The sequence below is a fragment of the Hetaerina americana genome, unplaced genomic scaffold (assembly GCF_022747635.1).
Source record: "Hetaerina americana unplaced genomic scaffold, ioHetAmer1.1.p SCAF_18, whole genome shotgun sequence".
NCBI lineage: Eukaryota > Metazoa > Arthropoda > Insecta > Odonata > Calopterygidae > Hetaerina > Hetaerina americana.
Window position 1 is genome coordinate 3193777 of NW_027286741.1, and position 144179 is coordinate 3337955.

Below are 144179 nucleotides of genomic sequence, written 5' to 3' on the forward strand. Positions count from 1 at the left end.
AAATCACAATGCCTGAGTGGAGCTGCAGGTGCCCAAAGAGCCTTCCCCAGAAATCGAACCTGGGCCCTTCGGTTAGTAGTCCAACGCTCTACCCCAGGACTACTTTGACCCACATTTATATATACATATGCATCTATTAACTGGCAGTTCGTTGGAGTAAGTTTTCAATAGGAACATCACACAACAGGCAGGAAATATTTCATACCTTAGTAGTATGTTTCACCATCAAACATATTTCTCCAAATTTTCTCCTTTAATTATGTTGAAATTGACATTTGGGAGAGAGTGGGAGGTAGGAATTGGGTGGGGGGTGGGCAGGGCTAGAGGGCAGAAATCAAGGAGAAATGTAAGGCTGGGAATATGAACAGATCCAACTGGGGCAAATTATCAAAAAACTCCATTTTGTTTAACACTTTTATTGCTTTGTAGACTATATGAAAAACATAGTGTATAATTATAAATGTATAAGAATATGCTGAAACAGACAGTTTAAAGAATATATTCTCAAATATCAACTGTAAAATTTGTCATCTAGTAAAATATAACGTTCTGCAAAAAGGCATACGATTAAAAGGCGAAGACAAATCTATCGTCTTAAATATATGTATCTCTGATGGTAAAATGAAGCACCTCAATATCAAAAAGGCTTTGGTCCATTGACTCCGAGAATCCTCTCATCTCAGTCTTATTCAAATGTTTGGTACAACATACAAGGACAATTGCATGTAGGCCGTGTGGACACAGACGGAGTTTTCCTAAACTTCGTTCTAAGAGCTCGAGCTCTGACCTTTCTAAGGCACTTGCTTTGGCAACAAAAACATCTCCCAATGGTTTCCACCAAGCAATCCTGGTGTTCGTTTATAAGGCTGGTCCCAAAGAAGCAAGGAACAAGAAGTGGCACTGCTTGCAAAACATGCTGGCCAATCGGAGATAGCTCCCACAAACTATGTTCTCGGACAAATTAGACTCATTTTACCCACACCAATTGAACAGAACTAAAGCAGTAGGCAAAGGTTGGTCAAGGTTGCACTTCCATTCATAACAAACTCCTACTATCCCCAGATTCTCCAAATTAAGGTTTCTGGTTCTGGTCCAGCCACTAGCAATAATTTTTATAGACTTCTATCGCTACATTCCAGAACTTTAACTGAAATGCCCCGTGGAATTTATCCACACCAGCATCAACGTTAAGAATAGGAGCATAAGATGGTCAATGGTTAACTTATCCATTGGTACTCCCTGCCTCCATGAGTTGTGGTGCCAATCGCCATGCACCAATCAATATGAGCAGCTATCTGTAAAACAGACCCTGAGACGAACATTCTCTTACATCAAGCCCTCCTGAGGTTAGGGTAGTTTGCGCAGTGCTGTTGACCCACTAAGTGAATGAAAATAAGTGGCAACTTCAGGCACTTCATTTCAGCCCCTTTATCATAGCCCCATAGTTTTCTTGCTGGTTCATCTGGGGCCAAAGCAATACAGAACATGTGAATTTTGGCTTTGTCTTGGGCACTCTATCAGCAATATTTAGTTTTGCAGCCCAGTAACAACCACACCACGCAGCATATTCCTCAAGCCAGTGCAAAGAGTATTGATCACAGTGAAAACTGGTAGGTTATGAGTTCGTCTAAACATTCAAGTTAAAAAGAATTGGAGGACTGTAGTCCCACAGAGTTATGAAAGTTGAACTAATTCTGATTCAGTAAAATTTAAGCTTATAACAAATTATGGAGAATTATGTATTATTTTAAACAGGTTAGCAATCAGTCAATTTGAAACTATTACCAAGCACTTCATCCAATAGTTTGAAGCTATATATTTCTCATAAAACTTTGGGAAAAGAAATCTTCAGCCGGAGGAGCTCCTTAGTTACTGTGTTACAAGACCTAACTTTCAAAGAACAAGAGGAAAAACGGGGCATGTATTTTTTTGGCAAGAGGAGGGCTTTGAGGAACGTTAAAGTTCTCATAAAACAGCAGACAATGAGTGCCATTATAACATCTTAGACGAATATTAATAGAAGAGAAACAAACGTAAAAAATAAAAATCCACCATAATAAAATAACAATCTCTTGCAACTCTTCTTCACACGATTCGCACCAACAATGGAATGTATACAGTGCACCCTTTTCATTTATGCATAAGAATGCATAGACTTGAGAGGAAGATGTGAAGTGGATGCACTCTCAGGTGGATGCAGAGTAAATCCTCCTTAAAACAGCATTATAAGCACAAAGGCCCCAATCAAAGAAACCCACAAAGCACCGAAGACAAGTTCACACACATGCACCCAAATGTTCCTCGTGCACTCAAATAGACAGAGAGAGAGTTTGACAAGGTGGAAGACATTTTGGGAATAAGGTTCGCCATACATGTCATCGTGTGGACATGAGTTTCCATCTCAGGAAGACATATGCTGCACCACGCAGAACAAAGAATATCACAACAAGTGCAACGATGTCAACCACAAAGTCACCATTTGTCATGTCCAATTCCTCGAGGGTAGTTTCTGGAGATTTGAAGTGGCAGTAAACCTTGGGAGGAAAAGAAGCAATGTCGTAAATCACTTGTTTCAAATGCAATGCGCAGAGTTTATTCATAAAATATAATTGGCCAATGGTATTGAGTAGTTCTATTCAGATTTCAAGGTTTAAATACAGACATACGACCATGAATTTATCATAAGTTGCACTCATTCAAATCATTTCACACTTCCAGTTAATCTATCACATGACCCACTACAGCGAAAATAATAATTATACACAGCGTACAGAATACTGGGTTTGTGAGGTATTGTGTAGACGTAGCTGCACAGTGGAAACTTCAAAATTCATGGAAACTTCTCCTTGTACTTATTAAAACTTTTGCATTATGGTAGTACACTTAGTGAATGGAAAAAACAACTTTATAAAGTATGAAACAAGATTATTTCGCTGCCAATTGCAAAAGCAATAAGTCCATTGACTTTAAGTACCAAACGAATCCTGCCACCAGTAGCACAAAGTATTTGTCTGATGGCCTTACTCAAGGTGACCCGACTAATTGTATGTATTGGTGTAACATAACCTTTAAGGTTGTACCACCAATATGGGTGCACAAGCAAACCGGAAAGATGCCAGAATCAGGGTTGATGCAAGTTTAATTAAGTCATTTTACTATGGTTAACCGAGCTCACAAGTCAATGGTGCTCATTGAGTTGTCTTCATTTGAGTTTGAGTTTTTCAATCCCTTACAAAGACTGGCTTATTGCAAATTTTATCTTACCTGATGGCATTTAAGCTTTTCTCGCCCATATGCATACGTGGCCAGGGCTGTGCCTTCAAATCCATATCGAATATAACTCAGATAAGTGATCCAACGCAGGTAAATGGGAATTGCATCAAAGCTGACAAAGAATCCAGAGAAGAGGAGAAACGGCACAGACATCACCGGAGCCAGGAACACTCCATTCTGCCAAACAAAGGCAAGGATGATTAAAAATGCCACGTGACCCCCTCAGCGCATAGCTGTTGCTGCAGGATGGTAAACTGCACTCGGGTGAATCAAATTGCATACCTGTACATTCATCGCTGCTCCAACTACAAGTCCAATGCTCTGGGCTACAAAGGATATCATCAGGCAGGCACTTAAAAACATTCCAAAGCGAAAGCCCTCTGCCGGCTGGGAGGTTAGAAAGTATACAATGGTCACGTAAATCACACAGAAGACTGCCTGAAAGGGAAGACAACTTATTTTAGCCAACTTTTCCACACTATCAGAGTGCATTCCTGAAAGTATATATTATTGCTGTATATGCTGTATATTGCTGAATACATTACTGTATAGAAATGAAGATCACATCAAAAATTTTCAGAGAATATTAAGTAGCCCACTCAAGCTGGTTAAATTATTTTGAAAATTTCCAAGCAGGTCGAAGACTGCAAAATCTTACTCAAAAGGGACACATTTAACCAAGTTGAGCCAAAGTGGTAGCTGCATCATTTCTACAATCATCATTGGAAGAGAACTTCTACGGAAACGACAGAAAACACTAACTTGTTAGTGGATAGTCAATCAACCTAATATTTATGATGACTACTTGAGGGATTTTCACATCCAAACGATTAAGGAAAAGAAACACCAGGAACGTACGAGGTCATTTATTTATGATTATAATTCCAAAAATGTTCCCCTCATGAACAATTTTAGTCAGGAAAAGTAGAACACAAAAAATACGAACAAATTTTGAATTGTAGTGAACATCATGATTATGTTAAGTAGGTTGTAAAATCTATAATCGTAAATATGCCAAAATATTGTAAATTAACCATTATTTTCAATGAGTCTGCCCAAATTGACAATTATCTGGAATTATATTTTTGGGTCTCAATTATGTTTTGTGTTGCAGTAAACATAAGTAAATTAACTCATTGCCTTTAATAAGTTACAAATAGATATTTTTCTAATTCATGAATACCCTGTCTTTAATCACAGGATGATAGCCCTTAAATAGGGTTCCAAAAGCATGAGGTCATCAACCTTGGCCTTCACTGAGAGCAACACCTTCCTAGTGGAAATAGTCATGAAATTCAGAAAGTTCCTAGATATCCATGTTTACTGATTTCATCATTATATTAGAGGCAAAACAATATAACAAAATATAATATAACCAAATAATTGAGAGATGATGATTAACGACTAACACATCACACTCTATTACTTGGTTAACCCCATGCAGATTCTGTGTCCTCTTATAGAAAGGGAATAAGGAATGGGACATTTGGTGTGATGTGGGTGACAACTGTTACAATGCAAGCATTGTTGTTTGTTGGTGGGTGTTATATTTACAGAAGTGCGAAATTTTTTGTCTACTAATGATATGTTTACATCCAGGAAGGTGATTTGGGAGGAGGAGGAAACAGTAAAATTGAAGGAGACAGTGGAAGAAGTATTGAGGTCGGAAATGAAAGTTTTCAGGGAATCGGTACCATGCGGCCAGAGAAGGAAGATATCTCGATGTATCTGAGCCACAATAGAGGTTTCAGTGGTTGTTTTAACAGGAATTTTTTCTCTGTGAGACCAAGAAAGAGGTTAGCATAGGAAGGGCTGAACCTGCTGCCCATGGCACAACCCTTGGTCTGCAAGTAGATTTTATTGTTAAAGGAGAAGGAATTATGGATGAGGATGAAACCAAAAAGGCTAAGGAGAAATTTAGTGCTGGGTATGTGTGGCTAAGGGCATTGGAAGAGGTAGTATTGGAGAGTGAAAAGACCTGAGAGAGGAATGAATGTATAAAGGGATGTGGCATCAATGGTGGCCAAGGTAATATTGGTATCTGGAGGGAGGAAGGTTGATTTTAGCCTTTCCAGGAAATGGTATGAATATTTAAATGAATGACAGTAGGGTATGACTAATAATTGATCATTGGCTGAAGGTATAGGTCTACAAATGCAGATTCTTTCCATTGGGGAGTTACGGGAGGATAAAATCGGACAACTGGGATTGTCAGGTTTATGTATCTTCGGGAGGATATAGAAATGAGGGGTGTGTGGGTTGGGAGGGAAGAGGAAGGGCACATCAAAAGGAGATAGACCTTCATTGGGCCATTTGTACACCTTTTAGCGGCATCATTGATTCGAAAATTAGTATCAACCATGGACAAAAACCTCAACAGGGGGCTACAAAATAGATTGCGGGAAGAAGTTATGCCAGCCAACTTTCTAAGGAAAGGGCCTGAGGTGCTGCCAAGCAGATTTCCAAACATGCAGAATGAGACATGGGCAGCATCACTTGGCTGTGTCACTTGTCTCATCCTCAAACAATGACAAAAATGTTCATTCTCGCGCATGGGAAAAGTCCATGTACACTATCGAAGACATTCAGCATTTATGGAGGGCAAGACTTGTGACATACATAAAAAACCATAAACACAGTAATCAACCCAAAGGTCGGTTTAGTAGGTGATGGTAGAGTTCACCCAGTAGTAAGCCCTATACGGCGTATGAATTTCACACATCAGGGTAGGGGGCCAGTGCCTTTCCCTGTGCCGTTTATGGTTTCCAAGGAAGATCTGGTACCCGAAAAATCACATAGCTTGGATGGAGCTGCAGGTGTCCAGAGAGGCTTGCCCAGGAATGAAACCCAGGCCCTCCGGTCAATAGTGCAACGCTCTACCCACTAGACTACCGTGACCCACTTTGACAAACACATACATCCAAAATTGGATGCAAAAGGGTTAAAAGCATACACATCCCTACGTATCAAGGAATACAAGGGAAGCAGGAAAAAATGTCAAAGAAATGTCAGGCACCTGCCAAGTTAAGGGTAGTGCCCGAATTGGAGGAAGATGGGGTCGGGGAGGGGGCATAGGAGTAGGGGCATGGCGTGGGCACTGGTGTCCCACAGGGGGGAGGGGGAGAGAGAGACAAGATATGCGGAGGCAGCACAAGTCCCAGGAAGAGAAGAAGAGCAGAGCACAGAGGCAAAGCAAAAGCCCAAATGAGAGGAAATCAGAGAGAGGAAGTGAGGGTCTTAAAAAAAAATCAGACTTTTACAACTACATACAGGGTTCGTCCGGAAAATAAGTGTACTGATTTTTTCCCGCCGCTCCAGGCGCGCCCAGCACCGCTCTGACGGGCTGCAATTGGAGGGGGGTATGTTGGCAAGCGACGCTGAAAAAGGCAGTTGGCTCTGAGCTGTGGTGTAGTGAGGAGCTCTGTTAACGGAACCTCCACGCTCGACCCACGTCACGGAACGCGATGCCGAAGTTTTTGGAGCAGCGTTATTCCATCAAATTTGCGGTAAAGCTTGGGAAATCGTCTACCGAAACTGTCGGTATGATTAACCAGGCTTACCGGGAGTCAGCCATGTCCAGAAACATGATCTTTTGGTGGCACAAGATGTTCGTGGAGGGCAGAGAAGAGGTCGACGACGAACCATGGCCTGGACGCCCATCAACGACACTCACCGACGAAAATGTGCGAAAAGTTCGCGATGTACTGAACTCTCTTCGTCGTCTTAAGTGTTCGGATGATAGCAGAGCAGTGTAATGTGCCAAAAACAATAGTGCACGAGATTATTAGGGAGCAATTACAGATGCGAAAAATTTGTGCAAAGTTGGTGCTGAAAGTGCTCAGTGATGATCAAAGACTCAATCGTTTGGAAATCGCGACACAACTTGCGGATCACTGCAAAAATGCCCTACAGCCCGGACTTGGCACCACCGGACTTCTTTCTGTTCCCGAAGATAAAGAGGAGTTTGAAAGGAACGCCATACGGGACTTTGGACGCCGTCAAAGAGGCCGTGATGACGTGTCTTCGAGAGGTTCCCGATGATGCCTTCGCGGGAGCGTTCCAGGAATGGGAACGCCGCTGGAACAAGGACTCACAAGGGTCCTATTTTGAGGAATATTAGCTTAAGATATGTAAAAGTGTAATAAATTTTTTTTCCTGAGCTCAGTACACTTATTTTCCGGACGAACCCTGTATGTCCTAGTTCCCAATGGCAACAATATGAAGCTTACAGTGCAAGTGTGTTGAAAATATTAAGCTTTTGTTTCAGCGCATACAGTCCCACATTTAGCTTGTAAAGATAATGTTTTACTTAATTTTATCACATAAATTAGGATTACATTTAAATACATAATTGCAAATATTAACATGAAATGTGTGAGTGCCCAAACAACCTAAGAATCCACACAACATATAATTATAAATAAATTCAAGATGACTTCATCAAACAATACACACCTGGAATGGAAGGTCTGACAGGGTTATGGCAGCATAATAAGACTTGAGGGAATACCAGCGGTTGAAGTTTTCCTTCACCAACACGGGCATCTCGAGAGGAACTGCAAAATTACATTAACTGTTTTACACATTGACATGAACACTAATTGAAATGTCATGCAGAGGAAGTCAATCTTACAGTGAAGTTAAATGGACTATATAGATCTTCTGAATTGTACCACTAGCCCTGAAAATTAATAATTTCTCAAGTTATGGTGACTCGTGATCGAGTTCAACTTGTGCATAAGAGTTCAACACATGAATTCACTGTGATGTCTATTTGTCTGGTCCAACAAAGCTGGAAAATTAATTTCATGAGCTTGCAATATAGTTATGAGGGTAGGCTGAAAAGTTATACGCACATACTTGTAGAGCGCAAATGAAATGACCTTCAGAAGCACTTCAGGTGGCATGTGGAAGTAACATCCCCCTTCAATGGACATGCGCATGTAAGAGATCGTTTCATTCATCTATGTATATATTTCAAGAAGTGGAAGTGTGTGAGATAGTATAGGAAGCACGGAGACGTGTTCTAGTGCTATGTCAACGCAAGTTAAACAGCGTGCTGTTATCAAAATTTTAACTATTGAAAAAGTGACTCCTACTGAGATTCATTGTCATTTAAAGGCTGTTTATGGTGGCGATGCTGTTGATAGGACTAATGTAAATCAATGTGTAGTAAAACTTTAGGGTTGCGAGCCTGGAAAAGCCATAATTATTGATGAAACATGCGGCGGACGCCCAATCACTGCCACAGACGATAAATATCGAAAACTCATCGAAGATTTGATTCAAAATGACCGGGGAATCACTCAAAAGCATATCACAAACCATACTGGTATATCCAAAGAAGAAGTTTGTCGTGTTAAAGGCAGCCGGGAGCCAATAATCTTGCAACATGACTACGCTCGTCCACACACCTCGTGCGCAACTGGGGAGGCTTTGCGGAACCTGAAATTCGAACCGATTCCACACCCTCATTACCCCGATCTTGCACCTTGCGATTTTTATTTTTTTCCTCAGCTCAAGAGACACCTCAAGGGTAATCATTACACCTCGGACGATGAGGTAAAAGCAGTTGTCAAGTCCTGGATTTGAGAAAAGTCGAAGAGTTTTTCATTGACGGAATGAAAAAACTTATTCAACGTTGAGAGACATAAGTTAGCCATAACGGTGACTATGTTGAAAAGTAAATATGTAATTTTGAAACTTAAGAATTGTACTTGCATGTACTTTTTACCCGATCTTGCTACAAGCATGTGTGCATTCCTTTTCAGCCTACCCTAATATCATCTGCACACTCATTTGACAGTAGGTATTCCAAAGATTATGAACACAAGACACATTTTCATCACTATTGCTAGTCAATGGCCATCCATAGCAGTGGGATTCATTACCTAACTCTTCTCGGTCATCCTTAAATGACTTCCACTGCCTTGAAACCTGAGAATTTGACAAATCAGAGTGGCCATAGCCTTGCTTAATCATTTAGTAGTTGTCAGCAAGACTTTTGTTTAGTTTTGCATACAACTTGACAGCATAGCATGGTTTGAATGTTGACTCTCCATTTTGTGTCATGGCATATCCACTAACAGGCTCACAGAACTAGAGATCCTGATGCTCCCCGAGTTTGGGAGATGACTGAGCCAAGAAGCATTGAACAGGTTAAGAGTCCCCCCACCTAACACCGCCTGTTCGAATGTGCTGGGACCAATAGGAGCACTGGAAACATATAACTGCATTACTTTCCAGACACAACTTGTACAGGGTGTGGCGGTTATCTCCGGACAAATTTCAATTTGAAATTCCTACTATATCGTAGTTCTGCTGGATTTCGTGATTGGTGTTCTTGAAAGCTACAGGCATCTAGTAAACAGTCATAACCTCAAAATGGTCGAGATGATACGTACAAGGGCGGAGTACAATCAAAGAGCTGCTATTATCAAAAGTCTTTGCCCGGTGAAATAGTTCAATTCTTCTGGTACCCCAAATCAACTCTTTACAATATTGTGGCTAAGTATAATGCTTTGGAGAAGTCTGGGGAAGGTTTCGCTATCCCGGCAAGGACACCTCATTTGAGGAAATGCTTAAGCACTGATTGCAAATGAATTTTGCAAATTTGAAGAATATTGTACAACTGTGGCCTCGGAGAGAAACAACAGGTCTTCCAACAAGACAGTGCACCAGCTCATATGAGTCATTTAGTCCAAAACTGGCTCTCAGATGACATTGACATGCTCTGGTCAAAGGAGTTCTGGCCCCACCCCGAATAGCCCGGACTTGAACCCCCTCGACTATTATGTATGTTTGGAGTGCAGTCGAAAGGAAATACCAATAAGACGAGGCACCCTAATGTCGCATCTCTACGCACCGATGTCGTAGCAGCATTCGCTAATATATTATTGAGAGCTCTGTTTTGAAGAGTGCGTGCGATCAATTCAGGAGGACAATATCTAAGGCGGTCATTGCAGCTGAAGGGGGTTATTGCATTGAGGAATGTCACTCTCTTGACAGATACCACTACTTGAAATGTAAAAGGATTTTCGTTTTCATTGGTTCCCTTTGAATACATTTGCTTTTAAACAAAAGTTTCAATTGTCCAAATTTAACTCCCGCACCCCGTATATAATGTTAACTTGCGATGTGATTGCTTCTAAGCAGTACATCTGTCACTTTAACAATGGGTCTTCGATATACCACATTAATTAATTTTCTCATATTTTATGAACATGAAGCAACAACCCATACCAAGTACTCACATGAGAGGATGGTGATGGTCATGGAAGTGTACATGAGGAACAGCATGTTAAAGAAGAGGAACCCGAGGTTGCTCAGCACTTTGGCACCATCATTTCCAATGTCATAGTAGAGTGCTCCTATCAGAAATCCAACCAGGATGTGGGCAAAAAGCCTCAGGTACATGAGGGTCTGAATGCCAGGGGGGGGAGAGAGAGCAAACGAGTCAGTCCCATATATTGCTCACACTCGAAACGCAGACACTGCACGCTCATACAGAGCAGCCAAATAAGTCACCGTTTACCACATGGAAGCCATGGCGTGCTCTCAACCAATTTGAAATACAAATACCCCAAGAGAGGTGCAGTTCTCATGAAGCCAAGTGGTCTGGGAAATAACAACTGAAGTGGATGAAAGATTCACTTTATTTGTCCACTCCATACCAGGAGAATTGAGTTATTTTGTCAGTTTAAAGTAACTATGAAACCATGAAAGAGTGTGGCACATTCCCTAAATGATAAGCGATGACAATTACCAAGGGCATTAATTCAAAATACCCCAAACCAAGCCATTGAGTGCACACTGCCTGTGACGGTTGAGCACATTCATCACGTGCAGGTGCACTTCACACCATCATGTACCAGTGGCATAAAACAAGCACAATGAGAATCTCAGAGTATTAAGTGGTGTAGCATGATGAGAATCTTGGTATAACAAATGATACCAAAGGCACAGTTATTACTCTTATGATTAGTCTATGCTAACATCTACATAAACATTTAAATTGTAAAAACTGCAATTTAAAAAATCAAATGTAATGGGAAAACTAACAATTTTCCTCCATCAGTCTGCTCAATTTGTAATTTCCAGGCATATGCGCTTTCTGGTACTCTGGTTGTTTCCATGGGACTTAATTGCAATGAGACTGAAACTTGGTACAGTTGGTAAATGCCTTTGCATCAACATTTTGGACCAGACAAAACCTGTCCTTCTTGATTGGTATTGTCAGCTGAGACCAGCAGCGGGTACTCAATGCCTCCTGTATCAGTACTGGGTTGCCAACTTTTAAGGTTAAATTAGTATTTCCAAAAAGTTTCAATTTCACAAGGAAAAAAATTCATTTGTAAGGTTTTTTGCAACCATTCTTACAGCTCTGTTACCTCATATGTACCTAATCCAATTCGAGTCCTAGGTTTACATACATTATTTCAGCAGTTTCTCCAGTAGTATTCATGCAAAGAAAGTGCATTAATAACAAGAGCTTTAAATGTCTAATGCCCTAAAAACCTAAGTAAAAAAATTATACACGGTAATAGTGTATTTTATATATTGAGAAATTAATTAAACTTAGTTGCATTTTAGAAATAGTGTACATAAGAATAACTATTTTTAATACCCGTCCATTTAAAAAAATATTTATAGTTATTTCAGGAGATATCACTTAGTAGCAGTGCGTATTCATGACCATCAAGGATGCTTAATGGGTGGCTTGAAATGATCAAGTTTACACTTCCGTTGCCTTTGGTTTGCAACACACACATTTTTCCCCGCAAACTGTACTATTGAGCTCCAACCACTGGATTTAGGTGCAATTCACTCATTGAAGGCACATCATCAAAGAATGGTGGTATGGAAATCTATACCTTTGCATGATTGTGATGGGAACATAAAGGCAATCAAATTGAATGAACTGGATGCTTTACACCACACATCATTGGCTCGGAAGCAAGTTAAGGAATCCACAATATATGACTGCTTTAGGAAGGCAGGATTTTATGTTGATGGTGATGAAGAAACTCCAGTTGACGTTATTCATGATGATGATGACGATACTATAGACAATGGCTGGGATCTAATTCCAGCAATTGTATACTCTTTAGTTTGGCAAATTAGATTCTTGTGCTGTGACAACAAGAGGTCCAGAGTGTTGATGACGACATTTCTGATAAAGACCTAGATGAAGAGGACACGGCAGATGCTTCGTCTACCTTCATCCAAGACGCAGTGTATCCTGCTCACACTTCAAGGAATAACTAAAGAGGTGGTAGCTGCTGTGAGCAAACGCTTGACGAACTGCAGAAAATTGAAAATGAAGTGCATGGTAGAAGAAATTATAACATTAGAGAATATCAAACTTTTTTGTTAAATAATCATGTTAATCATTGGAGTGTCAATGGCTCCCTATAAATAATGAGAATGAAATGACACGGCCATCTTCATTCTTTTTTATGCTTACAACGGCTTCTTTCCGTATTCAGAACTTTATTCATTTGCAGGGCCCACAGGTACCTGTCAAGGGCACTTTCATGAAGTCGCTCGTTTTACCGTTATTGATTTTTTTTCTTAATTTGTGCAATGCGATTAAGTCATGACTTATCATTTTATGTTCCGATTATCATTTTATGATAATCCGAGCATTTTATTTATCCGACTTATCATTTTATGTTCCGAAGGAGAAGATAATTTAGTGTGATGTATTTTATGCATCCAATGCGTTCAATGTGTTTCTGTAATTTCATTCATCTTGCATAAATAAATGATGAAGGCTATAGTTCAAGAGAGAAATAGTAATCCTGCCCTTTTACAGTTTATCAGTCTGTTTCTTATTTTTACCTCTACACCAGTAATTAAGCATGTACAAGTGAAAAATTTCCTTTTCCCACAATTGAAACTTTCTAGCAATTAACACTTTTTCCTGTGGTCTTTAGAAGAGTGTGAATCAAGTGTTTTTCTGTATTTTATTTGTGCTCCCCAGCATTAAATTGTCTTCCATGGCCCTGAAAGAGTTTCTCATGATCCTCCTTCATCAACCTTCCTGGTCTAATGACTGAAATCCAACTTATACCCTGAGCCATTTTGTTCGTGGCATATGACGCTTATCCTAGCCATCATTACACTAAGACTTAATAGCACAATACATGAACACACCCATGGAGCTTGCATACCTTTTGTCCCTGTTTAATTAATGTAAAACCCAAGGGCAGTTGTCTTATCATAGGGTTATTTCCTATGTTAACTCTAACCTCTCACAAGGTGCCCAGGAATGAGTAATTCTTCTGATTCCCCCTCCCCCCTTAACCTTTGTTATTATTAAGTTACTGATGATATCAAATAATTTTACATGAAATTCAAATTTTAGAATTCAAAAATGATAACTTTCATCAAAAATTATAATTACTATCAGCACTATTTTTCCTCATTTTGTTGGCAGACACAATGTAGGGTTTAGAGTTTAGAGGCATGTGTGTGCTTTTCGAGTTTTTGTGATACACGTACAAATGTGGAGTTCATCAATTACTTCAGGTTAAATATACCGAAGTCAAAGAAATACAAGGATTGAAAAGTTAACAAAATAATGCATAATTAATTTGTAAAGTGCTTTGAAAAGGAACTGCAATGAAATCACATTAAATCACGTAAATTAACTTAAAAGAATAGATGTACTTGTAGCATTATTGATGGTACTGCATACCACTAACTTCTCCACAAGTAAGCCCACCAATTTAAGCAAATTAATCAAATTCAGAATGCATTGTAATGTAAGAATTAATGTGGCACTGATTCAAAAGAAATCTTGACTAGAGTGTCCCATCGAGAGGAGAAAGAGAGAGTTCAAGGGACAAATAATAATGCTAAGGTGTGCCTTCCACCCTCACTTGTGCCGTGCAAGACACGGAGTGACCACGCTCACTCCTTACCCAGTCCCGACGGCTGAAGAGCAGAGTCCTCTGGAGCACAATCCAGAATTGAGTGAAGCTGGATGTGGGGTATGGCTTGGAGCTGGCAATGGTGCTCGCGTCCAGCAGGGAATCCAGCTCCTCTTCGTTGTCAGGGGGAGGCTCCTCCCGCCCTCCCACTCCGCCCGACTGCTCACCACCACCCACCGCCGCCTTTGGGTCCACTATCACCTCCAGGGAGCCCTCGGCCACGGCCACTGCAAACCCAGTCCAAGAGATCTCAGAGAAGGCTCTCACGCAACACACTGTGGCCATCATTTCTTGGCTAGAAGCACCACTTCAACTCTCATTATGCAGGCACTTGTGGATAATATTTGCACACAGACTTTAATTTTAGCATTTCATGCAAATTACAGAGTATGCAGATAAAATATATATATATATATATATATATATGCCATTATTGCTTTCCTTGCGCCAGTGCCTGAAGAAATACGCAACCTGAAGAGAGCATGCTGCCTCAAGGGAAACAACCAAATCCAAATGCTCACAACAATTTATATAGGACCTGATTATTTCTTTTTTAATTAAGAATTTCAAACCTTGTTAAAACTAAATATTCTTACTTGTAACAGAACACATTGTTTGTAAGAAATACCCTCAAACATGACGCACACACACAATATGCATTCACTAGGCAATTCCCTTGCGGCTGGGTAACTCGGCAAAATGTATGCATGGATGCTAAAAGTATGAGAACTTTGACAGTCACTTGAAATGCTCTAAGCCAATCAGGAGATAGATATATGTCACATCAATTCGAAACATGATGGGAAAAACAAAAGTGAGGCATTTTCAATGCAAATGAATCTAAATAATCTTTGTTCTATGAAAATTTTATGCAAGCAATGGAAATGACCTTGAATGGGGGTTATACTCTACCCCATGAGGAAATAATTTAAAGTGGCTGTAATACTTATTAATTTTTGTTGAGAGATATTAATGCTAACCAATTGGGTGCAAAATAAATCCCTTTATTCTCAGCAATCTTCACTAAGTCCATTATCAATTGATTGTAAGCATCCTCTGAGAGGAAAGTAAAAAAAGGCTACTGATGAGACGATGCCGACTGAGTGTGGAGTTCCGTGGAACAATCGAGAACGAACCAATCTCAGCATTGATGACAACCAGCGATAATTTGAATGAGCACAATCGTGAAATGAATTGGAAGACTGAATGGGATGCCGCATTACGTTTACCCCCAATAATGATGTCACTTTCACATGTTAATAAGCCCTATGAACACTAACTTACTAGTACATCTATTCCCCAAGCCTGTAACTCACTACTTTAATGCACCCCCTCCACGCACTCTTCATAGAGAAGGTTCTTGTAAGTAATAAGGAGTTTCCATGGCTAAAAAATTTATTTTAAATTTGTTTCTGAAATTCAGGGCCTTGAAGACGGCCATCACCATGAATGTAACTTCTTTTCCACAATTCAAAATCTATGAAAGGTAAAGTAATATATTCTGTTATTGATATGATTTTATTAACTAAGTAGATTGTAAAGCAGGTGATGACCTTGAAACATTACTTTAGAGTTAAATATGCCTTTCCCAAAAATTAAAGATGCCAAAAAGGGACTGCTAAACATCTCAATACTTAATGTAGTGACAACTATCAGGTCTCAAGACACCAGCACTGACCCCAGGTGGAAATCCCTCCACATTGCAAATGTTTCAGCTGATATCTGATGATGTAATGGTCATTGAAACAATGACTATGACAAACAACATTGAAACTCGAGTATGGATAATACAAAATGAAGGCTGTTATTAGACCTCTTTTACTCTCCTTTGAAACGCAATAGAAAAATATGAAAAGGTTCTTTCCTTCTGGTGATGGAAGACACAATTTTTCACTAGGTGATGTACATGGGTCATTTAATAACTCCTTAGAGAATCCAAGAGATGGCACTCGTAGTGTCGGAAAAGGTTTTCTTTCAGTAAGCCTCATCTCTGGCTAGATTGCTGTTAAAGTTTCAGCTATATCCATTGCGTGGTTTCATTTTCATATTTGATTGAAACAATTAAGTTTTGTTTTATGAGAAAAACAAAATTTGCACTTTTCCACAGATGAATTCGTAACGTACAACACATACCATGTTCAAGTAAAAGACAAGATTCAAATTGTGATACATCATATGTATACCTGTTTGAGGAATAGGGGGAGAGGGGAAAGACAAGAGTGAGGAGTAAGGTAGGCGGGGATGAAGAGGGGAAATATGGAGAACCCAGGGAAACTAAAGAAATGGAGAGGTGAAATGAGGGGGGGAGTGGAGAGATAAGCACTCGTGGTCAATATTTGAGGGGACGGTGGCAGGTAGCTGGCATCCTGGCGGAAGGAAGGAGGGAAGAATAAGGAAGGGTTAAGCGGGAAGGAGACATGGAAGGGATAGAGGCAGGTTGACTGATGAGGTATGAGTGATTCTAAGAGGGACATCCGGGAAGGGTTGATTGACACATACTGTGAGTGGAGGGCAGGGGGTGGTTGGATGGGAAATACTCGAGAAGGGTGGAGTCAGTAGGGGAAAGAAAGTTTCACTGTTTGCTGTGGAAACAGGATTCTGAGGGGAGTAGAGTTATTTATAAAACTATTGTTGAAAACAAGTGTAATCTTGTCTTGTACCTGAAGATAGTTCAATGAACAGAAATGCATTCCACGTTACAAATGAATAGGTGGAAAAGTGCAAATTTGTTTTTCTCATATTGACAAACTTCCCCTACATCTCGCCTGAATCTGTTGAATATGAAGTTTTGTTTATTTAGACAAAAGGAAAAATTTGAGTTTGGTGTTGTGATTCAACACTACAATTTATAAGACAACCCCGGAAGAGATCAAAGCCGAATTGGATGAAGTTCATGGCACATCTGCTCCTAAGTTTGGGTCAGTTTACAAGTGGGAGAAAGAGTGATGAGTAAATATACTGCCATACATCCACAGGCATTGAACAACACTTGCGAGGTCCAGTGGAAGCGACTTCCTCTGAAATGATTAAGACAACATCCAAGAAGATATGGTTTAGAATGATTGACAAATCAAAGTTCCTCAAATTTTTGAGGGCAAATTCAAACCAACAAGGTACATTGTTTTCAATTTTGTACAAAAAATTGGGTTGTGAAAAAATCTCTGAAAGATATGTGCTGCGTTTGCTTTTTGAAGGGAATAAACGCAATCATACCGGTCGATTCGGAGGTTGGTTTGATGGGTTTCCACATAACTGTGGACGAAACATTGAAGCACTTCTACACTTCAGAGATAAGTGAACAGTTGAAAACACGTTTGAAGGTCATCCGGCTCCAAAGAAGATAAAAACAGTCAAATCGGCCAACAGGACGACAACCATCGTTTTTTTGGGATGCATGTGGAATCATTAACACTGATTGCTCGCAAAAAGAACAAATAGTAGATAAATCCAGAGTATTACGAATTGTCACTGCACTGGTGGAGCTAATTTAAAAAAGAATTCTTAATTGGCAAAGAAAACAAATTCTCTTCCATTAAAGACAATGCAAACCTGCACAGTTTCTCTGGCAAAATCTATGGAATGGCTAAAATTATGAAATTAAAATTTGAATAATTACAGCATTCACTAGATTTGGCCCCCAGTGACTTTTTTTTTGTTTTTGAACTTGAAAAAATGGCTTGAGGTGGAAAATGATTCATGTCGAACGAGGAGGTCATCTCCAACACAGATGCCTACTTAGAGAACCTTATGAAATCCTACTTTTTGAGTGACTTAAAAAGCTGGGGAAACTGTACCAAGCTTAAAAAGGAGATTTTGTCGTAAAATAAAAATAAAATCTACCCAAAATGATGTTTTCATATTTTTTCCTAAGGACTTATTGAATAACCCATAAAGATTGAAAGATTTGACATGTCAGCCTGTCTACCATGCACACAGGCGATGATGGGAAGAAAACAGATTAGGACGGATTATAGGAGTTTAAGAAAATACAAAAGTGTTTCTTTATGAGCCGTGAGGTTATGTTGACACAATGCTGTCAACACTACAAGGAAGATACAAATTCAAATTGCTTACCTCAATCATTAGAGAAATTGATGTATACAGAAACACTCAGAAAAAAGAATAAACAAGTTGAGTAGCTTCAGGCGTGATGTAATGGAAGTTAAACATAATGAATAACCAATTGTAGCACTTTTCCACTGGATAAAATTTATTTTACGACCCGGTTTCGGTGTATTATTTCGACCATCGGGTCAAATCATCATGTAATACATCAAAACCTGGTCGTAAAATAAATTTTATCGAGTGGAAAAGAGCTACGATCAGTAATTCAATCAGAATAAAATTTTAAAAAATTACATCCAGGGAGATTGAAGATTTTCCAATCATTCCTATGATTTCCGATTCCAAAGAGAAATGTACAATTAACTGAAGAATATTTATTCATGAAAATTCTGGCAAATAGTGGGACCAACACCACTGCTTGGGTAACTTTGTTCATCTCAAGTTGTAAGGGTTAATGCTTTCACAGAATGCTACAAGGAAGATTTCTACAGTTTTTATCTCACTGAAAATAAGCTAATAATATCAGGAATTTCAGGATACATGGAAAAACACATCAATTTCAGTTTTCTGTTAGTATCTCACCCACTCCGACCATGGATCATCGATGATCATCTGCTTCATTACTGTTCCCTAGGGTGCGTGTCAACAACCCCAAGCTACCATTGACCATACCACTGGGCAACGTGACACGTCACCTGCGATGAATTCATGAGCAGATTTCCAGCACACAATTTCTCAAGTGGAACTTAATTAGAATTAGGTTAAAGACAACGACACACGTGCCTCAGGAGGATGCCATGAGAGGGGAGCGCACATTTGGCAATAACTTACAAGGCGCTTTCAATAGATCATTGGCGGCCAAGGAGAGGTTGAAGAGGGCCAGGTTCTTCTCTGCCTGCTCCCCTTTTGAGAATTTGTCTTCTTTCGTGTCCCTGTGCTCCTCGTACAGGTTCACTGACTGCATGCGCTCCACGTGGCCGGTGCCATTTGCTTGTTTCACCTTGCTCGGCCCATCGCCACCCACGTGCTTCACCTCTGGGAACTTGATACCATTGTGAATGTCATTCTTGCCATTGGCAATTGCTTCGACAAGCTTTTTCACGTGGTCACCATATTCTCCACAGGACACCTCGATTACTGAAATGAGACCATTCAACTTAATTCACAAACAAGAAACACTGTGCTAAAGACAGCTAATAAATCAACTAATCGCTGCATTCCGGGGTGGGCACAAAAGAATTTCTGCAGGGAAAGGCATGCACGGATAGGAAAATTTAAGCAGAGCAAGTTAGGAACAGGCCCACAGAACAGCTTAAGCCAGAATCCTACACATGGATTTCTTCGTGTGCAATCTATTGATGGTTATGTTTTATCCCAGAGATCTGTATTCCTGAGAATACAGTGCTAATATATTCTAACAAATAGATATGAACACACTTGTTCCCTTCCGCAAGGAACGAGGAGTCATGGGAAATATCAGAAAATGTGTGCCTTTGCGAAATATTTCAAGGTGATGAACTCATGCGAAGAACATTGGAAACAATGTTTATCGACATTTTTTGCATAGTTTTTGGGAAAAGATGAATCAAATGGTAAAAAAAAAAGAAAAATTCAAAAGGACCGTATATTACAAAATGGACTACTTACTGAAGGATGCAGGGTTGTGGTAGCTGGGGCAAACAAGGTCCAGCGAAGCAAGGAATGGTACAAGTTGCGTTGTGGATCCCTGGTATACACACTGACCCTCAGCCAGAGTGTACAGGTGGTCAAACTTCTCAAAAAGGCGAGCACTAGGCTGGTGAATGGTGCATATGATGGTGCGGCCACCTAGTGCCAGGTACTTCAGGAGTGAGATGCACTGGAAGCAAGATGAACTATCCAGCCCACTGCAAGCATCAGAACAACAAACACACATTCAAATTTGTTCCATCCACTTCAAAGCCACGGGCAAGGGAGACCAAAGAAAGAAAGAACCACCCGCTGCCACACCTCCATGTTATTCAAAGAGCTTGGACATTCAAGGAAGGACTTGCAATTTTTACACTGCAAAAGTGATCAATTGGGGTGTCCCCACGACACCGGCATTTGGCACTGCTGGAATGTTAAGTGGATAGAGGAGTATTCTTTTGCCATCATAGCCAAAGCTGCTGCTCAAGATCCACATCCATACAATAGACTCTGCTTATATATTTCACATAATCTGAAAACAGCACTTCAGCCCGAATATTAGACTTTCACAAATAAGTATACAAGGGACAATTACAAACACCCAAGCCCTATGTGAAGAAAAACCCACCTAGGTGGGAGTTGAACCCATGACCTCTGGATTGGCAGACGAGGACGTTATCCTGCCGCCACTGGGGATGGCAAATAGGCAACAATTACCAATAATATAGTTTCAATTCTAGCTTTTAAGTAACCAATAATCAACTATAGTGAATTGTAGCTTTGTGATTGGTTCAAATTACTTTCTTCACTTTACAACATGTTCTGTAAAGAAACTCATTGCACAATTGTACTATCAAATACTGACACTGCAATTACTTTGGAAATTTCAAACGCGACAGGATTTGAGTCCTTCCATCGCTGTTTCCCTCCCCATGGACTTATATACAGCCTTGTTGTGGTGGAAGGGCTCGCGTGCTCCCATTACCCCTTAGGGATGTGCCAGTAGGATCAACGATGATTGCTCCTGGTAGGGTCACCCATACCAGATACGCCGGAGAGTAAGAACCAGACAAAAGTTAGTCCATGCAGCATCTGGGGTCTGTTCCTCTGTGAGGTGCAAAGGCATCTGACTTCACCGTTTAAGTGATGGTGTCACGTTTATAACACCATTGAGGAAGGCAATGGTAGTATGAAAACAAGCCCAGGCAACAAGACAGGACTTAGGCTGCAGAGGAGAGGGAGCATTGGGGGCAGGCAAGGCTTCCGAAAGCACCATCACCACACACACACTCACCTTGCACAGCCGAGCTGGTGGCAGTAGAAAAGAAGAGAGGGAAGAGGGACACCACCACGAAAAAAGGAATCTGGTGTATTAGGACAATGCTGAGGTGAGGAAAGCATCAAGATGAGGCAGAGACGGGCCAAGGCCAATGTGTGGTCAGATAGAAGAATAGAGGGGGCAATAATTACAGAGATACCTCCACTTAGGGCTTGGGTGTTTGTAATTGTTTACATTGTCATATACATATTGTTTAGAGCCCAATGTAAAGGCCAAAAAGTGCTGGTTTTGGATTAAGTGGTTGTTCAATATTAATCATTCTTCTTCCAATACATCTCAGCTGCCTAGCACATCATATTACAATGATGGCATGAAGAAAAGCCAGATATAATTTGATTTTTTCAATAGTGGTTACAAATTTTCCTTTGCATCAATTTTTTAATCATTTTTTTACATGTAATTTGTGCTCATTATTTTTAACACACTTTGGGTTTGATAGAATTCATTTAAGGAAAGTGGCACCAGTACCTAGCTTTTAAATTCTGATAAAATAGCCATCTAGCACTAGAAATTCATCAAGGAGTAATCTTAATTTGATTTCAGTGTTATAATATACATTATTTTTAATCATTATATCATCAAATCGTTAATAATTAACTTCTACACAGCTAGCAATGTAAGGGTTCCAAGAGATTGAAATGCAGAGACTTCACATTTCTAAATTGCTGAAAAGTTCTACAAATTATTCGCAAATGAATAAAATTTTTTGATCTTCCTTTAATTATCATTATTTTAGCCAATGTTGGGAACAAATAATTTTGCACCAGATGATGAAAGAAGACACTTTACTTTTCAACACACAATTTTTTTACCAGTACAACTATGGTTTTGTAAAAGTGTAACATCTTTGGGTGATGATGTTATGCTGTAACGAAACCTAAGTCGTAATAAAAAAGAATTCTATATTTAAAAGCAAAGTTTCTTCTTTCATCATGAAGGATTTCCACCATGTTACGCCTTCAACTGAGTCATTTGATTTTGCACCAAGAATTACAATTACAGTAATGACATAACACCTGCTGTGGCATAAGCCATATTTAAATATGCATTCACAAAGTTAGACACCAAATAAAAAAAATGATTTATAAATTTTACAGATTTTGCAATGACAGATTAGATTCAGGATGTTCTGCATAAACTCTAGCCATGGACGAAACATGCTCATAGTATCAAACTAATGCAGCCACCAAGATCTGCCGCTAAAACTTTTAAACGCACATTATTACAACAACATAATGCAGGTTCTGATGAAAAACAATGCAAAGTCATAAAATGTATGATAAATCATTATTAATAGTTTCTAGGTCAATATTGTTAAACCTATGATGATAAACACCCACAGGGACAGCTCAACTAAACTGCAAGTTATACGAACAGTTTCATAAGTGATTACTAAACTCCCAATTGGTAGTAACGAGAACTTGAGTGAGCGAGTGATTTTTCAGGGATTGTGAGCTTTAAGCCACATTGAGATTGGCATAATACAACTAACACTAGCATGCATACCTGGTGGGCTCATCAAAGAACATGATTGGTGGGTTGCTCACAAGTTCCAGGGCAATGGAGAGGCGTTTCTTCTGGCCCCCAGACAGGCTTCCCGTCATTGTCCCACGATGCTCTTGTAGGCCAAGGGTCTCCAGGATTTCTTGAATCTTTTGAAGCATTGAATGAGAAAGAGAGACTGAATTCAGCCTCCATGCGCTTCAGAGCCTCTTCTCCCTCCCTGCCAAGACATTGCTCAAAGCAACTGAATGTGAAACAGAGAGTTCTGTCTGTATCAAAACCAAACCCACATAGCATTTGCAATACTGATGATTAGCAAAGGCTCCATAAGTGACATATACGGTACCTGTGATTATAGTTCTGTTCTGATATAGAATTGTCTGGTTGGGAGAGCAAATGTCACCATAACTTCATTTTCTTTCATTTAAGTTGGCGTCAAAGGAGGAGATGGGTGAACATCCTGCAATGGTAACCTTATCTTAACATATCCATTATTGAAATAGAAAGAAAGACTCGTACTTTTCCACAGATTTTATTATACGGCACGACGCGTTTCACCGACTTGCGGCATCATCAGGTACAAATTTGCAAAACAGACAGAGCAAGCATATATACCCTCAGGACAGAGTGGGGGCGGGGAGGGTTGGAAGGATTTGAGGGGGATGGGGGCTCGCAGGTGCGTTGATGGATTGTTTTGACCATTTCCAGGCTAATTTCTCGGAGAGGAGTGGGGAGGGGTATGGGAATAATTGCTCATTACAAAGTGTCGTGTTGGGGTTCACCAAGTGCCTTCTAATCTCTAATTGCTCGAGAGGGTCCATTTTTAATCCTTTTGGGAGTGTGTGTAATATCTCTGGGACAAAGTCACTGCTGTGGTTGAATTCTAGTAAATGCTTGGCGAAGAGAGAGTTGTTATTCTGATTTTTGTGACACCTAGCGTGTTCCTTGACTCGTAACTTGATATTCCTGCCGGTCTGACCGACATAAACGCTGTTGCAATCCTCGCATTTCAGTTTATAAATGCCTGATTTGAGAAGGCTATCCTGGGTGTCTTTTCCATTGGCTAGAAGTTTGGAGAGGGTTATGGGTGGGTAGAAGGCTGCTTTGAGTGAGGTGGGTAGGCAGTTGGAAATCCTATATGAAAGATCTCCCAGAAACGGGATCGAGCACCACTTAAAATCTTTAGATACTGCGGGCTGAGATACGAAAATGCTTTTTATGGCCATTGCTTTTTGTTTTTTCCGTAGTAATGTGTCAACTAGTTTGGGGTTGAAACCATTGTTGGTAGCTATATTAGTGATATTCACGAGTTCAATTTTGAAGTTTTTGGGGGAAAGGGGGGATGTGTAGGAGGCGGTGGATCATGGAGTGGAGGGCTGCGTGTTTGTGAGAAAAGTGGTGTGCGGAATCATTAGAAATTATATGGTCTGTATATGTGGGTTTCCTATAAATTGCAAATTCGTGTCTATTATCCCTAATTGTGATTGTCAAGTCGAGGAAGTTGATGGTGCCGTTGACGTCTTTTTCCATGGAGAAGGAGATATTCCGATGAAGAGTGTTTAGGAAATTAAGGAAGGAGTCTAACTGTCGGTTGGTTCCAGTCCATAGGCATAGTATATCGTCCACGTAACGAAACCAATAGCCCACGTTTTTGTTATGCTGATTGTCAGCATTAAAAAGATGTTCTTCTACAGAATTGAGGAAGACTTCGGCTAGGAAGGGGGACAGTGGGGAACCCATAGCTAACCCATCCGTTTGGCTGTAAAGGGTGTGGTTGAAACTAAAATAATTCTGGTTAACTGTCATTTTGATGAGGGGGACCAATTCGTCTGAGATATTTTGGGCAATGGTGGAATCCTTGAGTAGTTCTTCCACCCTAAGCAAAGTTTCCGATATTGGTACGCAAGTAAATAAATTGCTAATGTCGAAGGAGACTAGCCTCGCTTTTTCCGGGACATCAATATCTTTCAATTTTCGGGCTAGCTCTATAGAGTTTTTAACTCCATATTTAGGTTTAAAACCTGCGAGATCTCGGAGCAAACCAGTGGGTCACACTAGTATCTGCTTCCCTGGCAGTATGACCTATGGCAGTGGGTCATGCTGTCATGAGTTCTGCATTGGATGTTTGAAAGCAGCCGTAGGATGGCAAGGCATATTGAAGTGTCTCCCGCCAGATAAGTAGTTATGTTTCATGCTCATTCATTAGATTTTGGATTTTCACTTAAAAGTTTCAGTACTATGAAACAAAGAAGTGAAATTAGCTCTGTATTGGGATTCATTCACTTCTCCCAGAGTAATTACATAGTTTACATGTTAGGCAGTAATGAAAGAGGAATTTGAGAGATGGTCGAGGCTGATAGTACTTTGAGGAAATCCATTTGTAACGCACAAAGAAAGAATCAAAGATGAATAACTGATTGAAGCACTATTCCACTTGATAAAAATATTTTTATTTACAACCGGGTTTTGATGTATTACATCGAAACCCGGTCATAAAATAAATTTTATCAAGTGGAAAAGTGCTTCAATCAGTTATTCATTAAGTTCGACTTCCACCACATCACGCCTGAAGCTACTCAATTTATTAAAGAATCAGAGACTAAGCGTTTCCACCGGAAAGAAGATTTCCTGTGGAAATGCTAAGGCTTTGATTCTTTCTTATTACATAATGAAAGAGGGAGATCACATAAAGTTTATTATTAGTGTTCCACAAAAAGTAAGTGCACTAAAAATGCACTTCATTAAAAAATTCCTGCCATAATGCTGGTTTTATATTATGACAAGGGCAGTAAGTTAAAACCTTTTTAGTTTTTTTATCACTGCTTGTCTTCCGCCTATTTTGCTAATTGCATAATGCTGCTTTTTCTTTGGTGCTTGCGGTCTAGCAGCAATTGTATGCTGATCAAGTAAAGCAGAAATAATGCTTTCACGAAATCAAAAAATGCTCAGATTTTTCATGCTACCTAACTTTGTCTCAATACACCAAGCATTCACCAACATGGTGCCACAAATTAGCTCAATTACTATCTTTTTACACCACTTAATTGTCTTCCTCAAAGATGTATACTATGATGATACCCTTGTGGTGAATTGCAGGGTACTAAAATATCAAATATCAATATCAAGGCATCAGGTCAGAAAAGTCAACACCTTTCTTGGCAGCATTGTAACTAATTTTTTAAAATTTGATATTTTAGTATCTAATAACCCACTGCTAGGGTGAATGGCAGGGGGTCAATACACACCAGCCGTTTAACAGTAACTGGTTTTCTAATGATTGAGTTGATGTCAACCAAAGTAAATTTGTGTGTTTTCAACATCAGTACAGGCCTCTTTTGTACGTCCATTTCATACATTTTATTCCATCTGAATTGTGTATATCTAATAGGTCACCCCTTTTTTGCTTGATTTTTGCAGCCTTGAGTAAAAATTCCCCGTTGGCACACACTGTACCACACAGGTGAGTGTTTTTCTCTAATAACTCTTCAGCTAGCGGAACACTTGCGTGGAAACTGTCTGCATAAAATATGTGACCTTCATACAAGAGTCCATTCATTAGCCTCCTCAATACGGCGTGTGCATGTCCCTTTTCTGATGAACTCTCTCTTTGACCAGAATATAAAATGACATTATAAGTGTAGTCTTTGGGTAGGCAAAGCTTATAACCTTGTAGTTATGTAGTTACAATGCAAAACAAACAATACATGTAGTACATACAGTACATACATGTAGTTACAAAACAAAACAAATGGAATACAAAATCTCACTGCTGTGATCCACTGTTACAACTCTAATTCACTAAGAACAACGAGGCAAGACGATCAACATGTATTCATCTGGATCTTAAGGATGGCCAGTGATAGCAGGGAATGACACAAGGTTGAGTATACATACATAGTATTCATTTTAAAGCTAAGAATTACAAAATTTAATATTTTCGGATAGTCTGAGTTGGGACTTTGTGTTTTGGTACCACTTGATCCCCTTAATGAAGTCTATACTGGGAAAAAATAAACGACTACATGGAATAGAATACTGTAAGAATGAGAGTAAAAATTTATTTTTTCCATTTTCCAATGCCACCAGACACGGAACATGTTGCAGTACCTTGCCGCCACCAGGGCACGCATAGGATATCGCGTACTGGGTTTAACGTGCTCAGGAAACAGCAATGTTTAAGGTGCACACTCAGCTATTTCTGCCATGTTCATGTTCACTGATTAGCTCAAGAAATATTTTAACCATCTTCAGGTACAAGACCTTGTACCTGAGGATGGTGTGATGAACTGAAATGCATTGTACGTAACAAATAAATCTGTGGAAAAGCGCAAATTTTGTTTTTCTCATAATGATGAACTTCCACAACATCTCACCTGAATCTATTGACTATCGCTGTTGTTTAATCGATTGACAGTGCGTCATGTATTTTTATTTCTTGTCTTTTGTGAGAGGGAATGTATACCTGTGATACTGCACATACTCCCAGTAAGTTAAAATATAGCTCCCAAATCCTTTCGTTGAAACTTCACCACATGCAAGAGAATTCAAGCAGCAGACTGCATGGAAGTAGGTGGGAAGGTAGACGAGAGAAGACGACCTATGACCTCTAATTCTTGATCGAGTCAGCCTCACGTGTTTTCCTTAGGTCAATATACTAAGGTAGGTTGGACAGAGATTTAACCACTCACAAATTAATGTCAACGATGACAGAACAGAAATGCCAATGCGTGCCGAGGATGTCTGTGTCAAACCTGACTTTCATCTCCTTTGAAACTTAGTGCCATGAGGAATTTCCATGGCATGTAAACCAATAAAGAGTTCAGAGAATCAAGAGCATAAGGGCTGGAGTGATTGTCAGAGAAATTATGGCACGTAATGGCAGTGAAAGAGGGTGGGATTACTGGTAATAGAGTTCCAATCAATGAGAGCCAGGGGCAAGTGAAAGGGGGGGCTTACCATGACTGCCTTCTTGTCGGAGGAGATGTCTTGGGCCAACTTGAGGCTAGCTGCCACCCCCATTGCCTCGGCAACTGTCAGGTTGGCATGCAATTGGTTGTCCTGCATTATGTATGCTGAGAGCTTTCGGAACTGGCTCAGGTTACGCTCCTTGCCATTGATGGTGATGGAGCCCTCCATACCTGTTGTCCTGGAAATGCAAATCACATGAGGTCACGGCAGTAAAGGTCATTATGAAATATAGAATGATATCCCAAAACATTTCCCTTACACCACATTCCAGTTCTCACAGTCAATGCCAAATAAATTTATTATTACTATAATACAAGGTCTGTTCAAAAAACGATGAGACTGTTTGCATTAATACTTGATTTTATCAGTTAGCTTTTAATCATGCATATTGCCTTGAAAATACAGCCCTTGGCTGCCAATATTAAGCTAACAGCATCTTTTCCAGCTTACCAGTGCCGCCTGGGACACTTCTTTTGGGATAGCCTTTAAATCTGTAATGCAATTTTGTTGGATGTCTTCAATAGTTTCTGATCGGCATCCTTTCAAGGTGGATTTCAACTTAGGAAATAGGAAAAAGTCTGCTGGAGCAAGATCCAGAGGGTAAAGTGGCTGGGGGATCACTGGCTTGCTGTTTTTGGACAAAAGCTCTGTAACCACCAATGACGTGTGGACTGGTGTGTTGTCGTGATGAAAACACCAAGACTTCTGCAACATAGGGTATCATAACCTTCTCATAATTTTTACATAGTGCTGTCCATTCACTGTTTGTCCTCAGGGGACATATTCATAAAGATAACCCCTTCCTAATCGAAGAAAATGGTCAACATCACCTTCACGTTTGATTGCGACATCAAAGGTTTCTTGGGTCATGGGGAAAACTTGGCTTTGGTTTATATATGGTAACCATTAGCTCAGGTTTTGTCCCCTGTGGCAACTGTTTTTCACAAGTTTCAGTCGTCCTTCGAACGACTGAGCAGTTCCTGGCTGAAGCCAAGATGTTTTTGCCTCTGTTCATCCGTTAACACTTGCAGCACAAATTTCGATGTGACTCGCTGAATGCCATCAAGTTCTGTCAAAATGGTGAAACAAGAACTAACACTGTCAACTTCATTGGCAATCTCCCTGACAGTTAATTTATGGTTTGCATGCACCAAATCATTCATACTATTGACGTGGGCGTCGCTTGCTGACTTCAATGGTTGTCAACTTCTTGGTTTATCATTGTTCGAGGTTTGCCCGGCCTGAAAGCAGTTGCACCAAAGAAAACACTGCCTGACTCATAGATTCATTGCCGAATGCCTCTTTTATTCATTGCATGAGTTTAAATTGCACTTTTCCTGAGGTTAAAACAAAATTCAATGCACACACGATGCATCTCTAACGCCTTTGTTCTCACCGACACGAGAAATTGCGAAGCCAGCGCGTGCAAGCACAGACAAGAATCACTGTTCAGGAGTAGTTTAAGCGCAGTTAGACGTAAATCTGTGGAATATTTTTTGATAAACATATTATTATGCATTTTATCCAAAGGTAAGTAAAATAAAATGTTGTGTTTTGAATGAAAATATAAAGTAGCAGAGGGAGAGATGAAATATAGATGGTTACGGGCTAAGTCGAGTGAGATGAATCGATATTGAGATAAACGATTACAGAAGCAAAATTTACAAAATAATATAAAGTGAAGGGGAAGAGGGCCAGTGAGGGGTGGCAATAATATTGAACAAAAAGGCAGGATGGAACATAGTATTCATAGAGCAAATGAGTAATAGAATTATTAGAAGAAGTAACAGCAGAAGCAATGAACTTGGTCATTGCTCAGGTATACGTACACGCCATCACGTAATCATAGGGAAGAAGTTAATCAGGGAGAGGACGGGTGTCCATGGGAGGAAATATTTGACATTTGTGTGGGATTTGGTGGTTGAAGGGAGATATGGGAGTGAAGTACGATACTGAAGTTAAAAAAAAAAAGGAATGACAATGGGGAGAAAGCAGGTTCTTCATAAGACAGTGTTTTACCATAATGAATACTTGGTTCAAACCCCAAAATAGGTAGAGAAGTACACGGAAATGCCCGGGCTTCCGATTTCCAACACTATATTATGGCTAGGCACTGATTTAGGAACGGCAAGCCTAATTTGCAGATTCAGATGATAATTTAGTACTATTGAAGTATACTGTCAGATTCAAGAGGATAAAAAAATGAAGATGGTTTACAAAATTGAATACAGAAGTATTAACCAGAGCGATAATAGAGTAATATCTAGTAAGCTGTAAAGAAAGTCATGCGAGAGGAAAGGGACCTTGGTACCAATGAAGAAAAATGCAAACATCAAAAGCCACAAACAAAAGGAGAGGAGAAGGATGAAGAAGGTGAAGTGGACCGAAAGGAAAACAAATGAGGAGGTGATGGGTATGTTGGGAAAAATCATAAGGAGGCAGGAAAAATGGAGGCAAAGCATTTTGAAGGGTTATGGAAGGAAACGTTGGTTGGAATGAAGAGGGATAGAATCTATGTGGAAATGAGGAACAATATAATTTAGTTTCAGGCGTCAGTTTGTGTTCTGTCAGGTGAAGCCAAGAAATATAACAGTGTTTAGTTACGTGGCCATCTTAAACCTGCCTGAAACTTTAAATTAACAAATATAAACAACAAAGAATGCAACTAACTATGTGGGTTGTCCCCTTTCATTTTGAGGAAGCCATTCTGACTTCCAAACGGTGAGCGGCATTGGCTCTGAGCCTCATTCAGCAGAGGGCCACCCCCCCTGGTGGCTGCCAGACTCACCTGTATCCAGTCAGGATGTTGAGCAGGGTGGACTTGCCCGCCCCCGAGGGCCCCATGATGGCTGTCAATTCACCCGACCGCAGCCGCCCACTCACCGACTTCAGAATCAACTTCTCCTCTGTAGAGCAGCCGGAGAGAGAAGAGAGGAATTAGTGGGCCTGGCATCGAAGCTAATTGTTCTTACTCCTGATTAATAGTGGCAGGCATATACCGATACACCAATATAAACAAAATATTTTCTCCGTATTTACATATATGTTTGAAGCCAACATAAATCAGTATAACCATTGCCATTTTCCAATAAGGAGAAATAATCCACAACTGATATGTTTCATCATTGTACTCCCAGCATGCTGTGTTGTTTCCCATTACTCTTACCATGAAATTTTATTCCTGAATTTATCAAACCATTTTTTTATATTCCCATATTCTTAAATTCATCTGAAATATTTCCTAAATTCAGGATTGTAGCTCTACCTCAGCTACTTCAAACTATAATATGCACCTCATTGCCAATAAAAATCTAATGTGTCTGCTTATCGTGAACTTATGTCCAATATATACCATAAAATTGTATACAGGGTGTGGCGCAAAAATCCTGTCAAATTAAACAACTTTTCCAAACGTTTTTCATTACAAAAATGAAAATACTTACGAACTTTTTTGTACTCAATTGTTAGCATGATCATAAACAACAGATTCATTCAATGTATCCTCCAGTTGCTTGAACGATACCCTCCATTCTTGGTCTGAAGCATTTAAAGGCCCATTTTAACATGGCACGGTCAATATTGGCCAATGCTGTTTCAATAATGGCTCTCAATGATGCAATGTTTGGATGTCTAGACTTGTTAGTGATCCTTTCATCCATGCTCCACATGTAGAAGTCCAATGGATTTAAAACTGGGCTGTGGGGAGGGCAAGATTCTTTGGACTAAAATATATCGATGTTATCCAACAACCAATTTTGCACCAAATGACGGGCTGGGCTGGCGCACTGTCCTGCTGGAAAATGTATGGCATCCCAGATGCCACAGTTTCCATTCCAGACTTCACTACACTTGTCTGAACATGCAAACAAACTTCTTTGTTGATATTTTCCCCTTTGAAGTTTCGTTCTGGAAATGACAGGGGCTTCTTCAGGATCGTGGGCGAGCCAGCAGTTGTTCCAATTATTGGTTTTAATATCCACAGTAAACATTTTTTGTTGGTAAAAACATGATTTGTCCAGCAGCATTGCTATTGAAGGAATGCACAAGCAGGTTCCAACGTTTTGCACCAGCAGCTTCAGAAAGTAAGTCTTACTTAAATGGGGTAAGACTAGGGGCAGAGGTCCTCCTCAATAATTCAATGCATAGTGCTTTCACTGATGCCAACAACCGACCACAATTTTCGGATCGATTGCCCTTTATCAACAATGAGCTCCTGAGTTCATTGGATGGCATTGTGAATCCTAATAATGTGCTCCTTCAAGTGAGTTTTCCTTACCAGAGTTGCAAAACAGACTCATTATACTTTGTGACAACATCATATGCCATCAATCTGGGGTACCGAGACGGAAAAATTTATGTTGCTGAGTGACCAGCGCATACACTTTGTACAATCATGGCTCTTTGGCTGTACTACACACTTGTCCTAAGCATTGCGACCAGTTTTAGGGAATGACTGTTCAGTACATTTGTCAAGCTTATTTAGGTGCCAATGGCGACCTCTACATGTGGTATAAAATGGTGGAAATTTCAAATTCGATTTTGTCCCACAGCACCACGTATAAAGAGTAATGGGTCCCATCACACATCAATGTGACAAGCCCGATGTTACATTTAACTCTTTTGAGCTCATTCCAACATTTACGGGGGTCGAGATGGTGCGGGGGCTAACGTACTGGCTTCCCACCCTGAGGGTGCGGGTTCAAATCCCGGCGGTGTTGAATATTGTTCAGAGGTATCTCAATCCCTACTTGAGGTGCTTTGTGGAGGGCACTTTGAGTGAGACCGTCGGATGGGACGTTAAACTGCGGAACCCTTGGCGCCTTTCGTAAAGACTAGGCTAATGCCGACGCCGGGTTTCTCTCCACCCTTCATCCTCTCCTATCCATCCCCTATGGCACAAATGACCTCAGCTGTCGGTCGCCCGCCCTCAAAACTACTACTCCAACATTTACTTTTTACTGATGGAGAGACAAGGTTGTTCACAAAAAACTTTTCCTCATTACTGAGAAATACAATTGAAAAGAATACAATCCACAATGAGAGCCTAATTAACATTTGGATCTGCTTTGTGATCACATATACTTCTATCTAGTTTCCAGAGACAATATCTCTTGAATTTACAGCATCTCTCCAATTTGGTGTTTTCCTGCACAGACACCCTTAGCCCACATTTAAACCTTTTGAGAATCTCATGTCGGGCAACAAAAGCAAAATAAGTTCTGCATTTCAAAGCAGCGAATCTTTGGAAAACTATTAGAATTGCATGAATTATGAGTTGATTGCTTCAACAACAGGCTGACAAACTATTGGCCAAATGCCGGCAAAAACTGTTCAGAATGCTATTTATTGAATAGCAATTGTCAAAAATGTAAGCTAACCCAGGATTTTGAGTTGCTTAAAACTGATGGGGAGAGTGAATGACCATCATTTGCCTAATTCAAGTGGACCAAACGCAATATTCCAGAAAAATGAAAAAGATCAATTACAGTTTTCGGTATTAAGTAAATATATTATCATGATCATGGCATGCCAAACCCCACTACCATATCACAACCTTAAATTTGATCAACAAATCATTGGCACACTGACTTACACATTCTCAAATAGGCTCCTAAAGGTGAAGGAAACCAAAGATGAGGGGCAAGGCGAGGCTTTCTAAATATATGGGTGGGTACCCATAGACCACATGCACGCATGCACATGTCTCATCTCTGGGGTGTGTTGGGAGAGCCAGCCGGGGGCCATCGTCATGTAGAGGTGGTGGTGCCCTCTCAACGCAGCATCCTCCTCCCTTCTCTTCCTCATACCCTCTGGGCTCACCTGGACATAGATTTTCCACAGAGCACCACAGATTGCCTCTGCTGCTAACACTATGAAAGTGCACGCCAGGACATTTCTTATCAACTTGGTCATCAAAGGATGAATTTTTTCACATGACACTGTAGCAATGTGGGAAAGTTCTAGCGAAAATATACACAATAATTGCATAAATAGATAAAACAAGGTCTGCATAAAAAGTAACAATTTTTTCCAGACGTGTGCATAAAGTGCTGAATTCAGACTGTCGGTTAAGGGTGTGCATGCTTGCAGATCGTATTGACATTGATCAGATGACACAGCACACCATTATCACAGAGAATTTGGTGACACGAAAGTTCTACGCTAAACTTGTCCTGAAGGTCTTGATGGACGACAAAAAAGAATACTTGTGGAAAAAATGACTTTCATAAGTGTCCAGTAAATAATCTGTTGCTCATTTAATTAGATGATGATTGTTTTCTGAGGTTTCATGTCATGCGTTAGTAAGTGTCGGGCAATGCTGGATTTTTACGGTCTGTTATATTCAAAATGGGTGATGTGCTCCTTGAATTTATCCACAAATTTAAAATGTATAGATTAATAGAGACAATGGACTGGTTTCTTACTCATCCCTTTCTCTATTTTAACCCTAGAATGGATAACGCTATTTTTTTCCCCCTATTCTGACAACGTGGGGTGACAATTCTCAAAAATTCATATCTCACACCCATTATGACTATGAGAGTCCTATGGGGGCTCACTTTTTAATGTAGAATCATGTGACACATTGATTGAGGTGAATTATGGTAAAGGTCCCGAGTCACAAATGTAAGCTGTTTTCGTTTGGTACGAGATTTCGACCAGCTCTGGGGTGTTTTTTCACCCCCTTTACCGTTCTAGGGTTAAAATAAGTATTTCAAATTTTCTAACTGTCATTTTTTGAATATTCCTTTCTTAAATAACCTCACTTCCTTTCATTTCCTCCCTGTCCACCCAATGCCATACCCCCCCCCCATTTAGTCATTGGTTCCTGTAATTGTGCTTTTACCCCCCCTTAAATTTCCCCTCTTAAAATCACCTCATGTTCCCCCCTTTCTGTCATTGGTTCCTCCAACTTTTGCCTTTACTTGTCCTGCCCCCTATTTAGTTTAGGGTATATGTTGAAAGTTTGTCCGTTTCCAGATTCACTTCAAACCTTTTGTAGTGAGTGCCCATTTTCCATCAGTTCACTGAGGAGGGTTATATTGTAGCCTAAATACACATATCTGATGCACACACTCCTCTTTCCCTGTTTTTCCCTTAATTTGGGCAATATTCTCCCAGTAGTGAGGCCCTTTTCGAATGTGTGAGTAATTGTTTTTCTTAGTGCTTGTGAGTGTCACCTCTGTGTTTGTCCCAGGCGTGGAATTTAGTCCTGTAAAAAGTCACCGATAGGGTACATTTGTTCATAAACCCAGGTATCCTTAATGGAGTCCCTTGAACCCAGTGAATGATCCCAAATGGGCTAGAGTATTTAGGTCTGTAGTTGGCCACTGCCGAGGAAGTATTAACATTCCTGCAAACTACTCCAGAAGGGTGTTCTGGTGGAGAAGTTGTGGTTGGTTACTGTCGTAGAATTTCTTTTCCCACAAACCATCACAACAAAACTTTTGCGGCAAACGTATTACGGCTATATGAGTTTTTATTTTATTAACAGTAAGTTCTATTTAGCGCATGCGCGAAGAAATCCACGCATGCACTTATGCCGCAGGAATCATCGCAATCGCCTCGAGTGATCGTGCAATGGACGACGACGAAGGAAGGAAGGAACTCGTTTCGCCAGAAGAAGGGATTGGCGTTCGAAACATACATTGGACCCAGCCGATAAACGTCCCCGCAGGAGAGGGAGGCACGGGAGGGGGAAGGGGAGGAAGCCCTGGGATGGGGGGGGTGATTCAAAGTGCGTGCGGAAGGTCACATTTCGCCCCTCCACGGAAAGACAGAGCGCTCTTGTGATGATGTGTGGACGGGATTTCCACGGAAATAAATATCTCGCTCGCCAGGCTCCAAGGACACGACTTAGATCGGCCTCCTCGTGACCGTGCGCGCGTCTAAATGGCATTCTGGACGGAGGGCAAACTATTAATTATAAGCTAGACATTTATGAGGGGCAGTCAAATGAAAACCGCGCACCTGACCACTCCGAGCACCAACAAGGACAAAACCGAACAACTCGGCGTGCGTCTACGAGTTGGGCGACAATGCGGTTCTCCTACCAAAGCGATGGCAGTATCGATAGGTAACAACAGTGTTGCCACCTTTTGCGTGGACTGTGTGCCATGGCGGGGATTGGTTTTAATTTGACAGCCCCTAGTATCCCAAAGAGATGACCATCCAGTGCGTCAGTCCTCTCGGCTCCCACCTTCGTCATACTACACCCTCTAAGGCGTCTTCCGAGCGCTTTCGTCATTTTCCCACTCACATCCGTTGTCGGGCAAACGCCGCCAAGTCCTAGGGGGAGCGGATGGCGCACCGACGCGCGACCGATCGCAGCCACAGCTGACCGAAGTGAAACGCATTGATCGTGGAATTCGGACACGGTCAAAAATTATATCGGCCTAAAGAGAGGGAATACGCAATCTCCCAACTGCCCATTCGGTATCTTGAGCGATTCTTCATTCTTTGGTTACACAGACCCAATGCAAGTATTAAATTGGTTCTCCAATCGACACCTGTCCTGGAACACACAAATAAGGCACCATTTTACGTATACCTGTCCCTAAGCTCCTCAAAGTTACGTTACACAATATGCTGATCCCGTTCCTTCGTCATCATACTTCGCTTTTTCTTTCCTTCGTCTTCGTAAAGTGGCCCTTCTTAATTTTTTTCCAAGGCATACTATGCAATTTCCCTTTCCACAAGACATCTTTCTTATCCCATCATTCCCGGCACTTCTTCAATCCTCTTTCACAACTCCACTCTGCCATATCGGTTTCTTTCCACGACCTCATTTCAAAACTTCCAAGGTACTTCTTCCCCTTCAGCGATTACCAACCGGGAAATCCAAGCGAGGCCGCGGACGCAGCGAAGGGCAGAAGAGGGGGGTCGGTGGAGAGTGGGGGGAAGGCGGCGGAGGGGGGCGGAGAGTGGGGTCGTCCAGATGAAGAAATCCTCCAGCTGATCGAAAGGAAGAGAACCGAAGACTAAAACATGTTTCACAAAAGAATAAAAGAGGAAATCAGCTAAAAGACAAGCGCGGCCAGGAAATGATTTGGTAAGCGAAGCGCCAAAAGAAACTCGGAACTAGGGAGACGCTGAGACGAGCTGGATCAACTGCACGATGACTTGAATAGATAAAGAGAGGAGACACGAACGACTGAAGAGGCAAAAGACGACGCACGCGAGGCGCAGGCTGAGGTCGACGACATTTGATGGTGCGCCTTGCCAGAGTTCCCCGCCTTCGATGGTGACATTTGGAGAGGGAAGACCTACAACAAAGTCACACTGAATTGCCATAAATTAACTGAAAATATATTTCCGCCGTTTAGATGAACATACTAGTACCATTTACAGAAAGAAGGCAGAATGGAGAGTATCGGGCCTACTCATGAAATTACATCACTGGAAAAAAGAACATCGGCCACTTGAAAGTCCACTAATATCCAGTAACATTTCCTTGATAAGACCCCAAAGTGGCTTTATTGTGCGGCCGATGGACCAGGGCGTCTACCGCAGAGCAGGCGGGCATTCGCCGAGGAAGATAGATGGATGTCTTTATTGCGGCGAAATTCAGACCTAATGGTCCCTTCTTCCATTTAACCCATAGCATATAGGAAGATACGTAGGATGGGAGACTCGTAGCAGGAATGGTTGCTATCCACACCACCAGCACTTTAGCAGAAGGTCCTCGCCGAAATGTTCTCTTATAGCAAAACTTGCCAGACTTTGGAGGATGACGGTATTTCCTGCCGGATATACTAGATCGCGTATTTAGAAAGGAGAAGGGGTGGAGGGGCAAGAATATTTGTGTCGTGTTTCACACATTCGGGAACCCAAGCCTTCACTCACGGATTACCACTTTCAGTCACCATATGCATCCAGCGCACAATCATTTTACTATCATTTCGAATAATCTGTGATGCTTGCGATCCCCATGTTGTAACTTTTACGACTATCTACACAATGTATTATCATGGAGATAATGTTCGTAAACCACTTATGGCGTAATGTGTGTGTGTGTGTTTGGGTGTATATATATATATATATATATATATATATATATATATATATATATATATGTATGTATATATATACATATATGTGAGTCGCGGTAGTCCAGTGGGTAGAGCGTTGGACTGCAGACCGCAGGGTCCCGGGTTAGATTCCCGGGCAAGGCACTCTGGGCACCTGCAGCTCCACCCAAGCTAAAGTGATTTTTCGGGTACCTCCTGGGAAGTCTTCCTGGGAAACCATAACCGGCCCAGGGAAAGAGACTGGCCCCCTACACGCCGTATAGGGCTTAGTACTGGATGAACTCTACCATAACCTACAAAACCGACCGATTTGATTACTGTGCTTATGGTTAGTAGTAGTAGTATTTTAGGGGAGGCGACCGACAGCTGAGGTCATTTGCGCCATAGGTGATGGACAGGAAGGAATGAAGGGTGGAGAGAAACCCAGCGTCGGCATTAGCCTACTCTTAACGAAAGGCGCCAAGCGGTCCGCATCTTAAAGTCCCATCCGACGGACGACGTACTCACTCAAAGTGCCCTCCACAAAGCACCTCAAGTAAGGATCGAGATACCACTGAAAAATATTCAACACCGCCGGGAGTTGAATCCGGGCCCTCTGGGTGGGAAGCCAGTACGATAGCCACCGCACCATCTCAATCCCCGCTTATGATTATACATATTAAATACATATTATATATATATATATATATACACACACATATATATATGTATATATTTATTTATTTATTGATATAACGAGGAACTAGACAAGAACCAGCTCGTGGGCAAGTAGATAGGGATTCGTTTTCCAAATAGGTGGTTAGTCTTCACGGATAAAACTAAACATTTATCAATCGAAAGCAAATGTCCCCGAGATACACTCTTTCAAAATATCCATTACGTGAAAATCCTTCTGTGACATCATCAAAATGATGGCCATAGTGAGCTGCACTCATCCATTACAGCTCAGATAGAGAATTATCATTAGGAATCAACAAATAATTGGAAATTATTCGTTGATTCTTTAGAGATGTAATTACAAAGTTTGAAGTTTCCTTTCATCACCAAAGTTCATTCATGCGTGACTTCTAAGTCAGGCCATTCTTAGGAAACATCGATTGTCATCTCTTGGTTTCGAGGCAAGTTGCGTTGTTCCAAAGAAATAAGTTCATTTCTGAGTGGTAAATAGAAATGTGTTGTTTATTGACCACAAAAGAATTTCCCTTTCTTAACCGCTCCGTATAATTTGCTATTTACAACCGTTGGTGAGTGAGTGATCCAGAAGGGCGTACGCATGACAGGGAGGGAGATCCCGGGCGCCGGGGCCGGCCTCGCCCTGGAGTTCTTCATTCGCCTAAATTTCTTCTCCATGAGAATTGTGGTTTACTACAGCATGTGCTCGTTTATTGCCAATTTTTTCAAATGTGGCTTTGAAAACCCAAGCATGTACGACTGAAATTAAAGGGAGTAGAGTTGTAAACGAAAAATTGGAAGATAATTGGGAGGGTTCACAAATGACCCCGCGGTAGCCACACTCCTAAGTTTTACTTCACCTGACGTTTCGATTGTTCATCCCCGATTAAAGTCCCACGTCTTCCGTCTTTACATTATGCTCCAGTTTTCATGGAGCACAGAGTAAAAATTCATTTTGTTTAATTCAAATGCCATTACGCATGGATAACGCAGGATACAATGTTTTCCAAGACATCGCTAATATGCGCATTAAGAGTTTTAGAGGCGCTTTGAAAAACCGACAAGAGTATCTAAGAGGAGCATATTCAGAAGTAGACGAGCCAAGGTACGTTCTGTATTTGGTGGGATATCAAACGGACATCCGCAAAAGAAGAACTTCCCCCATACGACACATACGGTGACACATCCCTCAAGTCATCTCATGTCCCTCTCCTTCACTTCAGACGCTTAAAGATCTGAGAGACGAGAATATCATCAGTCCCAAGATTGAGGTGCGCACATGCGATGTCTTTTCCCGATTCACCGCGAAGCGAATCATTTGAATGTGTACTACGTCGCCCCAACACAAGGATGCGACGCGTACGGTACTCACTCTTCTTGGCGCCCTCCTTCACGGTGTAGGTGAGGTCGGAGAAGGCGATATCCACTCGGGGGCGCTTGGGGAGGTGCGTCAGCGGCTTGTGGCCGGCGCCCGCCATCGGGATCCTCACCTCGGAGGAGGAGGGGGGCACCACGACCGCCGCAGATGAGCAAGAGGCCGGGGACACGAGAGGGATGGCGCCGCCGTCCTCCGAGGGGGCTTCGCTCCGCCGCTTCACACCCTTCATCATGATCCCGGTCAGCAGCACTCGCTGGGGTCTCTCTCAGTGTCCGCCGCTGCAGCATGCGAGAGAGCGAAGGAGAGAGAGAGGAAGGAGTGTGAGGAAGAGAGAGGGGGAGCGGCCGTAGAAGAACGGCTAGGGGATCTGCAGCCCCCCCCCCCCGAAGCATGGAACAAGCAGGCAGACTTGACCTCCTCGCTCTTCCACGACCATTTCGTCTCTTTATTTCTGTTTTAATAATTGACTACTTTGAACTCTACCATCACATTCCAAACCGACCTTCGGATTGATTCATATGATATATATATATATATATATATATATATATATATATATATATATATATATATATATATATTATACGGTAAACTACCGGTTAAGGTAGGTTTTTGGATGGACACAACTACCAAATAAATATTTTGTAACTCCTAACAAAACACAATCCACCAACCTACTCTACATCAGGTCCCTCTTCAGCTCTGAGTACTTCCTTCCTCCCTTCATCCCGTCCAACATCCCTAGCCTGTTCCTGCCCTTTCCTCGTTTGCCTAATATTCTCCCCTCTATTACAGTATTCAAGATCTCACTGCCGATCAATACACGCCCTTCATCCATTTTTCCTGCCTCCTAAGGATTTCTCCCAACAAACCCCTCGCCTCCCCCACCATACCAAGTACTTCCTCTTTTGTTTTCCTTTTGGTCCATTTCACCTTCTCCATCCTTCTTCACACCCACATTTCAAAAGCTTCCAATCTACGTCTTTCCTCCTCCTTCAGTGGCCACATTTCTTCGCCGTACATAACTACGCTCTTAATCTAACTCAATACCCCTGTCATGAACTTCTCCTTGCTAAAGCCTCTTTGTCTTGCGCAATTTTTCTCCTTACGTCCCTACTACTTTGACCGTGTTGGTCCAAAACACTTCCGAGATACGTAAACTGTTCTAGTTTCTGCCCTCCTCTTTTAATGTTTAGCTTAGCCTTTTTCTTTCTAGAAAATCACAATCTTTCTTTTATTAATATTGATTTTCGCCCCATATCTGTCGCACTGAGTTTCCAATTCACTCAGCAATGCTTGCAACCCCTTGGCTGACTGACAAACTAAAGCTTGGTCATCAGCGAACCTAACTGATTTTACGAATTCCCCGCCCACTTTCATTCCTACCTCCAGTTCTTCCCACGCCTCCTTAATCATTTCCTCTGCATACAGGTTGAACAGCAACGGTGATAATGGGCAACCCTGTCTTACACCTCTTCCTAACATTGCCCATCAGGACTCCCCGTTCCCCACTCGCACCTGTGTAGTCTGAGACATGTACAGGTTGCGGATTAGCCTCCTGTCCCTCCAATCAATTCCTATTTTATGCAATACACTCATTAGTTTTTCCCAATTCACTCTATCGAACGATTTGTTGAAATCTAAAAAACAGGCAAATACTTCCTCATTGTATTCTACATCCTTCTCGATTAATGGCATCAGGCGTGCCTCTCCCCTTCCTAAACCCAAACTGATCATCCCCTAAGTAATCATTTGCCCTACTCTCTGTCCTTTTGTCGATGATCCTGAGAAAAACTTGAGCTGCGTGGGATGTAAAACTTACTGTCCTGTAGTCCTCACACGATGTAGCCTTTACCTTTTTCGGAATAGGAACTAAGATTGATCTCACAAAATCTTCCGGCCAGATTCCTTCCTCATAGATACTACGAATCAGCTCATATAGCGTCTGAGACTACCACATTTCCCTAAACATCGCAGTAGTTCCGCAAGAATGTCATCCACCTCCACGGCCTTATTTAGTTTCATGTCCCTAGAAGCCCCTTCTATCTCATCATCGAGTATGCTTGGACCTAAGCTATCTTTGTCGACGTCATATTCTCTTCCTATATCTAAGCTTGTTGGCCAAACTTCTTTACCATAGAGTTATTCTATGTAAACCTGACATCTCTCTTGGATCTTTTCTGTTCCAACTATTATCTTACCCGACTTATCTCTGACTGTTAAGACAGATTTCCCCCTCCTACTCCCCGATAAGGTCTTAACCTTCTCGTCTTGGAGACTACTTTGAAGCGGACCCTGACCAATTATATGTTATTGAAGTATTTTCTGCAATAAAAAAATTCGGGAAGTTTTTGAACAGACCTTGGGTTATGTCCCAGTGATCTGGAAAAAATTTTAATCCAATCACGCTCCCTGGGGGCGTTATTCTGTAACTCTTTAAGTCGTCCGTATCCATCCTGCGAATGAAATCGATTACCTCGCCGTAAAATCGACCGGCATCACCTTCGGAAAACGCACGAGTATACGGTTACGACCAATGCCCTATTTGGAGGCACAAAATCCTTCCATAAATGTGAAGTCAATATTAATTTATGAATACCGAGTCTGAGAAGAAAAGAAAACTGCTTTTTTTCAATCAACGCCTTTGGTTGAAATTAGTTCCCGTAATTTCAAAATAGCAGACGCAGATTATTCATATTTACTGCATAACTAAAAATGACTTATCTCCCAATTCATTGGTTCACTATTATTTATTGCATACCTTTGATTTTATGACTGGCATTTTTATTTCTTCGATAGCTCGTGATAGATAAGAGACAGAAAAATTATGAAACAAGAAGTCTTCGGTAATAGGTTGTAAGTATTACCACAGTTCATTCAAATTTATTTGCATCTGCAAAACCTCTAATTTTACAAGTCATTTAAAAAATTAGATTATAATACCGAAATGCATCAAAAATTAACAGCAACTTCAGGAAACCAAATTCATTTGAATTAAGTTTAAAAAAAACTAATGTCCAGCTTCCAGGCGTTCGTATCCAATATATCGCTGGTAGCTCTCTTCGGCCATAAATTTTAGGGCGAGCAAAAGTCAATTTTACGCAGAATGCTATTTTGTTAGATGCACCATACAATGATGCAATTAAAATTCCATACCGCAAATTGAACTGGTAACAATCTAGAAAAATAAATACTTGGTTATTCCACATATATTTTTATTAAAACACGACCCGGGTTTCTACTTACAAAGTCATCATCAGGTAAAGTACAGAAAGACACAGAGCTTTATACAGTAGACAGAGAAGGGGAGGGGGGAGGTGGTTCAGATGTGGGAGGAGTGGAAAGAGAAGGGAAACTATTATGCATGTTTGGGGGGAGGGGAGGAAGGCGGTTAGGTATGGCGTCCGCCATAATGACACTAAAATCGCATTCAGAAATGGCACCGGCGACAATTACGGAATAACTCTCATGCTTATTCACGTATCCGCTACCATAGGCAAATTGTAAATTTAAAAAAGTAATCACCGAAATACGGACGATATGTGGGGATCACTTCATTGGGATCACATACTCAGCAGTCAACAAGATCATCCTCAGTAAATTTATAATAGATAACACGGAACCTAAATGGTACTACGCGGATGATAGAAAAGCATTGCGACGTCAAAGGCCATGTCACGTCAAGATGAATAATATAAGGGATGATATCTCTCGCAACAAAAAAAATTAGATCACTTATGATTACAAGATATCTAGGGCGAATGCTAAGAAGGAATTTCGGAAAGCGCTAAGCGATTTCAAAAGGAAAAGGTTGGCGGAAAATTTGAAAGAGCATTCGAAAGTATTTTGGTCATACGTCAGAGAGTTTCAGGGAAATAAGTCAACTGTTAATTCACTCAAAAATAATAAAGGCGAAAGAGTAACCATCAGTTTGCAAATTGCCCACTAATAAAAATTCCTTCTTTCAAATCGTATTCACTAACATCTCACAGAATACCCCCGATAGCTTACCAAAACGAGCCAGTCAACCGATGCCCAAAATTAAAATCTCATAAAATGGAATAGAACGTTTGCTGAAAGATAATAAGCCTATTAAATCTTCCAGGCCCGATGATATATCCGCTTGTATATTCAAGGATCTAGCGTCGGAAATTGCGCCGTATATATAAATAATATTTAAGAAGTCGCTAGTAGATCACAAGGCTCCCAGAGATTGGAAAACGGGCAACGTAATACCAATATTTAAAAACGGAGACGGGGAGGAACCGAGCAATCACAGACCTTGTTCCCTCACATCCATTTCGTGCAAGGTTATGGAGCATATAGTTGCTGATTCGATCGCGAGACACCTCGATAATCAGAAATTATTAATGAAAAATAAGCACTGTTTCCGCAAAGGTAAATCCTGCGAAACACAACTTGCGCTTTTTGTTCATGATATTCTTATTTCGGGAGGGAGCAATGTTCCAGTGGACGCGGTTTTTCTAGATTTTAAGAAAGCCTTTGACAAGGTACCTCATAGTAAACTACTCGCCAAGCTAGAAGTATACGGCATACATGAAAATATCCGGGGTTCGATGAAAGACTTTCTGAATGGTCGGATACAAAGAGTAGCGATAGATAAGGCTAGCTCAAATTCAGTCAAGTCACTTTGAGTGTTCCCTAGCAAAGTATTATCGAACCTCTTTCGTTCCTTCTTGACGCTAATGACATTGACTTCGTAGTCACAAGTAACATACGCTTATTTGCCGAGGATGCAGTGGTTTACAGATATATCCGTAATCCTGAGGATAGAGTAGCTTTATCAGATGACCAAAATGCTATACAACTCTGGTGCTACACTTGACAACTTGAAATTGCGCAGTGATGAATTTTTGGAAAATGAGAAATTCCCTTCCGAACGCCCTCCATCGGGACCACCGAATTGGAATGTGTAGACTCGATTAAATACTTGAGCGTAACCCTCTCTCACGACCTCCTCTGAATGAAATACATACGGGGAATATGTGAACAAGCTAACAAAATAATTATAATTTATCAGAAGAGTGTTGGGTAAGTGTGATGAAAAGGCTACAGAGAAATTTTATCTTTCGATAGTTAGGCCTCATTTTAGAAATGCTGCTAGTGTAAATGGGATCCTCATGCAGTTGGATTGATAGCTGAATTGGATCGCGTGCAGCGTAGAGGAGCTAGATTTGTACAACGTTGTTATGATAAACTTAGAAGCGTACCGAAAATATTAGAGCAGTTGGGCTGGGAATCACTCAATGGAGCGAAGGTGAAATTTTACAGATTGAAACTCTTGCATGTGCATTGGAAGGAGGTATATCTAGCAATTATGTTGAAAATGTATTATTACCCCAAAACGTACTACGGTAGGAGAGATAATTTCAATAAAATTAGAGAGATTTAGTGTAGAACAGATAAATAAGTCATCTTATCCAGCAATGACAAGGGATCAGAACAACATTGTCCGATCGCGGTAGGGGTAAAAATATTCTGGTCAAAATTAATCTGGTGTGTTTTAATTCCCTGCCACCTTAGCAGTGACTTGCGGGGTGTTAAAAAAATACAAAAATGACATCTTTAAGCAAATAGAAACGGGCGCCATCATTATGGAATTAGCCCCTGAAATGTGTACATGATGCGGGGGCCTCCGCGGCGAGGGTGTGGGATTACACCCCTCTCCCCCTCCCGGGCGTCTCGCCGTTCGTTCAGGCTGACGTCAACAAGGACTTGGCCTACCCCCCCACCACTCTGATGCCCCCGACATCCCATTACGTGATTCCTCGGTGTCTGAAATTGGAATCCTTGTGCTCATGATCACCAATAGTTGCTGCTTCACATGTCTTTGATCACAGCTCTCACTCATTACAATGTGCAATGTCTTTATATGTATATATATATATATATATATATATATATATATATATATATATATATATATATATATATATATATATATATATATATACTACCTTGATCAAAAATTTCCCGGAATTTATTCAGAAAATTAAAAATACAAGTTTATTCATCTAAATCTATATTGTCCCCTTCAAAGTAATCCCCATCGACTGCAACACACTTATGCCAGCGCTTGATCCAATCCTCGAAACATTTTTTATATTCGGTTTTCGGTATGTCCATCAGTGCTTCCTGCGATTTTTCCATTACTTCCTCTCGGCTGCTAAAACGCGTTCCCCGTAATGGTTTTTTAACTCGATTGAACAGAAAGAAGTCACAGGGAGCCAAATCAGGTGAATTCGGTGGCTGTTGGATGGTATTTGTTGCATTTTTCGTCAAAAAATTACGAATAATGATAGCACTGTGCAACGGTGCGTTATCATGGTGCAAAATCCACGAGTTTTCTGCCCACATTTCTGGTCTCTTTCGGCGAATTGCTTCACGCAAACGTCTCATAACGCCCAAATAATACTCTTTGTTTACTGTCTGGCCTTCTGGCAAAAATTCATGATGCACTACACCGTTGTAATCCATGAAAACCGTCAGCATTGCCTTCTTTTTTGATTGAAAACGACGTGGTTTTTTTGGTCTCGGCTCATTTGGTGAACGCCATTCACTTGCCTGATGTCTGGATTGCGTGTCGTACTCATAAACCCACGTCTCGTCTCCAGTAATGATCCTTTTGATGAATGTGGGATCGGATTCAGCCTCGCAAATCATGTCTTTTGCGACGTCAACACGGTCTCTTTTTTGCATGAAATTGAGGTCTTTTGGCACCAACTTTGCTGCTACACGACGGAAACCCAAATTGAAATGTAATGAAATAATGAAACCCAAATCATTAACCACAATGTCTTGGGCGGATCCATAGGCAATGTTCAAGTCCTCCGCTATTTCTCTGATGGTTAATTTGCGGTTATTGACCAACATTTCTTTTACTTTATCAATTTTTTCACCGACTTTCGATGTCGATGGTCTGCCACTGCGTTCATCATCTTCGATTGACTCACGACCACTTCTGAACCGCTCGTGCCACTGGTAAACGACCGTTTTTTTTAGAGAATCGTTGCCGAAACACTTTTCCAACATTTCCAACGTCCGTGCGCCACTAAATCCGTTTTTTACGCAAAATTTAATACAAGTTCGTAGTTGCAAATTTAAATCCATTTCTGAAATTGTAAAAAATCGCCAACACACACAGAGATAGATGTACTCTTGGCTACGTAACTTTTGCAAATGTCAAGTTATGACACTAAGATTTAAAGGGAATATCAACAACAGATGTACCAATTTAACAAAAAAAACGGAACTCAAATCGGAACGATGGGAGCGCCACACGGTGGTTATTCCGGGAATTTTTTGATCAAGGTAGTATATATATACACACACACATATACATACACACATATATACATATACACAGATAAAACTATTGTGAAAGTCTCACGGACGTGAATAATAATGGATAAAAGTTAGACTATAGTGGCTTGGGCCATCGAAAAAAACCTAGTGAGTTTCTTTTCTTTTTTGTTTTTCTGTGTTTTTGTCTGCGTCCACTAGTACTAACTTATATATATACACACACATATATACACACATTTATATATATGTATATATAGGCTGACACAATATAACACAAATAGAATAGAATAGCAACATTTAAAAGGACACTCACACGGTAAATTGTTCGAGCTTTCGGCCCTCAGAGGCCTTCTTTAAGTGAGACTGTGGAGCTATATATATATATATATACATATATATGTTCACACATCAGGGAAGGGGGGCCAGTTCCTTTCCCAGGAAGACCTGGTACCCGAAAAATCACATAGCTTGGGTGGAGCTGTAGGTGCCCAGAGTGCCTTGCCCGGGAATCGAACCCGGGACCCTCCGGTCAGCAATCCAACGCTCTACCCACTGGACTACCGCGACCCACACATATATATGATTATATTTTATATATTATTATAATATATATAATGTTCCCCGGCCGGCGAAGACGAGGAAGGGCACCTCCGAGTCAAGGGGGGGCACGACTACGCTAGGTTTTCCTTTCCTGCCGATATATTAACGTCTCTCGGAGAAGCCTCCCACCGTCGTCGTCACCCACCGCTACTCATTCCCCCGAAGTTCTTCTTACATTGCGAGCACTTTTCAATTGCGACAATCAATGTTAATGCGCTGGGGCGTGTAATGGAATTAATTAATCGGCGTTGGTACTGCTGACGGGCAATCGACACTCGCCTTATCGCTGTCCGCTATCGTGCACCTCCGCGTCACCCCCCGCCATCTCAAGACAGGGGAGAAGGGGGTGGTAGGCGCACAAAGGGCGCTCGGCTACTTACTCAGCCGCCGCAATTCGTGATGCATCCGGACGAGGTGTACGATCGGTTTGAAGTTCAATAGTCCGACACGATTAAGCAACCACTATCGCCTCGACGATAGCGCGCCCCCACCCCACCCCTGACGCGTGGGGACGCGGCCCGAGCAGGCCATTCGGAAGAGCCGTAGTGGCACCGGAAGCGGACCCGGAAGAGGACCGCGTACTCTGGGATTTTCTATTTCCGTGCCCCCCGCCAGCGCAATAGGAACTATAGGATGAGCCTCCGTTGGAGTAACGTCCCACCCCTGCGACGCAATCGTTTAATTACTTGCAGATATCGAGACGAGATCACTGGGGGGTGGGTGGGGGTGTAATGTGCTGTGGGGGCGTCGTCCCACCAGGAGTGAAAGCCTTTGGATGCGAGGCCACGGAGCCAACTGAGGGGAAGAAACGAAAGAACACGAGGCTATTACCCCTCCCGCCCTCCTTCAAGGCCGAGGAACAGGGGGGGAGGACCACCGCATGATGCACGGCTCTGCCCCCCCCCCCTTTCCCCTCTGCTCTCAGCGATGACGAATTTGGGGGAAAACAACGATAAAAAAACAGCCCCGTCAATTTTGGTGGGGAAGTTCTCCTTTCTATCCAAGATCGTTTTCTAACGAATGTCGTTTAGATTTCACAAATTAAGTGATCATTTAACAAAATTTAACATGAAAGATTGCTATCAATACGATACTAAAATTTTAAGTGATCAAATGTTGAGTCTCTGAGACCTTACCTTGGCTCATCAGAGGCATGAATTTCATAATTCTAAATTAATTCATTAACACCTTCTGCAACATCTTGATAATTTAGATTTTTAAACACATGCTACCAAACATTCACTAGAAACCATTCTCAAAAGCTTTTTACTTTACTTCTCCAAAAGATTGCAATGACTTCATATCATTTGGCATTGCAATAAGCAATTTATGAGCCAGCAACTGTAATTTGTTTCCACATGTTTAGTGGTAATTTGAAAGCAACAAGCATTGTATGTCAATCTTTTCTTGGAAAGTGCCTCACTATACTCTTTATTTTTTTAATTTTATTAAAAATAATTGTTCATAATAATTATTTAATTAGGCACTTTTAAGACCAGGAAAATATAAACTTTACAGAAAACATAGTGTACTACAATATACATTTTTTATTTTTCCCATAGACATTCTTGCAATCCTGTTTTGTAATTCCTATACTTGCCACTAAATCAAATGTGTCACCCCATACTGATCAACATATACAAGTACATCATTATCAATTCAGTCAAGACCATAAACACTATTTTCTTCCAAGTAACTGGTAAAATATAATTAGTATGATACATTAGATATAAAAATTTCCTTTTTTCGGCACAGAGTCAGAGAGCATTGGATTCAGACTTCTCTTAAAGAGGTATGCAATTTTACACGTTGAGCACTAAGTCCAAAGATGTCACCAATATATATTCGACAGCTACACGACCAGGATGAAACTATCCTCACCGTACAAACATGTCTACACACAAAACGCATCTTATTGACCGTTCATAGCCACATAAGTATACACTGTTTCCAGAGTCATATAGGTTGTTGAAAAAGGACCAGTATGCTATCTCTCTGCAGTCCAAGTGTCTCTGAAGCTGGCATTTAACAACTACTACAAGAAAAGAATCTTAAAAACCTCCTGCCTATAGTGCCCTTAACTAGCTACCTGTTATTACAATGACTCAGTACACAGAAGTGGAGTGCTAAGAGTTTTTAAATTGAAGAATACTCTTAATCATTTTTATTCCTCATTATAAAACAGCTTAATTATTTAGTCCAATTAAAAAATGTGTCTCATGCAATGGTTTAGCCCTGAGCTTATAATGTATATCAGGTATAAGAAACTTTTGCAGATTAAACGTCTACGTCACTTAATTTTCTGGACTAATAATTTTCCATTCAAAACATGAAGAACTACAAAAAATCAGCAATAAAGTACCCACTGATTATCTTAAACATGATAACTTCAATAATATTAAAAAGTATATCAAAATATATTTATATGTATTGCTATATACACCCTATACATACATACTCTGTAATCTTACATACATACAGCAAAAATGTACTACTTAATTTAAACTATGAGGTAATGTATCCAAATATAACCTATAGTATAATATTTTGGGGCTCAGCCGCCATTTGTCTAACCATCTTTAAATTGCAAAAGAAAGCCATCAGAATAATCACTGGGATATTTGTACTGCACCATAGAGGCTTAAATTCCATGGAATTGAATTTACTATCACTCTCATGCATTTATATTGTTTTAAATTCTGTATATATAAAAAACAACATTGGCCACTATTCCCATAACTCTGACTCTCATCATCATTACACCAGAGGAAGGCACAACATCCATTATGTCAACATAGGAACAAAAGCATTGAAATTAGGACCCTAGGAAATGGACATCAGATTATGTAACAAATTACCCAAGGGAATTAAGGATACTAAGGGAACTACTGCATTCAAACATAAATCAAAAACACATCTACAATGTAACATGCTCTACTCGGTGAGCGAATAACTCAACAATATTCCCGATCATTGAGTTCATCCTAATAGTTTGTAGCAATAGTCTAATTTACATTAATGCTCCTTACCCTTTTTTATTTAATTAATACCCTTAGTCTAATTTACATTAATGCTCCATCATTTGTACTGGATATTTGTGTGAATGTTACATTCTGTGCGTGCGCGGAATTTAGCTACATTTAATGTAATTGTTAGCACTATATCTTGTATCTAAATTGAGCCACTATACATTTTGCTCCTTTTTGACGTGCATTGTATCATTTACATACACGATCCACCAGGTATATTTGTAATATGACCTTTGGGCCAAATGTATTATCATTTGACACGTTCCAAGGTATTCTACCATTAAAAGATGGCTTTAGGGTGATCCTGGACAACTATTTTCCTACATACTGTGAGAATTTCTTCTTACTTACCTACTTTCTTCTCCAGCTGTTTGTAATTTCTTCTTGCAGTCGAAAAGTATTTTACCCTCCTTAATCTGCCCCGTTTATCCAACATTCTCCCTTCTACATCGCCTTCAGCACCCCAATACCTTTCGATATTTCCTCCACCAACTATCTATGTCTTTTTCCGGGTTTCCCCTAGAAACCTTCTTCCTTTGCCCACTAAACTTGAAACTTCATCATTAATCACCCTCTGTAACTTCTATTCTTCTTAACCGTATTTCAAAAGCTTCTAACCTATGCTAATCTACCAGCATCAAAGACCAACTTTTTTTTATCCATACAGGGCAGTGACTTATGGAAAATCCTTTCTTTACCTGTCAACACTTCTTTTCTTGTAAGTGCGTCTGCCGCAAACGCAATTCTTCCCTCTTCTACCGCCTCAGTAATGAACATCAGTTTCCGGGAGTGAGAGTAGAGCCTATCACGAATTACACCTAAGGCATGTGATGATCATACATTCGGTTCCTTATTTTCAGCCACGATTAAATTTCCTATTAAGTTGTCCTTCCACAAAATCCCACCATTTGGATAAGACGTGGAGTTGTCGTTCAAAGGCATCACCCAATTATTATAGTGAATTATTAACAGTAACCTATAAACTACCTATGGTATATATCTTACAACCGTACTACACAAGAAAAGAAGTGTTACTCGGTACACAAGTATGCTTAACTATTGTGTACATATATTCTATTTCATGAATACGTTCTAAGCTTTTATCTCCAAAGAATGTTGCAGCCAATATGCTTAAGTAAACCAAATTTTCTAAAATCCAACTTGTTATAAGGCGGAAATCGGTTCGGGGGCTTTCCTTTACAAATGAATGCACACCTTTTTTCCATATTATAGAAGCAGCTCATTAGATCAGTGAAGCATAGTTCACAAAGCAGAAACAATGTATAAAACCCTTACTTGAAAATTGAAACCTTGGTACCATTACCACATAAGTGTGTGCCCCGATTTCGCAAAATGAATTGGTTGGGCAACATGAAATAACACCACATAATAACTTAATAATCCTCTACATATACACAATACATTCGGTCGTCGAGAGTATTGTCAATGCCACAGCATGGGGAAAGTCTAAACAAATTGATTGCAGCTCTTTAACGCTGACCTAGGTTGGTAGAAAATGCAATAGAAAAAAGGGCGACGGTAATAAATATTGTAATGCATATCTTTAAAAGTCTCCCTAGGGAATTAAATAGCCTTGACTCCAAACTTGGCCATACAATATTACAATTAAATTCAATATCACTCTGTTTGGAAATAGAGCACAGAGTAAAATGATTGTCAGGTAAACTAAGGACAGCAAAGTGATTGCCAGGTAAACTAAGGACAGAAGTTCTCTCCAGAAAATTTTCTTTGCATTGAAAAATATACTACTCATTCTAATTTGTCCCCGGCGCAAAAAATAACTAACCTCAAATCTCAGCTGTTGACAATCTTTCCACCAACACTTCGAACAGGAGCCCACAAATAGTAACCACTTCCTTACGTACAGACAATTGTTATGTCGACACCAAATAATAAAAGCACTGCCAGTTACGCCACCATTATATCCAGGCGTATGAAGTAAGCGAAAATCCGCAAATCATCTCGTCCGTTCCCCACTGGCAACCAGGCACACTGCCAGACAGCAGAGGTCGGCATAGACCGTATATGGGCTATGTCAACATTTTAAAAGTGGTGGCGCTGCTAGTCGCATGTGTTGTAGATTTTAGCTTATTGGCGATAGAGAGAGATGGCGCTAAGCTATGAATCCGTAGAATTCCACTTCTTGATTATGTTCCTACAAACTTTTCAATTGCGTAACCATCGATTTTAAACAAATAATAATAAAGCTAGCATTTGTGTAAATGCAGTGCCAAATATTGACTTTATGGAGCTGCTATGGATATGAAAATATATGCATCTCGCTCTCTCATTCTTTCTTTTCTCATGCACAGGCAAGGAAATCCCTCTCGAGATAATTTATTTGGTAATTTAAAACAAAGACACCTATTAATATGATACGATTTACCAACAATACAAAAAGTAGATCTTTCGCAGTCGAGAGTGCCATAGCTGACTGAAAGACAGGTTGGCAGATATAAGTAGGTTCTTCTCTTAAACTTCTCAAACCACTAGTGAGTTTCTTTTCTTTTTTGTGTTTGTCGTCTAGTGCTCACTTCATGCATAGATATATAAAAGGAACCAACATGAAATGCGAATTTGATTTCTGGAAAACAAAACAAGAATATATATTTTAAGTTTAATATTAATAATATATTCCTAATGTTTATTTTACTAGGATACTGTATGGACACATTTGATATTGTTGATGCTTTAAATTGTGATTAAAATGCGACCCAGAATTATCATTAAATAAATTTATGTGTACACCTAGCCACTGCCTTAATAGGGCCATGCTTCTCAATATACAATGCAACCATTTCCTGTGGCCACCTCATCATATTCAGCCCACTCTCCTGGACTTAACACTTCTTGAAGGCTCATGTAGTTTCTCAATGCGAAACAAGCAGGGGTTTCATTCTCTAATCACTGCTTCCATCAGCACAAAATAGAAGCAACTCTTTCTTTGGCATATGGCGTGGCTCTTATCTTAAACTTCTCAAACCATTCATGGCTTCCCCTAAATACTCCTTTTTCAGCCATTGATGATCCTGGCACCTTCTGAATGAGGTCGGCGGAAATCATTTTTGCCTTCTCAGAAATGATATTCTCATTAATATGGTCACATTGAAATTGCTTTTTGTTTTGGCACAGTTTCGGGCTTAATTATGAGGAAGTTCTCCATTTCCAAGGAATTGTAAAAAACACTACAATTCCACGATTTGTGAACACATGGCCATGGTTTCATTGCTGCATCCTCACCTGATTTATTTATCCATATGAGAAGCAACCTTTCAACATATTTGGGAATACATAACCGTTTTGTAGATATTCATCAATCCCTATGAAGCATCCATCTCCTTGATTTTGGCCTTGTTCTGGAGAATAGTGAAAATCGTTTATTTCAACCAATTGTATTTTAGATCAGCCACACTCACATTTCATTCTCACTTGTCAATGATTTTATTTTTCATTTCTATGGTTATATAGGCCGACAAGGAAAGGGTAGGAACAGGATAGGGATTTTGGATGGGATGAAGGGATGAAGGAAGTACTCAGAGATGAAGAGGGGCTGGATGTAGACTAGGTTGCTGGCTTATGTGTTTTTTTTAGGAGTCACAAAATATTTATTTGGTAGTTGTGTCCATCCAAAACCTACCTTAACTGGTTAGATTACCTTATAATAATAATTTTCATTATCTTATGGCTGTAGTCATATTTGGTCACAATATTTTAGCTCTTTATGCAAATTACTCACTATGTGAGTCGCTCATCAAGGTTCCACTGTATTTGAGGTGTGCTTGTGATAAAAATGGGATAGGGAGAGTGAGGAAGAATAAATGGCTCATGGGAGAATGAGGATCAGTAGCACCATGTAATAGAGAAGTGTGAAAAAAGTGTGGTACCCTGATTTGTGTTGAAGGAATGAGGTTGAATTATCCTAAAAAAGATATATGAAAAAGATAGATATCCACACCAATGCTATGAGGGCTATTATGAACTATAAATCGGAGTCATCTTATCAGGTGGAGTTTTGTGCTGCCCGAAGGTGAAACTCAACTGCTGTGATTATGAGTCAGGGGGATAGAGTCTCACCACTGGTCAGTGTTTTTTTTTTTTTTTAGGAGTCGGAGTTTTATTGGTTACCAGAAGCTCCTTATATATGAATATTATCATGTTCATATGATTCTAAAATAATATTAGCCGATGGTGATACTGCAATTAGCCGACGAAATGGTATGTGGGAACTTATAAAGAAATAGGTACATATATGTTTATTTATTATTTATTCAGTAAAAATTATTTACATGACAATGAATACCAAATTACAATGTGAAAAATTGTGGACTCGGATGAAGTAGAGAAGAGAGTATAATGCATTGACTTCTTATATGAGTACGTATAGACTGGCATTAATTTTCAGTCAAAAGAACAAAATAAAGTGAACTATGATCCTCCAACATTAATTGTCATTTATATGGCTGATAATTTAAATTTCACCTGAAGGAAATTCGCTGGGAAAAATGGGACATACTATCAAAGCTTCTCTATTGACACTGGTCCGCTGATGTCCATGAATCAATAAAGAAAACAATGAAAAGATGGCTCATGGCAGATTATTACACACGTTTTGTCCTTATGATTCATTTAACTATCCATCGCTGATTTTATGTTTTACCTAAGGGCAAGAGAATGGATTTCGAACACGTCTTTTGATAGAAGTTGAATGGACAGGCTAGGTAAGTATGAGAAAAGAAATGTTTATGGCAGCTTTCCAATTCAAGGAATAGATTGTGTCACACACAGTGGTGTTACTTAATGATCATTACTTTAGCTCATTAATTATTCAAAGATTATTTTATTTATAACAAAGTCACAAAATTTCACAAAAGAGAGATCGTCAGTTGTTAAAAAAATAAAAGAGTAGAGAGTAAAACGAACACAAATATGGACCCCAAAACATTAGGAAATATAAGGATACAGAAAAGGATCCACAGCAATAAGTACACAAACAGGAAACATACAGATCTAATTAAGAACACAAGATAGATCTCTTGGAATAACGCAGAAAATCGTAAAATGTAAAAAGAAACAGATGATTATGATAGTGTACAGGCTGTATTAAACAGAATATAAGAAATGAAGAGAAAAATGGACTGAGGATAAATGTAGAGATAGGGAGGAAATTATGCCTAAGAGAAACACTGAAAAAACTCATTCCTTGATCTGAAGGATATTAATAATGAGAACAAATATTTGAGAAAGAAAATTGTAGAATTGATAACTGGTGAAGTTGAATTTGCATTGAGATGGAAGGAATTGTTTAAGAAAGAAAAATATACAGAACAATTCTATTCAGGACAATTAGGAAATAGTATCCTGGAAAAAGAGCAATCAGCGAAGAAGTTGGACAAATCATAAGTATAACAGAATTTTATCAGGCCTTCAAGAAGTAAAAGTAGAGGAAAGCACCATGGCCAGATCTAAAACAGGAGACAGTAGATAGGGCCAAACAATCACTTCATATCAAAAGCAGACTGTCAACATGTGAATAAATCAAGATGGGCATGAAACAGTTAATGTAAACCAATTCATAGATTGTGGCATTGTACAGGGTAACAAGCTGGGCCATCCTAGAAAAAGACAGCGAAAATTCCAATTTTTAAATGAACCAGTGCCTATATTGAAAATAACCTGGACAAACAAGCAATGAAGAAGTCCTGGACAGAATAAGAGTTGAGACTAATTGAGAGCAGCAACAGAAAACAGAATAAATGGGTCAGTAGGCAACCGATGAGACATTTAATTTAAAAAATTTCATTTAAGCCTATATGCTAGTATTATACAGGGTTAAAAACTGGGAAATCCTCAAAAAAGAGAGGAATTATGAGTTCCTGAATGTTCTCCTTTGCCTATATTTATGGTACTATGGATGTGAAAGCAATAAATAATTTATCGAGAGAGTGAGGGAAAAGTACAAGTTGACCAAAGTAGAAGCAACAGGCTAGAAAAACACTTGATAAGGCACTGAGATTGAGTGTAAATCTTATTAGGGAACATTAGAAGTATAAAGAAAAAAGGAAGACATAAAATGAAATTTATGGGTGGTAAGAACAAATATATTTGCACTTGAATGTGAAAGAACAGGCATTAATCAGATAACTCCTTACAAAGAGATTATGCATTACACCCACAAACCCCACTTGTCAAGTTAGAAGTCCTCCTGATTAAGCCTGAGCCAGCTATTTATGTGGTACTCATTTCTGCATTCTTCACTAAGATTGACATATTTAAATGTCAAATATGACTTAGGCAACATTTCCGCATTATAGTCAATGGTATATGTAAGCTATGATCATTTAGGTTAAAAACATAAAAAATTTTTTTCATTGAGTCTTACCTTTGGAGGAGACAATGCTTTAATTTTTTTATCTCACCATAGGCCTTCCATTATGCAGATGATCCCGCATTTCATCCAAAAAATTGGTAATCCCTACAGTAGTTATGTCATCACCAAATTTTCTGAAATATTATGGAATATCACAGTTTTACCTTACTTATTTACGTAATATTTTAATCATCATCAATTTTAAACTTGTTTGTGTGGTAATTTTACATAAATAAGACAAACAGGATAAAACCTACTCAAGGGTTTTTTTCCAAGCAATATATGTCCTTAAATCTGATTCATATGTTTATCTGATTTCAGCTCATCCAACATCTTCATCATGCTTGGTATGAATAGAGATTTTATTTTATATGAGCTTGTTTTCTTAGTTGTTACCCAAAACAGTATATCAGATGCAACTGAAGCAAAATAATCTACATAACATTTACCCACACCTAATTACTTAATTTACATATCTGATACCACACTTTACGTAACCTGCAACAAAGCTCAACAAAACAATATTCTCTGAACTTCAATGCTTGTTATTTTATATTGTAGTTACCCACATAGATTAATATCAATACATCAGAGATCACACAGGTTTTATTGGTATGTATGGTATTAACTCCAATTAGATCACAATAAACCTCTATCATTATCAACAAGATATCATTTCACTGTTTTCTTGAATGTCTTAGCTGATGAATAAAATTATTTGATGATTAAAAAGAATGTTCTCACTGAGGATAACTGTGAACAGCATACTATATATAATTGAGGGCAAAATTCTCCATAACAAAGTGGAAGCAATGCATCCATAGATATTGTAGTCCTAACAGTCCTTAGAAGGTAACAAATACAGTTAAAGTGATTGCCAACTTTTTGATTAAATTGATGATCAACTAAAATTCTTAGGATTTTAGTCAAAGACATGTGTGGTATCAGTTTGTCCCCAAGGTCAATATGAAAGTTCGTATTTTGTTATTTTTATAAAGGGTTGAATCAGATTCATCCATTCAACTTCAGGGGAAATGACACCATATTCAAAAGTGTTAACAATGGATTCTAATGATGTGAGGAACAGAAGAAACAAATCAATCTGTGGCACACTTTGATGGATTGAAAGAGAATAGCGCGCAGTGTGCCAAGGCTCTATGAACAATGAATCAAAAGCAGTCTGTTTGAATCTAAGAAAGAAATGGCAGTAGTTTTCTGCACATCATGGCTCATGAGAAGAAAAGGAACCAGAATTTACAACTAGGTACATCATGTGCATAAACATGATGGAAAACTGCCCGGGAGACTGGGCATGTGGCAGCCTGAAGGGTACTACTGAAACAAACACCAGAAGGCTATGTCTGAAGAAGCTAAACTGAATTTCCTCATAGCTTACTCCACTAGACAGTATACTCCACTTGGTGAATTCTCCTCAAGACACCTCAAGTAGGGATCTGGATGCCACTGGAAAAACCTATTACCTCCTGGTTTCTATCCCAGGCCCTCGGTATTGGAAGCCCGGCCACTAGCCGCCTCATCATACTGAAATTTCCAGAAATTAGAGAAGGTCTATAATGATTATTTCAGTGCACCATCACTGATACTTTTGTTTCTTCCTACAAGTAAATATTTTTTCAATTGGGAACTCTCAGTACATCTTCATCAATGCACGGACAAGCCCTCCTTGTATGCAGATGTCATATCATGTCTAGCAAATGCCCTCTCCAAGGGTTGAACTTATTAGCAATGTCAAATTTATGTTGACAATGTGGGAGTGCTGTTCTTAGATTCATCTCCCTACAAAGAAAACAATATCTTTAATTTTACATGAAGAATTCTCACCGATGCAGTGTCCTCCAATAAAATTTGAGGAGTTACATATTGTGAGGGCATAGGCCACTACATTTCTTGGTCTTTGATTAAGTGAACATCTGAGGCAGATTTCTCATAGAGACTATATTCTTCAAAAAATGTCACCTGATGCATTTTTGCTGCATTGCCTGCTTCATATACAAGTGGTTGGAATACTTTTAAATTGTCATATCAAGCAAAAATATATTCAAATTTTAGAAATAGTATCATTCTAGGATGGGACAGCACATGCCCAAAAAGGCATTCTCAATGAAGGAGCTGAAGAAGGCCATCAGGGTAATATTTGGGATCTGAAGGGTAATTATTTTTTGTCTTAGAAATTCTACCATTTACTTGTTCATATATTTACCGCACTGTTAAAATGAGTCACTTGATGTGTGCTTATTGAACATCAGCATGATACAATATCCAAAATAAGGGGACGTACACACATTGGGTGACCAACTAATCACTTGTCAGTCAGTCAGAAAAGAATATATCATACTGCCTCAGTAATCTATGACAAACTTCTACCCTTAATGAACTCCTCTCCCAATACGACCATTTGTAAAGACAGACTGAGGTCTTTTCACCCAGGATAAAAGTATATGATTTCAAAGGCTATCTAAACTGACTATATATATATATATATATATATATATATATAGTCAGTTTATATCACTATCACTATATATATATATATATATATATATATATATATATATATATATATATATATATATATATACACACACACACACAAATTTGATGACATATAAGACAAATCTTTTTTCCCAAAATTTTTCCTCAAAAGATCACCCGCATCTTACTATTGAACTCCATGGGTTAAAACTCAAGACTGAATGCTATTTTTACTCCAGATGGTCAGTACTCCCTATTTTGACTTCAATATATTTAGATAGTTATATTTACTTATATATATTATTCATTATTCAATTGAAGAATGTTAATGTGTGGTTTGTTATTTTCAAGCTCATCACTATTATGTGACGTGAATATAACACTGCTCGCTTCTGTGATGCCAAAAGAGGTGCATGGGAGATATCAAACAAACTAGATCTTATTTTATCACAACTGATCATAACTAAGCAGCATTGAACTATACAAGGTTTATAACTTGGCTGGGGAAAACTTTTTTCCCTTTGTGTGCCCAACTGAAATGAGAGAGCATCTGATATGCCGTCAAATATGGTAATTCCAATGTATTATGTTATTTCCTAATGTTTGTTTGTAAGCAATAAATTGCTTATCATCAAAGTTTTGGCCTAAAAATTCAATAAAAATGTTATCAGATTATTAATACTCTATCAGCTTTTATTAATAATTTAGTTAATTAAAAAATATTTGTATTGTTTTATCAAAATTGTGGTATAAATATCATACTGACAAAAAGAATAATTAAAAAAGCAATTCATTGCACAATATTTAAGATTCAATCGTACAATAAAAAGTAATGTACCATGGCACATTGCAAGTAACATATGAATAAATAAATTGATACACACAAATACAATTAATATAGCAAGAAATAAGTACAGGGGTTTTATTCAATATTTTATCTTACCCAATTATTTTCTTCCTGAATCATTTTCATAAAAGAAGAATGATCCATTATAAAAGTAAAATGGTTGTTCTTTGAAAGAAAATTATTTGGAATTTAATGAATTCTGATCATTGAGAGTCATTCACTTTAAAGTGATTTAATACTGCTTCATTAAATGAAAGATATTAGGAAAATGGAGATATTTTCAAGGGTTATGCATTCTATAATTTTGAGGAAATAATAGGTTTTTGAAGGATTATGTTTTTACTAGCAGCCTGTATATTAAATGGCCATTTTGAATAGACGAGTCAATGAAAGTTATGGCCCATTTTGGATTTTTGTCCAAAAATGGATGGCAATGGGAAATAGTAGCTAATTTGTAGGACTCAATACACCCTGCAGCACTTGAATTAAAATGTCCAGGGTATGAATTGTATAAGGGAACGTTCATCTTTCTTGGCCACCTATTTTTGTCTCAAAGCATTAATTTAGTAAAAGTCGCATAGGAAATCGCAGAGGCTAATAGTATGGCTAAGGTAAGCTAATTCTGCACCAGATCCATTGTAAATCAATACTGACCATAATTCTTTTAATGTAAGTGCTAAAATTATTATCATAATAGTGTAGCATTTTATACTTCAATTAATAATTGTACTTTAATTTTGTCATTTTATTTTAAAGGTTAATAAACATATGGATTAAACAGAGGGTGCCTGTCACATGACCTAAGAAGAGGATTTCATCAGAAGCAAGCAATTCATTGGCTGGTTCCAAGGGATTGAAATTATAATTTTTTACAGTTTCATGGGTCACAGAAAATTTGGGTATAAAATATAACTTAATCTCTATCCTTACAAATTTTAAACTATATTACACAGCCTGAGAGCTCCTCCAATGCATGTACCTCAGGAAACCAGGTTTCTCCATTTGATTATAATTTACAAGCCAAATAAAACCTATAGTGCTATTTTCTTTCCTGTATGTCAAACTTCAGATAAGTCTGTGTGTACCTACAAGTTGGAAATAACAAGAATGCTGAGTTTTTGCATTCACTCAGGAAGTAGGTAGTAAGAGTTAATTTGATGGAATAACAAGAGAAATTTTATAGAACCAGTATCCTATGAAAAGTCTTTACAATTGTTGAATAGAAAATTTTATTGATAAGTAGATTGTTGATGAAATTTTATATCATAATTGTAATTTATACGTAACCCTTAATTACAAGAACAGTATGCTCTTAGCTATTTTGTGTATTTTGTTATCATTGAAGTTTTTCTTTGCCATAAGCAAATTTCACACTATTTAATAGTAAATCTGAGATAAAAATTATATGATTGAGCAACATTGTGTAATGTTTACATATTATGAATATGAATGTGATTCAAAATAGAAAGGGGTTATGTGATCAATATATAAAGTGTATGAATGGCTATACACGTTGAATAGATCCTTTTAAATAGTTCACTAAAAATTCATGGAAAGACCTTTGAATGCTCTTTTAAAAATTGTAGGCATTCCATGTTAAATATCAAAATATTTCTGCTTTCAGCATGTGGCAATTATAGTATGCACAGGGGAGGGTGCAGACCTCAGTTTTCTAATTGAGACAAAAGTCCAATTCAGGGAAGTTTTAAACAAAGAGGGAGCCTTTCCACTAAAATCCAAAAGCTTCAGACAGAACTCTTTCTGCCTCTCCTATCACACACACACATTAGTGCTCATTACTTTGCCTATTAAGTAATTTACTCACTGCCTCTATAAAGGAAGACCTATAAAGAAGACATCCAAAACTAGCTGCAATCTCTGCCTTGAAGATTCAGACTTTGAAAACAAGGAGAAGGAAAGTACATGGAGATCCAAGGATAAGGACTGATCACGTGCACTTTCCCCCTTGCCTGTCAATGTTAGAGCCCTTGGCCTTGACCGCAATTCCCCTCTCCTTCCTGATCATACTATCCCACGAACAATGCAGAGTAACCTCCAATCTCAAACGTCTGCGCTTCAGCCCTGCTTCAAATGAATGTGTTCAGAATGATATTCTTGTCGGAATGTATGAGTGCACAGCCTTTGATGCCCTCTCAACAGAGAGTGCCTCCCATTGGAAGTGATGTCTGTTGCATGTCCTTTTGGTCCACGGTTTAGAATTCTTGCTGGGCTCGTCCCCTCACTCACCCATTCCCTCATGGGCACTGCTGAATGCGACCTTCCCTCCCAGGGAAATGGATGCCCATACTCCCTAGTCCTGGTACACAGAGCAATTGATTGCCATCTCATCACAAAAAGGCCGGAAAGAGTCCATTGCTGATGTTGAGTGGTATACAATGCACGCATTTGCACCCTTTTAGGCGACCTACTTTCATCCTTTGAATCTCAGTTTGAAGCGGAGCACAAGGTAGGCCACACAGCGAAGGAGGATGAAGAATGCACCCAAAGCTACGACATCGATCCAGTACTCCCCATTTGCCATATCCAGCTCTTCCAGGAATTTTGTTGGGGATTTGTAATGGCAGTATGCCTCGGAGCACTTGAGCTTGGCCCTGTTATATCCGTATATGGCAAGCATGGAACCCTCAAAGCCATAGCGAATGTATGAGAGGTATGAAAGCCACTGCAGGTAGGTAGGAATGGTGTTGAAATTCACAAAATATCCTGAGAAGAGTAGAATCGGCACTGATGTGACGGGTCCCAGGAACACACCATTCTGAAATTATGACAGAAACAGTTTAGTGGCAATGGTGGAGTGTGGTGCATTTCAGGATTTCACTGAAAAATAAATGACTGCACTAGAGCTAAGAATCAAAGCTGTTATGAATACCTTGCACTTTCAAGAGTTCTTGCTGTCTAACAAATCAAAATATCCCTGATTTTTCCCTGATGAAAGAGAATTATTCTTATGTCAGAAGCTGTCTATTAAAGCCAGTTCTTATTTGAGAAGAAACTTATAATTGTGCATTCAACCACAGAAAATACCCTTACTGTACCAACTAATAATGATGTTCAAGCACTATTGATTTAATGAGCAGTGGAATTGAATGCTGTTGAACCTGCATGACGTTCCATACAAATACCCAAGTGCAACTCTGCTGAGTTGAGAGACCCTTTTCGCTGGTGTGAGTAGGTACTCTGCATTTGGAACACAACTACATGGGTTCATGTTTCTTTTCCATTCAGTCAAGATCATACAAAAGCACATCCTTTACAATTTCAACAGCTTCTTCTAGCCATGTATCTTGAAATCAAAGGCTCTTAATAATTCAATATTGATTGTAACAATTAACCTCATTAATGAATATAAGAATTCATATTTTATTTGTGTTGATATCTGTACTCCTAGTCCAATGGCCTTCAGAGTGTAGATTCATCTTTTAGACTCATGAATTACCAAAGATTTAGATGCAATATCTCTTCAAGTATTTTCTCTCCAAATTTCAATTGATGGCAGACATCAACTTTACATATTTTTCACTGGTTTCTTCATAACTGAAATTTTGAAATTTCTGAGTGGGTACCTGCTTCTGCATGTAGCACTAATAGCATAACATTTGCAACCAAGTTGCATGATTGGCATGATAAATATCAATTCTTGGACTCAACCTAAGATTTTTTGATGGATGTGTGAGTTTTTGGCGCATTCACCTGGTTTATGCAGAATAATGATCATATTCTTCTAAATCACTGCCAATATAATGTAGCAGAGAACTAAGGATTGTTTGAAGTTAGATAATGGACCATCTAAGGTCATATTTTTTCATGGGAGATATGTTGACATTGCAGGCCTTGAATCTGTCCTCTCAGTTATTGAGAGGTTGTTTCACAGGCATCTCCTCCTTAATCTGTTTTGGTTAAAGGGTCTCACCTCAACAGTAAGTGCAGCTCCAATGAGCAGTCCAAGGCTCTGTGCCACAAGTGAAGTCAGAATGAACATGAGCAAGAACAAGAAGAACCTGGTGGCCTCCAATGGCTGCGATGTCATGAAGTACACTATTATGACATAGACTATTGAAAATGTGATCTAGGGAGCAAGAAAAACAGTAATTAGACAAACTATAATTAATGATCAATAAATATTAAAAGGATTGTTATAATTAGTTTAGAAATTTAGGCACATTACTTAGTGGCTCATTAATATGCAAAACTAAAAACATATTTGGTCTATACATATGTGAATGGAGATATGTGTTGTTATAGCAATGCTAACATTTTGTAGCTTACTCATATGTGTTCACCTTGTTTTGAAATGTGTTTCAAAGAGAGAAGCCAAGTAAGGCCTATCCAATAGATGTACAATGGACGTCCAAAATACACAGTTTAATATATTGCCAAAAACAACAATAAATATGTTTATGACAGGGCTGGCAAATCACTCTAATGTTTTTACTAGCATGATGACTTAGGAAACTTGTAGTGATATATATATATATATATATATATATATATATATATATATATATATATATATATATATATATATATATATATATATATATATAAAATATCTTCGAAATGGAACGCTCATCGGCGACACACAAATATATAAAAACACAGATGTAGATTTTTAGAATATAGAGACACAAAGAAAGGACACTCACAATTTGTTATTTTACGTTTCGACAGCACGGCTGTCGTCTTTCTGAAGACGACAGCCGTGCTGTCGAAACGTAAAATAACAAATTGTGAGTGTCCTTTCTTTGTGTCTCTATATTCTAAAAATCTACATCTGTGTTTATATATATATATATATATATATATATATATATATATATATATATATATATATATATATATATATATATACATATATATATATTTTTTTTTTTCAAACACAAAACCCCATCATATGGTGAACAAATATTCATGAGTCATAACAATGAAACTTGAACCATGTATACATTACACATTAAGCTAACAGTAGAACATAAAATTAAACTTTTGTACAATAAATGTTCAAACATCAAGTACATAATCAACTCTAAATTGAAATGCTCTTGCACTGCTACTGACAAAATAACTCCATTTGCACAACACTATGCCTATTCCTTGATATCACAACAGTCAAAAATGGCAAAGAGTCCAATGTAATATCATGATTTTTGAAGTTAAATATCTTTAATTTCTCAAAAGTTATCACAAAACCTAATGTGCTGTATTACTTAGCAAGTTAGACACTTTTATCATTCAGAAATATATTTTAAGGAAATTTCTCCATTTTTACAGCAGGGTCGAAGAAATAACTCAGAATTGACATAAACTCATTCTCAATATATAGATGATTTTAAAAAAACACAGATTGCGTTTTAATGCATATTAATCATAAATGAAACAAAACTGATAACTGGACAGGAGCAGTACTTTACTTTTAAATCCAGCCTTGTACACACCTAATCCTGGATGTTCGGGTATTTCAGGTCACAACACTAATCAGATCCCCCAAATATTTTAAGAAAATTCTGAATCATAATCAAAGCTACACTGATATCTAGAGATTAAGCTACAGGAGCTATGACTTGTCTAGGCCAGGGATGGAGGCCTCACTTAAAGAACCAGATCCATCAGAACACCAAAGGATGGAGGTTTGATAGGTGGTCTCCATAGCTCTACCGTGGTGCTCTTTTCCCCTGTCCACATGTGGCAGGCAGGTGAAACATGGTTTAGCACGAAGGACCAAGAGGTCTAACATAAGTGCCAGTGGGGCTCCTGTTCAAGGTCCCCCACCTCCAACCCTACAATCTTGCTATCATTTGGATAAATGGTTTGCCAGAAAATGCTTGCCCCAAATTTCTCCCATATCCAGGTAGTCTTGGCTTAGCAATAAATGATACAAACAGTGTTCCCATTTTGCAAGCAGAACTATCAGAGTGAGTGAAATCACATTTTTATATCTAACCAACCCTTTGACACGTATGATGAATCCCAAGATTTTGTACAACTGAGAGGAGGTGAACTTTGATAATTTGGGGATGATGTCACACTTGCACAAAGTACCACTACACAGATGATGTTGCGTACCCACAATCAAACCCCCTCATCCTTCACCTGCTGATGTGACAAGAGCAAATACCTATTATATAATGAATTATCTAATAATATAGAGCCAAGCTAGTACAATCACATTTTCAGATCTAACCAACCCTTTGACACGTATGATGAATCCCAAGATTTTGTACAACTGAGAGGAGGTGAACTTTGATAATTTGGGGATGATGCCACTCTTGCACAAAGTACCACTACACAGATGATGTTGCGTACCCACAATCAAACCCCCTCATCCTTCACCTGCTGATGTGACAAGAGCAAATACCTATTATATAATGAATTATCTAATAATATAGAGCCAAGCTAGTCAAGTCGTATTGCTAATATTTCTGGCCAAGATGCTTCATTTATTTACCTGAAATGGTAAGTCTGCCATTGTCTTTGCAAAATAAAATGACTTGAGGGAATACCAGTAGTTCAAGTGCTCTCTAACAAACACAGCCATTTCCAGTGGAACTGTAAAAGAGGAGAATGACAAGGGTAAGTATGAGTAAGACAGGAAAAATTATATCTAAAATTTTCATGCTGGTGCTCATTTATTTATTAAAATCTCTAGCACCAAAAACTTTAATTAGCCAGTCACTGAAACTATATCTGGCATCAAAAATTCATTTATGATTTAAATTCTTACTCACATGTCAAAATTGTTGGCATCATGGCAGTGAACATGAGAAACAGTACACAGAAAAATATGCATCCAGAATTACTGAATACTTTGGATGCTTCATTGCCAATCCCTTGGTATATCAATCCAATGAGAGTCCCAACCACCACATGCGACACCAGACGAAGACGTGTCAATGTCTGCAAGGATGAACAAAAACAGTATGATTAAGAGCAAGGCATGCCACTGTGTTTCAAGAGCTGCATAGTCGTGCACTTCACTGAAGTTTCCTGAAGTGGGGGAAATCCATGGTTCACAAGTACAAAGGGAATACATGTTTTATGTGCATCTATTACAGCTACCTCATCTTTAAGGACTTTGGTGAGCGCATTAGTGAATACTCAACTCTGCATTTAGTTCATTGATCTCTGCATTTTGTTCAGTGATCTCTGTATAATCACTCTCCACTTCAGGAAACCCCTTTCTTCAGATTAATGAAGTAATTTTCTAGTCAAACTAGGGACTTCTCCGAAGGTCATAGAAATACATATGTGCTGAGAGTTTCCCTTGTCCCAATAAAGAAAGCTATAAACTTCCATTGCCTCAGTACTATCCTCAGTTGACAGTTTGACAGAAAGAGCAGCTGAAGGAGCATAGATTTGAAATGAATGGTGTCTTCTTAACTTCCTAAAACCAAAATTAAACAAGTCCAGCCTTATTTATTTCACTAAAAAACAAAGTTTCCAAAGCAATCTCAGTAGATACAGCAGATGTAAGCATTCCCCAAAATTCCAGCACCCAATTACTTGGAGTTATTCTTCAAAGAAACATGTCTTGGCAGGAAAACATTTTCAAATTACATGGAAATTTAAGTTCCCTGTGCTTCCTCTATTAGACATTCTGTAAATTTAGTCTTTCTATCCATTTATAATGGTGAGTTTTATTCCTGTGTTACTTTCAGTCTCTTCTTCTAGGGTTCGTCTCCCCAGGTGGGCATAATCCTCCAAATTCAAAAGAGGATCATACATTTTATGAGCAATGCTCCTCGCAATGCACTATGTAAACCTCTCTTCAAAAACCTTTGTTTATTACCAGTACCCTGCATATATATATATATATATATATATATATATATATATATATATATATATATATATATATATATATATATATATATATATAAAGTCATCTGGCATGCAAAGGGTAATATTTCTCAGTATGGGTCCAACCGCGATTACCATAGTCATTTTACTCGGGCCTGCAATGATCTATACCAGCCATTTGTCAGAACACACAATATCACTCATGAGCATGAAGCAATGTGCTTAAAGTTATTCAATAAACTTCCCCATGAAATCAGTTATGAAACAAAAGTAACCATTTTCAAGGAAAAGCTGTTCAATCTATTTAATAAATAATATGTTCTATTCTGTATGTAAATCACTGACATTGTCTCTACATATCAATTCTGATGTAGCCAAATAACATGTAAATACAGTAGTATATTGGTATGCATACATATTGAGTTTTTTCTAAAATTGTGAAGTTCACATCTGATGAGTCCTATATTTGTATATGTGTGAATATGCACCAAATCACCAAACAAATAAATGCATTAGTATTATTATTGACCGCACCAAACCACAGAGTGCACATCAATAGTTGCTTAGAACTGAAAATGCAGTTTCACTTGCCCTGAAAGTTTGATGAGTGTCTTCAGTCTACAAGGGGCTCCAATGTGATGCAATCATACAATGCCAACTCGCTGAAAAAATTGCATGTGACAGATACCTCTGACAAATAATGGTGCTCCAGCCATTTTGTGATATTTACAAAGGACGCCAGGCATTTTTTCATCCACTTCTTTATAATCATCTGGAGATAAAACCAAATTGAGGTCAATGGGATTATTACCTCAATAGTTGCCCGTCCACTGTCCCACTGTTTTTCCCAAATATGCTCTATCAATAAGGAGAGGCTTCTCAAAATGTACTCCTTGGTTCACCGTCACCATTTTTTGGCCCAGCTGCCTTTTGACCCTGTTTGATTAGAGTAGTCCAAGGGAGACGTGTAGCAATGATTCTGCATCAGTGTGGTCACATTTGGTCCCAGTGATATAGGTACTCAATAGCTGTAATTACAGGTGATGAGTCATGGGTTTTTGGCTATGACATTGAAACAAAAGTGCAATCTTCACAATTGATTGGTGAAACATCCCTCCGCCCCAAAAAAGCTTGACAAGTTCACTCAAATGTCAAGGTGATGTCGACTGTTTTTTTCGATGCAAATGGGGCTGTGCATCACGAATACCTACTTAAGGCCAGAGAGTCAACATGGAGTACTGCCCGGGGGTTATGAAACACCCAAGAGAAAGAATCAGGCAAAAACAGCCTGAACTTTGGAGGATGGGTGTAAATTTTTTGCATTGTCGTGGTGGAAAAAAGATTTTTCCACCCTGACAATGTACCAGCTCATTCGCCTGTCAGAACTGGTGAGTTTTTAGCCAAAAACAAGACCGCTATGCTTCTCCACTCACCCTACTCACAAGACCTGGCCCCACCTGACTTTTTCCTGTTCCCCAAACTAAAAACCTCACTCAAAGGAAAAAGATTTGCCACCAATCCAGAGACAGAGAAGAATTCGATGGAGGAACTAATGAGCATTCTGGAGGAAGCGTTCCAGGACTGTTTTTGGTAAACAAATTTTCAGGAATTGCAAATATGACTATTACCTGATCTCGCATTATTGAAAGGAATGTCCTCTTGAGAAGGATGTAAAATTGGCGGAATCCAGATGTTGGGAATCCATCTCTATGCGGGAGATTTATGCTCTCATCTGAGTCCAGGAGAGAGGTGGTGCAGTTGATGACAGGCAGAGAGGGAGGAGCTGATTTTCCATCCATTCCATTTGATGACCCTGTATTCAACAATAATTAGTCCAGTATCAATTGAAAGCCACTCAGATAGAAAGATTTGGTAAGCCAAGAAATCACAGAGTTTGGGTAAAGGGCTGAGAATGCCCAAAAATGTGTGACTGGAGCCAGTCCAGTCCTGTGCTTATTTATTTATTTAAGGGGAATAACCCTTTTACACAAAGAAAGGTAAAAACATGTATTGGTTCCCCAAAAAAAAACATTTAAAAATGGGTGCAAATTACATACAGTTACATACTCGTTATTGAGAATTAAAATATAATTTAAAATCAAAGAAGAATTTTGATTTGTAATACATAAAAGATATTGTAAGATGGTATACAAGTATGCAAACATACCTAGTTAGGTTAATTAAAGTAGACAAAATATCAACATTAAATAATATTCATATTAAAAAATGGAAACAAAATATTAGAAATATAGTATTTGTTAGAGGCCAGATGATAGCACAAAATGATAAATGCTAGTGGCAGTTATTAACTAGACCTTGTGGCATTGATAAAGATAACTTTCGCAATGGGTGTTGGGAACAAATTATTAACATGTACAGATATTTACACAGCAATAATTAGTATTCTAAAATTCTTTGGATATTTTCAACAACATTTTTTTAAGGGATCCTGGTGAGATAGAAAGTAGGTTAATTTGATCACAACTGTTGGCATCTCTCATAATCTGGCTTATAGGCATGTAGTAAGGGTAGTTTTGTGCATGATGTCTAATTTCAAAGAGTGCTTCAAGCCTTGTGTTATGTGAGGGTACTCGGAAAGATATTGCCCTTAGGAGTTCTAAGGAATCAATCTTGTGATGCAGTAATTTGTAAAGAAAAGTTATGTTATTAATTTTTCTATGTTTATGCAAGGAGAGAAGATCTAGTAGAGGTAAAATTTCATGATAACTATAAAGATCTTTGTGCTCCACCCATGTCTCCCATTTTAGTGATTTCTCATCTCATAGGTCCATCAAATGAACTCTGCAGAGTTTACAACCCCTTGAAAGACTGACAAATTAAATAATATTCATCTGCAAACCTAATCGATTTTATGAATTCCCTTTCATTCCTATCTCCAACTCTTATAGTGAGTACTAAAAAATGCCTTATAGTGAGTACTAAAAAATCACCTTGTTTGTGACCCTGTCTCTCAAATTGTTTCAGCACAGTAGCGATTCTTGTCTGAGCTTGTACAAACTTGCTGTACTTTTTACAGATTACTAAGGGTGTGATCACTTTGGGTTTAGGAAGGGAAGAGCTATGCGTGATGCCATTGCAGTAATGAGATCACTAATCCAAAGGAACATAGAATACAATCAGGATGCATTTGCTTGTTTCGTAGATTTCGAAAAGGTGTTTGATAGAGTGAATTAGGGAGGACTAATGAATATATTGCAGAATATAGGAATAGATCGTGGGGATATGAGGCTGTCCATTATCACCTGTGCTGTTCAACTTATATGTTAAGGAAATAATTAAAGAAGCATTAAGGGAAGGACTGGAGGTAGGAATGAAAGTCGGCGCAGAATTCATAAAAATCAGTTAGTTTTGTGGATGACAGGCTTTAGTTTGTCAGTAAGCTAAGGGATTGCAAACACTGCTGAATTAATTGGAAATTCAGTGCCATAGATATGGAATGAGATTAAATATGAATAAAACAAAATTATGTGGTTTCCCAGAAAGAGAATGGCTATGTTAAGCCTTAAGACAAGGATTCCGAAACTAGAGCAGTTGGAACAGTTTACTTATCTCGGAAGGGTTCTGGACCAATATGGTTAAAGTGATAAGGATATAAGGAGAAGGATTTCGTTAGGCAAAGAAGCTTTCCCTAGGAGGAGGGAATTGATGACTTGGACGTTGAATAAGGATGTTAAGAAAAGGCTCAACAAAATTTTGATGTGGAGCATAGTGATGTACAGCGCAAAACATGGTCATTAAAGCAGGATGATAAACCTAGATTGGAGGTTTTTGAAATGTAGGTGTGGAGAAGAATGGAGAGGATGAAATGGACTGAAAGGAAAACAAATAAGGAGGAATTAGGTATGGTGAGAGGGGAAGAGAGGGGTTTGTTGGGAGAAATGATACGGAGGCAGGAAATATGGATGAAGGGCGTATTGATCAGCAGTGGGATGTTGGAGATTGCAATAGAGAGGAGAATGATAGGCAAAGGAGGAGAGGGCAGGAACAGGATAGGAGTGTAGGAAGGGATGAAGGGAGGAAGGATGTAAACAGTAATGAAGAGGGGCTTGTTGTAGAGTAGGATGTTAGGTTGTATTTCGTTTGGAGAGACAAAATATACTGGTAGTTGTGTCCATCCAAACCTACCTTATACGAGGGTAAGGTGAAAAGTTCTCGGCCTGACACAAAGCTGACATTTCAATCCGTGAAAATTTATGATTCCGGCCTGGGTGCACATGACACTAGTTTGCAAGACAAGTTTCAACTTGTTCTCTCAAGTAGTTTGTTTACACATATTGTTGTGGTGGACATCTTTCATGTTTTCCATTAAAATGGAAAAACTTGAATTTTGGTCTGTCATAAAATTCTTTGAAATTAAATTCAAAATACTTCGCCTTTCCACATAAAAAACTTTTATTTACGACCCAGGTTTTGTTATGGTATAACATGATGATGTTATACCATAACAAAACCTGGGTCGTAAATAAAAGTTTTTTATGTGGAAAGGAGAAGTATTTTGAATTTAATTTCAATATGAACAATATCCACCAAGTGATGCCAGAAACTGTTTCATTTATAAAATTCTTTGTTTTGGATGGATTAATCCCTATAAAAATTCATCCAAAGTTGACAAAAGTGTATGGGGACTCTGCTCCTTCAATATTAACTGTTTTAAATTGGGCAGCTGAATTTAAATGTGGTCGCACCTCCCTCAAAGATGACCCACGTGAAGGATGGCCAGAATTTGCAACCACACTGGAAACCAACAAAAAGGTGCCCTATATTGTATTGGACAATAGGCGAGTGAAGGTTAGTGAGATAGGTAAGGCCTCAGAGATATTGGTAGATAGGGTGTGAAACATGTTGCACAAATAATTAGGGATGTGAAAGCTCTGAGCAAAGTGGGTGCCGCATTTGCTGAATGCCAATCAAAAGCAAATGCACAAATGATTTTCGGAGCAATGTTTGGATCGATTCAAGAGGAAACCGACCAATTTTCTGTGGCAATTTGTCCCCTTTATGGGTACTCCACTACACACCAGAAATGAAACAGCAGTTGAAGCAATGGGTGGAAGCTGGTGGTTCAGGGCCATAAAAAGAGAAGTCGGTCTTATCTGCTGGATAGGTCAAGGGTGTGTTTTGGGATGCGAAAGAGATCCTGCTGATTGATTACCTTAAAAAAGGAAGAACAATTACAGGCTAATATCACTCTAACCTACTTGACCAGCCGGATGCCATAATTTGCGAGAAGAGACCTGGCTTGAAGGAGCAAAAATCATCTTTCACCAGGACAACCCGCTGCCACCTGCTCAAGAAGGTGTGTTGGCGATGGGAAAACTATGGGATTTGGGGAAAAATTTGCTCAGCCATGCCCCCTATTCTCCTGATATAGTACCCTTGAACTTTTATCTGTTCTCAAACTTGAAGAAATTTGTTTCTGGGAAGTGCTTCGCATCCAATGAAGAAGTTGAGAGGGCTGTAGATGGATATTTTCACAGCCTTCCAGTCTCTCTCTTTTGGGAAGGAATACTGATGTTGGAGAAATGCTGAACCAAGTGTGTTGAAGTCAAGGGAGATTATGTAGGAAAATAAAATAATTTTTAACTGGAAATCGCAGTACGTCATTGTCAGCGCAAGAATTTTTCACCTTACCCTGTAATTATATAATTTAGAAAATATTTAAATGGGATTTTCTAAAAATATATATATTTTGGATATATATGTCCAAAAAGGACATTTAATAATCAAGGAGGTCAGGGGGGCTCATCTGCTAAGTTTCAGTTAAATCCAAGAGTCATCAACCTGGTCCTCCCATTTCAGGGTATACATTATTATAGAATGGAAATATTGATAGGGGAGAGGAGGGAGAGAATTACGACATGCTGAAGGCTTAGTCATTTTATATGTGCAAGCACAAAAGGAACAAACCAAGTACTCACTTGAGACATCTGGCTCTTTTAAAATATCATTCGAAATACAGGCAGCCTTCGTCTTTGAATTGTTGTTAGGGTTCCAGTTGTTGCACTTTCCGTTGTTGACAGCCATCACTAATTTGTGCACATAATCACCATGCTCCCCACATGCAACCTCCATCACTGAAGAGAGAGAGAGAGAGAAAAGGAACTCAGTCTGGTGAGCAAATTGTCATATTACAAAAAACAGTACCCCATTGGAGTAAATGATGGAAGAAAGTCCAGTGTGGTGCACAGGCAATCTTATCTTTATATTGTTTCTTACACTTTTAAAATGAAGGTCAAGGCCAGCATTAGTCTGCCTGTTTAGGGTAAGCTTTGGATGAACCGAGGCACTACATGCCAAGCCCTGATAATATGATACGAAAAATCCTTTAACCACATACTACACATTGCTCCTGCAGTGAATTTATTAACATGAAGATATACACATGCACATTCATACATAAACTTAAAACTGCTCACTTTTTGTGTGGGAAAAGTTACAAAAATCCTGTTTTTAGGTTTCACCGAATCTTACCAAATTTTCTTTTGTGAGGTTAGGTTAATGTGTATTTGCATTTGCATGTGTTTGTGTATTTGCAGGATGATTGAAGTGGATCTTTAAAAAAAATCATAAGATTCATTTCTTATCTTTATCTATCTTCCAGCAGCAGATCAACATCCATGAATCATCCTTATACCTGGGAAATTCACCCCAAAAGATGCTAATATGAACAATTTGTAACATCATCAAGCTATCTGTTTGGCTATTTATATTTTTTCTGGATGAGTGTCAATGAAAATGAATGTGAAAGTATTTAGTATATAGTTTGTTTAACATAGCAATACTTTAATTGGTGACTAAAGATAACAAATTTTTGTCTGTTAGGATAATGACGCAAGCCAGGATTCCAATCGAGGGCTTTTTTAGTGGTGACTATTCTCAAAAAACTGAAAGACTCTTCCAAACACTCATTGGTTCATCTCTCAAGTGAAATTAGACCTACAATTGGCCAAAATGACATGACTTTTTCCCAAAAGTGAAAAATCTCTTTGTTGCGATCTTGATAATTACAGAATCCTTATCCTAACCAAAGCCTCATTGTTTGCTCTGATGTCTACATCAAAACTTACCCTCACAAACTTCACAGTTCTTTACATGGGTTCTCAACAAAATACTGAATCAAAGTTTTTCAGTTAAATATAGATCTAATAATCTCACCCTTGGTGAATTATTCAACTTGTAATATAAAAAAATAATGGTGGGCATTGGTATTCCACAAGGATGTAGTAGCAGACTTAGAATACCAATATGGGGCACCATTTTCATGTGTGAACACAAATAATTTTATAATAAGTGTTATTCACAGAAACCTGAAAATTATGCTAAATTTGAAACTAATCTCACTTATTTAAAGACTGCAGAATACCGAACAGGAGATTTTTCTCTGGGAAAAAATTAGTACCAACCACATCAATATTAATTTAAAATGTTATTAATTCCAAAAAATATTCCTAAATCCACCTTGGACCCACCATTTAAATGTCAGTGACTCCTTCCCAGTTCTTTCACTCGCTTAACTGAGATGGATTCTGGGAATCATGAATCATATTGGTAATCAAATTTAATTGCATAAGTAGCTGGTGCCCGCCGTAACATTGTGAGAAATACGGAAATATTTTCCCAATATTGCATCTTAAATAAATGAAAGGACTAACTTTATTTATAATGAATCGGTTCCATAAAGTTACGCCAGAAACCATTAATAATATTGCATCTGCTAAATGGGTATACAACCTTAACCGGGGCATGATGAATGAAGAAGTTGTAGAAGCTTAGTGTCAAAAACTAATCTACAAACAAAAAATGTTGGTGACAAAATAGCAATGAAGTTTTGAGTCAACCTACTGAGGATTTTAGCCCAGCGTATAATAGATCAATGAAGGATATGAATATTGAGTGAATAATAACAAATATTCCCCATGATTTGGTCCAATTTTAGATTGATATTCATGTTGTTATTTGCCAATATTGTAAAGATAGCAGGCCAATACTGGAAAGCTACCAGTGTAAACAAAGCAGAGGTCAAGAGGTTTTTGAGAAAAAGGAAAGATAAGTTAATAGTGAAAACTGGACGACAATAGCCAGCCACAGTGAACAGTTTACCTATCTTGGAAGTGTTTAAGCAAAGAAGCTTTCACAAAGGGAGGAAATTAATGACAGAGATGTTGATCTAGGATGTTAGGAGAAGACTAAATAAACTATGATATAAGGCATGTTTTTCCACAGTGCAGAAACATGATCACTGAAGCAAGGTGGTGGGCACAGATTGGAGGCTTTTCAATTTTGGTGTGGAGAAGGTGAAGTGGACAGAAAGAAAAACAAATGAGGAAGAGCTCGGTATGGTGGCGGAAGAGAGGGCATTGCTTGGAGAAATCATAAGGAGGTATTGATCATAAATTGATTGATTGAATGACACAGTTTCAGGCGTAACATGCGGAAATCCTTCATAATAAAAGTAGAAACTTTGCTTTTCCACATAGAATATTTTTCATTATGACCTAGGTTTCATGACAGTGTAACATCTTAGGGTTCATGAAGATGTTATGCTGTAATGAAACCTAGGTTGTACTAACAATGTATTCTATGTAGAAAAGCAGTGTCTTCATTCATAATGAATTGAATAGTTTCTGGCAAGATGTGGTGGAATACAGACATTATAAAGAAAAGATGGAAACAACTTTCCACTAGATAAGTTTAATAGTATGACTGGGTTTCGACGTATTACATCCATAATAATATGGAAAATTGTTCTTTATTATTGTCTTTTCATCTTGATTAATTGAATTGAATGATTGCATTGACTGATTTTGATCGGGTGGGTTACATAAGTCAAGCAAGGAAGGGGTAAGAATAGGCTGGGCACATTGGATGGAATGAAGAGTGAAATGAGGTATGCAGAATTGAAGGAGCATTTAAAGCAGTATTGAATGTATTCAATCAGTTGTTAGTGTCATGCAAAATGACCCATGTGAAATGCAGTGGCTTACTTAATATGCATTATTAATTCATAGAAAAGCTCATTAGAGATTAAACTCTCTTCCAAAGACTACATTTCTGTTCTGCTCACCAAAGTCTGCAGGGTTGTGATAGCTAGGGCAGTCCAGCCCCATGGATGAGAGGAAGGGCACAAGGCCAGGGATGGATCCTTGGTAAATGCATTGCCCCTCAGCCAGCATGAAAAGTTGATCAAACTTCTCAAAAAGGCGCGCGCTTGGCTGGTGGATGGTGCACACGATTGTCCTCCCACCCTTGGCCAGGGACTTCAAGAGTGATATGCACTGGAAACAGGAGGAGCTGTCCAGGCCACTGTGAACCAGAAAGTATAACACTTATGCCAAGTTGGAGGGAAGGTTTCAGACAAGGTATGGTGGGCATCTCTGTCATATCACTTATTGTGCAACACAGCATCAACAGTGTCAAGGTATGACATTTCAAGCTGCAATGAACTGGTTGAGTTATATGTTTGCAAGGGACTATAAAAGAGGTCAGCCTTTCATAGAGATCTGCACTTTGTTCAAAATTGTATATTTTGACACTCAATTTCTCATAATTTCATAGGCTTAGTCTGAGTTATTCGGCTATTGAATTGATAAATTTTACTATTAGCATATAGTATATACACTGTGTAAACATTGTGTGTGAACAACAAAGAAAAATATTCCAATTTCACACTCTTCATTACTTTCCATTGATATCCTTATTACTTCTTTGGAATCCCTTGTCCTACTCTCCTTCCTAAACCCACCCAATAATTACTCAATTTATTGTTTATCCTCTCTTTCTCTATCATTAGCTTATAAGTCTCATTTACACCTGTAAAATCAGACTCGTGGCATATTGAATGGCATGCTGCATATCCAGGGGGTTGAGCATTCTGCTGCTGGCACAAGGTTTGTTTGTCACAATCTGGGTAATGCGTCTGATGACACCGCATCAGAAACTCAGCCTCCATGCCAGATCTTCTTGAGGAAGCAGCGGTGGGAGAAGGAAAGAAGCCATCCTACCTGCCTTCAGTGTGCTCATATGTGAACGACATCAGTCGTGGACCATTGCCAATGGTGTACAACAAAGTGAAGAATATTACATGGGATGGCAGTAGAACATTTGGAGCAGAATCACTAGGCATGGAGATAGAGAGAGTAGAGAAGGAAATATAATTAAGGAAGGAAAGGAAGCAATGGAAAGATGGAAGGAGTAATGTACAAGGAAGATCTGTACAAGGTAAGTGACAAACCTGAACAGATAAATGTGAAGGGTGGAGTGCGACTGCATAGGAGCGGACATCTTGCCGAGTGAATTTGAGGCAGTGGCAAAAGAGATGAAAAATGAAAATTCATAAGGTACGGATGGAATACCTGTAGAGCCAATGAAATGCCTGCAGAAAGAGGAGTTGGTGGAATTGACATCCCTCAGCAACAGAATTTACTATAATGAACAGTGACTGCTGGATTTTGTGAGAACAGGGATGATACCATTACCAAAGAAGAAAGGAACAATGAGGAAATATGGGGAGCATTTTATGATATGAGTTATCAGCCACACAGCAAAGGTATTGTTTAGAATACTGGATAGAAGACTGAACAGAATCATGGAGGATAACACAGTGGAGGAACCTCAGAAGAGGAATGGACACAATGGAGGATATCATTGGAGAGCAATGTCTGGAGAAGGGGAAAGGTTTGCTTGAGTGTTTTGTTGATTCAGTGGAAGGTTTTTCACAGTGTGTGATGGGAAAAATACATAAAAATCTAAAAGAAAAAGATGTGAACTGGAGAGACAGAAGACTGATTGGAAATTTCTACTCAAGCCAGAAGGTGTGAATTAGAATTGATGAAAAGGGAGCTGGTTGATTTGATATTGGGAGGAGAGTGAGGCAGAGGTGCTGTCTCCCCCCACCCTCTTTATCCTTTATGTGGAAGACATGTTTAGCAAGTGCTGAAGAGAAGATGTAGGAGTGTCAGTTGGAGAAAGAAGGATTGTGTGCATCGGATTTTCTAATAACGTGATACTTATGGCCGAGGAAGCAGGACAATTAAATGGGATATTGCAACACCTTAAAGGCATGAAGGAGGAGTATGGCTTCATAATAAACAGGAACAAGACCAAAATAATGAATGTTGGTGGGGATGACAAAATAAATATTTAAATTGAAGGAGAAAGGCTTGAGCAAGTGGAGAGGTACAAGAATCTAGGTGCGGAGGTATGAAAAATCTTTAGGAGTGAAAAGGAAATTAAAAGAAGGATGGCGATGGCCAAGGAAGTATTCATCAGGAAAAGAAAAGTGTTATGGAGCAGAATGGATATTGGACTAAGAAGAGACTTGAGTTCAGTATCCGGCATGGAGTGTTATGTTACAATGTGGACATGAAACATGTACTGCATTAAAAAGGGACTGGGGAAGGCTGGAGGCATTTGAGATGTGGGTGTGGAGAAGAATGCTGAACATGAAATGGGGAGACTGGGTGAGGAATGAGGAGGCATTGAGGATAATTTCACATGCCATTTGGATTAGTATTAAGTGACTTTGCTGGGATATCTAACATGAACTACCTATAAAAGCAACCTTCAGGTTGATAATTGTGTTTGAGTGTAGAAGCTGTAATCTTAATCAGAGAAGACATACCATGGAGAGAATCCTAAAAGCCAGGTAACTTTCTGATTCCTAGTAATGTATCAGTGTGCTAATATTGGTCATGAGATACATTATCCTGCTTTATACTTTTTCATCAAGTCAGGAAATTCAGATTGAATCAGACTGGACACCAATATGAATTTTTCTCAGTAAAATATAAGATTCCAAATCTCCCATGAATGTGGCATTAAAAGGGTAGTATAATTAAGGATTGACCTATTGAAGTACAAATGTTGTTCAGTTAGCATATCTTTACCTACTGGTATGAGTTACGATAGCTTAACATTGCATACTTCTACTCTAATATAATTGTATCAATCAGCTGTGATATGTTAAATAAATACAACATATGGCTTGTGAGTACTATCTTTATGATTGATAATATATTTGATAATGTATTTAATATTTTACTCTTTAACATAAGCATAATGTGTCTATTGATTTCAGCTGGTTTATGTTGGCATACTGACACACCGACTATGGCAATACATAATGTACCATTCATCGGATAAGATGTACCTTTCCAAGTTCATTTCCATGTAATGAATACATAAAACTTCCACAAAGTGAGGCCTGAAATCATAAAGTTTATTATGTAGCATTATTATTTAATGATAGTGATATCAGTAATTTTTCAGCATCCAAACAGAGGAGTGAGAGGAGAGAGAGAACACCTGAGATGCTGGGAGCAGTGCAACAATCCAAGGGGTTGGAGGCTGTTGCTCACCTTGTGGGTTCATCAAAAAACATGACTGGTGGGTTGTTGACCAGCTCAAGGGCAATGGAGAGTCGCTTCCTCTGACCCCCGGAGAGGCTCGCAGTGCGTGTGTTGCAGCACTCCATGAGTCCAAGCATTTCCAAGATTTCCTGCACCTAAGGTGGGAGAGAGGAGGACAAATCAAAAGGGTGATCACCTCCATTCCTCTGCATGTGAAATGGAATGCAAAAAGCGCACACAGCCTCATAGAATGGAGGTGGACAGGAAATCACACACATAATTGAGAGCCAGATGAAGGATTGCTCTAATGTTTTCAGTTTCAGAGGAGGATCAGAGGGTGGGAGGGATGCTATGATGGATACACTATAGCATTTATCAAAGGGAGTGTTGTGTTCGGAGGCATGTTTGGGGATAGGGAGCATATCAATTAAGGAAGAGTTTTTGCATAAGGCTCGGTGGTTGTTGATTCTGATATTGAGGGGTGTGGTGCACTGCCGAATATAATAGGCAGGGCAAAGTTGGCACTCTGAAACTGAAAACATTAGATCAATCCTTCATCTGGCTCTTGGAGTCCTGGAACTGGCCAGGAATTAATATTAGGCATTAATTACCCTGCTTCAATTATATTTTCATCCCCCTTCCACCCCCATCACCTTCTACATTTTCCCCACCCTTCTAACGCTGCCCCTCCAAACCCGTCCCTTCGGAATTCTCTCCCCACCTTCCCCTTCCATCCACCGCTCCAGCCCTCGTATTCCCTTCAGTTCTGTCCCTCTCTTCCTTGATAAAGGTGGTAACGACCACCGAAAATTCGAAAAATAGTGAGTCTCTGTTTTGTGTGTTTCTGTGTGTGTCCACTAGTGCTAAGTGTTTTATATATATATATATATATATATATATATATATATATATATATATATATATATATATATATAAAATTGGGAAATTTATATCTGATGTGCCCAATACTTGTGTATGCATGAATGTGCAACAGATCTTCAGACAAATAAATTATTATTATTATTACTTTCAGCAGCCCCACCACCCTGACTCATTCGACCATGGTCTCCTTCTCCAACCCTAGATATCCTTCCCATTACATGAGAATGTTGGAGGATTCCAAGGAATGATATCCTTTAAGAGGTTTCTCTTTTGAGAAATTCACCCAGAAGGCATATTCAGTATGAAAAACAGTAAATAAAATTGACATCTTATGCAAATGTTTACATCAATTCTCATCTAACATTAGAGAGAATTTCATTGAAATTTTTTGTATCATATATCATATCCACATTTATATTGTTTTAAAGCCACATTCAATTATGCTGCATAAACAGCCATAAGTTGTGTATATGCCATTCCTTTCAATAAAAGTCTCTTTCAAACATAATTTGAGGAACATCCCTTTCCACATTTTCTACTTTTGGCTCACCGCTCTGATCAAACTAAATAGTAGACAAAAGTAGTAACAATGTACTTTACATACCGGATATCAGTAGATATGGTGAATTAAGGGATGTAAGAGTAATTAATCATTTGGAATCACTATTGTAATGTCCAATCTGAAATTTCCGCTTATTATGTGGTTTATGTGGGCTGTGTTCAACAGAAATAGCAGATGCTTTTCATCTGTGACTGAGCTAGACAGTGCAAGCTTTAGAGAAGGTTAGTATAATAATAATAATTCTTTATTCATTTTTAAAAATGGTACAACCATATTAAATGTCGCCAATATAAATTGTAAATTTATTGCTCAATTTATTCTTTGTATATGGATGTGAATTTAAAAAACAGCATTTTATACAGCCTTTTCAAAATAATACTCAACATTTTTGAATATTTGGCCATTCTTTTTAGTGAATACACCTCCCTGGCAGTAGTTCTAGAGGCCATGGCCTAAGTGGGGCCTCATGGGAAATTTCACTTGGTATCATAAACTCTGTCTTGGGTAAGAAACACCAAGTCCATTTCAGAAGTACCACAGCAGACAATGAAATAGTAATAATCAAAGTAATGAAGTTACTTTAATTAATACTTATATGTAAAACAGATATGTGATAATCCTGGAGGAAATCATGCAGCTGAATGTCTAGTGTATGACATATTTTCATACATGCATTTTGCTGACTATTCCTAGTAAACTCTCTGTCAACAACTTTGATATCATCTCATTATTCCAAACTAGTTGAGCTAGCAATTCTCCAAATTCCACCAGCAAAAATTCATGAAGGAGTGACTTCATTGAGGTATTCCTGGATGAATAGATAAATTATGCCCAAGAATGCACACAATCACACCACCAATCCCACCATCATTTTGGAGATATAATTAGTGACAGGATGGCGCACCAATCACCAAATACATTCTCCAGAGAGATGTGTTCACATGCTTTGTGTGCAGTCATGTGGGAGGGGGGATGACCCCTCCACTCACTCTCCTCCTCCTTCACCCACTTACCACGAGCTGTTTGTCACTGCTGTGGATTTCTTTGCCCAACTTCAGATTTGCTGAGACTGTCATGGCCTCCTGCACTGTCAAGTGGGGCAGCAACTCATCATCTTGCATGATGTAGCAGGACATTTTTCGAAAGCACCTTAGGTTCCTCTCCTTGCCATTCACCGTTATTGTTCCAGTGAGGTGAGATGATGTTCTATGCAGTGAGAAAGAATGGACATCATGCATGCTCATGCAGTCATACTCCATAGAGAATGTCCTCAATGGCCACTAGTGCCAATGGAGCAAAAGAAGTGAACACTATCGGCCTTTGATTGAAAAAAATCATGGTGAAACATGGAAACCAAAATTGGAAATCATTCAAGGGACAAAATATTCATGGCATAATGACACAATGTGCTTATACAGATACATCTAAAAGAAACTCACCTTCATTAAACAGGTGGGGGGGAAATGTAGGGTAATAGCTAAAGAGAGGTGTTATTTTGCTTTATTTAGGCCACACTTGGAATATACCACAAGGGTTTGAGAGCCTGGAGAGAAAATATTTATAAAAGTTCTAGATTAAGTCCAGATAAAACCAACAAATTCATCAAAAATTGTTACGATAAGAAGACAAGCGTGACCAACCTATTAGATGAATCAGGCTGGGAGCCACTTGAAATGCGAAGAGAACAAGCAAGGCTTAGACTTTTAGCAACAGGTTTATAACCCACAAGTTTAACAATGACCCAAAAAGAATTATTATGGGATCACAATATTTTGGTATATTAGGCCACAAAGATAAGATGACGGAGATACATTCCAGTACAGAGAGTTGTAAATCCTTTCCTTAGACAACCAGGAATCATAATAGTAAGAAATCATAGCCATAATAGAAATAGGAAAGACATTCGAATTACAAGCAAGGAAAAGATAAAATGCTGAGTAGATATCTGGTACATTCATAGATGCATGTGCTTGTGTATGTTGGTTGCCTGTATATGTATTTACATGTATGTAAGTTAAAATGGGTTTCGCATGAATACACTTGTATTTCCATATTAAATGAGTTTGTAATTTTCCACAGACTTTATTTCCCAGTACAACGCGTTTCACTGATTTGCGGTATCAGTTACACACACAACTGTTGATTATATATCCATCACACAATTCCATCAAGTGAAGCCTGAAAGTTTAAAGTACATTTATGCATGTCTGTGTTGGTGTGAATTAGCATACTTTTGTTTGTTTTGTGTGTGGTTTTATTCTGCTTTATGGATGATGTCCTAACACCCCCCCCTCCCACACACATCCATGCATGGGGTGATTTAGCAACAGCAAGACCAACTCACACAGTTTCTTAGGATTGGATTTGGAATATGATCACAATTTAGTAGTCATGAAGTGTACCGTCCAATTCAAAAAGATAAGGTAGGGGTGGTAGGGTAGGAACTGGACTGTAGAAGCATTAACTGGATCTATAAGGAAGGAGTATGAGCAGGTTGTAGAGAAAATCATGAGTGAGGGAAAGGAGCTGAGTACTGTCAAGGAAAAATAGGAATATATATAACAAAGGGATATCAAAATCGCAAAAGAAACGATAGGACCTGTTGATAGGAAAAAAAAAAGAAAATCGTGGATAACGGATGAGATTTTTATTAGAAAGATAGTTAAAGAATAATGTAGAAGGAAGTACAAATAGTTAAATAATAATTGAGATGGGTTACTAATAAAGCAAAAGAAGCAAGGTAGAAGATGCCATGCAAGGATATGGAAAGTCTGTTGAGGAAGGATGAAATTAGTGCACTATACAGGAAGGTTAAAGCACTATCAAGAAGTATAATGTCAGGTGATTACATGCCTCAATGTGAATTGGTAGTTTAGACTAAGCCAAGAACTATGGAATGGAGTAATTGAAAGACCAAAAACGTGAAATGCTACCGTACACCTCTTCCAGTGTTAATTATTGTTGAAACAAGGGACAGCATTTTATCATTTCTTATAATACAGGTTTTTCAGAATGGGAGGCAAGTGAAAAGAAAGAATTGGATAGTACTCACTTGTAACCAGCCAAAATGTTCATGAGGGTGCTCTTACCAGCACCAGATGGTCCCATTATCGCAGAGAGCTCCCCTGACCGAAATCTCCCATTTATGCACTTGAGCAATGTCTTGTATCCTGGAAAGCAGTGATTATCAGTTGTGGCTGCACACTTACTACACTAATAACTGTGATGCAACTCACATAAATATCCCTAAAAAGATAGTGAAGGAGCCATCTTCAAACATAAAAGTCAATGCAATCAATTCAGGGTTACAAAATGTCCATGAGTGATTTTAGTCAAATCATTTATGAAAAATGACTAGGTGCAGAAAAGAATTACTTTTTAAGATTTACTTCCGCAATAGCTGTGATGTTTATTTACACTGTGCATCTTGTTTGTGGTATGGTCTTTATCTGCTGCACGTATTACAAATGACTGATGATAAGCAATAAAACCTATTTGGAGAGAACAACATGTCCTGCAGAAATCAAACAGGCAATGACAGGCATAAGCAAACTGAAAGTTGGATTGGAGTATACTAGGCACCACCTAACTAGTAGGCAATGTTTCTCAGGCCCGTTTTTCAAAGCCACAAGTTCATTTCCAATTATTTGTGAAAGCAGTCTGGAAAGTTTCTTACCAATAAATGTGTCATTTTTTCTTCAAATTTAATTTTACTGTCCAACATAGTCTCCTTTTGAGTCAATACACCTTTTCCAGTAATGCTCTACCTTTTTTAATCCTTACAAATAGTAGTTGACGTCTTTCTCAACAAAAATAGGCATTTACGCAAGCGATTACCTCTTCGTCCAATAAAAATCTCTGTCCTCGAAGCCAAACTTTAAGATGAAGAAAGATTTGCTCAGGGTCAGATTTCATGGACTGGTCAACTAATTGGAAGTGCAATTTGTGAATTTTAGCAATGGCGACCGTCTAAGTGTGAGCAGGTGTGTTGTCCTGATGGAAAAGCACTTTCTTCTTCTTCAAATGTGATCTTTCTTTTGCAATTTCTTCATCCAGATGGTCAAATAATAATGTGTATTACTCTCCCATTATTGTTCCACCTTTATGAAGATAATCGATGCATACAATTCTGTGACAACCTCAAAAACCAGTCGCCATCACCTTCCTGGCCAATGGAACTGTCTTCGCCTTTTTTGGAGCAGGTGCACCCTTTGCAGTCAGGCCACTGTTTTGACCGTTCTTTCATCTCTGGAGTGTAGTGGTGGCTTCAAGTTCCATCCGCAGTTATGACTCAATGCAAAAAATCTGACTCGCTTTGCTTAAATCATTCCAACAAGGCCTCAGAAATGTTCATTCAAATACGTTTGTGTTATTGGTCCAAGGCGAGCAAACGCCGCACCTAAGATGTTGATAGCTTATACATATCCAATTCTTCAGACAATTTGTGAGAAATGTCTTCTTTTGATATGCCCATACCCTCTGCTATCTCTCCGGCCTTAAATTGACGGTCATCCAGTGGTGTCTTGTGAACTTTTTCAGCGCTAATGGTGGTCGTTGTAGTGTTTGGCCATCCTGAATGTTCATCTTCATCCAAAATGATACAGACACATTTAAATTCAGCTGAATTAATTTCATGGCCATAAATGATGCTGCAAAGTCCCCATCCACAGTGTACAACACATCTTTGATTTAATTAGGCGTATTATCTTTGAAAAATAAATATTTAATGAAAACTCAACTTTTTCCAGTTTTACAAAAATACTCAAAATGACTCACTCAAACAATTGTCAAAAAATAAGTGAGTGTACAAAATGGATGAAAGTTTGGTAACTTTTAAGGCATGCCCTGACCAATTTCCCAAATTTTGTTGAAGGGTGTTGCCATCTTCATGTTGAGGTTGAGACAAACCTAATATTTTGCTGATACAGAGGACGCTGATGACAATAAATGGTACAGCATTTGTTACTTGCCCACTTTACTAAGCCACGAAATGTAGAAGTTTGATATCACATTTTAGACTATTTTCTGAAGACTTTTGAATCAACTTGTAGCTTTCCAACATGGACTCCTGAACATTTCAGTCCACGAATCATTTAAAACACGTTCTCAGAAGGGAACCTTACAATAGAAGAAAATTAAACTGCTTGAAGCAAATTGGTTTACTTCGAAGAGGTAGAGATTTATTCTGAAGCTCCACAATTCAAGATTTCCTTTAAAACAACCCTTTACTGTCTGAAAAACTGTGTAGGAGTGACCAAAATCAAGTGGTGCAGCATATTTCAAAACAGCAAGGTGGAAATGAGGGATGAGTCAAAAACTCACCTCTCCTCCTTCCCTCGGAGACAGAGTGCGAGAGACTGGTGAATTCAATATCCACGGGTGGCCGTTTGGGCAGATGGGTCATCATTCTTGTCTGCAGGAAGGCATTTGGAACCTTCTTGGCAAGGGCACCACTGCTGCCTCCCACTGACCCCCCGGGAGCCACCGCTCCCAGTGGGATGTTGACAGCAACCACCCTGCAGGTGAACCAGCCAGCATGAGTAGATAAATACATGATGATTTACAACTATGTACACACACACATATGTGTGTGTGTACATAGTTATATATATAGAGGTTCTGTCCCTCTCTTCCTTGATAAAGGTGGTCAGGACCATCGAAGATTCGAAAAACACGAAATCCTGCCAAATGGCAAACAAATACTCATTTATATAGAAACAGATATAAGGAAAAGGGATAGGAACACGTAGTTCAAATCCCGGTCTAGGAAATATTTTTGCATTTGTGATCTGCTTGATTCTGCCTTCCCCACCTCTCCTGTGTTCGTCCATTATGTGTGTTTCTATCCCTTTTCCTTATATCTGTTTCTATATAAATGAGTATATATATACTCATTAATTTACATTACTTTACAGTGTTTATGGTTGCATATATATATATATATATATATATATATATATATATATATATATATATATATATATATATATATATATATATATATAACCATAAACACTGTAATAAAGTCCACTTGGCAGGAGCTGAGGCGCCTCGGACTTGGAAAGCCTAGACATCCCCCATTCAAAATGAACTTCCCCTTGGATGATTTAAATAGCTACTTTCTCACGTCTGCTTTCAAGGATGAAAATGATGTCGAGGTTGGTAACCATTCTACTCAAACCCAAAATAATCTCACTTCATTAGATCATGCATTATTCTCTGACTTTGACGATGGAAGGCTTTATTTCCCCCACTATACACCCGAAATGCTGATAACACAAGTGAAAAGTTTAAAATCAAATTCAACAGGTGTCGATGGAATCAGTGCAAGAATGCTAAACGTTATTCTCCCAGTAGTAATGCCTATGATACTAAACATCTATAACTGTTCACTCAATTACTCTATATTCCCTACCCTGTGGAAATCTGCCCTAGTTCGGCCAATAATGAAAATAACAACTCCAAAAGAAATGTCTGACTACCGACCTATTGCACTTCTTTGCTCTATTTCCAAACCTCTCGAGCGAATCGTTCATACGGTTACAGTGGAGCATCTTACGCAGCACAATTTCTTTGATGAGTATCAGTCGGGCTTTCGTAAGCTCTATAGCACTCAGTCGGCTTTGATAAAGGTAACTGATGATATACGCAGATCCATAGACGCAAAAAAGGTAACAGTTTTAGTCCAATTCGATTTGAGCAAGGCTTTTGATTCAGTAGACCACGGAATACTACTGGAACGTATGAGTAAACTCAAGTTCTCTTACTCTGTCCTTCACTGGTTTCGCTCCTATCTGTCCAATCGTCAGCAAGCTGTTAAAGATGAAGACGGGAATGTATCTGTTTTCCAACCTGTCCTATGTGGAGTTCCACAGGGGTCAATTCTCGGGCCTTTATTATTTACTATTTTTATAAAAGAACTAGCTACCATAATAACTCATTGTAAACATCACTTTTATGCTGACGATCTACAGATATATCTTGAGTCCTACCCCTCTGAATTTAACCATGCCATTGACTTGGTCAACAAGGATATCCAACTCATCTGTGAATGGCTGACTGAAAATCGGCTAAATCTGAATCCCAAAAAGACCAAGTCGATAATCTTTGGAAGCACCGCCAATGTACATATGCTGCTCGCAAGTGATCTCCCTAAAATAAGTGTTTTAAATATTCAAATTGACCACTCAAATACAGTGAAAAGCTTAGGAGTATATCCAAGCAGTACCTTAACCTGGTGCGAGCAAGTACATGCCATTTCTAATAAAGTTCATAAAACTCTTTACACAATGAAGCATTTCAGACACCTAATCCCTATAACGTTACGCCAGAAGCTTGTTCAAACGTTAGTATTACCACATCTCGACTATTGCTCAGTTGTCTACGCTGATGTGAATAAGGAGCTAAGTACAAAATTACAAAGGCTCCAAAATTCTTGTCTACGATTCATCTTTAATATGCGTTTTAATGAATGTGTAACTCCTTACTATAAAATGTTGAATTGGTTAAAACTCGATCAGAGGAGAATGCTTCAAAAGGCCTCACAATTATTTAAAGTTCTGAATTCAAAAACCCCTTCATATTTATATGAAAATTTTACATTCAATTCACTTACGACAAAGAGATCAACCCGCATTACAAAAACATTCCATCTTCCCAAATACCGCAAGGCTATATATGAAAAGTCATTCAGTATTTCATCCAGTAAACTATGGAACTCTTTGCCTAATAATGTAAAATTATCCAGGAACACATTCCAATTCAACAGGAAAATGTTTGAATATCTGTCTACCACACTACCAAAATGACCTTATTACTGTTCTATCAGGCTAAATATTTAACTATTGTTCTTTGTATTTGTATGTATGTATTGTACTATATGTTTCGTTCAACTGATGTTAAATTATGTCTTTTTTCACTAGTTTAGAACCAGTTTCACTCCATAGGTTTCAAAACCTAATGTAACCTGTATTCTGCTCCAAGGGACTTTGCTCCCAGAGCAATAAAAATTGTTTATATATATATGTTAATCAACCCGAAGGTCGGTTTAGTAGGTGATGGTAGAGTTCACCCAGTACTAAGCCCTATATGGCGTGTGAAATTCACACATTAGGGTAGGGGGGCCAGTTCCTTTCCCTGTGCCGGTTATGGTTTCCCAGGAAGACCTGGTACCCAAAAAATCACTTTAGCTTGGGTGGAGCAGCAGGTGCCCAGAGTGCCTTGCCCGGGAATCTAACCCGGGACCCTCCGGTCAGCAGTCCAACGCTCTACCCACTGGAATATATATATATATATATATATATATATATATATATATATATATATATATATATATATATATATATATATTGATATATATATATATATATATATTTATATTTATTTATTTATTTATATTACTCATTCACATGGAAAATAGATATAAGGGAAAGCGATAGGAACACATATAAAGGACGAACAGAGCAGAGGTTGGGAAGGCGGAATCAGGCAGATCAGGAGTGTAAAAATATTTCCTAAACCAGGACTTGAACTCCGGATCTTTCCACTTGCCGGGCGGATGCTCTGACCACTTGAGCTATCCAGGAAACATAATTTTCACTGAGATGTGCGATGCTTTAAGCAAAAGAGTGCTCCGATTCTCTGGCCAAGAGATGGCGTTAGGGAGCTGTTTCACCCACTAAAGGAGAAATGGGCAACACTCAAGAGGAAAGTATAGTAGATTAGCAATCATACAATGTCATAAAGACTAAGGACAGTGCGTTTTGTGGCACGCATAGCCAGGAGAAGAGACGAGCCACATTGGATTAATGCACACTCAAACACGAAATCCTGCCAAACGGCGAACAAATATTCATTCATATTTAAATAGATATAAGGAAAGTAGCTCCTTTCAGAAGACGGCAATGAGGACATCGGGGCGGTGTGGAAGATGTGCAAGAAGCTGCGGGCTCCCCAAAGAGCAGACCAAATAATTATAGACGGAGACAGGGTGGCACAATCTCTTAAGGAAAAGGCGGCAATGTTCGTTGACTACCTAGCCAGCAGCTTTTCACCCAATCCTGGGAACTCTGCCTCTGCCGTGATAGAGATGGAAATCGAGGCGTCCGAGAGAGCAGGAGACGCCGATCAAGAAGACGCCTCAGAAATTCCCAGATTCGACGAGAAGGACGTATTAGGGGCAATACGTCGCCTCCGCGTGGGGAAGGCCCCTGGTAGTGACAACATTCCAAATGTTGTCATCCGGGAGCTTCCGAAAGAGGCAGTGAGGTATCTGACAGCGATCTTCAGTGGCTGTGTCAGGATTTCCTACTTTCCAACCACTTGGAGAAGAGCGAGAATCGTCTGTCTGCCGAAGTCACAGAAATTGGAGGTAGGTCCCGGAGAATTCCGGCCTATCTCCTTGCTCAACGGCTTCGGTAAGATATTCGAGTGACTGCTGCAATGGCCGCTGACTGACTTCGTCCGGGAGAATGATATCCTTCCGGAGGAACAGTTTGGCCTCCGTGCGCAGCATTCCACAGTCCATCAGCTGGTGAGAACGACAGATTCCATCACCGACAGCTTCAACAGGAATATGGCGGTTGCTGGGGCCTTCTTCGATGTCAGTAAGGCGTTCGATCGCGTCTGGCATCCGGCTCTCCTTTTGAAGATGAGGCGACTCCATTTCCCACCTTGGGCAATATGGATGGTCCACTCCTACTTGAGAGACAGCACATTCTCAGTACAGTGGCCGAGGGTGGACTCGAGTGTGCGTCGGATCTCCGCCGGCGTGCGTCAAGGATCCGTCCTTGGGCCACTGCTCTATAGCATTTATTCCGACGACATTTCAACTCGTGGAGGGAATCTTGAAATCCTCTCTTTATGCTGACGATATGGCCCTGCTATGCCGTTCCTCGCAGAAGGTGACCGCGGTTGCAAAGACTGCAGAACGCCGTGGCAGAGCTCCTTGAATGGTACTGCCGATGACTTTTTGTGGTTAACGCACAAAAAACGAAAGCGGTCATCTTCCATCCGGGAAATCTTGGGCCGCCAGGAGTGAAAATATCGGTGACCGGAGTCGTCCAACCGTGGGAATCTGAAGTGACTTACCTCGGAGTGCCGATGGATCGGAAACTCCTTTGGAACGCCCAAGCGCTTCGGGTTCGTACAAAGACATACGCGGCGCTTAATCGACTACGGTCGATTATTCGCCCGCCTGTCCTGAGTATGGACACGAAGCGCAGACTATACCAAGCGTGCGTGCTGCCAGTCATCACCTACGCTGCAGCGGTATGGTCAGGAGTGTCGCGAACGAGTCTCGCTCGAATCCAAGTGGTGCGGCACTCTGCTCTTTGTGACATCTTGGGACGCGGTCGTTACGCCCGCGTCTCCGAAATTCACGAGGACGGAAGCTGGAACCCCTAGACGTCCTTCTGCCTAGAATGTCGGGGAAATTCTTTGAGAAAGCGGTAGAGGCAGAGGCGAACCTAATTCGTCGGGTCGCTGAAATAAAGGTCAGTCCATGGGACCACTTTAAGTGGCCCATAACCTCCCTAGATACAGTGGAAACCCTTCCTGCGAAGAAGAGGACAAGGCAGCTCCGAGTGGGAAGAAAATAGACGCCTGACGACGCAGAAGAATTCTTCTCGCCTTAGTAGCCATGGTGGCTGGAAAGGCGCAGAGTAGGGCCATTGCAGTAATATATGCTAGAGTAGTAGTATTTAGGGGAGGCGACCGACAGCTGAGGTCATTTTCGCCGTAGGGGATTGACAGGAAAGGATGAAGGGTGGAGAGAAACTCGGCATCGGCATTAGCCTACTCTTTACGAAAGGCGACAAGGGGTCCGCATCTTAACGTCCCATCCGACGGACGGCGTACTAACTCAAAGTGCCCTCCACAAAGCACCTCAAGTAGGGATCGAGATACCAGTGAAAAATATCTGCCGCCTCTAGGATTCGAACCCGGGCTTTCACGGGGTGAGGCCAGCACGTTAGGCACCGCACCAATCCCCATCCTCAGATATAAGGAAAAGGGATAGGAACACATAAAGGACGAACACATTAGAGTTGGGGAAGGTGGTGGTCAGAGCATCCGCCCGGCAAGTGGAAAGATTCGGAGTTCAAGTCCCGGTCTAGGAAATATGTTTACACTTGTGATTTGCCTGATTCCTGACACAATCGGGAAGTAAGAATGGAAGATCTGTGCTAACAGTTAAAGATAAGTCGGGTAAGATAATAGCCGACTGAAAATATCCTAGAGAGATAGAAGGAATATAGAGAAGAACTGTTTGGTAAAGAACTTAGGCCAGCAAGGTTAGACATAGAAAAGGAACATGACGTAGAGGACGATAGCTTAGGTCCAGGCATACTCGACATTGAGATAGAAAGGGCATTGAGGGAAAATGAAATCGAATAAGGCCGCGGGGGTAGACAAAATTCCTGCGGAACTACTAAAAGGCTGAGGAAAATGTGGGAGGAAGAGTCTATGTGGACTGATTCGTGGTATCCATGAGGATGGAATATATCCGGAAGACTTTGTGAGATCAATGTTAGATCCTATTCTGAAAAAGGTAAAGGCTACATCATGTGAGGACTACAGGACAATTAGTTTGATTTCCCACGCAGCTAAAGTTGTTCTTAGGATCATCAACAAAAGGATAGAGAGTAGGGTAAATAATTACTTAGGGGATGATCAGTTTGGGTTTAAGAAGGGGTGAAACACGCGTGATGCCATTGCAGTAATGAGATCAATAATTGAGAGGAATATAGAATACAATCACGTATTTGCCTGTTTCGTAGATTTCAACAAGGCATTTTATAGAGTGAATAGGGAAGTAGTAGGTATGGTGAGAGAGGAGGAGAGGGGTTTGTTGGGAGAAATTCTATGGATGAATGCAGAGCATATCGATTAGCAGTAAGATGTTGAAGACTGTGACAGAGGGGAGATTGATAGGCAAGCGAGGAAGGGGCAGAAATAGGGGATAGGGATAAGTTGGACGGGATGACAGTAGGAAGGAACTAGACGGAGATGAAGAGTGGATTGTTGTACAGTAGGACTTTGGGTTGTGTTTTGTAAAGAGAGACAAATATTTATTTGGTAGTTGTATCCATTCAAAGCCTACCTTAACATGGAGAATACCGATAATAATATCACTACTGTTGCCCCTGTATTTAAGAACTACTCGGACCATTCCATTCATCGACTCACTCAATAATCAAGACATAATCAGTGCCTATGCATGCAAACTGCTTTGCCAATTTAAAAAAAACATTCATTCTTTGATCTCATGGATTAATTTTTCAAACAGTTGACTCAGAGTTATTGAAATGCATTAAATAGTTATCTTCAAATATGCGATCAACTAACATTACGGAGCAGGTATTGGACGCACCCTGGGAACCAAAAACTAATGTGATGGGATAGTTGCCCTAGGCTGTAAATCTTTGGGAGACGCGGACATGGGAATGGAAAACCGATTGGAAAACACAATTATTTACAATATTAGCACACACTCTCCCAATCAGTTTTATGCATTGAAGTGATTCTCTGTTACCATGAATGCAAATTATTTTCCAGGAGGAGCTCCTGCGTATGGCGGAGACCCCTTAATTGTTCTGAAATAAACTAGAAAATAAAAGGTAATTAAAAATCGACTACCTTATATAGGTAAACACACTCCATTAGGTTCACTAAAAATCCAACATGAAACTGGCACATGTAAAAAGGGGGTTGTGGAAAAAAAGCTGCTTCTCCAGGGACCGGCCAATTATTCTGTGACTTGTGCTTCGATGATGGAGGCAGCCACCGCCCTATATGAGTGTGAACTCGAACGGTTTAACGTGTTTCTGGGAGGGCCAAGGTTGGCTGCGCACGGTCGTGGTGGGCCGAGGTGCCGTCGCGGATCGCGTCTCTTTCGTGGCGCGGCTGACGAGGAGGCGGGGGGGAGGATCGAGGATGGGGTGGAGACGAGTGGAAGGGAAGCAACCTTAGGGTGCGGCAAAGGACGCGAGACTCCGGCGCGACGCGGATCCTCTAACCGTCAGGATGAAACGCCCGTATTCACATAGGACAATAATTAAGAATGATGCTCCCCCTTCCCTTTATTTATATATATATATATATATATATATATATATATATATATATATATATATTGAATGTGCTATCCTTTCCCTCACCACTGTCTTCCTTCGTTTCCTATTTATTTTCCACAACCTTCTCAATCGCCTAAACATGGACCACCCTCATCCCATCCCGTCTTGGATCCGAAATTTTCGCCGTCACGCCTATAAGCTCGCCAAATACACAAGCCACACCGAGTTTCTCACCTCCTGCCTGTCCTTAGGAATCGTTCCCAACGGTCTAGTCATTTCCCTACCACTATCTGCTACTCTTCCCGATATCCACCCCATACTTAATGCATTTTCTTACCAAAAATCTTTAGAATACACCCACCTTATCCTTATGCAATACCAATGCATTCGTGAACAACACAAATCAAACCTTTTTTCCCTCTTTAAAATAATCTCTTTGGCTTCTGCTCACCTAATTCCACAACTCAACGCCATAATTTCGTCTGCCCTACGTTCCCTCCAACAAAAACGTCAAACTCTCCTTAAAAAGCTGTCCAACTTGTATATTTCCTACTTCCGAGTTGGTCTCAAAATTCCACACTCTCACCCTTTCCCGCCACCTCCTCCTCATCCACCCCCACTCTTTCAATATAAGCCTGACCTCCGCAGCATTTACAACCTTCCCCCTCCTCCCAAAGGCCCTCCGGTTTTTCCAAAACGCCAGCCACCACCGAACAATCCCAACACCCCCCCTCCCTCCGACAATGCACATGACATTGTAAACCTTTCAAACACCAGCCTTTCAGACAATGAAATATCCGTTCTTAGCAAAGGCCTATCCTTCTCCCCTACACCAAAAATAAACCACATAAACATACTCACTGATACCCTCAATTTCTGCCGAAACCTTCGATGGCGCGCCTTCTGGAAATCACAAAGTAAACCTTTCAGTAACCTAAAAACCAATCCCGCACTTGACAAATTCCGCCCGGCTTCAACTCATGAGCCAAAACCCCTTCCTAGTAACCATCCTGTCGAAATTTTTATACGTCTTCTCATCGAAAAAGTTTCCAATCAATCCTTCAGAAAACATCTCAGACCGAAAAATAACCTCTCCATGAACGAACGTCATGCCCTAAAAACCCTACAGTCCAATCCTAACATCGTTGTTACCTCCGCCGATAAAGGCTCCTCTGTTGTAATTCTAAACACCAATGATTATATTTCCAAAGCCCTCGCTCACCTGAACGATACATCCACCTATACCACTCTAACCAAAAACCCAACACAAACTTTCCAAACCGAAATTCGGTCTTTTCTCCTCCACTCCGGACCAGAAGAAGGCCTCACCTCCCAAGACATATCCCTACTTTCACCCCCAAACCCCAGAACACCCCAGTTTTATCTCCTCCCAAAAATACACAAACCCAACATCCCCTGTCGTCCTATAGTTTCCAGTTACAATTCTCCCACCGAAAGAATCTCCGCATTCCTTGACCACCACCTACAACCACTTGTACTCTCCTTGCCCTCCTTCACGAAAGACACGTACCACTTCCTCGACCGTCTAAATTCCGTCTCTATTCCCTCCACACCCAACCTACTTATGGCCACCATCGACGTTACCTCACTTTACACTTCTATTCCCCATGCAGAAGGTTTATCCTCCCTCCGGCATTATCTTTCTCTGCGCCCCCTACCCCAGCGCCCCTCAACGGAATTTCTCCTCAATCTTGCCACTTTCGTCCTAACAAAAAATGCATTCACTTTCCAAAATTGTTTTTACCTACAGACAAAAGGCACAGCGATGGGAACGAGGATGGCACCATCATACGCCAATCTCTTCATGGGCCATCTCGAAGAGACCTTCCTGTCACAGCAACCCCTTCAACCTCTTTTCTGGGTCCGCTACATAGACGATATTTTTATTCTCTGGACACATGGCTCTGACTCTCTCAAAAACTTCTTATCCGCCTTAAATTCATCTTTCACGGTTAAATTCACCTCTTCCATTTCAGACTCCACCATCACCTTTCTTGACACAGACATCTCACTTCAAAACAACAAATTCACTACTTCAGTACACATCAAAGCCACTAACTATCAGCAATACCTACACCACACAAGCTGTCATCCTCAACACACGAAACGCTCGATTCCTAACTCTCTCTCTATCCGCGGACACCGAATTTGCAACACCACAGCCACTCTCAACAAATACCTTACCAATCTACACCTTGCACTCCTCAAACGCGGTTACCCAGAAAAGTTGCTACGAAATAAAATCCACCGTTCCACCCGACCACACACACCACACAATAACAAGCCCACATCTGACGCAGGACTCAACCTTTGCACCACCTATTACCCCGGATCACACAGACTGAAAACCCTCCTTAAGGAACTGTTTCCAATTTTACATGACAATGACGCGACCTCATCCTTACTACCCCAATGCCCATCTATCGCATACAGACGACCCGCCAATCTCAAAAACCTTCTGAGATCCACCAACCCTTTGGCGCCCCCCCGTGACAAATTTCCCAATATTTCCCCAACTTGCAACCGCCCCCGATGTAAAACCTGTCCTCTTATTATGCCTACTCCCCCCTCCCTACATCCCCTCATAGCCCCCCCACCTCGTTCCCACGCTAATTGCCTCTCAAAAAATATTATTTATCTTTTATCATGCAAACATTGCACTTCCTTCTACATAGGTGAATGCATTACCCCCTTATCCATCCGAATGAATAATCACCGGTACTCCTGTAATTCTGCCTCACTCTCTTCTCTTCCTATCCCTTCACACGCCAATTCCCACAACCTTTCATTCGACCAGTGTTTTTCCCTCAGCATCCTAGAATCCCTACCTGATTCAGCTACCAACATAGAGGTGAGAACTCGTGAATCCGCCTACATACTATCCTTCCGTTCCTTTAAAATTCCCACCCTTAACCGCCATATTTAATTTCCCTCCCAGCATTCCCTCCACACCTCCCCTCCACACCTCCCCTCCACGCCCATAACTCTTTCCCCTCTCCTGATCCATAGCATATTTTCAGTCTCTCTTGAAGAAGGCCCCTGAGAGGGCCGAAAGCTCGGACAATTTACCGTGTAAGTGTTCTTTTATATGTGTCTATTCTTTTCTATTTGTGTTATGTTGTGTCAGCCCATTATATATATATATATATATATATATATATATATATATATATATATACATAATCCGGGCTCCCCGTTCACAACTCGAACCTGAGCGGTCTGAAACATGTGCAGGTGGTGGATTAGCCTTCTGTCCCTCCAGTCTATTCCTGTTTTCTGCAATATGCTAATCAATTTTTCCCAATTGACTCTATCAAACGCTTTTTCGAAATCTACGAAACAGGCAAATACTTCCTGGTTGTGTTCTATATTCCTCTCGATTAATAATCTCATTACTGCAATGGCATCACGCGTACCTCTCCCCTTCCTAAACCCAAACTGATCATCCCCTAAGTAATCATTTGCCCTACTCTATATCCTATTGTTTATGATCCTTATAACAACTTTAGCTGCGTGGGATATCAAACTTATCGTCCTGTAGTCCTCACATGATGTAGCCTTTACCTTTTTCGGAATAGGAACTAACACTGATCTCACAAAGTCTTCCAGCGAGATTTCTTCCTCATAGATACTACGAATCAGCCCATATAGCCTCTTGCTCCCACATTTTCCTAAGCATTTCATTAGTTCTGCAGGAATGTTATCCACCCTCAAGGCCTTATTTAGTTTCTTCTCCCTCAATGCCCTTTCTATCTCATCGTCGAGTATGCCTGGACCTAAGCTATATTCCTCAACGTCATGTTCCTTTTCTATGTCTAACCTTGTTGGTCTAAGTTATTTACTAAGTCTGTATTGCCTGAGTCTGTAGTTACATTCTTCCATTTTCTCTGTTCATCCATCTTTGTAATCATCTCATCAGTGATCCATGGCTTCCTAGTCCTTTTAGCGTTAACGGTTCCAATAGTGTCTTTTGCGGCTTTAGATAACCCTTTCTTGATACTTTCCCATTTTTCTTCGATAGTACTTAGCTCTTTACCATCCTCCATGATTTCCTCTACCGCCCGTTGGTACTCCTTCCTTTTCAAACCATTTAATGCTTCTACGTCCCATTTTCTAACTCGCCGCCCCTGCTTTATCTTTTTGAAACGGACGCTACATTTCATAACAACTAAATGGTGGTCAGAGTCCGCATCCGCTCCCGGGAAGCTGTGCGAATTTATCACACTGTTCCTAAACCTGTGTCTAACCAGGATATAATCTAGCTGATACCTTTCTGAGTCACCTGGCATTTTCCATGTATACCTGCGTCTTTTGTGGTGTCTAAACCAAGTGTTGGTGATGACTAACCCCTGTCTCCTGCTGAACTCAACTGCTTTCTCCCCGCGGTCATTCCTCGTGCCTAAACCGTAATCCCCGACCTCATCACCTTCTCTCCCTTCTACTACCGTCGCATTCCAATCCCCCATCACTATCAACATTTTCCTGACGGAACACACGCGATTATGTCCTCTAACTGATCGTTTATCCTATCGACCTCTTCCTCCGTTTGGTTGCTCGGTGGCATGCATACCTGAATAATAACCAAGTTCGTCGGTTTTGCTTTTATCTCTACTAGTAATAATCTAACCGTTACCTGCTCTATGTTGACTACGCTTCTGCCTACGTCTTCATTTAATAGTATGGCAAACCCTCGTTGGCTCTCGTCCCCACCGCTGTATATTATTCAATAATTATCTTTTAAATACAAATCTTTTAGTATATTTACTTCCTTCCGCTCGCCATCGATGCTGCACACACCGTTAAAGGATGCAGAATAATCTTTCGAGTTGGTGAGAAAGTAGGATGTGGAAGATGAACTAATATTAGACATAATTATTATCAGATATGATGCTAGAAAAATTTTCTGAAATTTAAAAAAATGTAGGCGAATAAAGAAATTTACAGACAATGGTATATTCATCCACATAGTTGGATAGGATTTATTATATATTAAATTGATCGTGAATCGTAATCGCAGTCTTTCGTTCAATAGATGGAATTTTAAGTCGATGCTCAGATTTGAGGTGGATTATTTTCAACGCTTCGAGCGAACGACGCTAACCGTGGGCTACATTTTTTTAAATTATTTTGCTGCGCTTTAGTAAAGTTTCATGGCCATGTTCAATCATTTTATAATCCAATTGGTGAAATACAAAAGACAGTGTTTGTTTTCCAATTTATTTACATTGAGAAATGTCATCCCTTTTGGCTCCAGACACTTCCTTGAGATTCAGATTTTATTCCAAGTCATCCGATGCAGTGGAAGGGACCCTGGAAATGTCATTTCCCTAGATTGCGTGCACGTCTCCAGGAATTTGTGCCCATGAGTCAGTGTGTAACTCCAAGGCGAGTAAATGGCCTCTTGCAGTTTTCAAGCAGTGTTAAATAAAATGAAATGAATTTTCCGGATGAGTATGGCATACATTGAAAATACCGATACAATTGAATCCTAGAATCTATGCTATCAAGACCGAACTCCCTTTCACACGCACAATCATCTACAAAATAACACTTTTAATTTCGGTCAATCTCCGAAAGGTGGCCTAGCGTGTGAATTCACGAATGCGGAAGGGCATTTATTTATTTATTTTCATTTACGTAGCACCACGGAAGCCACCGATAGGGTGTGTGGCAGAAGGTGATTACACACTATACTACTTTTGACCCAAAATACTTTTCCTTCCTACCGCGGTCGGACAACGTTATCCTGATCCCTTATCGTTGGTGGGAAAAATAATCTATCCGCTCTGCACTTAGTCTCTCTACTTTCATTGTTATGATCTTGCCTACTGCAGGGCGATGGGGCAAATAATACATTTTCAACAGCACTGCTACAGCGACGTCCTTCCCATTTATGCAATAGATTTAATCTGTGATTGAACGTTCGCTCCGTGAGGGATTCGTACCTAGATGCCCCATCTAATATTTTAGATACACTACTTAGTTTGTCAACAACGTTCCAAGTGCCGACATCGGCGATGCAGTGGCGAGGGCGCTACCATCCGTCACCTCTCCCCGTCCCTTTCCACTTCAATGCGAGATAGGTGCAATCGACCGACTGGGTCCAACGCCATGCAATTGGACAAATGAGTGACCCCAATATTTGTGTGCAGTCGGTGACCACAGGAGACGCGATTACCCGTTAGAGATAACGCCATTGTTGAGGCCGGCTCCTCCCAAGGCGGCCGGAGATTCACCAGACGGCGGCCCTGGGGCCAAAGGGTGTGCGGGCGGCCCCGGCGGGACCCCGGTGTCGTCGCCCACCCTCCGTGGGGACGGCGAAGTCCTGCAGAAGCGCCCCTGGATGGTGCACAGCTCGGCGGACATCTCTGTTCACGCTCGTTCCCGCGAGTGCTCGGTAGCGTAGATCGATCGACAAGCCCGACCTCTGCTCCTGAAGGACAAAATGCAGAATTTGAAACGGACCAAGCTATCGCTCGTCCCAGGGGCGGCCACCACTGGTCGCCCCGCCAAGCTCGCCTAAGAGCGTCTTTTAAATTCGATCCTCGATGAATAAGGGAATAAATAAATGCCCGACGATAATTTCATCGAGTTCCCATCCGTTTCAAGTGTGTGTGGCGAAGGCGGGGCGGGCTCTTGCCGGCAATCTCGTCGCTCCGTTCCCCGGGGGGGAAAGGGGGGGTGGCGGAGTAATGCCTTCAAATGCGGAGTGGTGCGCTGTGACCCCTGGTCGTCTTCGAGGCAAGAGACCGAGCGTTGAATCGAGGTTTTCAAAATGTGTTTGCGGGGTAAAATTGAGAAAAATTTGTGTGTTGGCGGGATGGAATGACAAAAGCTACGACATTGCCGCGGTTTCAAACGTGGCGAGCGAGCCTAGATATGAAAATGCCCCGGGAAAGCCGATGGAGGCAATGAATCGGGTGGAGGTGATTGTATCGCGATGTCGTCCGGGCGGTTATGACTCACTGAGATCTCTCAGTGAGGACCGAATTACCATAATTGCGTGATCTTTCGGTGCAAGGATCGATGAGGCAAGGACCGATTGGTCAATGGCATGACAGAGAGTTGAAAGGGGGATGTTGAAGGCCGCGGTAGAAGGGGGGCTATCCTCGGCTTGGTTGAAAGAGTAAGGTGAGTGTGATTTCCGGGCACGAAAGTGGGTGGGAGGAACGGAGAACTGAAGTAATGCGAAAAGACAAGAGGAGACGCAATCAACAGGAATCTCTGTCCATGCGCCGGGGGTGGGAAAGCCCCCCCAGACGGGTGTGCACCCCCTCTGCTGCGTCGAGGCCACCCACACTGCCCTAGCCCAAGGAAGCGGCGGTTGGGGGTCTTGGAGTGACGCTTATAGGGCAGCCATCAATCTACATATTCCATTTCAGATGCTCCTAAATGCAGTAGGCGTTCTAGAGTGAATTGCTCTTTTCCTAAAATTCATCACTGCGCACTTTTTAAAGTTTAAATCTAATTGCCAAGTGTCGCACCAGAGTTGTATGGCATTTAGGTCGTCTGATAAAGTTACTGTGTACTCAGGATCACAAATATCGCGGTAAACCACTGCATCGGCGGCGTACAAACGTATCTTACTAGCGATTGCCAAGTCAATGGCGTTAACCTAAAGTAGGAATAAATGATATCCGATAACCCTTTCCTGGGGATCTCCCAAAGTATGAATATCATGCACAAAAAACGCAAGTTGCGTCTAGCAGGATCTACCCTTTCGGAAACCGTGCTGATTTTTTATTGATACTTTCTGATTATCGAGGTGTCTCAAGATTAAACTAGCAAATATATGTTCCATGACCTTCCATCATATGAATGTGAGGGAAATGAGTCTGTAATTGCTCGGTCCTTCCTTGTCTCCATTTTTAAGTATTGGTGTTAAGTTAACCGTTTTCCAATCTCTGGGAACCTTGTGATCTAATAGCGACTTCTTAAATATGATTTCTAGATACGGTGCAATTTCTGACGCTAGTTCCTTAAATATACGAGCTAGTATTGATCGAACCCAGAGGATTAATGAGGCTTAATATTTTTTAGCAAAGGTTCTATTCCATTATATGAGATCTAAATTTTGGGAATCGATTGGAGGATAAGCGATCGGAGACATTCGGTGACATATTGGTGCAGACACTTTGAAAGGAGGAATTTAATAAGTTAGCCTGTTCCAAACTGTTGGTTACTCTTTCGCCTTTGTCGTTTTTGAGTCTCGCTTCTCCCCACCCCCGATTTCCCCCTTCCCGCTCAGACGATGGCGCAGTCGGATGCCTTTGCACGAAGAAGGTTTCAAGGAAGATGCCCAACACCACCCAAATATGTACTTGGCAATTCTTTGATTAAATTGATCCAGCAGCTTCCGAGGGTAGTGTGCAAATGCGAAACTGGAAACGAGTCAGAGGAACATAATACTAGGCTCTAACTGTCCGCATCATAAATGTTAGAGTTAATCGACATGAACAAGGCTGTACTCAGTATTCGCATTAAATGATAAATCTCTCTCTGTAGCGAAATGTACTCGCTGGGAAAATTGCCCTCAGGTGCAGAAATGCGCGTCGGACGGCCGATCGATAGGGGGAGGGCGGGAGATGTCCTTCGCTCCCGAGGAGGGGGGAGGGTTCCGTAAGGGTCTAGGCCCCCCACCCAAGGAGGGGAGCGAGAATCGACCGCCGCCTCTCCACTACAGGACAGAACTGACACGGGCCAGAGACGGATGCCCTCCTTGCCCTCTCGCTCAAACGATTCCCGGACGGACTCGGCTGCTGCTGCGCGCCAAACAGGCCATCGGCAAGCAGCAGCGCATTGGTACGGGCCCAACCTCCTCTGAGGGACACCCGAAGCGGCACGGACACACCAGGGCGCCCCTACCCCAACCCCCTTCGTCGTTTCCTGGACCAAGGGGGGGAAAAAAGTAAACGAAGGGTGCGGGGCGCTTGATTCTCCCGGGCGATGAGACTGCACTGGCCGGGGAATTCCCGACACACTCTCTCTCGCATTAGGGGAGGATCCCGAGGGCCAACCTCAACGCCGGGGGGTGGGGCCTCCATCGATGCGTGGGTGCATGCATGGCGGTGGGTGGTCACCTCCTGCCACTCTATTTGCGGCGGAGGGGCACGTGGAGACGGCGCCATTGATCGAGTCGCGGTGCAGAACTCTCGTCCGTGGGGAGAATCGATGGAGGAAGGGCACTACTCACTCCGTGCGGAAGAGCACCACGCCTCGGGCTCCCTACGCCGCACCACTCCCCGGGGGGGACAGCACCAATGGCAGCACACGAGCCACCGAAACACCACTTCCGTCTGACCACTTCAACAGCCGCCGTGCCACTGTCTGCGCGCAGCCCGTCGTTGGTGCTCGGTCCACAGGGGGGGGGGGGGGGAGGGGAGGGAGGGGGGCGCCCGACCGCCGAGACTCATGGGCGGCGAAGAGAAGGGGAGTCGCGCAGGCGCGGAAGTTCCGCTTGCGAGACTCGAAGCGGGGGAGGCGCGGCCAAGGGGGGGAGGGGATTCCATCGCGGAAGGGGGCCGAGGGGGGGGGGAGGCCTCCTCAGTCCTCGGGGTGGTCCCCACTTCATTCGGGCACTCTCAGAATGTGTGGGCAGAAGCCACCATCCACCCTTCTCCCGCTTCCCCAAGGATATCTCCGTTCATCACCGCCCGATGGACCATGTTGTCGATGCACCTGTATGCCACGAATGCAATGCACGCCCAATTAAGTTTATAATGCTATTCTAAGATTTTTTTCGCAATGCATCTCAAATTTATGACGCGATGGCATTTAAAATCATCCACCATGGCACGAATGGCACATCGCCCGCGATCAGGGACAGGGGAGGCGGTGAGAGTGGCCGTTTAGCCCCCCGCCCTCCGCCCCCGCCCTCACGGCCCGAGACTTTAAAATCCTCCACCCCGAGAACCACCCCCCCCCCCCCCGACATTCGGTATCACCGAGGAATCGAAGCCGGGGGCGCATTCTCCCATCGCGCGGCACACGAGGATTTAAATATTAAGTTCTAACGAAAAATCGGCCAAATTTATTCAGAAATATTTGAAGGAGCGCCATTTATTTCAAATTTTCCCACGCATCGAATGGCCCGATTAATTTGCTGAAGGTTAAAGTCACCGGTGAAAGCAAATATAGTGATATATATACATATATATATACATATATATATATATGTGTGTGTGTGTATATATATATATATATATATATATATATGTATATATATATATATATATATATATATATATATATATATATATATATATATATATATATATATACGATTGTACGGAAACACTCACACGAGCGGCACAATAATGGGCTGACACAATATAACACAAATAGAAAAGAATAGACGCATTTAAAAGAACACTCACACGGTAAATTGTTCGAGCTTTCGGCCCTCTCAGAGTCGCGTCATTGTCATTTTACATGACAATGACGCGACCTCATCCTTACTACCCCAATGCCCATCTATCGCATACAGACGACCCGCCAATCTCAAAAACCTTCTGAGATCCACCAACCCTTTGGCGCCCCCCCGTGACAAATTTCCCAATATTTCCCCAACTTGCAACCGCCCCCGATGTAAAACCTGTCCTCTTATTATGCCTACTCCCCTCTCCCTACATCCCCTCATAGCCCCCCCACCTCGTTCCCACGCTAATTGCCTCTCAAAAAATATTATTTATCTTTTATCATGCAAGCACTGCACTTCCTTCTACATAGGTGAATGCATTACCCCCTTATCCATCCGAATGAATAATCACCGATACTCCTGTAATTCTGCCTCACTCTCTTCTCTTCCTATCCCTTCACACGCCAATTCCCACAACCTTTCATTCGACCAGTTTTTTTCCCTCAGCATCCTAGAATCCCTACCTGATTCAGCTACCAACATAGAGGTGAGAACTCGTGAATCCGCCTACATACTATCCTTCCGTTCCTTTAAAATTCCCACCCTTAACCGCCATATTTAATTTCCCTCCCAGCATTCCCTCCACACCTCCCCTCCACACCTCCCCTCCACACCTCCCCTCCACGCCCATAACTCTTTCCCCTCTCCTGTTCCATAGCATATTTTCAGTCTCTCTTGAAGAAGGCCCCTGAGAGGGCCGAAAGCTCGAACAATTTACCGTGTAAGTGTTCTTTTATATGTGTCTATTCTTTTCTATTTGTGTTATGTTGTGTCAGCCAATTATTGTGCCGCTCGTATGAGTTTTTCCGTACAATCGTGGTATATATATATATATATATATATATATATATATATATATATATATATATATATATATATATATGTATATATCCCCTCCCCAGACTACAACCTTGACGCGGTGGAAGGGCTTGTGCTGTCCGATGACCCCTAGAGCTGTAGAGCTGTGCTGGCGGGAGTAATAATAATTGCTCCTGGTAGGGTCACCCATGCCAGATAGGTCGAAGGTTAGGAGCCAGACGAAAGTCCACGCAGCGTCTGTTCCTCAGTGAGGCGGCAGCAATGGCGTCTGACCCCAGTGGGGCTGCCAGTAAGTGATGGTGTCACGTTAAAAACACTACTGAGGAAGGCAACGGGCAACCACCTCAATTATCATTCCCAAGATTTAAATGATGAACAATACAGAGATTTTGAGTCCAGGCAACTACGGGGCTCGGCCCAATCGGCCGTGTGTCGTGCCCGGCAGCGGGGCAGGCAAGGCTTCCGCGGTCGTCATCCCGCGAAACCCTCGCAAGGGACAACCAGCAGCAGCAGGACAGAAGACGCAGAAGAAGACAAAATTAGTTAGAATAGGAACGTGGAATGTCAGGACAATGATTAGGACAGGGAAATTGGAGAATATTAAGGTTGAGAAAATGGGGAAAATAGGTATTTCAGGCCTATGCGAGGTGAGATGGAAGGATAGCGGGGATTGCTGGTGTGATAATTATAGAATAATATACAGCCGCGGGGACGAGAGCCAACGAGGGTTTGCCATAGCATTAAATGAAGACGTGGGATGAAGCGTTTTCAACATAGAGCTGGTAACGGATAGATTATTACTAGTAGAGATAAAAGCAAAACCGACGAACTTGGTTATTATTCAGGTATGCATGCCACCGAGCAACCAAACGGAGGAAGAGGTCGATAGGATAAACGATCAGTTAGAGGACATAATCGCGTGTGTTCCTGCAGGGAAACATTTGATAGTGATGGGGGATTGGAATGGGGGGTAGGCGAAGGAAGAGATGGTGATGAGGTGGGAGACTACGGTTTAGGCACAAGGAATGACCGCCGGGAGAGGGCAGTTGAGTTCTGCAGGAGACAGGGGTTAGTCATCACCAACACTTGGTTTAGACACCACAAAAGGCGCAGGTATACATGGAAAATGCCAGGTGACTCAGAAAGGTATCAGCTAGATTATATTCTGGTTAGACACACGTTTAGGCACAGTGTGATAAATTCGCAAGGGGCGGCGGGTTAGAAAATGGAATGTAGAAGCATTCCATGGTTTGAAAAAGAAGGAGTACCAACGGGTGGTAGAGGAAATCAGAAGACACTATTTGAACCGTTAACGCTAAAAGGACTAGGAAGCCATGGATCACGAATGAGATGATTACAAATATGGATGAGCGGCGAAAATGTAAGAATGTAAATACAGACTTAGGCAAAATGAAGTACAAAGAATTAAACAATAAATTGAGGCAGGCAACAAATGAAGCAAAAGAAGCATGGTGGAAGACGCAGTGCGAGGATATGGAAACTTTGCAGAGGTGATGTTGTTCCACTGTACAGCAAAGTTAAATCTTTATCGGGAAATAAGAAAGGAATATCTATGGTAACAGTTAGAGATAAGGCGGGTAAGATAATAGTTGACGCAGGAAAGATCCAAGAGGGATGGAGGGAATATATAGAACTGTATAGTAAAGAACTTAGACCAACAAGGTTAGACATAGAAAAGGTACATGACGTTGAGGAATATAGCTTAGGTCCAGGCATACTCGACGATGAGATAGAAAGGGAATTAAGGGAGAAGAAACTAAATAAGGCCTTGAGGGTGGATAATATTCCTGCAGAACTAATGAAATGCTTAGGAAAATGAGGGAGGAAGAGGCTATATGGGCTGATTCGTAGTATCTATGAGGAATAAATCTGGCTGGAAGACTTTGTGAGATCAGTGTTAGTTCCTATTCCAAAAAAGGTAAAGGCTACATCATGTGAGGACTACAGGACGATAAGTTTGATATCCCACGCAGCTAAAGTTGTTATAAGGATCATCAACAAAAGGACAGAGAGTAGGGCAAATGAAGTATTTGCCTGTTTCATCGATTTCGAAAAAGCATTTGATAGAGTGCATTGGGAAAACTAATGAGTATATTGCAGAAAATAGGAATAGATTGGAGGGAAAGGAGGCTAATCCGCAACCTGTACATGTCTCAGACTACACAGGTGCGAGTGGGGAACGGGGAGTCCTGATGGGCAATGTTAGGAAGAGGTGTAAGACAGGGTTGCCCATTATCACCGTTGCTGTTCAACCTGTATGCAGAGGAAATGATTAAGGAGGCGTGGGAAGAACTGGAGGTAGGAATGAAAGTGGGCGGGGAATTCGTAAAATCAGTTAGGTTCGCTGATGACCAAGCTTTAGTTTGTCAGTCAGCCAAGGGGTTGCAAGCATTGCTGAGTTCATTGGATATTCAGTGCGACAGGTATGGGATGAGAATCAATATTAATAAAACAAAGGTTATGCGATTTTCTAGAAAGAAAATGGCTAAGCCAAACATTAAAATAGGAGGGCAAAAACCAGAGCAGGTAGAACAGTTTACGTATCTTTGTAGCGTTTTGGACCAACTCGGTCAAGGTAGGTACGTGAGGAGAAGAATTGCGCTAGGCAAAGAGGCTTTCACAAGGAGGAGGGAGTTGATGACGAGGACGTTGAGTAAGGATATTAAGAAAAGACTCGTAAAAACTTTGGTATGGAGCGTGGCTATGTACGGTGCGGAAACGTGGTCATTTAAGCAGGAGGATAGACGTAGATTGGAGGCTTTTGAAATGTGGGTGTGGAGAAGAATGGAGAAGGTAAAATGGACAGAGAAGAAAACAAATGAGGAAGTACTTGGTATGGTGAGCGAAGAGAGGGGTTTGTTGGGAGAAATCCTATGGAGGCAGGAAAAGTGGATGAAGGGAGTATTGGGAGTGTTGTTGAAGACTGTAATAGAGGGGAGGATGTTAGGTAAGCGAGCAAAGGGGAGGATAGGGATGTTGGACGGGATGAAGGGAGGAAGAAAATACTCAGAGATGAAGAGGGACCTGATACAGAGTAAGATTCTGGATTTTGTGTTTTCTTAGGAGTCACAAAATGTTTTATTTAGTAGCTGTGTCCACCCAAAAACCTACCTTAACCGGTAGACTCCCTAATAATATATATATGCTTTCGTAGACGTAACACGGAAGTGCCGAATAGTACAATACACAGTAACACACAATATAGAAACACAAAAAAAGAAGAACACTCACACGTTATATATATAAATATATATATATATATATATATATATATATATATATATATATATATGTATATAATGTATAACACTTAGCACTAGTAGACACAGACAAAAACACAGAAACACACAAAAAAGAGACTCACTATTTTTCGAATTTTCGGTGGTCGTACCCACCTGCATCAAGGAAGAGAGGGATAGAACTATATATATATATATGTATATATATATGTATATATATATATACACACACACATATATGTGTGTATATGTATACATACATATATATGTATTAATTTTGAAATTTTAATGGAGCAAGAAAAGATCCAAGAGATATTAGAGGAATATATGGAGTAATTGTATAGTAAGGATCTTAGGCTAACAGTCTTATACATAGAAAGAGAATATGATGTAGAGGAAGATAGCTTTGGTCCAGGCATACTTGACGATGAGATATTAAGGGCATTAAGGGAGATGACACTAAATAAGGCCGTGGGGTGGATAACATTCCTGAGGAACTACTAAAGGCCTTACGAAAATGTGGGATGAAGAGTCTATATGGAATGATTCGTAGTATCGATGAGGAAGGAATACTACCTTGATCAAAAAGTTCCCGGAATAACCACCGTGTGGCGCTCCCATCGTTCAGATTTGAGTTCTGTTTTTTTTTGTTAAATTGGTACATCTGTTGTTGATATTCCCTTTAAATCTTAGTGTCATAACTTGACATTTGCAAAAGTTACGTAGCCAAGAGTACATCTATCTCTGTGTGTGTTGGCGATTTTTTACAATTGCAGAAATGGATTTAAATTTGCAACAACGAACTTGTATTAAATTTTGCGTAAAAAACGGATTTAGTGGCGCACGGACTTTGGAAATGTTGGAAAAGTGTTTCGGCAACGATTCTCTAAAAAAAAACGGTCGTTTACCAGTGGCACGAGCGGTTCAGAAGTGGTCGTGAGTCAATCGAAGATGATGAACGCAGTGGCAGACCATCGACATCGAAAGTCGGTGAAAAAATTGATAAAGTAAAAGAAATGTTGGTCAATAACCGCAAATTAACCATCAGAGAAATAGCGGAGGACTTGAACATTGCCTATGGATCCGCCCAAGACATTGTGGTTAATGATTTGGGTTTCCGTCGTGTAGCAGCAAAGTTGGTGCCAAAAGACCTCAATTTCATGCAAAAAAGAGACCGTGTTGACGTCGCAAAAGACATGATTTGCGAGGCTGAATCCGATCCCACATTCATCAAAAGGATCATTACTGGAGACGAGACGTGGGTTTATGAGTACGACACGCAATCCAGACATCAGGCAAGTGAATGGCGTTCACCAAATGAGCCGAGACCAAAAAAACCACGTCGTTTTCAGTCAAAAAAGAAGGCAATGCTGACGGTTTTCGTGGATTACAACGGTGTAGTGCATCATGAATTTTTGCCAGAAGGCCAGACAGTAAACAAAGAGTATTATTTGGGCGTTATGAGACGTTTGCGTGAAGCAATTCGCCGAAAGAGACCAGAAATGTGGGCAGAAAACTCGTGGATTTTGCACCATGATAACGCACCGTCGCACAGTGCTATCATTATTCGTAATTTTTTGACGAAAAATGCAACAAATACCATCCAACAGCCACCGAATTCACCTGATTTGGCTCCCTGTGACTTCTTTCTGTTCAATCGAGTTAAAAAACCATTACGGGGAACGCGTTTTAGCAGCCGAGAGGAAGTAATGGAAAAATCGCAGGAAGCACTGATGGACATACCGAAAACCGAATATAAAAAATGTTTCGAGGATTGGATCAAGCGCTGGCATAAGTGTGTTGCAGTCGATGGGGATTACTTTGAAGGGGACAATATAGATTTAGATGAATAAACTTGTATTTTTAATTTTCTGAATAAATTCCGGGAAATTTTTGATCAAGGTAGTATATCCGGAAGACTTTGTGAGATCAGTGTTAGTTCCCATGCCAAAAAAGGTAAAGACTACAAAGACTACATCATGTAAGTACTAAAGAATAATAAGTTTGATATCCGACGTAGCTAAAGTTGTTTTAACGATAATCAACAAAAGGTTAGAGAATAGGCCAAATGATTACTTTGGGGATGAACAGTTTGGGAAGGGGAGAGGCACGCGTGATGCCATTGCATCAATTAGGTAACTAATAGAGAAAAACATAGATTCAATCATTACGTATTTAACTGTTTCTTAGATTACGGAATGGCGTTTGATGGGGAGAATTGGGAAAAATAATGAGTACATGCATATATTGCAAAACATAGGGGTGGATTAAAGGAAGAGATTTTTCCGCAACCTGTATATTTCTCAGAAAGCTCAGATTAGAACGGGGCATGAAGAGCTCTGATGCGCATTGTTTGGAATAGGTGCAGGGCAGAAATGAAAATTCATAAATATTTATCCATTACCATTATTCCTTTAACAGGTCCGGTGATAGTGAATATTTTTTTATTATTGGTCGTTCAATCTTATGAATGGATGACTCCAGCCCTCCCTATCCGATGCTAAATGCCTTACCTCCTAGAATTTTTTGCAATGGGCTTTCTTCTTTATTTTTTGCATGTAATTATCCCTCGGCCTTCCTCTTTGGACTTTTCCCTCTATTTTTCCTCCTATTATATTCTTCACGAATCCATTGTGCCTTTGAGTGTGGCCAACCCATCTGGTTCTTCTTCCTCCTCTCTCTATTGTGGTCCATAAGGTCCGTTCTTCATCTTCTCTTCTGTATACTTCTTCATTACTTATTTTTTGAGTGCCACGCTCCTTACGAATGTTTCAATGTTTTTTTATTGTTTCCTCATATTTAGTTCTATCTTCTTTGAACACAGCAGATATCCTTTTGAATGCTATTTTAACTTAGCTTGAGCTATTCTTCGCTTGATGTCTGTAGTTCTTCTTTTAGCACACCCATTTTTTCTCTCTATACTTCTTCATTTCTTATTTATTCCGTCCATTTGATCTTAAGCATCCTCCTCCAGCACCAGGTTTCGAAGGCTTCCAGTCTTTTCTGCTCTACTTTCCCCATGGTCCATGCTTCTGATCCATAGAGTGTTACGAGTGTTTTCACGCATTGTTTTCTCGTCTGTTGTTCTATCTTCTTTGAACACAGCAGTTGTCTTTTCACTGTGAATACTCTCTTTGCTTGAGCTATTCTTCGCTTGATGTCTGTAATCATTATATAAGTGAAGGAATCCACTTGCTCTAATTTTCATCCTTTCAGTGTGTCTTCTGCATTCCGCTTCTCTCATCCACACACTAGGATTTTAATCTTCATCTACCGGTGATAATTAATATTATTCATTGAATAAGAACCATTATCACCGGTGCTGTCCAAGGTATATATGAAGGAAATGATTAAAGAGGCATGGGAATAACTGAAGATGGGTATAAAAATAGGCGGGGAAGTCGTGAAATCAGTTAACTCCAAACTTACTGCATATATACGTCTATGATTAGGCCAATCCTTACATATGGTTACCCGACTTGGGGGGCTATTGCCGCGACCCTTATGAATAAAATGTACACTCTTCAAAATAAAACAATCCGGAAAATAGTAAACGCACCTTGGTACATCCGCAACGACTACCTTCAAAAATACCTAAAATTACCTGATTTAAGTACTTACCTCTGAACAATAGCTGAATCCTTTTCAAAATCTCTGGCACTCACGAACAGCCCGCTCTTAGAAAACTTCTGGTGGTATGTTAAGAGCCCACATTCTAAACAAAAACGCCCGAAATATTCAACCATGCCAAGCAGCTCGTAAAACTCAATCACCAACAAATCACCTATCATATCCTAAACCCACAACAAGCCCTAAACCCATAACTTTTGTCCAAAAACCGTTTATCAGCAGCAGCTGGAAACCGGAACAAAAGGACCCGCTGTCGGCCATCCAGGGGCGCTTCTGCAGGACTTCGCCGTCCCCACGGAGGGTGGGCGACGACACCGGGGTCCCGCCGGGGCCGCCCGCACACCCTTTGGCCCCAGGGCCGCCGTCTGGTGAATCTCCGGCCGCCTTGGGAGGAGCCGGCCTCAACAATGGCGTTATCTCTAACGGGTAATCGCGTCTCCTGTGGTCACCGACTGCACACAAATATTGGGGTCACTCATTTGTCCAATTGCATGGCGTTGGACCCAGTCGGTCGATTGCACCTATCTCGCATTGAAGTGGAAAGGGACGGGGAGAGGTGACGGATGGTAGCGCCCTCGCCACTGCATCGCCGATGTCGGCACTTGGAACGTTGTTGACAAACTAAGTAGTGTATCTAAAATATTAGATGGGGCATCTAGGTACGAATCCCTCACGGAGCGAACGTTCAATCACAGATTAAATCTATTGCATAAATGGGAAGGACGTCGCTGTAGCAGTGCTGTTGAAAATGTATTATTTGCCCCATCGCCCTGCAGTAGGCAAGATCATAACAATGAAAGTAGAGAGACTAAGTGCAGAGCGGATAGATTATTTTTCCCACCAACGATAAGGGATCAGGATAACGTTGTCCGACCGCGGTAGGAAGGAAAAGTATTTTGGGTCAAAAGTAGTATAGTGTGTAATCACCTTCTGCCACACACCCTATCGGTGGCTTCCGTGGTGCTACGTAAATGAAAATAAATAAATAAATGCCCTTCCGCATTCGTGAATTCACACGCTAGGCCACCTTTCGGAGATTGACCGAAATTAAAAGTGTTATTTTGTAGATGATTGTGCGTGTGAAAGGGAGTTCGGTCTTGATAGCATAGATTCTAGGATTCAATTGTATCGGTATTTTCAATGTATGCCATACTCATCCGGAAAATTCATTTCATTTTATTTAACACTGCTTGAAAACTGCAAGAGGCCATTTACTCGCCTTGGAGTTACACACTGACTCATGGGCACAAATTCCTGGAGACGTGCACGCAATCTAGGGAAATGACATTTCCAGGGTCCCTTCCACTGCATCGGATGACTTGGAATAAAATCTGAATCTCAAGGAAGTGTCTGGAGCCAAAAGGGATGACATTTCTCAATGTAAATAAATTGGAAAACAAACACTGTCTTTTGTATTTCACCAATTGGATTATAAAATGATTGAACATGGCCATGAAACTTTACTAAAGCGCAGCAAAATAATTTAAAAAAATGTAGCCCACGGTTAGCGTCGTTCGCTCGAAGCGTTGAAAATAATCCACCTCAAATCTGAGCATCGACTTAAAATTCCATCTATTGAACGAAAGACTGCGATTACGATTCACGATCAATTTAATATATAATAAATCCTATCCAACTATGTGGATGAATATACCATTGTCTGTAAATTTCTTTATTCGCCTACATTTTTTTAAATTTCAGAAAATTTTTCTAGCATCATATCTGATAATAATTATGTCTAATATTAGTTCATCTTCCACATCCTACTTTCTCACCAACTCGAAAGATTATTCTGCATCCTTTAACGGTGTGTGCAGCATCGATGGCGAGCGGAAGGAAGTAAATATACTAAAAGATTTTTCATTGACTTGAGTAACATGTTTACAAAATGATTATTTGATGACACCCAGCCACACTCGCTTTCATGATGGGAGTGCGCGGAACCCAAGCAGAAAGTTTACTTGACCCGACTTGAACAACGGGGTTGAATGCTGGGTGAGATACAACATTGAAGTGTTTCTTCAGATCCTCGCATATTCATGCATGTGTACGATGTAATAGTTCTTTACGTCTTCAGAAAAGAGCGCTAAATGAGTTTCCGCGAGCGAGAAATGGCTTAATGTCCTTTCGATGCCCTCCGCGCCCCGCCGCGACGTCACTCCACCCTGCTTACTGCCTTCGCTGAGACTATATCAAGCAAGTCTTCAGCCGCACCCAGCCTGGACTATACCCGGCGTGGTATTTCCGCTTCTGCAACCGGGGAGGAATCAGCCGAGCCCATTTGGTGAGTGCAAACTCGTGCTCACTCTTTCCATGATGGAAAAACAAATCGGGATGAAGGCCAGTTGAGTCAGAATCAAAGATGGAGTAATTCTAACGAGGTAAGAGCGGCACCGCTCGCCTTGTCGAGTCTTTTATGAGCGGCCCGGCTGCATTCCCTTGGCTTTCCCTGCTTCCTTCGCCGTGAGCCCCCCTCTCCTCTTGCTTAAGCTCACTCCGAAGGAAAAACACTTCCCACTTCATACTGTAGTCGCCATTATCTTCTAACACTTATGAATGTTTCTTTAATGTTTATTTGTAAAGATATCGGAGGTTACTTGGTGGAACCTATTGTTAGCTTTCAATTTAAATACATTTTTGTGTGCATGGGGGGGGCATAAGTACCCGGCCTGGCCGTTTCATCTGCAGGCTAGGCCATGACGTCTGTTTTTTGGGATATGCATGGGATAATTGTCATTGACTATCTTGAAAAAGGAGTAACTATCAACGGCGAATATTATGCGAACTTATTGCAACGTTTGAGCGAAGAAATCAAGCAAAGGCGGACGCATTTGGCATCAAGAAGAAAGTGTTGTTTCATCAAGGCATTGCACCAACTCACAAATCCGTTATTTCAATGTTCAAAATTCATGAATTAAAGTTTTAAATGGTACCTCATGCTCCCTATTAGCCAGATTTGGATTATTTTCTGTTCGCAAACTTGAAAAAATGGCTCGTGGGACGAAGATTTCCCAACCGTGAAGAAGTGATGTCGGCAGTTAATGGGTATTTTGAGAAGTAAGACAGTTCTTACTATAAGAAGGGTATCGAACTTATTGGACATCGCTGGGAAAAAAACAAAGAGCTAAGAGGATATTATGTCAAAAAATAAATACTTTTTTTTCAAACTTTTTGTGTTTTCTTTGTATGGTCGGGTACTCCTGGGATTGCCCTCGTACTCCACTCGAACTTTTTAATTAACCGAAGATTGCCTCTTATATAATTCTGACTATTACAAAGCAAAAGGTGAAATCATAGCCAATTAAATGTGTGTGGTCTATACAAGATGGTTTAGTTTAATAAAGTTCCTTCATCTATTTACTTAACGTCTTTCTTTTGAGACGAGATTGAAACTTTATAATCCCTTCTTCTACCTAACCCCTGTACATTACATTTTACGCTCAAAAACATGAAAGCCCTAGGCGTAGAAAAACCTACCTAGGCAGGAATCGAACCCGAGACCCCTGAGTTAGGAGTCTCTTTTACTAAATACACCCTCTCAATTTTCTTTTCCTTTTAACTTTTAGAAATGTTAATTACATTATAGAACTGGGAAAGATATGGCGAAAAACTGGGCTTTTGTAATCTTTAAAGAAGATCTGGAATAAGTACATATTTCAAAGCATTTTCCAATTTTTCGAAGGAGAAAAATCAAGCAACTTTAACGAGTAAATCGCCGTGATGTAACATTACGCTTGGTTGTTGGGAGAATTGGGTAAGTGTCGTCTGCTTACCCGTTGGCCAAGGGAGAGGATGTTTTCACTCATCGAGCGGAATGTTTCCCTAGGTACAGTGAAATGTCAGGCGACCAATGATGTTCTAAATTAAAAATATGGTCATACGAGGGATTTTAGGCCAACAGGGATTTCAAGAACCGCCTTGGATGAATTGGAATTGAGCAAAAGCTGAACCATGTATCATACGTCACCTCCACATGTGAAGACATCTCGTCACTTGTTTTCATCTCGTTGACCATCAATTTATTTTTTTCGGCCGTGAAAGTTGACCGTCTGAAGTACTCGGAAAGTACTCTCTGCTCGGGCAGCTGACATTCAGAAAGAGTTGATCGTTCTGATGAATTTGTTTGCATTCATGCCGTGCAAAATTCGCCGCATTCGACATTATGGTGGTCATTGGCATATTCGGACAAAAATTCGAACGTAGCCAAACAATAAAAATATTTAAATATTTGCAATGTGTCGAATGTGCGTATTTTTGCAGTAGCATTTAAAATATGTGCATTTCAATCGTCGAATGAACTGTCAACAATATAAATGTGGGCATTACGTCGGCAAGTGATTGGTAAAATTAAAGTACATTAAACAAAGATAATATACGAAAAAGCAGATGACTACATAAGGACAATACGATTAGTTGGAGATTTCAAATTGCAAATGTACATATATTTATGTCGATGTTTTGTTTCCATGATCGTTGAAAATCAGATTTGTAATACGGATGTGGCCAAGCTTAAGGAATCTTTTGGGACAGCTGGCTTACCAAATACAGGTATATTCATCTACATAATACCCCGCAAGTCGCCGCAAGGGCGTGTGGTGGGGGTAATATTCAAAGATGGGTTTTTTAAAAACCAGAAATAGAAACTGCAAGGTCGTGTTTTCGAATGATATGCAATACAAGACCTTATTTAACGGATATTTTCCCCCCCGGAAGACGAATCCGGCTTCTTCGTTTGCAAAGCTAAAATCCTAATTTTACTTAGTATTTCGACTGTCTAAATCCGTTTGCAAGCATCTCACGAACAGAGAGTCGATGAAAGTGTTAACTTTCAAAGGGTACATCGTTGGAATTATGCTGCATAAGCTCAATTTTCCTTCCCATGGACAATGACTTTGACATGGACGAAGGATATATCCATATCCAAAGGTATGTACGTATATCCCCTTCGACGATCCCTAGGGTTCTCTTGCTTGGAAATGATGTACGCTTCTGGTAGCCATCCATGGCAGACAGATCCAAGGGATTAAGGGAAGGGACTCCGGACGAGAGACAAGTTCTTAGGCCTCATGAATTATGATATTTGTGACAAACATGAAAATTGGTGCTTAGAAACAATGGGTGCTCAGTGGACTACCTCACGAAATCTCACACGGGAGGAGGGATGCAGAAAAATGTTCCAGGTTTTTAGAATTTTGCCGCAAGAATTCCTATTTCTCGTAGGGAGAAATATTTACGAGAAAAAAAAGGGGGCAGACATGGGATAACCTCTTTTATCGGTCGTCACTGATACGGAATCGGGCGTTAGGAAAGTGTTGCTATGTGCTCTTGAGTGTTGAAAGATTGTGCATTTTAAATAACGTTTTTCTCTCCGAAAAATATGTCCTTAACTCTTATAGAGTAACATTGTTTCAAATTCCAAGAAACTGCGGGAGATGCCGCGACGGTAACTTTTCAATGGAGTCACCCGCTAAATGTGCATTACTATGCAACAATATCAGAGTGTAAAAATCATTCGCCTTGACCGGGGTGCGAATGATTTTTACACTCTGAAATTGTTCAATTTTACCCAAAGCCTTCGAGAAAAAATAAAATATTACATCTTTGATTCAACACCAATGCAAGGGTGAAGAGAAATAAGCAGTCCTTCTACCGTTTAAGTTCCATCGCGTGTACAAATGGTCGAACATAAGGCCTTGGCTATTTTATCCCGAGACGCCGAAACTATACGTGAGCGACGCGTTCCCTTACGAAGTGCAAGAAGTGAAAAAGTTTCTACTCGGCACTTAGACCAGTAGTGCGGCTTAATTCAATTAACAATGAAGATAATTATGAAACTCCCGTCTTGGATATTCTCGTAACCAGATAATTGGACCTGGGCCTGGGAAGATACGTCTGTCCACCCGAAAATGAAATACAGCGGTATTGAAATTGGAAGGAATGAAATAAATAATTTTCCCCGAAGCTTTTCCCGATACTTTTAATGCAAGGCATGTATATGGAGGAGATATAAGGCCAGTGGGTAAGGATATGCGAAGGGAAAATTACAGTTAGGACCAGGCATACTTAATAGAAAATGCATTGGGGGAAATTGAATGAAAGACCATGGGGTGGATAGAATACCAGCGGAATTACTGACGTCTTTTAGAAAATATTAAAGGGAAAGTTTGCTTTGAGCTCATTTAGTCATAAATAAGAACTTCGGCTGGGAAACTTGGTATGTTCGGTATGAATCCCTTCCCAAAAAAGGGAAAGGGAGCCGCGAGTGTGGACTGTGGAACAATAAGTTTGATTTCGCACGCTACCAATTTTGGTTCGCCAACAAAACGAGGGAGACGACGGTTAAGGATCGCTCAACGGATGATCATTCTGGGCTCCTGAACAGGATTCAATGCAATGATAAAAGATCAACCAAAGAAATAAATATAAAATACAACCAGGACGAAGTTGTTTGCCTAGTCAATTGTGAAAGACGCTCCAAAAAGTGAACTGGGTAACCTGAGCTCTGCACCCCGCAAGCTTGCACGAGGGAGTGTAGCAGGGGGTCGCCGAACATTCAGGAAGTTTGGTCGAGAGGCGCTTCTTCAAAAAGATATCGCCGAACGGGATGAAATGCAGGCCTCAAAGAAGATGTCAGGTGTTGTTGGCACGAGGTAAAAGGAGGGATACAGTGTATTGGTGCCCCAATTGCAATGCAGGCCTATGTTTAGAGGATTGTTTCAAATTATATCACGCAAAACTGAATTTTAAGAACGGGCGTTCGAAACTTAAAGAAGAATGAAAAAGTGAAAATATGAAATATTCCGTAAGTAACATTTTTACTGAATGGAATAAGCAATTTAACATAAGTTTAATTTTTTTTTAAATTTTAGAATAAATATTTAGAAAGATATAAATTATTTTCAGCGATGCTGCGAAAAGAGAGACGTGAAAAAATTAAAAACCGCGAGAAAGGCCCAACCATTTAAATTCCTATGCCGGCTTGAAGAGTCTAATTTAGTCTACATCGATTTTGTCCCCTTCGATAAACTCTCCATTCATCGCTATGCACTTATTCCATCTTCCATTCCACTTTTTAAAGCACCCTTGGAAGTCCTAGGGCAGTTAGGCTTTTTAGCTTTCTCGTCGTTTCTTACACTAATGTGTCTTCCACATCTCCCCAGTGATATGTCTCCTCATTACAATTTTGCATTTTGGTATTAGAAAAAAGTCGCCGGGGCGAGATCTGGCGAATAAGGAGGATGATCAAGGATGGTGATTGAATTTCTTTGTCAGAAACTGACGAACAATCAATGCTGAATGTGCAGGTGCATTGTCATGGTGAAGAATCCATCCATCATGTTTGGTAGTAAAATAGTGTGAACTGTTGATTTTCCTAAATTCGGTTCATCAGCTACGATCATTCGGACAGTTTTTCGACGATTGGTAAGAACCAAGTCACGATGCACACGATCAATGTTGTCGTCAACACAGGTGGTTGAAGGTCCTCCCGGCCTTGCATCATCCGGCCGTGGTGTCTTGTCGGCCATCTTCAGAACGGATGTTTTCTTCAGAGCATATTCTAAAACAGCTGTAAACATTTCGGTAATTTCTTGATAACTTTTATCGCACTTCACTAAAAAACTCGATGTTGATTCGTTGCTCCGTGATTTCGTCGATTTCCATTTTTGACAAACAGTGAAAACAAGGACAACAGAAACTAACATAACATACAGGTATATCATACGCACAGCTCGACGATCCGCCAAGCACAGACCTCATTGGGCCTCAGGCAACAAGCGCCGGTAGTGGGCGGGGCTATATTCCGCGTCACGGCCGTCAGATTCGCCAGATCGCTCATTTATTGCACATACCACTTGCAGAGTTTATCGTGAGCGAGGTACAGGACGAGCTCGAGGTAGTGATAAAAAATGATGGGGAGTTTATAAGATCAGTTAGATTTGGACTGATATGGTCGCTGAAGGCAGATGATGGGCGCACGTTGGAGGATTTTGCGATGTAAATATGGAGGAGCATAGGAAAGGAAAAATGGACGGAAACGAAAACTAATGAAGAAGTAATAGGCATCGTCGGGGAGGAGAGAGAGTTTTTGAGAGAAGACAAGAAAAGTGGATTCGAGACATTTTTTTGATTGGCGACATGGGAAGTGCGGGGAGGGAGGAGGGGTAAGTGAAGCATGCTGGGTGGAATGGGGCAATGGGTGGAAGGGAGCATGCGGAATTGGTGAAGGGCCTTATTGCAGTGTTAATAATACTGTACCGTGCGAAGTGAGGCTTAGAATTGGTTAGTCAAAGTGCTCATCCAAAGCACAGTCTTCACCCACGGACTCATCATCATCGTCAGTATTTCAATCCTTGGATTGGTTTACTGCAGCCCTTCATTCTACTCTATTTAATGTCAATTCCCTCAATCGTTGATACCTTCTCTGTTTTACATCCTTCTTAGTTTGTACAATGCACATGACTCTTGGTATTCCTCGCGGGATCTTTCCTTCAATTTTTACTTCTATCATGTTTCTAACTAATTCATTATGCCTCGAGGTATGCCCAATCCATCTAGTTCTTCCTTGCCGTAGAGTTCGCCATATAGTCCTATCATCTTCTGCTCTTCTATATACTTCCTCGTTCCTCACTTTGTCTGTCCATTTAATTTTCAGCATTCTCTTCCAGCACCGTGTTTCAAATGCTTCTATCCTTCGCTGGTCCACTTTTCCAGTGTTCCATGTCTCCGATCCGTAGAGTGCCATGCTCCACACGAATGTTTTGAGGAACTGCTTCCTTGTTCGCAATCATATGGTCTTTGAACATGGTAGTTGCCTCTTCTCCATGAATGAGTTCTTGACTTGGGCCATTCTTCGCTTGATTTCGGTCGAACTTCTTCCATCCCATGTTATACTGCTGCCCTAGTAGATGAAGGTTTCCACTTGATCTAGTTTCACTCCTCGATTTGTGATCCAATAATAATAGTAATTTATTCCTGCGTTAATTTGAACTTCAAAATGCTGATTTTTGTTCTTCTCATTTAATCGAGAATAAATTACCCCGGGATATACACGATGAATCTCTTCTCAATGGAAACAAAATGTGCTAATGTTTTATAGCTTTTTGCTTGGGCAACAAAAGAAAGTTATTCCCAGCTATGAGTCTTAAGTGAATTTTTGCAAAGTTTTTTGTTATAGTCAAATGTTTCGACAGGATGGATTCCCTTCGAATAATTTTAAATATATATCTATTGTCATTATTTACCAAAACATAGTAACCAATTCATATTACCTTTTAATTAATAGTGCACAAATTTATTGGAAATATTTTTAAACACGCAGGCATACGCATTGGAATCCCCTCGGGACTAGTACCAAAACATAAAATATAATGACTGACACAAACAAATGGTTTGCAGTCTCTCCTCTTGAAATACCGATCTCTTTGGAAAGGCTGAAAAATGAGAGTTTGCGTCACACGGTGTCGAACCCCTCACACGAGAGGGGGAAGGGGGTTTCGGGAGGGGGGGATGGGGCGGCTGAGTGCAAGTGTACGCCAGCAGTGCAATCTCCCGCAAGGGTCGCGAGATTCAGGTGCGCGCGCACCAGAGGTTGCCGCTGAGTCTGGTGCATTTGCACTCGACGACTGTCCTCTCTCTCTCTCTGGCGCAGGTGCACCTACCAGGATGGAGCACGGTGAGAATTGTGGCAATCAGATGGCTCGGATAAGCGAAGCCCTCGATCGACATCCTCAACCTCAAATTATTCATATTGTGCTGAATATAGCGGCACAAAAGGGCAAGTTCAGTGACGTGCCAACCTGTAGATATAAAAAAGGGGCAAAAGGTAATAGAAATGCAATGCGACAGCTTGCGTCGTTAATAAGGGGGAGGGTGCTCGGGGAATCTATCAAATTGTCGGAGTCGTTTGAATAACTACATAAGGAACTAAATAAATTTACTTTCTACTTAGCCATCAAGTATGCAGAGACATTCACGTCATTCTCTTTCTATTGTTTATTAAAATGAGCTGGTCTAATTTATTCGCCATATGGTTCCCCTGTATGCGATATTGTTGTCTATAATCTTTTCCGGTGCGATTAATAAATTTCATGATTCATCTTTGATTGTTTGCATGGATTTACTCTCCTTACTTCCTGCCAATGATTTCACCTTCCCGAATAGCACGCGAACCAATCTCACCCGTCCTTTGTAAACTTCGATATCCTTCACTACGACCTCTCCTGGGTGAAACACATTCGCATATGCGGACAAGCTAACAACAAATCAGGGTTAAGACTAAAGAGAAATGTTATCTTTCGCTGGTCAGGCCTCATTTAGAATATGCTTCTAGTGTGTGGGATCCTCACGATGTTGGATTGATTACCGAATTGAATCGCGTGCAGCGTAGAGGAGCCAGATTTTTAAAACGCTGTTATGAAAAACTGAGTAGCGTATTTATCCATAATTAATGAGCAGCTAGGTTGCCAATCACTCACGGAGCGAAGGTTAAATTACAGATTGAATCCCTCGCTTAAATTTGAAGGGCATCTATTTAGCAGTGAAGATGAAATGAAGAGTTTAGTTGAAGATTTAGGCGGAGAAAGGGAAGTGAGAGAATTGGATCTGATAGTGCAAGTTCAAGTGAGGAAGTTTGGTCGAGAGGCACTTCGTTGAAAAGATCCGAAAAAATCCGAACGGGATGAAGTGCAGTCCTCAAAGAAGATGTCAGGTGTTCTCGGCACGAGGTAAAAGGAGGGATACAGTGTATTGGTGCCCCAATTGCAATGCAGGCCTATGTTTAGAGGATTGTTTCAAATTATATCACACAAAAATGAACTTTTAGAGTGGAGAATGGAAACTTAAAGGCGAATGAAGAAGTGAAAATATGAAATATTCCGTAAGTAAAATTTTTACTGAATGGAATAAGCAATTTAACATAAGTTTAATTTTTTTTTTAATTTTAGAATAAATATTCAGAAAGATATAAATTATTTTCAGCGATGCTGCGAAAAGAGAGACGTGAAAAATTAAATACCGCGAGAAAGGCCCAACCAATTAAATTCCTATGCCGGCTTGAAGAGTTGATGAGCAGCTAGGCTGGCAATCACTCACGGAGCGAAGGCTAAATTACAGATTGAATCTCTTGCATAAAATGGAAGGGCGTCTATTTAGCAGTGATGTTGAAAATGTACTGTTACCTCCATCGTACTACGGATCATGTCAATGAAATTAGAGAGATTAAGTGTAGAACAGATAGATGTAAGATTTAAATTTTTTCACGAACGATGAGGGATCAGAATAACATTGTTCGACCGCGGTAGGATCATTATCGGGTCAAAATTAGTCTGGTATGTATTCACCCCCTGCCACACACCCTAGCGGTGGCTTGCAGGGTATTCAAATATCAGAATAGTCCTTTGCGAGTGGTCAAATCGAGTTCGCCGCAGGCCCTAACAGCGATTGGCAGTGCACGCACCACCGCTTAGTATCAACGACAGGCCGCGGGCCTGCAAAGGGCAAGTATGTCCTCGAGACTATGAGAAATTGGATCGTCACAATGTGGGAATATATGGAACATTGCGTGCCACTGTAAGCAGCAGGGGAAATTCCAGGAGGCTCCCTTTTCTATGAAAGAGTAATTATCATTTTTCGTCATCGTAGACACGCATGTCCAATAGATACGAGGGGTGTTCAAAAAGTAAGGTGACTTTATATTTTTATGAAAATCTATTTATTTTTCAATATTGAAGTCACCTTCAAAGTAATCTCCCCCATTTATGACACACTTGTGCCAACGCTTTTTCCAAACCTCGAAGCAATTCTGATAAGCAATTTTTGGTATAGCTCTTCCAGCGATGCAGTATTTTTCTCCTTAGTCGTTTCAAATCTCCGTCCTTTCATAGGTCTCTTCAGTTTTGGGAAGAGGGAAAAGTCGCAGGGGGTCAAATCCGATGAATATGGTGGATGAGGTACGATGTTGGTGTTGTTTTTGGTCAAAAAACTCTCAAAAGTAACGATGAGTGAGCAGGTGCATTATCGTGATGAATTGAGCCATGAATTGTTTTTCCACAATTACGAATGTTTTTTTCGTATCGCCTCTCGTAAATGGCTTCAACGTAATACTCCTTATTGACCAAACAACCTTGTGGTAAGAACTCCTGATGCACTACGCCACGGTAATCGAAGAAAACAGTGAGCAAAACCTTGACATTTGATCGAACTTGGCGTGCTTTGTTCGGTCTTGTTTCTTCTGGAATTTCCATTGGGACGATTGGGCTTTGGTTTCGAAATCATAGCCATAGCCATATACCCATGATTCTCCACCAGTTATGATCCTTTTGAGCAAATCAGGATCCTCATTGACGTCATTCGACAGATGCTCAGCGATGCTCATGCGACGGTTCTTCTGGTCATAATTAAGCAGTTTCGGAACGAACTTCCCTGACACATGCTTCATGAACAAACATCCGAAAATTTACATGGCACGGGCCAACCGATACGCGAACATCCTCAGCAATTTCTTAAATAGCGAGTCCACGGTTCTTCAAAACTCTTTCCTTGCCTGTTTCTACGTTTTCATCTGTTGTTGACTTGCTGGGGCGTCCATAGCGAGGTTCGTCAGTGGCATATTCTCCGCCATCTTGGAAGAGCTTGTACTACTAATAAATAAATTTTTTACTCAGAACAGACTCACCGCATACCACTGTCAACATTTCAAGAGTTTTGGAGCCCTTACTTTCATTTTTTATGCAACATTATTGCAAAGTCAAAAGTATGTTGCCTGCGAAATTTGAAAAGTCACCTATATTTTTGAACACACCTCGTATTAGGTGTAAGCATTTGTTTGACCTGCCCATCTTTGAGTTTTTGTTTAGCAAAGGTCCTTTTGTCTTATTTTGAATGAACTTCAGGATAGAGAAACAACTACGCACAATTCTCTAAGGGCTCTATTCTCTGCTTCGTTTCGCGTATGAACCGGGTTCGCGAGAACACTTAAGATGTAAAAACAAAACCTGAATATTTAATATAATTCAACTAATTTATTTGACTTAATTCAGGTAACAATTATATCGAGTGGATAAGAAATTAATCAAGGAAATGCCTGCCGTTATGCATCCACGCAACTCCCCGCGAGGGTGTTTGGTGGGGGGTGTTAGGCCACCTGCATGCATGCATGCAGAAAAATTAGGTTAAACATGCATGTTGGCAAACAACTCTCCTGCATAATACATGCCCTAATACATAATGGAATAATTGATAGATTTGACTAATTCATTAAAAATTCTAGTAATTTAAATTTTCTCGGTCTGTTGGGTTCGATTTTGTTACGATTGCGCATCTTGTGAGGGAAAAATAGGTATTTGGATCTGTCTGGCATGAGCCAGAATGGGACGACGCATCCCTGGGTACGGCCAGAGGAAGGGCACACTCGTCTCCCATGGGACATTGCCTTCTGCACCAGGTCATATTGTATAGCTGGCGAGCGTAGCCTCTCGATGCAGCCCACTTGCTCCAGTCAAGTGTCGACCGTCGTGCCGACTTTTATTTATAAATGTCCCCTCCAAGCCACCGCTAAGGTGGCAGGGGTTGAATACACACCGGTCTAATTTTTACCCGAACATGGCCCTACCGCGGTCGGACAATGTTATTATGGTCCCTTATCGTTCGTGGGAAAAATTCTATCTTAAACCTATCTGTTCTACACTTAATATCTCAAATTTTATTGACATGATCTCTCCTACCGCAGTACGATAGGGAAATAATACATTTTCAACGTCACTACCAAAGAGACACCCTCCCAATTTAGATTAGAGAGATTCAATCTGTAATTTAACCTTTGCTCCGTGAGTGATTCCCAGCCTAGCTGCTCTAATATTTTGGATACGCCACCAAGTTTACCATCAAAACGTTTTATAAATATAGCTCCTCCACACTGCTCGGGGTCCAATTCGAAAATCAATTAAACTTCATGAGGATACCATATAATTTCATCATATTCTAAATGAGGCCTAACCAGTGACGGATAACATATCTCTTTGACCTTCTCATCACAATTACCCAGTGCTCTTCTAATAAATCCTAATTTTTCATTAGCTTGTCCACATATTCCCTGCATGTGCTTCACTCAAGTGAGGTCGTGAGTGAGGGTAACGCCTAGGTATTTAATTGACTGCACACATTCCATTTCGGTGTTCCCAATGCAGTAGGCGTTCGGGTGAGAATATCTCTTTTTACAAAAATTTATCAATACCTGTTTTTTTAAGTTTAATTCTAATGCCAAGTGTCGCACCAGCATTGTATAGCATTAAGATCATCTAATAAAGCTACTTTATCCTCAGGATTACGAAACTCTTTGTAATTGTTCAAACGCGGTAGAGTCATGTTCGGTTAAAATTATTCTGGTGTGTACTCACCCCCTGCCACACACCCTAGCGGTGGCTAGAAGGGTATATTTAAAATAAAAAACAATCGTCGGCATGCAAACGTATCTTACTAGTGACTACGAAGTCAATGTCGTTAGCGTCAAGAAGGAATTAAATATGTCCGATAACCCTTTCCTGGGGAACACCTGAAGCAACTTCTACTGCAGTTGAGCTAGCCTAACCCAGGATATTTTTATATATGCCATAGGCCTCTAGCTTTGTGAGAAGTTGACTATGAGGTACTTTGTCAAAGACTTTTCACAATCTAGAAAAACCGCGTCCATTGGTACATTGCTCTCTCCCAAAGTATGAATATCATGCACAAAAAACGCAAGTTGCGTCTAGCAGGATCTACCCTTTCGGAAACCGTGCTGATTTTTCATTGATATCTTCTGATTATCGAGGTGTCTCAAGATTAAACTAGCAAATATATGTTCCATGACCTTCCATCATATGAATGTGAGGGAAATGAGTCTGTAATTGTTCGGTCCTTCCTTGTCTCCATTTTTAAGTAGGTATTGGTGTTTAGTTAACCGTTTTCCAATCTCTGGGAACCTTGTGATCTAATAGCGACTTCTTAAATATGATTTCTAGATACGGTGCAATTTCTGACGCTAGTTCCTTAAATATACGAGCTAGTATTGATCGAACCCAGAGGATTAATGAGGCTTAATATTTTTTAGCAAAGGTTCTATTCCATTATATGAGATCTAAATTTTGGGAATCGATTGGAGGGTAAGCGATCGGAGACATTCGGTGACATATTGGTGCAGACACTTTGAAAGAAGGAATTTAATAAGTTAGCCTTTTCCAAACTGCTTCAATGGAATCAAACTCCAGTTGAAGGACATTAGATAGTACAGTTGTGATACTACGTTTTATATCTATCGATGATGGTGACAGCTCATGTTTTAAACCAATGTACATTCACAGTCATCAACCAGATGGTTGGTTTCGATAGGGAAATTTATTTAGAGACTTCACCAATCTAAGGTGGCTATTGCGAGCCGTACACGCGAGCCGTACACCGCCGGCGGAGTTCACCTGTCGGAGGAATGATACTTTTCAAAAAGAAGTTAACTGAATTGGCCCACGGAGAGCTAGCCCACGACTATATACCGGCCGTTGGAGCTCTGGATTTTTCAGTCGGACCAACGTCAATATTTTTGCACGAAGCAACTAAGTAAATCCCCTAAAGCATTGCAGTAATCTCACTACAACGGACATATTATACTCAGTGATACTCCCTGTAATCACTTGCAATTGTAAGACCGGGATGAGTTATGTAGTATATGATATACGGCCCTAGAAATACATCTACACTGAAGTTAGCCCAAGCGGGAGGTCGTCTTTTACAGCGAAAACTAAGAGGTCGTAACGAAAACGTTTTCGACAATATCTGCTCAACTAGAAAATTACTTTTCTTGAAAATCACCAAAAACTCTCGGCACTCCCTACTCTATCACGACGTAGGCATAAAACCCACATCCATAGCCTTATTTAGGAACCAGGGCCCAGTGGAGTCACCAGAGTCACCCTTTCGCACAACGTTTGTGACACGTTTCGGGGGATTGTCCTCAAAACTCAACTCATAATTCAAACGACATTGAAAGAAGGCATGGCAAAGTGTTTAACAATATTCATTTGAAATGAGAAAGTTCAGCTTCCGTAGGCCAAGTTCAGTTAACTTCAAAAAGAGTCTCACCACCCGGAGCGATTACGAAAGGCGACTCTGCCGGGCGGTACTACCCCGCCCGAAGTCAGTCGAATTCCGAGGCTAGCATAATATTTATAATATATATGTATATATATTATATTAGCCCCGGCAAGGTACCCTGTCTGTCACTCCGCTGGAGTTTATTTTCAATATGGCAGCTGTTTGTTTACATTTGTGATCTTCACCTGGCGTATTTACATTTGGGCTTAGGAATGTGTTAAAGACCACTATTTTGCATTAAATAATCCGAGCGGTTGACTTAAAGCAGGTGAAGTCAAATTAGCAATATTGGTTCTTTAAAAAAGTATCTCGTGAGAACGACGCTGAACTTATCTTTTTATCAATACACTGTAATTATTACTTTAGTTGAGCGATACCTGTGATATATGTGGAATTACTTTATTTCATCTCTAAGTTATTTAACTTCTTATCATTTATACTTCACTTTCATTCGCATTTGTCGTTTGAGTAAAATCGGAGAATATGACGCTGGATGTAAGTAACCACTTAGAAATAAGCAAGTTTGACTTTGTGGAACAGTGTTCCTGTGTATGATTAGTTCGGTAATTATTGTGTGTACACAATTGAAAGTTACCAAATCTCTTCATGTATTATTTAGACATTATTTGTTGATTATTATTGTAAATAGATATTTTCCCTTTTTCCGTATTAAATGAGACAATGAATAATAAGTGAGCTACTTACGAGTTCCGAAATGAGATTTCTGAGGTGATTTTTCATTTGTTCACCATTGTGTTGTGCAAAATCTATTGCTTTAACTAATTTGTAATCATAAAATCTTTTGATTCATTAGCGAAGGCATTCAAGGAAATATTAAAATAGTATCTAGTTTAAAATAAAAAAAGAGGTTTCTTGCTTATTGTGATATCATGGAGGCAATTACCTTAGGTACCCATTAAAGCCCGTATGGTTACTGATGTTAATTTACTAATGAACCACCTTATGTTGTATAAAACCAAGTGTAACACTCGTGCATGGATTTTTCAACATAATACCGTAAGGGGTTTTTTTTGTTAGAGAATACCAAGCATTTAAGTTCCACGAGCATGGTTTTTATTAGCCTAGGTGCAGGTTACAAAACGTGTGCTATTAGAGATATAAATCAAAATAATTTGGCATGGGTAAAAGTGATGTAGATTATTTGGTTTCAGTTGAATCTGATGCTCTGAATAGGAAACAACTAGGAAAATAGGCTCATGTAAAATAAAACGTTCATTAATACAAAATATGATGATGATGCTGGATGAGCTGAATACTTAAATTAATATGATTAAAGAACAAATACGGCTTGAAAAAACAACCTCCTTAAGTAGGTTTTATGTAGTTTGTCAAATTAATGTAAAATTACTATGCAAACAAGTTTAAAACATTGGTGATAGATTAAAGTATTATGTTAATAAGTAAGGTAAAACTGATTTACCAAAATATTTCTTTAATTTTGGTGGTGATAGAAATACTGTATTGATACCAAAATGTGGATAATGCAATGCCAAATCATCTGCATGATTAAAAGCCTACGGTGAGATTTATAAAAAAATAAATAAGTATTTCTTTCGAAGGTAAGGCTCGATGGCAACAACATGTTTATGTATTTAACGTAAATGATCATAGCATATTTGACTACAATATGAAAATGTTGCCTAAGTCAATAGTCTAGCATTTAATATATCAATCTTTGTGAACAAGGCAGAAATAAGTACCACATAAAGAGCCACTATCTGGCTCAGTAGGACTTCTAACTTAACCAATAGAGTTTGTGGGTGGAATGCATAATCTCTTTGTAAGGAGTTTTCTAATAAATACCAGTTCTTTCACATAAAAGTGCAAATATTGCCATCCATAAATTTCATCCTAAGTTATACTCTTTTCTGGAATGCTTCTAATCTTTCCCAATAGATTTACTTGCCAACTTTATGCCTTATCAGGTGTCCCTCTAGCCTATTGCTTAAACTTTGGTTAACTTGTACCCTTCCCTTCACTCTAGTGAGAAATTCTTTACTGCTTGTTAACCCAAAGTATCCTAAACATAGGCATAGGAACATTCAAGCATTGAAATTTCCTCTCCTTTCCTAGGTTGGCTTAGCTTTTAACTTAGTATAATGCTGCATATGGCTTATATGAAATATTTCAAATGAAATATCTAATCAAATGCCTGAATGGCCTGATTATTGTTTTCCGTTGCCTAAGTCAATGGGTACTTTCATTTAACTCCGTTGAGAACTTCTTCAATGCTTGTTTGTCCAGGTTATTTTCAATTGGCACCAGCGCATTGAAAAATTTGAATTTTCCCTTTGGCTTTCTCTAGGCTGGCCAAGCTTTCTAACCTGTACAATGTGACAATCTATGAATAGTTTCATATGAACTGTTTCATGCCTGTCTTGATTCCTTCACATTTTGACAGTCTGCTTTTGATATGAAGTGCTTGTTTGATCCTATCTACTGTCACCTTTTTAGATCTGGTCTTGATGCTTTACTGCACTTTTACTCATAGGGTGTGGTCAAATTCTGTTATCCTTATGATTTGTGGTTTTATGAACTGCTTGCTCTTCTTCCAGGATATCATTTCCTAATTGTCCTGTTTTCAAATCCTGAATGCAATTGTTCTGTATATAATTCTCCCTTACACAATTTATTCCATCTTAATGAAAATTCCTCTTCACCAATTATTACTTCTCCTTCTATCTTTCTCAAAGGTTTGTGAGATTGTGAATATCCTCTGGCACCTTTGTGTAAGATCTAACCTACAGGTATTCCTGAAAATGGAAATCTGCAGTTGAAATTTCCTTTCTTATGCTCACCAAACCTGTTTATTCAACATCTATCAAAATAGATGTTCGAAATCCTGTCTCTCCCTTAGATAAAACATAAAATTAGTTATATATGCTTTCAATTTTGATAAAAATGGTACTGTTAAATTTCCCGTCATCCTCTCACACTAACAAGAAGTTTGTGATTTACAGAGAAACGAATAATGAGGACAAAACATGTGTAATAATCTTTCATTAACCATTCTTGCGTTGCTTTCTTCATTGATTCACAGACATCAGTGGACTGTCATGTCAGTAGAGAAGCTTCAACAAAACAAATCATTTTCTCTAAAGAAATTCTTTCAGGTGAACTTCATATGATAAACCATGAAAGTGAAAACTGACGCTGCTGGATGATAGTCCACTTTGCCTCATTTGGTTCTTTCATCTGAAAATGAATGATGGTATATATTTTTTCATCTAAGAAATGAAAGCATTTTACTCTCTTCTCTACTGCATCCATTGATCAACAATTTTAGACATGTTAATTTGATATTCGTTGTCATAAATAATAAATATGCATATGCCTATTTCTTTTGAAGTTCCCGTACACCATTTCATTTGCTAAATGAAATGGCTAATCACCATTGGCTGATGTCATTTCTGGACCATATGAATGGTCCAAATCATTAATTTCATATGGTCCATTATGAAAGTAATGGGTATGATGTTATTGTGACGCGACTATCCATGGCAGCATGGTAAAACTGGTCGGGAAATCTGGCGAGATGCCTGCCCTTCCAACGAAGTTTGCTCCAAACAGTCTTGAGCTGAAAGATGTGCCTCTGGGTGAAGTGTGTTTTTTGACTTTGTAAGACTATGGAGCATTCACTTGAACAGCGATATGCCATCAAGTTTTGCGTGCAGCTAGGAAATAATGCAACCAAAGCATTCCAGATGCATCAAGAGGCCTTCAAGGACAACTGAATTTTTAGGTCACAGTCCGGGAGGGAACACCCTATACATGTCCACATTTGCGGTCCATGTGATAGTGACCGAGGATCTGGAAATGCGCAAGGTCTATGCAAAGCTTGTGCCAAAAGTGTTGCAGATGGAAGACCAGAAAGAACTTTGAGTTTCGCGCTGTCAAGAATTATTTGATTTGATTGAAAATGAGCCGGGCTTTCTCAACTCTGTCGTAACTGGAGATGAATCTTGGATGTTTGAGTACGACCCAGAATCAAGAAGGTAGAGCAGCGACTCATCTTCTCTTGAGTCTCGAATTGGCTCCATGTGGCTTATTTTTGTTTCCCCGACTTAAGAGAGAGCAGGAAGGAAAGCATTGGGAGACTGGAGAAAACATCCAAAAGCATGTTACTCTACCTTCCCGAGAGACATTCCCATAAAGGAGTTTCAGGTTGCCTTCCAGGCATGGCAGACATGTTCGCAAGTGCATTGATGCAGGGGGAGAGTATTCTGAAGAATTTTAAGCATTTGTATGGGTACGGTCAATAAATCTATTTTTCCCAGAGAATGCGCATTACTTTTATAGTGGACCCTGTATGCGAAGCTTCCGGTTACTGATAGCACTCCGACCAATAAAGGAAACACAGTGATCGCAGTGAGACTCCAGCCTGCCCACTAGTAATAACAGCAGGCAGAGTTACAAAGTATGCCATCAGTAAAGTCCACCTGATGGAATGACTCTATTGTCTTATTTGTTTATCCCCTTTAGCCCTTAATTATAACTGTAGATTGCCTTTGTGTACGCATTGGTGTGTATCCTCTTTCTGTATCCTGCCTTATATTTCTGAATGTTTCGGGTCAATATTTGTGGTCATTGATGATATCCCTCCTGTAAAGTTATTGTGACTTTTTTATAAATCAAATAAACTTTTAATAATTAATGAATTATAGTAATAACCAATAAGTAACACCATTTTGTAAGACAATCCATTCCTCAAATTTGAATGTTGCGGTATAAATTTCCTTATTCTCACCAAAGTTGTCCATTCAATGTCTTTCAAAAGACATACTAAAGTCTATCCTGTAGATAAAACATTTAATATATAATGTATGCTGCCAGAATTGATAAAAAATATACCGTTATTTTTCCTGTTGTCATCTCATATGGACACCAAGTTTTGCTTTGGATAGATAGGGAATCATAGGGAGAAAATATGGGTAGTAATCTGTCATGAACCATCTTTTCATTGTTTATTTTATTAATTCATAGACAGACTATGACAGTTGAGAAGCTTCAATATTACATCATATTCTCCCCAGAGAATTTTCTTTTGGTGAAATAAATATTAGTCAACCAAATAAGTGACATTGAATTCCACCGGTTCATAGTTTACTTTACCTCATTTGGTTCTTTCAACTGAAAATAAATATTTGCCTATATTTTCTCTTCAAAGAAATCAATGGCATTTACTGTATTTTTCAACACTTCCATTTATCTAAAATTTTACAGTTTACTTGGCATTCATTGTCAAGTGAATCATTTTTACTGAATGAATAATATATATGTATATAGCTTTTTCTTTAAAAGTATCTGCATACTATTTCATCTCACCATTGGCTGACATCATTTTTGGACTGAATGAGTGTGATAATTGTCATATATACAAACTTCCAGTTAAAAATCCTTAAAATGATCACACAGAGCAGCAGTGAGACTCTAACCCCCTTAGTCTTAATCGAAGTAGGTGGAGTTACATTGTCGGGCGGTATAAAACTTTGCCTGGCAGAGTGACTCTGACTTCTAGTTTGTAAGAACACCCGATATTCTCAATAAACATCACATCCTTGACAATCCCAACTGTCTATGTGCATTGGGGATCAACCAGTAAGTAGGTATTTGAGGTCCCGCACTACCCTTTGAAAATATACTCCTTACTTTTGGCATTTTGCTCTATTCTCTTTTTATCAGGAATACACACAAAATTATGGGAATTGATATGTGATTAATCTACTTTTCTGGTTATCAAAATCCACATGCTCCTTCTAGTGTCATTCCTGACATTGCTTTAGTTGGAGAATTATTTCTTTAAATGCACTGTGATATTTCCTGCTTCTGCCCAGTATTTTTTGCCCAACCCTGACCCTTAAATGTGCACCTAGCCTTTTCTACCATATGAGTAGATTAACCCTTTCTGTTATACCATTCTGCTGTGGTATGTTCAGTACACTCCTTTAATGCAAAATACCAGTATTCCTCAAGAAGCCTTATAGCTCTTTGTTAATTTGTGCTCACCCATTGCTTTTGTGAATGGTCTTTTAGGTATTATCTCAATTGACTGGAAAAGAAATCTCAAATGCTCTCCATTCATGCATGGAATACATCCTTAGTAACCACTTCCAGTAAATTTAACTCCACTGGAAAGATCATCAGCTTAAATTTTCATGGATTTTTGGCTTATATGTTTCAATATTCTGTGCCACAGCCTGTTATTGCAAGCAAATAGTGATTCTGTATTCACCTTTTCTTGAGGAAATATGCCTGACTTATTTATTCCCCCTGCATTTGTTCCTGGAAGCTGCACTTCACCTTTAATGTGGAGTTGTCATCATTTTACACCTTAATTAAATGAAGAATACAATGTATCTTTCCACTGTCCTTTATTTACCTACCTACAACCAGTTTCAACGATCAAGTGTCATAATCAGGTACAAATTCAACAAGTCGCAGTCCACTTATATACCAATCATGAGGGAGAGGAGGGGTGGGTGAGAGAGGGGGGGGAAGGAGGCGATAGGAAATGGAGTTGCGATCGGCATTTTAAATTCTTCCTGATTTCGAGCTCTTCCCATTTGTCCATCCTGAAACCACGTTTGTGTTCCTCCGCCGGTGTTTTGAACTGAACTGTGACCTTTGACCTCAAGCAATCACACTTCGCCAAACATCTATGGGAAGAAAACCATGGGAGTGATTTCAACCCGGAACTCTTACACCAGATGGAAAAAGGAATGAGGATGGACAAGTGGGAAGAGCTCGAAATCAGGAAGAATTTAACAACGGGTCATTTGGTTAACAATTTATTGTTTGAATACCTCTCCCCAATCCTGGAAGTACCCCTTTCCCTCACAGATAGACCAGACAAACCCCCCCCACCCCACTGTAAACCAACCAAGCACCTGTCCTGATGCTTAACACCCCTCTCCCCCCTCCCCATCAACGCCGATCGCAACCCCACTTTCTTTCCCTTCCTTCTCTCCCCCCCCCTCTCTCACCCAACCCTCCTCTCCCTCATGAATGGTATATAAATGGACTGCGACTTGTATAATTTTTACCTGATGATGACGCTTGAGCGTTGAAACCGGTTTTACGTAAATAAAGGACAGTGGAAAGATACATTGTATTCTTCATTTAATTAAAATGAATTTCCACAAGGTTGAGCCGGGAACAATTGAATATTTCACACCTTGTAACCATTTTTTGAAAAATTGACAAGTTTTTCCCCCTTAACCTACAAGCAGAAAGTAGATTGGTTTGTAATCAGATCAGGATAATAAAGAACATTATAAACCTGAACAAGTTCACAAATACCAATTGATTAAAGTTAATGGTACAATTCCTGTGCTCTTTGTATAAACCTCATCATTGCTAGTGAGAGTAACTTCCAAAATATGTTCTATTGTTTCAGGCTTCACTTCGTGGAAGTAATTGATATCCATTATTGAAATAGAAAGAAAGACTCGTACTTTTCCACAGATTTTATTATACGGCACGACGCGTTTCACCGACTTGCGGCATCATCAGGTACCTGATGATGCCGCAAGTCGGTGAAACGCGTCGTGCCGTATAATAAAATCTGTGGAAAAGTACGAGTCTTTCTTTCTATTTCAATAATGGATTCCAAAATATGTATTAGACTTGGGTACTTCTTCCATACAATCTTTTCTCATTGTGATATAGAACCGGCTCAATGATCCAATATTCCCTCATTGTTTTGTATATTAATGAATTAGCAAGTAGACCTGGTGCTGTCTTCTTGCACCACTCAGTCTTTTTACTCAGCTTACTTTTCCCTCCTCGCTCATTATAATCAATCATTTTTGGTGCATTGGAAGGACCTATTCCCTTCCTTGTCGCACTCCTAGGACAATATATTAGACTGGGTCCACAATATATTACAGGGTGCACTGTTAAATAACAGTGGACCCAGATGGGATCCTTGGGGAATGCCTGATGATGGATAGAAACATTTACTTTTAGATGCATTAATTTTTACTACAACTTCTCTGTAGGTCAAATAACTTTCCATCCAATCAAGTAAGATACCACTCATTCCCAATACGTCCAAATTTCTAAGAAGAAGCTCATGACTAGCAGTATCAAAACCAGCTACCTAACAGAAAACAGCATCGCAACAATTCCCCAACCCCCTAACAGTCCCGATTTGGCACCAGCAGACCATTTCCTTTTCCCAAAAGTGAAATCCCCCTCAAAGAACTCCACCATGGGACCCTAAGCGTCCTAAGAACCCTGATGGACCTTCTGGGATCTGCCCACTAGGGAGCCTTCGAGTCATGAAAAACCACTGGCAACTGTGTGTCAAAGCTCAATGGATGCACATCGAAGAATTTTGAGGCATTTTTGCAATATCTGAAATAAATCTATTTTCCCAAAACTTTTCCCAATACATTTTATGCAAAGAATGTATTTCAAATGCAAATTTTATCATTTGAGCAATAGCTGAAATCGGAAGGGGATATAATTTTTGCTGATAAACAATACACCTTGATACAAAAATGGTGTGGAGCCAATACCAGGATTCTGCTTGGGTATGCTCTTTGATAATACACCGACATAGTACACGTTCTTTGGAGAATAATTTTAGTCAGTATCCATATAAAGTTCAAATCACAGCCTTTCAGCGATTATATTAAAAGAAAAACAGTGTGACAAGATGAAATCCATTGTATGTATGGTCAAGTACATTTGTAAAAGTCGATCACAAGCCAAGAGTGCTAATTTTTCACTTTTTAAAAAATCAATTATATTTTATGTATTCATTTTTTCCATAATTAGGTGTTGAATAGTACAATTTACCTTCAGATTTTTCATTACTATGGATCATTTTATTGATATCTCTAAAAGACTACGACTCACTTTTCCTTTTTCCGTAATACCAATATAAAAGGACCAAGAGGCTTTGAAAAGTACTTTTTGGCCTTTTGCGATGAACGGGCATTCTTTATACGGTTAGGTTAGTTGTATCCTTTGAAATGGTTCTCAGGATTTAGCGCTAAATCTTGATGAAAATTTGATTATACGTCTCCAGACTTTGGCAGGGTTTGAAATGCGCGGCTGGATAGAAGGCGCATGGTATGGTCGGTAAAACGGCGATTACCACGCGCGGCGAGTTGCTTTTCAGAATAAATAGCCCACGGATTCATGTTGATCAGCAGTAGACTTTTTGCTATAGGGCTTTTTTTATGAAGACTATTAATTAGTGGTAGAATACATAATGTATCACGTTTAGGATACATAAAAAAATTCTGGACATTCAGTGAGGTTGCGAGTTGTGACTGTCCTAGATTTTGCGTATAATTTTGATGCATTGTGCTTACCAACTGTTTATGGTTAAGGTTGTTCGGTATGTTCCTGGCGATTCCATAAAATTACGTACGGCTACATTGCACCTGGAAATGGAGCCTTTGAGTTTGTATGCAAGTTTGGAAATCATGCAGCTGATCGTCATCAATGCTCTGTAAATATTTAATGGCAAGTTTTCTAAACTTTCTCCGTTGGTGGTGGTTGTTCATTACATAAGCAAATGTTTTTGTAACACTTAAGGGTGTTGCGTGCGGTGGACTGCTGTCACGTAAATAATTTAAATCATTGTTTTCATATGGTACTATTCTTTTAGAATATGGTTGAATAGAGATACATATGGAATTAATTTTTTTGTACAGATGCTCGTTTTGGGAATTAGTGTCCACTTGTCTTGTATAAGGAGATAACCAAAATGATTCCAGTGGAAAATATACAAGAGATTTGGGAATCCTTTATTCATGCTGAAAGTTCTACTCCAGAGGTATGTCATGCAATTCTTGGCCCATCACAAATTTTAATCATTCACGCACACATTGCAACTCGTACTCGAGTTTAATAATTTCCTAGATTTTAATTTAGTTCCACTGTTAGCTTTGGAGCTAACTTACTTTGATATGGAAATAGCGTACTTGAAAAATGATGGAAAGGAAGCAATACACGTGATTATTTGTTAGAAAAGTACTGTTTAATGTTGTGATGTGATTCCTGGCCGCTTTGGAAGCTTATTCACTTTTATATTTAGGTAGTGTATTAAAAAAATAACTGCTCTGAAAATGGTTAACACTGTAGCACTGTAGAAGGTTGATGAATATTTGTCTAGAAAAGTGATGGCCACTGGTTTATTTTCTATCGAAAATCACTGAAGAATTATATTTTCCGCGACCCATAAGAAATCGCTGTTTTTAGAACTAAGTCGAAAACCTGTTAAAGTCATGTGTAATTGGAGAAGCACAGATTTGTTTAAGTAAACGAAGATTTTTCTGTGAAATACCTCAAAGGGTAAGACACCGTATATGACAGATTTCTGGTGAAAAAATTCTGACAGCAGACACATTTGAAATAGGGTTAAACTGGTGTATTATAATACATGTCCATTGTAAAAGAACTTGAAGCCTTTTTAAAGAAGGCAACTTGGGAGAAGCACTTTTAACATCAGAATTTAACTGACTTGTTGTTTGTGTGAGTGAAAAGGAATTATATATTGATGCTGCAATTGACCATTGATAAGCAGTGTGGTGCTGTCCAATATTGATTAATAATAGGATTATCTCTTATGTGGCGTCATAAACAAAATTACTAAAATTGCTGTACTGGTGTAAGTCGACTAATAATTTTTCTCTACGGAAAGCAAATACCGCATTAATCTGGTGGATTGGTTGATTTTTAAATTTGGCTTGGTGCCAGTAGAATGCACGAAGTGTTATTGATTATTGTTTATTTATTAGCAAGTCTAGGGGGTTGAAACTTGGCCTTTATTTGATTTATCCACCATTTGGATAATGTAATATTGTACAATGTGTACTATAATTGGGAACCTTAATTTACACTAACCATGTTATTCACTTTAAATTAAAATGGGGCTGTGTGATATAGTAGCTGAAAATGAACACCTACCTAGCCTAAATAATAGAGATTAGGGTCCAAAATTTAATTATATTTAACCATTACATAGTCAAACAGATGTACACGTATATCTGAATCCCAGGACATTTTCACTGAATATCTGTGTTTATATGCTGTTCAAACCAGGTGTTAATTATGATAAAGCCCTGTCCAACAAAACTATTATTTTCTTCCCAAGATCAATCTGTGTTCCTAAACCAATCTTCTACTGTCACATTCCACCCCTCTATCACTATAAAATTTTTTACTCCAGGAACACCTGCAATTGATCACATGCCCTGTAAACTTATTTCTCCCTGTGGTTGCTTGTTGGGATATAGACCAGGGCAATAAACAAGTTTCTTGATTCGGCTTTTACTTTTACTATCAATTTTAATTGACCAAAAAAAGATATTGTGTAACTTACTCGCTCTTAAGTTCACGCTGCTAATTTACCATTTGGTTCAGTATAATTATCACCCCTCACTGTCTCTCTTTTCTGCAATATATTTCCCTGCCCCCAGGAAATGAGCAATCATAATTGCTCCCCCCTCCCCGGACTACAACCTTGACGTGGTGGAAGGGCTTGTGCGTTCCGACAACCCCTAGAGCTGTGCTGGCGGGAGTAATAATTATTGCTCCTGGTAGGGTCACCCATGCCAGATAAGTCGAAGGATAGGAGCCAGACGAAAGGTAGTCCACGCAGCGTCTGTTCCTCAGTGAGGCGGCTGCAATGGCGTCTGACCCCAGTGGGGCTGCCAGTAAGTGATGGTATCACGTTAAAAACACTACTGAGGAAGGCAACGGGAAACCACCTCAATTATCATTCCCAAGATTTAAATGATGTACAATACAGAGATTTTGAGTCCTGGCAACTACGGGGCTCGGCCCAATCGACCGTGTGTCGTGCCCGGCAGCGGGGCAGGCAAGGCTTCCGCGGTCGTCATCCCGCGAAACCCTCGCAAGGGACAACCAGCAGCAGCAGGACAGAAGACGCAGGAGAAGAAGACAAAATTAGTTAGAAGAGGAACGAGGAATGTTAGAACAATGATGAGGACAGGGAAACAGGAGAATATTAAGGTTGAGAAAAGGGGAAAAATAGGTATTTTAGGCCTATGCAAGGTGAGATGGAAGGATAGCGGGGATTGCTGGTGTGATAATTATAGAATAATATACAGCCGCGGGGACGAGAGCCAACGAGGGTTTGCCATAGCATTAAATGAAGACGTGGGAAGAAGCGTTGTCAACATAGAGCTGGTAACGAATAGATTATTACTAGTAGAGATAAATGTAGAACCGATGAACTTGGTTATTATTCAGGTATGCATGCCACCGAGCGAACATACGGAGGAAGAGGTCAATAGGATATACGATCAATTAGAGGACATAATCGCGTGTGTTCCGTCAGGAAAATGTTGATAGTGATGGGGGATTGGAATGCGACGGTAGGCGAAGGAAGAGATGGTGATGAGGTGGGGGACTACGGTTTAGACACGAGGAATGACCGCGGGGAGAAATCAGTTGAGTTCTGCAGGAGACAGGGGTTAGTCATCACCAACACTTGGTTTAGACACCACAAAAGGCGCAGGCATGCATGGAAAATGCCAGGAGACTGAGAAAGGTATCAGCTAGATTATATTCTGGTTAGACACAGGTATAGGGACAGTGTGATAAATTCGCACAGCTTCCCAGGAGCGGATGCGGACTCGGACCACAATTTAGTTGTTATGAAATGTAGCGTCCGTTTCAAAAAGAAAAGGCAGGGGCGGCGGGTTACAAAATGGAATGTAGAAGCATTAAATGGTTTGAAAAGGAAGGAATACAAACAGGCAGTAGAGGAAATCATGGAGGATGGTAAAGAGATAAGTACTATCGAAGAAAAATGGGAATGTATCAATAAAGGGTTGTCTAAAGCTGCAAAAGACACTATTGGAACCTTTAACACTAAAAGGACTAGGAAAACATGGATCACGGATGAGATGATTACAAAGATGGATGAGCGGCGAAAATGGAAGAATGTAAATACAGAGTTAGGCAAAATGAAGTACAAAGAATTAAACAATAAATTGAAGCGGGCAACAAATAAAGCAAAAGAAGCATGGTGGAAGACGCAGTGCGAGGATATGGAAAGTCTGCTGAGGAAGGGTGAAATCAGTGCGCTGTACACCAAAGTTAAATCTTTATCGGGAAGTAAGAAAGGGAGATCAACGATTGCAGTTAGAGATACGGCGGGTAAGGTAATAGTTGACACAGGAAAGATCCAAGAGAGATGGAAGGTGTATGTAGAAGGACTGTATAGTAAAGAGCTTAGACCGACAAATTTAGACTTAGAAAAGGAACATGACGTTGAGGAATATAGCTTAGGTCCAGGCATACTAGACGATGAGATAGAAAGGGCATTAAGGGAGATGAAACTAAATAAGGCCGTGGGGGTGGATAACATTCCCGTGGAACTATTGAAATGTTTAAGAAAATATGGGGGGAAGAGGCTATATGGGCTGATCCGTAGTATTTATGAGGAAGGAATCTGGCCAGAAGACTTTGTGAGATCAGTTTTAGTTCCTATTCCGAAAAAGGTAAAGGCTACATCATGTGAGGACTACAGGACAATAAGTTTGATATCTCACGCAGCTAAAGTTGTTCTCAGGATCATCAACAAAAGGACAGAGAGTAGGGCAAATGATTACTTAGGGGATGATCAGTTTGGATTTAGGAAGGGGAGAGGTACGCGTGATGCCATTGCAGTAATGAGATTATTAATCGAGAGGAATATAGAATACAATCAGGAAGTATTTGCCTGTTTCATAGATTTCGAAAAAGCATTTGATAGAGTGCATTGGGAAAACTAATGAGTATATTGCAGAAAATAGGAATAGATTGGAGGGAAAGGAGGCTAATCCGCAACCTGTACATGTCTCAGACTACACAGGTGCGAGTGGGGAACGGGGAGTCCTGATGGGCAGTGTTAGGAAGAGGTGTAAGGCAGGGTTGCCCGTTATCACCGTTGTGTTCAACCTGAATGCAGAAGAAATGATTAAATAGGCATGGGAAGAACTGGAGGTAGGAATGAAAGTGGGCGGGGAATTCGTAAAATCAGTTAGGTTTGCTGATGACCAAGCTTTAGTTTATCAGTCAGCCAAGGGTTTGCAGGCATTGCTGAGCGAATTGGAAATTCAGTGCGACAGGTATGGGATGAGACTCAATATTAATAAAACAAAGGTTATGCGATTTTATAGAAAGAAAATGCCTAAGCCAAACATTAAAATAGGATGGCAAGAACTGGAGCAGGTAGAACAGTTCACACGTATCTTTGTAGCGTTTTGGACCAACACGGTCAAAGTAGTAGGGACGTAAGGAGAAGAATTGCGCTAGGCAAAGAGGCTTTCACAAGGAGGAGGGAGTTGATGACGAGGACGTTGAGTAAGGATATTAAGAAAAGACTCGTAAAAACTTTGGTATGGAGCGTGGCTATGTACGGAGCGGAAACGTGGTCATTGAAGCAGGAGGATAGATGTAGACTGGAGGCTTTTGAAATGTGGGTGTGGAGGAGAATGGAGAAGGTGAAATGGACAGAGAAGATAACAAACGAGGAAGTGTTTGGTATGGTGAGCGAAGAGAGGGGTTTGTTGGGAGAAATCCTATGGAGGCAGGAAAAGTGGTTGAAGGGGGTAATGGCCGGCAGTGGGATGTTGAAGACTGTAATAGAGGGGAGAATGTTGGGCAAACGAGGAAAGGGAAGGAACAGGGTAGGGATGTTGGAC

The 144179-nt window shown here is 40.2% G+C and overlaps 3 protein-coding genes across 5 annotated transcripts in view; 1 reads left to right on the forward strand and 2 right to left on the reverse strand.

Annotated features, from left to right (window-relative positions):
- Positions 1–416: 416 nt before the first annotated feature.
- Positions 417–52817, reverse strand: LOC139687238 (ATP-binding cassette sub-family G member 1). Its single transcript, XM_071584369.1, has 13 exons — positions 52597–52817; positions 39829–40112; positions 30542–30659; positions 27742–27931; positions 22789–22934; positions 19923–20161; positions 19107–19412; positions 14202–14437; positions 10527–10695; positions 7729–7829; positions 3556–3711; positions 3265–3450; positions 417–2534 (listed from the first exon to the last, which is right to left on the reverse strand). Exons 2-13 carry the CDS (start codon positions 40064–40066, stop codon positions 2376–2378), a joined length of 2244 nt encoding a protein of 747 aa, XP_071440470.1. The 5' UTR covers positions 40067–40112; positions 52597–52817; the 3' UTR covers positions 417–2375.
- Positions 52818–60441: 7624 nt separating this feature from the next.
- LOC139687239 (ATP-binding cassette sub-family G member 4-like) lies at positions 60442–104547 on the reverse strand. Its single transcript, XM_071584370.1, has 13 exons — positions 104432–104547; positions 101417–101671; positions 87467–87660; positions 85197–85314; positions 83158–83350; positions 80710–80855; positions 77418–77656; positions 74272–74427; positions 69961–70145; positions 67261–67429; positions 66981–67081; positions 64449–64604; positions 60442–63293 (listed from the first exon to the last, which is right to left on the reverse strand). The coding sequence occupies exons 2-13, from the start codon at positions 101602–101604 to the stop codon at positions 62949–62951; spliced, it is 2190 nt and encodes a 729-aa protein (XP_071440471.1). The 5' UTR covers positions 101605–101671; positions 104432–104547; the 3' UTR covers positions 60442–62948.
- A 34121-nt stretch (positions 104548–138668) lies between these two features.
- mv (lysosomal-trafficking regulator mauve) overlaps positions 138669–144179 on the forward strand; it is a 187632-nt gene continuing 182121 nt past the window's right edge. For 2 of the 3 annotated variants that reach the window (XM_071584371.1, XM_071584373.1), the window contains exons 1-2: positions 138669–138984; positions 139176–139297. In XM_071584371.1, the coding sequence (XP_071440472.1) occupies positions 139229–139297 (69 nt within the window). In that variant the 5' untranslated portion in view covers positions 138669–138984; positions 139176–139228. The remainder of the gene's footprint in view (positions 138985–139175; positions 139298–144179) is intronic. The other variant, XM_071584372.1, reaches the window with a different exon arrangement.

What these genes read in the sequence shown, in the direction of transcription:
- LOC139687238 (XM_071584369.1), bottom strand. Translation starts at nt 40,066, where the DNA reads ATGATGAAGGGTGTGAAGCGGCGGAGCGAAGCCCCCTCGGAGGACGGC. An exon ending in TCTTCAGCCGTCGGGACTGG is followed by an intron (nt 10,696 to 14,201) that starts GTAAGGAGTGAG and finishes CCTGGCATTCAG; the next exon opens with ACCCTCATGTACCTGAGGCT. An exon ending in GAGCAGCGATGAATGTACAG is followed by an intron (nt 3,451 to 3,555) that starts GTATGCAATTTG and finishes TTTGTTTGGCAG; the next exon opens with AATGGAGTGTTCCTGGCTCC.
- LOC139687239 (XM_071584370.1), bottom strand. Translation starts at nt 101,604, where the DNA reads ATGTCCGCCGAGCTGTGCACCATCCAGGGGCGCTTCTGCAGGACTTCG. An exon ending in TTTCAATAATGCGAGATCAG is followed by an intron (nt 67,430 to 69,960) that starts GTAATAGTCATA and finishes TCATCCTTGCAG; the next exon opens with ACATTGACACGTCTTCGTCT. An exon ending in TGGCAGACTTACCATTTCAG is followed by an intron (nt 64,605 to 66,980) that starts GTAAATAAATGA and finishes CTTGCTCCCTAG; the next exon opens with ATCACATTTTCAATAGTCTA.